The 144,179-nt window shown below is 42.9% G+C and overlaps 2 protein-coding genes and 1 long non-coding RNA gene across 5 annotated transcripts in view; all 3 read right to left on the bottom strand.

Moving 5' to 3' along the window:
- The window catches only part of KCNE1 (potassium voltage-gated channel subfamily E regulatory subunit 1), a 17,033-nt gene extending 10,401 nt beyond the window's left edge, over positions 1-6,632 (bottom strand). The window contains exon 1 of the mRNA XM_073328524.1: positions 6,610-6,632. The gene's annotated coding sequence lies outside the window, so the exon portion shown is untranslated. The remainder of the gene's footprint in view (positions 1-6,609) is intronic.
- Positions 6,633-47,075: 40,443 nt separating this feature from the next.
- Positions 47,076-129,533, bottom strand: RCAN1 (regulator of calcineurin 1). Of its 3 annotated transcripts, none has more exons than XM_073361425.1 (4): positions 129,034-129,533; positions 67,235-67,408; positions 52,539-52,698; positions 47,076-50,043 (listed from the first exon to the last, which is right to left on the bottom strand). In XM_073361425.1, exons 1-4 carry the CDS (start codon positions 129,262-129,264, stop codon positions 49,871-49,873), a joined length of 738 nt encoding a protein of 245 aa, XP_073217526.1. In that variant the 5' UTR covers positions 129,265-129,533; the 3' UTR covers positions 47,076-49,870. The 3 variants fall into 3 exon arrangements, with proteins under 3 accessions (XP_073217526.1, XP_073217534.1, XP_073217542.1); XM_073361433.1 differs by lacking the exon at positions 129,034-129,533 and adding an exon at positions 69,877-70,011; XM_073361441.1 differs by lacking the exon at positions 129,034-129,533 and adding an exon at positions 69,861-69,988.
- Positions 125,179-129,007, bottom strand: LOC140917914 (uncharacterized). Its single transcript, XR_012161038.1, has 2 exons — positions 128,234-129,007; positions 125,179-125,960 (listed from the first exon to the last, which is right to left on the bottom strand). It is a non-coding gene; the product is annotated as an uncharacterized lncRNA (long non-coding RNA).
- Positions 129,534-144,179: the final 14,646 nt, after the last annotated feature.

The raw sequence follows: 144,179 nt of genomic DNA, 5'->3' as shown, positions 1-144,179 counted from the left end.
GTGGGGGGGTACATCAACTCATATAGATCAGTGTTTCTCAACCTGAGTGTTGTGACCTCCAGGGGGTTGCGGGACAGGTTTTGTGCGGGGGTCGCAAGTACAGACCGGCATTACGGCATGGCAAGCAGAGCAATTGCCTGGGGCCCCGTGCCAATGGGGGCTCCAAGAAGCTAAGTTACATGCTTCAGCTCCAGGAGGCGGGGATCGGGCTTCCAACTCCTGAAAGGGGTACAGTAGTCTGGAAAGGTTGAGAACCACTGTATGCCAAAGGGAGAGTTGCAAGAAAAGAGATCAAAAGAGAATACAAAAGATTCAAGAACAAAGATGACAAGGATTAAAGAAGAGTGTACCCAGGCAGATAGTGACAGGAGAGAGCAAAGGGCCAGGCATTGTGCTAAGGCATGGCATGTGGGAGTTGAGATGGTGGGAGGCAGTCATCTGTCATAAGGTAGATGCCACCAGAAGAAAGGTTGGGAACCAATGCAGTGGAGTTACCCAGAAGTAGAACAGCTTGAATATCTGAGTGCAGTATAGGATTCTATTTATGTATCTTTCTTGTTGGATAAAATATTTGTGATACAAAGAGAAAAGAACGAAAACAGTTTGTGATCACTGTTTGCATCTCATGGCTAGAGATCTGTCTTCAGCTGCCTAAGCTGACTAGACCCATTCTTTAAAAATGACTAGTCAGTTCTGAGGTGTCAGTTGATGTGGAGGAACTCATTTTCCTAAGTGACGTATTGGAGACAGGACTCACAAACCACATGCCAATCTTTGGTGATAGAAAGATGCATTTTTCCGGTTAATCCACTTCATCCAGTTAAATCCTGTCACTTGTACTATCTGGCAGACTTTCTGGCCTTGGTTTTTATCAAGTGCCTGTCACTTTACTAGGTAAATGCCACACAACAATTAAAGACAGCACAAAGTATGCCCTAAATGTACTAAAAGGGCGCTAAAAGGAAGGTATTTCTCAGTATCTCTGTTGGAATCACTAAATCGTCAAGGCTTGTTTTTCTCATGCCCTCTCCAGTAGAAAGACCAATGTGTTCTGATATTTGCAATAATATTATTGAGATGAGTGAGACACCTTGAGCCTTGTCTACAGGTGGGCCCATGAGCACTACAACAGGGATGTGATTTCTAAAGCATGGTGCACATGAATTTGTCCGTGTAGACCCTGTTGGTGTGTATTAAACGTTCCCTAGTGCCGTTTAAAGAAAATGCTGTTTCAAACATGCTGAGTGGAGAGTTGGCTAAGCTAGCCAACAGGAAATACTGAAGAGAAGGACGAGGCATAAGCCTTTCAAAGAGAGATAGGGGCCTAAGTCTGAGCCGGAGGGAGGTAACTGTCTCCACTCAGGATTCACAGCTGTGAACCCTCTCCTGGAATTTTGCACCTAAGCCCTTTGTCGCTAAACTCTGAAGAGGAGGAGCCCTCCCCCCGCACCCCTTATAATCTTTAACTCAGTGGTTAAGGTACTCACCTAGGATGTGGGAGACCCTGGTTCAATTTCCTGCTCTGTCTGATGTGGGGAAAGGATTTGAACTTGGTTCTGAGGCCTGTGCCCTAGCTTATGTACTGTTCCGGGCTATGCCTCTCGCAGTCTCACCGACTGAAGTGGTTTCTCTGTGTATAAATAATTAAAAATTGTTGCAGCAGGGGTACTGTGCAGCAGCACCCGCACCTCCTCCTCCCCCTTTGTCCTTTGCGGGGTCTGATCTGATAGGGAGCTTCTGAGTGTGCCTACCAGACCAGGCTCCCCCAGGCGAGTTAGGCAGGGGAATGCCTAGTGTGAAGAATTCCATTGTGGTTCAGGCATCAGCTCGCTGCCTGGGCACCTAGGCTAAGGTGGCTGTGTACATACTCACTGGCAGGTTCTCAGGGGACTTTATCAGTGGAAATTTAAGCACCTAGGGACTTAAGGCACCTACAAGGTTAGGCAACAACTGAGTGGGAGGTTCTACATTTTGGATTTAGGCACCTGACCTGGCAGTTAGGCACTTAACTCCCTTTGTGGATCTAGCTCAAAATCTCTATACCCTACTGGGTCTGTAAACAAGCAGTGTTTTCATTTTCTTCAGTACACCCTGCAGTAGTGACATGCTGAGCAATGGGATCCAACAGGTCAGTCAGATGCTGCCTGTTTTAGGAGATTGGTCAGTAACATTGCACAAAAATCAAGGCTTTGCACCTCTTTCAAAATTGCTTGCTGGTTTCTTGCAAACAAGGTCAAACTGGCCCTCGCTGTCACCCTCCTACAAGCAGCACTGAGCTGGTGTATGGAATAACAACTTATTGTTTGGGGCATTTTCAGTGTTTATCAGAAAGGTTAGTGAAGGACTTGCTCCAGTGGCTTTTGTTAGCAATGAAATAATGAATCATGTAGTTCATGAGATTGCTATCTTTGGCATAACTCCCATGCATCATACTATATTAAACCATTATCATCACTATAAAATCCTAGGAAAATCAGCTGGAAGTGATACACCTCTTGCCTCTATTTATAATGCATATGTAATGCAGGGCCCAGTGGCCAAGAACCTGAGTTGTAGCCCAGGATTTCTCAGTTTGGCTCTGGAAGCCGGGGCGGGGTGGGGTGGGGGGGAGGGAAGGGGAAGAGGGTGAGACAAAAGTAGTTCTAAGGCACCTTTGTACTCCCTTGCTCCTGGACCGATCTCTACCAAGCTAGTCCCTCAGCTCACACTCAGAGAAAGTGGACTGCTTGATCCTGAACCTTCTTGTCTGGACACAGTCCAGATATACTTCTCTCCTTCTCAGTCCTGCATTCGTACATCAAGAGTACTTTTGTAAAGTGTGGTCAATTGCTGGTTCATATTAAATGCCAACCTCAGTGACCATAGCTTGAATCCCCCTCCTACTTGCCAAATTGACCTAGATTATCACCTTCTCCACAAATATAAATCCAGTAACTCCAACAGCTGTCAAATCCTACGATACCCCAAGCTATTAGATCTTACCGTGATCCCATGCCAGTGACAATCTACAAATCACTATTCCAATCTACCTGGGGCAGGCCTGGTAGATTGGTGGTCTCGGAGTGAATCCAAACACCAGACAGGTTGGAGGATACATGCAGGCATTCCCATCTTGGTGGTTTAATGAATTCTTAGAATTTAAAAGGATTACATTGCACACTAAGGAACATAGTGTAGTTCACACCAATGAAGGGCTTGTAATAACCACATCACTGGTGTGAATTAAATTTCTTAGGATGTGGGATTTGACCACTCACACACACTGCAACAGGCGCATTGGTATTTTGCTTGAGGCACTTGCACAAGAAAACTGAACTAAGTTATTTCATTCCCTTTTCATGTATTTAAAAGTAAAAGTAAATCATATGCAAAAACTTAGTGTTAATGAAACATTAATGCTAATAACTTAAACATATATCTCAAGCCATTTAAAAGCTAAGATCCCCACAGAAACATCAACTCAGTAACACCGAACATACACTCGTATCAGAGATGGGCCAGAACAAAAGTCCCAGGTAAGGATAGTGTTTGCACGAGGACACTCTCTCTCTCTCTCTCTCTCTAATGAATATGCATATCAAATCTGATCACACTGAAATTTAGAACAATTTGGATTAGAATTTTAATCCTCCCCCTACCACTAAATTTCACATTCCCAGTCTTTGATTCTCCCCGCTAGAGAGAGATCAAATATTGGTTTGGGCCCATCCCTATCTAGTCATTTGAATTGCTTGTTCCTTTCTCTTCTTCCCTTCAACCCTAACACTTATTGTAACACCTGTTTTACCAACATTGCCTCAAGCTTCTCTCCAACTTCATCCTGGCTCCTCTCCAATCTGGCTTCTGCCCATTTCACTCTGTTGAAACTGCTCTCACTAAGGTTTCCAACAACCTCTTCTTGGCAAAATCTCAGGGTCATAAGATTCAACTTCACTGCAAACATACAGAAGTGCCTGGTGATTCTGAGTGATCAGCCTATAGCAGTTTAAAGAGGCCTGATTTTTTGAAGGACCCTAACACCAGCCCTCTGAAAATCAAGATCCTTTAATTTGTCTCAAATTATAGAACCAAAAATAGAATCACTCAGAATCCTGAAAATAACTGCTGAGATATTAATACACTTATTGACCTGCCAATATTCCAACATTAATGTATGCTCATCAGATTCATAACAACAAGGACACCCATCAATCAAATTCCTTCCCCATAATCCTAGGTCCTTGAGCCACATCCTCCTCTACCACACTATGGGCAGGGGCAGGAAGGGAGGGGATGGGGACAGGGGGAGGCCAGGGGGGAGGGACAGCTTGCTTCACTACAGAAACAAGTTAACTATCACAGGCCAGATCCTCAGCTGGTGTAAATTGGTGTAACTATATTGAAAACCATGCTGATTTACACCAGCTGAGAATCTGCCTCAACCTTTGTAATGATTCACAGATTGAATCTCCATCTTAGAATGGACTGTTTAATTTAAAATGTGCTTAAACCTGAACAAATTGTACAATCTGTTTGTAGTAGCTTCCACTGTCCATTATGTGGGTTACTGTAATTCCCTCTCCCCTAGATAAGTGTGCGTTTTAGATGCCAATAGAGACATGCATGATAGAGCGTTCAATTTTTATGAAGAGCCAGATGTGTCATCCAAATCAGTGATCATTCATTTAATGATGGTACAGAGAGAATTTGGTTTAGAGGTGACTGATGTTACAGTTTATACTGCTGACAACTCATCCTTTAACTGGTGGGAAGACTGTGCTACTAACTAGAAATTAAAATTCATTCAGCAGATCTCTTGAAAGCAAACTCCAGTTATCGGGTATTGCAGAGCATGCGCTGGAGAACCCCGTACTGAACCTTTGAAATACAGTTTAAAGCAGTTCTACAATACGAGCTCTTTGGGGCCTGGGCTGTCTTTTTACTCTGCTTGTAGAGTGAAGGCCTGGAACCTGAGGATCCTTGATTCATTTCCTTCGGTGCTACTGAAAATCCAGTTAATAAAGGAATAAGAATAAATATAACTGAACTAAAAATCACACTGCGGTGGAACTCTGAGACCACCATAAAGTTCTCAGACACATTCCTACACAGGAGCTGAGTCTTTTTGCAGCAGTAGATTGCCTGATTCTGACCTCGGAATTCGTCTTTTTGCAACTGGGACAAGAGCATAGCAATCAAGTTGAATGGTCTTTGCTCCATTCTGAGTAGACAGGTGTCCATATCACAATAACTACTGTTGTGACTGGCAGCCACAACTGCAACTGGTCAGCTCAGCAGAGGTGAAAGGACTGAATGGGGCTAATTACTCGTACAAAATTAAAATTTTAAATGATGCTTTCCCCCCCCCTCAAAGGAGTACAGACTGGCTCCTTAAAGAGAGTCCTTTTTAAAACACAACACATACCAACACATGTAGAGGACGTTTGGTTAAATTGGTAATGGTAACAGAGCCAGTCCTGTCTCCTGACCAAGGTAAAATCCCGATAAAGCTGCTTGGATTTTTGCCTGAGGCAGCGTGCAGGAGGGAGTCCTCACCTCCAAGTATGCTGTTTTGGATGTAGAATTTCATCCTAGAGCAAATATTGTTTCTTCCCTCTCATCCCAGGAGGAACTCACTTTTCTCTGCAGCAGTGCCCCTGTCTCCTGGGAATGGGAGAATTCAAAGAGTAGACTAAGGAATTAGAGGACTATGGAAACAGACTAAGGACATACGTTTGTTACACTGCCTGAAGGGTGGGCGGTGAAACACTGTAGAATTTCACTTTCCAAAATTAGACCAATTTCTCTACTCGTCCCAAACTCCACTCAGTGCAAAAACGGAATGGGGAAGGCAAATGCAGTTTTATACCACCTCACCTCCCATATTCTAAGCCCAGACCTCAGCTTAAGTAATAGCAGCCTCAGTGCTGCTCCAGCGTATACTGCAAATGCCCCTAAAGGGACATTCCACTGCTAAATATAGCCCCCTTCTTCTCCTGACGCACCTCCAACACCTATGCTGGTGACCTTGGGAGCCTATAGGCCACTCCATGTCACTCAGGGTATTCCTCAGATGCCGATTCCCACAACTAGACAGGTGCTTTATGCCACTGAAGCTGCTTAAATTGTACGGAGTGGAATGTGAAACCTGTCCCATTCTGTTTTGGCATGACGGTGTTCATTTCCAATGAAACATGAATATATATTTGCTTATGTTAACAAATCTAATACACAGTAGAGTCCTCAAGGCAGAAATTTCTCAGTGCTGCAGGTCAGGGTGTCAGTACAATGGCATATAAGGTCAGGCCAGGCTGCACTGTGCTTTGCATTTGTTTGTTCAATCAACTCCTTGCCTTTCTGAGCATTAGAAAAACAAATTAAAAAATATCTAGGGAAAAAACGATTGCTTCTCAGATCACCTCACATACATTCTCATTGTTATTCTAAGGAGATGACCAGAGCTGTACTCTTAATAATACACCACAGAGATCCCATCCAACTTCCTACACTCACACAGAAGATGCCTCAAGCCTACAATTATCTCAGACCTTGTGCTAGCTGACACATAATGGCACATGCATCCAACCACCTCAACAACATTCATTCTGTTGAAATGTGCACAATACTCACATGTGTGTAGACTAATTTGTTCCCCCTTACACCTATCCAGAAGATTTTAGGTGTGTAATTCCTCCCAAGAAACCATTCAACACAATCTCCTTCTTGGTGGTCTTGAGGTTAGGTTCCAAACAGGGACTGAGAAGAAGCGGGTTTAGTTCTTAGCTCTTACACAGACTTCCTGAGTGATCTTATTCATGTCACTGAATCACTCTGCCTCAGTTCCCATCTGTAAAATGGAGATTACATTTCCACAGATCACAGAGGTTCTTGAAAGTTAAACACTTTCATATATATCAGTCGCTCAGGTACTACAGCAATGGGAGCCATATAAGAAACTAGACTGACAAATAGATTTTAACACAGCTCCTCCCCTACTAATACCGAAAAACAAAATAGTTTGCTCACACCTGTTACAATCTTAATATATTGAGAGTACAGCCACATTTTTCAGTTTGGTGCTTGAAGTAAGGTATCTAAATACCTACATAGATACTTTAACTTGTGATTTGAGTTTCAGAAGTGCTGATCTCCCACTTCAGGAGGCACTGTGGGTGCTCTTCAATTCTGAAACTTGGGCAACTTATTAAGGGTAACATTTTCAAAAGTGTTTATGTGGCTCAGGAGCTGAAGTAACATTGAAAGGCAATGGGACAAGCTTCTAAATCCCTCAGGCATCTGGAGGAAAAAAATTAAAAAGTGCTTAAGTAGAGATTTAAGTGCCTAACTTTGAAAACTTGCAGAAAAATATGTATAGGTATCTTAAATTCAGCATGGCTAAAACAATACCTCATATATTTACTTGGGAGGATTTAAAGTCACTCCCTGTGGATCTATCATAAACCAGCTGATCTTAAAAGACAAGACCTTTTAAATCAAAGTTGACACACTGACAGCTACTTTAGGTTTGTGGGGTAGAGCTCCATATTTTAAAACTGCGCTTCCAGTAACATTAGCTAACACAAATGGAAAAAACAGCTTTGCAAAAAACAAAAAATCTTGAGCTCATTATGGAAATATTTTTTAAAAAACCCTCAGTTCATTGATTTAAATAAAGTCAGTAAAGCCATCAGATGCAAGCTGCAAAACATAACAGATATAGAATTAGAGTATTTGGTCTATCGTCATACAACGTCTTGGCTCATTAAACCCCAGAGAAGTTATGATAGTGAAACAAAGACCTCGCCTTGGTTATATCTAACATCCCATTTGTAACTCAAGTATGCTACCCCAGAGTGGGAAGGGCAATGAACTCCAGTTTCCATAGTGAACAAGCGATGATCAGATATCACCCACTACACAACAGAAGGGCAAAAATAATTTATTACATTCATAATGGAATCAGCAGGTTCTCAATGTCACTGACTTGAGGAAATTAAATTGTTATTCTTCCAACCACACAGTTTCAGTACATTAATGCAAAAAATGGATCTCAGGTATTCCGAATAAAACCGTGGCAGAAAGTTCCCAAAACAGAAAGGCCATCAGGGAGGAAGCTGTGGTGTGTGGTCATAACCTCCCAGGGGGCAGGGCCATAAGAGATTGCATAGCTTGGAGAGTGGTGGTTCTGACTGGATAAGAAGTGTGGCCAGGGCAGGGGGATGAGGTGGCCTTAGTGAAATTCATTAGCCAGTTCAGCCCATTAATTCTGTAGGTGGAGTAAGCCCTGAAGAAACTGAAGAGAAATAAGGGCATGAACACAGAAGAAACATCCAAAACATTCTTGAATTTATCGCTATGATGTTAAAAAATGTATGCAATTATAACACTGGGAAAGGAAAGATGGGAACAGAATCAACGAGGCTTAGACACCCAAAGACTTCTTGGCATAGGAATTCTTTTTAGTGTTGATGATGGGCCCTATTCCATCAACTTCCATTGATTTTGATGGGAGCTGATGAGGCTCACCACCTGAGGAGATGCTCAGTGAATCATAGGAAAAGGCCCTATATTGTGGAAACTTGATAGTCTTAACAATAACTGGAAATACTTCTAAAGAGAGAAGTTAGGTGAGGTTTTATTGGACCAACTTCTCTTGGTGAGAGAGATAAGCTTTTGAGCTTACACAGAACTCTTCCCCAGGTCAGGAAAAAGGACTCAGTGTCACAGCTAAACACTTCTGGCATTCAACAACTAGGAGGCAGCTTCCACTAGTAAGAGTGTGCACAAAGATTTTTTGACTTGGAAAATGTCTCACCAAAAATTACTAACTCTGTTTGGGGGAGGGGTGGGGGAGAGGCGGTGGTGGTAGTGGTAGGGGAGGAATGTTGTGTGTTCTGTTCATACCATGCAAAATTGTGAAAGAGACATGAGGAAACTTGAATACAGTTGGAGAGGGATTCCCCTTTTCATAAAGCTGCTAAACACAGAGTCTCTGCATGATTTAACATATCTGATGTCGTGTATATTTAATTCAGCTTAGTGGCCACGTGCACCTTGAACACCAAGCTTCTGATGTACTTTCAAAGCTTTATATTTGTGACCTTTTATCTCTCTCCCCTTTTCGCAGGTTCCATTTCTCTTTTCTAATGGGAGCACTGCCAGACTCTCCTGAATGTTGGAATGCATGAAATGCAGATCCGAACGTTAGGTCTTGGGCCAATCACTTCTTCCGATAACATTTGCTATCCCCACCCCTTCTCCCACACTTCACGTAATGAGCAGCTGTGTGGTAAAAAATCCAGGTGACCAAAGTATTAGAAAAATGTTACTTCCGCAAAGTAAGTCCAATCAGAATAGATCTCACTGTATCCAGAAGTCTATAGCTGGGAAAAGGTGCCTACACCTGAAAATGTGTACAGATCAATATTTTTTCAATGAACCATGGAGATATCACCCTATAGGCGGGGAATTCAGAAACAATGACACTGCTGTATTATGACTAAGGTGTTGGAGCTTTATTTTGTCACGCAGCTAATGTCAATAGTGCCAAGATCCTGGTAGGTTTTAACTGCTCACCTTTGTCAATATGTGTTTGACTAAGAAAAATATCTAGCATGTTATTTTCTCTTTATTTCACTAATACTGGATTTTTTGCCTTAACAGTATTATTGAGAAAATTATTATAACGCTGATGGGCGAAACACTGTGGAAATCTTTGCACTTATATTTAATGCATTGCATTGTTTGTGACCTGTATTGTTGCTCAGTACATTCAAGTCTGCATGTAAATTGTGTTTTACTTGGCTCAGTGTCAGTAATATAATTGAAAATTGCCAAGTTAGAGACAGGGATGCAGTGAGACAAAAATACACTGATGGCCCTCCAGGAGAAAAATTCTTTGCCACATTTTTCAGTCCCTTCTAGAGGTGACTATTTATTTATGATCTGAAGAGCTTGTTGAATTATTCATTATGAATAATAACCTTAGCCCCTTTTTATGTAGCAAATGGTTTGTGAAGTGATCTTCATTTGTATTTATTATTCATAATTACCCACCAGATAGATTGAATGAACAATTGTCACCCAGTAGGTTTTGCAAAATGGTCACTTTGACTATTTGCCATTAACTATTCGTGCTGTGTGGCCAATTAAGTCACATACTATTCCCTCTGTTTCCTGACTGGATATAACTGAAACAGTTTAAATAGTACAATAATGAATAAATCACCTTCTATATACATTCATAATTACATCTGTGAAAACTGCTAAGATTTATGATTTTTTTCACAAATACTTGGCAGTTGTCTGACCACTCATAATAGCTAATAAAAGCTCTCAGATGATAGTGAGCCAAACAGTGCTTTCATTCACAATTTTTAAAATCATCCACCCAGTCCATAAAAGGAGCATTATGTGTGCATGTATCTCACAACGGACTTCATCTGTAGTGCTACATGTTGCTGTAAGAGGGCAGGACAAAGTCCTAAGGACATTATTCTGCCAAAAATATTCCTTGGGTAGTACAAATCTGAGCACGTAATTCAGAAGAAAGTAGCACATATATAACTTTTTATCTAGTCTGTGTCAAAGGTATTCAGTCACCAGGTTTTCTGTTTGTTTCTTTGCATCACAGAAATATATATATTCTAGTATCTATTGGGAAATCCACGAGCACAAAAAGGGACACTATCAGAGTGAAGGAGAAGGGTTCTGTCCAGTTGTGCAAAACTTTCCGCAACAAGTCAAATCAAAAGATGAAAGCTACCCTATACATGGCACTTTAACTTATGCAACTGGGAGGATGTGGTGCAGTAGGTAACCTGAGTTCTCATTGACCTTGACTGCATTATCACGGACGACTTTAGAAAGGATGTTCTGTTCTTTTTAAAAAAACAAAACAAAACAAAAAACTTTCCAATGAGGCACAAGTATGCTTTTCTTCAGCAGCAGCCATGCATACCTTCCTGTTTCAACTACTTTTCTCTTGAACAAACATTTAATGTGAATAGTCCCAGAAAATTACTGCCCTTCTGAAATGTCTGAGATTCTTTCTATTTCTTATTCACTGACCCAGAGCGGTGATACAGAGCGGGATTTCCCACTCTGCTTTGAGTTTTCTGATCCAACTTTGTACACCAGTAGCTTCTTATCTGAGGCGTTGGAATTGATGTTCCCTACTTTAGCATACTCCAGAGGCCCTGATGTCCCTTTACACCAATTTTACACCGGTCTAACCCCATTATCTTTAGTGGAGTTACCCCTGATTTACAATGCCGTAAGCAAGGAAAGACCTGGGTATAGGAGTGTTGCCTTGATGTGTGGCCAGACATTATACAGACATAGCACCAACAGCCGAAACTGAGGAGGCAGATGATACCAGAAGTAACAGCAGCAGAGATGCTAGATACATAAGCAGGAACAGACTGTCAAAGCAATTCGTCTAGTGTATTCTATAGGCTCAGTTCTTAGCTGGTATACTTTGGGATTCTTAGAGACACAGCGAACTTCATTGTGTGTGGACTGTCTTATTCTTTGAATCCAACGAAGATATTGCCACATATCAAAAGGGCAACACTAGTGAAAAACCATGCCTCAAGAGCTTGCAGTGGGTGTCCTTAGTCATCAAAATGATACAGGGCAATTCAGGAATAGCTCGCATTTTGCTCGAGTCCCAGGTAACTGAGTGGCTTGCAGTGCCTTTTCCCATGTATGGCTGGACAAGAGGTAGCGACCCTTCTTGCTGTGATCATCCATGTCTTTGTAACCTCTAGGACAATCTGCTGCAATGTGCTTTGCTGAGGTCTTCTCTTTAGGTCTACCCAGCAGCTTCAGCCAGTGAAGAGTGCAGTTGCTGGCTCATGCTGTGCTGAGCACACAACTCTGTGCTGACGCATTCACACTAGCTTTCTGTTTGCTTCTGGATACCATCTGAGGGGTTGGAGATAATCATTAAATCTTTGTTTGGGCTGGGATCAAGTGGCCTGACAGGGTGTCTCATGCTAGATCTGACCATGACAATTATTGTTGGGTGGGGGATGTTCTTGCCTGTACTTCCTGTGATTGAACATTCCACTGCTGCTACCAAACGCTCCCAGTGAAGGGTTAGTGCATTGGGAGCTCACTCCCCCTGGGGGTTTGCCAGAGCCATTTTTAGTGGACCTCAGGGCATTCTGTAAAGTGCATTTACTTGGTCTGGCTTTTGGTTACACTTTTCAATGACAGGTTTCAGAGTAGCAGCCGTGTTAGTCTGTATTCGCAAAAAGCTTATGCTCAAATAAATTGGTTAGTCTCTAAGGTGCCACAAGTCCTCCTTTTCTTTTCAATGAGTGTATGTAGTGGGTGCATCTTGATTCCTGACTCTTGGCTGCAGTAGTAATCCTCTGGCTAACCCCAATTGGATACCATTTGTGAAGTTGACTTTTACTTTAATGTTGGCTTTAGTAACAAGTTGCTATAATAATAGTGTGTGTGTGTTGGGTGGGTAGGTGGGGGGAATGAAATAAACAAAAATATCCATCACCCAATAAATAGTTAATAACAACTTCTCAATTAGGCACAAGTGAGTGATTTGTCCAGGATCAGAGAATGGATATAATGTTGATTCCCTGGGGCTGAATCATGAGATCATCCCAGGAACTACAACATCTAAAATCTGACATTTGGCATTCAACCCTACTTCCTCTTTCTCAATAGGCCCTCATTCAGTTCATGCAAATGGAGGAAGAAGTTTGTGCAATCTGTAAAACAGGACAAATTGAAATCTAAAAACAGGATGTTGTAAAATTCATGCACTGTTTGCTGCTAAATCTTTCTATGGGAAATCTCATTGATTTGCTATAGTTCTTCTGAATAGCATCATGAAAACCATTTATGACAGGGCTGATAGCTACTGTCTCCAGTGATGGTCTAAAGGGACCTGGTAGCCCAATAAGGCTGCTGCTGATTTAATCTTGATCACAGCAGGCAGGACATTGCACCTTCTCTAATTTTCTAAATCCCCTTTTTATGCCCAGCAGAGATCATGAATGGCCTGTTTATGGGATCTCCTGTACTGCAACTGCTCTTTGGAGAGATTTTTCTGTAAAGTGGAGAAATAATTGTTTGGGGCAATGCATTTTTTGGGGGGTGGGATGGGATGAGATGGGGGAGGACAAACACCTTCTCTTCCAGAAAATACAGCACAAGGTTTTATGACACTTCTCCAGGGGATCGGCACATGTATGAACCTCCATGGGGAAAGCTTTAGATTTCTTTGGTAAAGACAAGTATTCCCTTGTAAAAAGGCCCCAAACACTGTAGCACAGATTCTTCATTGCTCCATGTGGGCACCAGTATTTTTGAGATGTTTAGGGCTTTGCCTTCCCCTTGAGTAGGAGTCAGCCTAAGGATTGCTGTAATTTACACTCAAGCTGCAATGGCACCCTCTATGGGTCATCCCTCCGCTGAGAACATTACTCACACTGGTGTAATATGTGCCTGATCTTGCCATTCATTGCTGAGGTTAACAGAACTAGGATCCATGTGAACCAAATATTTCCCAGGTCAGGTTTCATTCATTTTGGTCCACCTTTCTGCCGCAGAACCAACGGAAATTTGTGTTTAATACTTCTTTGAGATGAAGTGCTTTGAGTGAGCTCATGTACTTGGCTCCTCTTTATCTGAGAATTAAATCTTGCTTTTGCAATTGTGAAAATCACACACGCTCCTGTGCTGCAGGCAGAGCAAGTTTTTGCCCAGGCAAACTCTTATCTTAGGACAAGTAATGGATACTCAACCCTTCCAGGCTGATTTTTAAAGAGACTTTTTGTTTGTCAGAAGGTGTTTAAGGCTCTCACCAAAGAGAAATATTTTAGTTACTATAAGTGTCCATCTTTGTTAACCCTGCAGCCAATCTACTGCAGGCTTGTCAGTTTTCATAAGATTTGCTCAGTGCTTGGGCGAGAGGCCCCATCTAAAATGGAGAAGCTCCAGGATCTAGTGTTGGTGAATCAGCAGCTGGCACTTCTCTCCAAATCAGAAAGAATATAATGCCTCAAGCAAGATGTTAAGGGGCTCTGTGCCACTGGGAGTGCCATTTACTGGAAGGGTCTGTGAAACCAAGCTCTTCCCATAGGTGGCCATTCGAGACGCCTGACACTTCTCGCATGAGTGCTAATCCCATGGCCAAATTTAAACAAGGGTAATTGCATTCTGCTTCTCTAAAATGCTTGCTGTAGTTTCACCAGAAATTATTCTTTGCTTCCACTACTAAACACTGTGGTGTAGTGTTTGTGAGGCAGAAAGGCTATAGGATACAAGTGGTAGGTAAGTGATCTCTCTCATGCACTGGACTGAAGTCTATAAAAACATTTTGTGCTTTGTCATGCTGAAAGGTGATACAGAATTTCTAAACCACTGTAATTACCATTTTGCTTGCTTTGGTGAGTAGAATGATCATAATAATCTTAAAGCTATAGAACTATCAAAGTGTGTATCTATCTATATATTAAAGATCAAAGCCAACTACAGAGAAGTGAAACTTGAAGGCTTAGAGATGGACAGGTCAGAAAAAAATTTAGACCATATACATTCCTTACATTTTTCAATTTAAATAAAAGATGGTTGTTGAAGTAATCTCATGTGCACTGCCTATCTCTGCATGACATGGTGGCCCAGGGCAAAAAGAGAAAAGAAACGGGGAAAAATCCTTAATTATACGAGTCTACATTGCCAGACTAGGCTGACTTGCAACTGCACTTGAGTAGTTTCCACATAGCCACCAAGGTCAAAGAGCATAACTCAGAGCTACAGGTTAACTCATTGGTAAAGAACATAAGAATGGCTGTACTGGGTCAGACCAATGATCCATCCAGCTCAGTATCCTGTCTTCCAACAGTGGCCGGTGTCAGATGCTTCAGAGAAAGCAAACAGAATGGGGCAATTTATCAATTGATCCATCCCGTCGTCCAATCCCAGCTTCTGGTAGTCAGAGGTTTAAGGACATCCAGAGTATGGAGTTGCATCCCTGGCCATCTTGGCTAATAGCCAATGCTGGACCTATCCTCCATAAACTTATTCTTTATTCATAAACTTATTATTTTTTTAACCCAGGTATACTTTTGGCCTTCACAACATCCACTAGCAATGAGTTCCACAGGTTTACTGCATTGTGTGAAGAAGTATTTCCTTATGTTTGTTTTAAACCTGGTGCCTATTAATTTCATTGGGTGACCCCTGGGCAAATAAATGATTATTTGTTTCTGTGGCAGTTCTGGGGAAAAAATGGTTTCACATCAAACTGAATTTGAAATTTTTCAGAGTTTTTGTTGATTTGCAAAAGTCTCTTTTGGGTCTGCTCCAGAGCAGGGATTTGAGCCTGGCTCTTCCACATCCCATGTGAGTGCCCTAATCTCCAGGCTAATGGATATAAAGGGGAGGAGGGCAGCAGCATCACCACCTTCACCATCTCTTCCTCCTCCTCTGACCATTTTGTGAATGGCAAAACAATGAATGTCATATCTGCAAACAGTTTCATGTCAGCCAAAACTGCATTTTTCATCCAATAAATGATTCAGCCAAACACCTTTTTTTACCCAGCTGTACTCACTAGTTCATGGGATGGGCAGCCATGCTGCAGCACGCTAGAGCACCCACTTCCTCCAGAAAGCAACTAAAGTAGATGAGACCATCTAAGCCTGGATACGCTCTCCTAGTTACTAGGTAAACAACACCTGTGACCTCACTCGTGCTCTCTGGGCACACTCCATCAAGGTCCAGACTCAAGCCATCTCCTGTCTCTTGGGATGGAATCATGAGATTTTCCAACTCTCAGATGGGCCCTAGGTTGCAGTCCCCTGTGATCAACCATGTTTGCCTCAGCAGGTCTGACGTAGGCATAGACCCTAAAGTTCTGTTCCCTCTGGGGCAAGGACTATGGGAACCATTGGCCAAGCATCTTCCTTCAAGCAAAATATTTAGAACAAAAGCATTTCAAAAAAATAGATCTTAAAATCACTTAAACGGACTGTATGCATGTTTACCTTTTCCCTAAGGTTTACTATACCCTGGACCTGAAAAGGTCCAATTCTTTTAGCCTCCTCCAGCTTGCTTGCTGAGACAGCTTCTGGCAAATGATCTCCCTACCTCCCCTCAGAAGGGCTTCTTAACTGTTCTGTGTTCTTTTTGTGTCCAGGCTCCCATTCTGCCAAAATAACTATGCCACTTCAGCCAGAAGCCTTGAAGTGCAAGTCCCCCCCTTCCCTTCCCTCCCAACAATGTGCTGGGATGTTCTTATTTACACACCATTGTGCTGCCTTCCTGCACAGTCCCGATGGAATTCAAACATGATAGGCAAATAATAAACATTCCCTGACTGCCCCAGTTTAAGTTAGATCCGTACAGTCATACAGGAAATTCTAATGCCCACTGCAGTAACACAGTAACTTTACCTCACTGGCCAGGCCTCTGATCATACTCGTACCATTCTGACATGTTATATATCAAGGCATATCAACTCCACATCTGTCACAAAGACTTCCATGCAAACATGTAGAAAAAACAGATTTTGTGGATCGCCACGTGCATTAGAGACCGACTTATGTTCAGACCCCTAGATAATAAGCCCCTCTGACTAATGCAGTGAAAGATATCACTGTGCAAAGCAGTGCATATGGTAAAATAGTTAGAAATGGCAAAAAGAGGTCAGCCAACAAGAGACTGGAAGCGCTTACAGAGAGAGACTTCCAAGTAAAGAGGGACAATGTGTGGGTGAGGCAGACAGACAGAGCGAGGTGTGAATGGGGGTGGACAGTAAGAAGAGGAACCATAACTGAGGAATGGCAAAGCAGTGCACAAGTGCAATGAAACCCAGCTGGCCAGAAGAGGCATGAGCAGGATTTGCAGGAAGGTAGGTCAGTGGGAACATCCCTGGTACACCAAAACCACAGCTAAACTGGTTGTTGCCCATTGGGTCTTTCTGAGGGACTCACGTGCATGGTGAAGCTGAAAAAGTTTAACTGTTTTATTAAAATTTATAATAAAAATAGGAGCAACTGGCATCACAGAGGAAACATTCACAAAATGAGTAGAGTCCTCCACTGAGACAGAGAAAACTCTAGTTATAATCAACAGCATAGATGGCAGAAAAAATTACAGAGACTCATCTGTGGCTCGCTCCACCTTTAAGGGCATACCCTACACAGGCATATGTAGCTTTTATAATCAGTAGGTCTTCTATGTATAACTTGTTAGGTCAGACAGCAGCCAGAACAATAGATCTTGTAAGAGGAATCTAGGGAGCTTGTGGCATATTTGGCAAGAACCTGTTAAAAGAACTTTTAAAACAAGCAGGTAAGATCTTACACTCCCCGAATGACCTACTGAAGAAAGATATAGCAGGGTTAATGAGGACAGAAACAAATGAGAGAGTAGTGAAAAACGGAATGGTACATACCTACGGTGCCACTTCTGAAGCTTGGAACAGGAGAGGTGGCACAGCTTAGAGGAATGACTATGGAACTGGGAATCAGGAAAGTAAATGAGGCAATCTTCTTCATGACATTGCCTCAAAGCTGACAGGACACAACAGTGTTTTCATTCCTGGTCACAGCCAGGGATTCTGGAAGGTTCCTCTACACTCCTACACAGCTCTTGAAATATAAAGCAAAAAGGTGTGGTCTGACCCAGAAAAAGTGAAGGTAAATTCAGGAACTCTCACCACCAAGCAATACCTCCAAGATGAAATGGATGCTAGGGATGATAGATTATTTCAAGTGATATTTGTCAGAACTACCTATTATTAGACAACTCCCCTATACTGGATCAAATAATTAAAAGAATTTAATTGAATTTAATTGAATTAAAATTCAAGATCAAATGGGGTCATTTCTAAATGGAAAATGGAAGCATTTTTTTACAGATAAATATTGCTATAAGAAGATGGTTGAGAAATAATAAATATTACTGAAGAGAATGACTGTTGGAAGTTTCGTCTTTCCTATATCATGGATGACTCTGGCCTACATGGAAACTGCTACTTCCAGAAAGTGAGATCAATAAGGATGTGGAGAAACTTATTCTGCATATAATTCAGTGAGAGAAGATGACCACTTTGAACAATGTTTATAAGACCCGTTTCAATCTATAATTTCTTTTAAACACAGGTTTATTTTAAATTAACTTGGTTTTGTTCACTTTATAGGCAGATGACTCTGGTGATGATTGGCGAGGTTAGATAATCAGCACCATCCCATACCCCTGGGAATACTTCTCTCTTCCTTCTCTGATTCTTTGGCAATTCATCTGTCTTCCCATCATGCCCCAACCCAACTTTGACCTCTATGAGACTCATTCAGTAAAGTCTTACTGTAAATACCATAGATGAGATTAGTCTATGGACTTGATTCTCCACTCCATAACGCCAGTATATACTCCAGTAAAGACAGTCTAGTTACACTGGTGGAATGGAATGGAGAGGCAGGCCATATTATGTGATGATGGATGAGTTTAAGAGCAAACAGGAAGAGGAAGGAAATCAGAGAAACACCAATTCTCAGGAGGAAAGGAGGGAGCAGTAAGTAGACTAGGTTAATCCTTAGCACCCAGACCCCATATCTGTGTGCAAAGCAATGAAACATTTTTTTAAAATGTTAAGAAACAAAAAAGACATTTGCCAACGTATTTTTTGTAACTATCTGTTGAAACTTGCCTTTAAAACAGCATGCCAGATGTCTTGCCTTTTCCCCACTAAATTCTGAGCAGAGTGATTTTCACATCACCACCCCTCCTCAATTGTCATCATTGTCTGGAAAGACAGTCTCCATAGACATATTTATTGATTATTACATTTTTAAATGTCTATGCTGTTGTTTTGGATAGAATTCTACTCTATTGCCCATAGGTCCAAGCATACATTAAGCAACATGAATAACATCTGTCATGTATCTGTTGTCTCGTCATCTCCTTAGGGGAAAAGGTGTGCACAGTAGAGTGTTGTTTTGGAATTTTTTTAATAAATGCACACACACACACAGCTGTGTGTTTATGTTAGAGAAGGATAAGGTCCCAGAATGCTACTTTTACTTAGAGTGAAAGGTAGTGACATTTGTGATGGTTTCCTTTAAGTATATGAAGACCACTTTCCTGCTACTCTTATTCACACAAGCATCCCTATTGAAGTCAATGGAACTACTTGTGTAAGTACTATGAACAATGGGTATGTGGGGCAAAATCAAGCCACAAAAGAGCTGGGGTGAAGTGCTGGGCATTGACTTCAGTGGTGCCAGGCTTTTATCCCTACAACTACCTGGTACCAGCATAGCATGATATCCACAAAACAAAATTCATGCCAAAGCTCACAGTTCAGCCTCCTTGTTTTTCAATGCATCCCATTCCTCTTCTGTCATCTGTGTGTGTTGTCTATTTAGATTGTAAGTTCCTCAGGGCAGGGACTTGTCTTACTTGTCTATAAAACCTCTCACACACTTTGGGCTTTGTATAAATAGAGGTATGTGAATAATTAATTGATTTATGGTACAATAAATCTTTAATACTTTTAATAAACAGGACACGGAATTTCTATGCTGCAGCTCTGCCTAATGACATTGTAAAATGTCCAGACATGCTGTGAGAAAGACTGTGGCAGATACTCTACCAGAAGTCCAATGGGATGTTTTACTGCCAACCATCTAGAGACAGAAGTCCAGGCCAATGTTGGTATTCTTGAAAGAGACAGACCAGCTCCCCTGCAAAGCTAGAACAAATATGAGCAGTATAAATGGCAAAGAAGAATGGGTAGCCCATAAGTAACATCCAAGTATAGCCCAAGAATTTTATGGCGGCTCACTGAACTAAATGGCGTGATAGTTTACAGTATGTGAATTGCCATCCTCAAAACCCACCTCTCAGCATATTGGCTTGGCACTGGTGCAGACATAAAAGAAGAGGAGGAAACCTATTAGGAATGCAGGTTCAGCAGAGGGTCTGAGAAAAAGGAACCATTCCTTTCAGCTCAGTTGCTGGAAGGCCCATGGCAGAGAAGTGCCATTACACACCTACAGAACCTCCTGATTATTTTCTGAGATTTATTGAAATACAATTACTGTGAACCATCAATGAGAAGGTAAAAGGCACCTGTGGTTATTCTATCATGCCTAAAGAAGCTATCGCTGGAGATGGTCAAAAATGGGAATGGCCATCCCAGGGGAAATTCCAATAATTCAAAATTTGCGTGTTAAATCAGGATGAAAAGTTGAAATAGCCAACATTTCTGTGAAATGGAAAGTTCTGAAAACTTTCACTTCAGAAAATGTCCAAATGTTTTGTTTCAATATTTTTGGTTAAAACAAAAATGCTCTGATGACTTTGAATCAAAATGTTTTTGGTCTTGAGTCAGTTCAACGGTAACTGGTGTCCTCCTCAGATCTGCTCTATTGTCTCTGGGTAGTTCTAGCCTGAGTGCCTCATGCCCCTGTTCTCTGTAAGCCAGACTCCCTGGCTGGATTTTCGCTTTGCGTGCGTGCACATACGCACACGCACACACAATTTCCTTTACCATAAGCAAATTCCCGTCTAAGCAAAATGTGAACCTAAGAACATTTAAGTCAAATTTGTGAATCCCCAGTCAAAATGGGCTTGAAATTAAGCAAAACAGATCTGTCCACCCCTAAATCAGACTATACACCCTCTTCTCTCTGTGCACTTGAATAAAAGGCTGTTGCTGAACCAGTTTAATATGTCCTGCCCCTCTACATTACAAAAATAAGGGTGGAGCATATTCTGTTTCCTAAATGGTGATTACAGCAGGTGGCTGGCAGTCACATCCTCTAGACCAGAGGTGGGCAAACTACGGCCTGCGGGACCGTCCTGCCCGGCCCCTGAGCTCCCAGCCTGGGAGACTAGCCCCTGGCCCCTCCCCCACAGCCATGCGGCTGCACGGGCAGCGCTCTGGCCTGCCGCTCCTGCCAGGCAGCGCGGCTTGCGCCCGCCCACCTCCCAGGCTTTCCAATAAGCCTGTCCCGTCGCTCTAAGTGGCATGATAAGGGGGCAGGAGATCCTGGGGGGCAGTCAGGGGACAGGGAGCGGTTGGATGGGATGGAGGTTCTGGCAGGGGGGACAGTCAGGGGACGGGGAACAGGGGGGTTGGATAGGCGTGGGAGTCTCAGGGGGCCTGTCAGGAGGCGGGGATGTGGATAGGGGTCGGGGCACTCAGGGGACAGGGAGTGGGGCGGGGGCTGGATAGGGGGTGGAGTCCTGGGTGGGCAGTTAGGGATGGGAGGTTCCAGGAGGGGGCGATCAGGGGACAAGTAGCAGTTGGGGTTGGATGGGTCGGAGCTTCTGAGGGGGACAGTCAGGGGCGGGAAGTGGGAGGGGGCAGGGGCCAGGCTGTTTGGGGAGGCACAGCCTTCCCTACCCGGCCCTTTATACCATTTCGTAACCCTGAGGTGGCCCTCAGGCCAGAAAGTTTGCCCACCTCTGCTCTAGACTCCAGCATTGACTTACTGTGTAACATTGGGCAAGTCATGGTTTTTGGCTTAGTTTCCCGCCCCTCACACACACACACCACCACCATCACCACCCTCATGTGCAAAATGGGGATAATAATACCTCAGTCTGAAAGGTGATAGGAAGCTTAAATTGTTGTGACTGAGATCGATGCATGAAAGGTGCTGTGACCAAACAGTTTGTAACTTGTTTCTTTTGGGTTTAGCATTTCCAGGTAGCACACACATATACTACGTTAATAAAAGTAACCATCCTCAGGGAATATTGCGCCTTTAAATGGAAGAGTTGAAATTAAAAATGATCATTTAAAGTTATAGATTTCCAGTGCAAGATATTTTATTCTGAAATGCACACACATACATTATAAGTAAAGTTGGTCAACATTTTTAAAATGAAAGATTTTCCTGGTGGAAAATGAGGTTTCATCAAAATCCAATTTTCTGCAGGCACAGATTTTGACAAAGAAAATTGATGGGAAAATATCAACACTGTCGAAACATTTCAGTTGTGTGTTTCATTTCAATTTCTGGAGCCAAAACATTTCAGTTTTCCAAACTTGGCTGGGATTTTAGGGACTTCCACCGCCCCCCCTCTCCCCCCTGGCTTCCTTTTTACCTTTTCTCTCTTTCTTCCACTGGAAAAAAGCAGGGGAAGTTTAAAAGAAAGGTGTGATGAAGTGGATTTTCTCCATATTTACATCACCACTTATATGTCCAATTAATTTGGCCATTGCATCTCTGGAAGGACACCATGAAACGATTATCATTCAGCACATAGATTCTATCTTATTCCAATACTCAGCTTCTAGCAATTTCCCTCAGGTATCTTTACAATCACACTCTATCGGTGTCTAGAATCTTCCGGTTACTGAATCCTACTGGCCCTCTCTATCTCAAACCTCCAGCTGTATACAAGTGAAGGTTGTTAGCTTTCTAGCTGGCTGTCCAAATAGCAGGTCCATCTTTATTATGCTAACTATACATATATACATTTATACATATGCTAACTACCAGGAAAGTTATTTAAAACTTGTATATTAGCTTTGAAACCATTTTCCATGAGCAGTGGCATTAGGATAGTGTGACATTCACAATGCACTGACTAACAGGGACTTACTAATTTTAAGCCTACTTTGTTTGTCCTGTACGAGGAAATGGAAAAAGTGAATTCCTGTGGTTCAGCTACTGAGCCAGATATATTACACATTATTCCTTTTGTTTGGAAAGTCCTCTTTCCAAACACTTTCCAATACCCAAACTGTATTAACGAAACACATTTACCATCCAAATAGTTTCCAGGAGATCAACAGGATCTTTCCCCTGGTATGCTGAATGGGTGAGTTTGAAAAAGCTCTAGTTGGTGTCCTCTTTTATTCTGAGTGCTTATTAAGAAATAACTAGTACTGGCACTGGGAAAGCCTCTAAAGGTTGGGAGTTTTAATTTGGTTCAAATGAGCATACAAGAGTTCAGGTACTCCTACACAATGGGTTATTTCAGATGAGCTACCCAAACCGCCAATCCTGCCACCTCTCCCTCCTCACACAGTCCCCTGACAGGCACCACAACCTTCATTCTTTCTCCAGTAGGCGGCTTGGTTCCATTGCATTTTCATGAGAGAATCTCAGCAGCCCGGAACTCCTTCCAGCATAGGAACGGGCAGCTCCACTGACTCCCAAATCCATTGATGTCGTCTTCAAGTCTTATCAGGCAGCCTAATATCCAATTCTAGAATAGCAGGAGCCAGTAACTTCTCTGTTGGGACCCATGGCTCTGGCTCTAACATTTAAAAGCATTCTGGATGTTCTGGCTCCGAGAGCACTGTATTAATCCCTAGTCTTGTACAATCCCTTCTTCCCCCCATTCCCACAAGAATAATTAATCCTGCGGTAATTAAGACAGTGTCTACACCACAAAGTGAATTTACATTTTAAAAAGCCGGAGCAGCAGGATCCAACAACAGACTTACTAGCTTACGCTGATTCAGATCCTCCAGTCATTCCCCAGAAGAGGGCAGTGGGATGAAGCAAAGGGAGGGACAAGAGATTGCCCATGAAGACACTTGAAGGGAGTATGGGCCTCAAAACCAAATGCTTATTGAGTTAAAAGTGTGTGTGTGTGTTGGTGGGTTTGGGGGGGAAATTAGCTAAATTTTTAGACACAATTTGAAATTACTCTTTTTGAAAAACTAACTTAATGTTTTCTGTTCTATGCTGTTGACAATATAGCAAGAAAAGCCCAACTGGCAGAATATCCACAGCTGCTTAACAGTGAGAGCTCCTGAAAGCTGAGGAAAATCACAGGAAGGGCCACGCAAAAAACCAAGTCTCAATATGTTTTGACCTGGAACTGAGGCTTGCTGGTGTGTTTTGTTTTTTTGTTAATAGTTCTTTGATGTCCTCATAGAGAGCTTGATCCAATGTATCCTGAAGTAAAAAGATACCAGCTCTGCAGACTGAAGTCCCCTATTTATCCACCTAGCTGGTGAAGTGTTAGCAGTGCAAGTTTTCCCATTGATCAGCTCCCATTGATTTTAGCGGTGAAGGCTCAGGGACATATTCCCTTAATCCCCCTCTTAAAGGCCCCAGAGAAGCTCATTTTATATTTCTAATTGAGGATTGCCTGGTACAGCTCCCAACAGTGACCATGAGTGTTACCCCTGGGTTGGCTGGAGGGATTGTTTGGGCCAATGTGAGGTGACCCACTCCTACCCATGGACTGAGCACGTAGCTCTTAAAACCCCAGCAAGCAAATGACCCTAAATTATTTTAGCGCTTTGGAAAATATGGTAACCCCTTGGTCTGAGTGGTTAGCCAATATTTGGTGCCTTGCCATGTTTCTGCTAGGAGGAGAAATTGTTGATAGGAGTCAGGGTTGTGTGTGTGTGTGCAATCCTGTTTATTTACAAAGAATGTACATCAAGTCCTGTCTCCCTAACCACATTAGAACAAACAATAGAAGATAGTTTCCTTACTCACAATTTCCAGGCCTGCCTATCCGGCCACTACTCTGCCCAAAAGAAACTCTCTCTTTCCTCCTGGGTCACACTTGCACTGAGTCTCTCACTGTCTGCTCACTTTATGATTCCTTTCACACACATTCAAACAGCTGTGACCAAAATCAACACCACAGCCCCTGTGTTTACAATCAGTCTCCAAGGAAACCTCTTGGGCCACATGGCTCAACTTCTATTCAGGCCTCGCCATGCTGGTCCGTGTCCTGGGCAGTGGCTTCTGGTATTTCAGCTATCACTAAACAAAAGGGAATTTAATTGCTGAAGGAAAGGTGGCTAGCATGCCCTTCAGCTTCAGCAAGGTCTGTGATTGCCCACAGATCAAAGACACAATTGCTGGAAGCCATCAATACCCTCCAGCTTAACAATATTTTTAAAAACCATTGACTCAATACGATCATTGAGCATTGTTGACTCAGTACTACCTCTCATCTTCCCTCTCTGTGACTCCTAGTAACTGTCTGAATTACAATGCCTCTACATGGGGATGGATACAGAGCGCACACACAATTTGCTATCTATCCATGAAGCACTGACAGCAGAATGCTTTTCATTTTGATGTAGGACTGTCCCAAAAGCACTCATTTTTAGAGATTACTTTTAGATGGAAAACCATTAACCAGCTGGTTTTACTTAACCCATGTCTGAAAGAAAAAGCAGGTTGGATGAAAACCAACATACGTGTAGGAGTAGTTAAATATAACGGACAGCATGAATAATGTATTTCAGCAATTTAGGGAACTCTATTCATGTAAAATGAGATGGCCTTTTGGCTCTCAAGATGTGATCTACTAAAACAAACAAAGATCTTGTCACTGGAGACAAGGAAGCTCACGATTGCTAAAGGAGCAGTAAACTTTGTTTCAATTCAGCAGTGAGTGACCAAAATTGATTGCCACCAGTGTCTGTTTGCTGTACTCTGTGAAACGAAATGAGTTTGAATTCTCAATCCACTTTTCAGTGGCTGGATGTCCTCATTGTAACTGACACCTTTAGCGGCAGCATCAACCAAAAAATCAAAGAATGGATGGATAGGGGAGATTGAACTACCTACTCACTGCTACTGGTCAGGGCTGAGTCAGGCAGGATGGGAAAGCTAGCTCACCCGAAGCCCATGCTGTAACTGCTTTGTGACTAAGCAGAGGAAAACACGACTACTGAGCTATCATATTTTATAGACACTAATAGTCGCATCATTTTGCAATTAACTGCTGACTATATAAATGACCAGCTGAAGTTCTATAGTTAAATCTTTTAAATAGAAAACTTGAACATTAGGATCACTATAATGGTTTATCACTCTGCTCTAGCAGATCTGGAAATGACCATAACTCTTCACCACCAAAATGGTTCTCGCTCGTCCTTCACAAGATGTAATAATGAGCTTGATGGCAAATACATTAAACATGTTGACAGCCATGACCCAGCCGCTGTGGATGGAAGAAAGTATTGAAAGTCAAAAATACAGCATGCTGTAAAAAGTTTTCCATATAAAGCAACAAAGTACATTTGTTCGCTGTAGTATCATACTAGTTTAATTTTAAAGGGACATTGCCAAGTCAAATTTGGCCCCAATTCTGGGCTGTGTGAAAACAAGGTCTTACAAAAGCTAAGAACAATACAAATGTTTCCAAGTGATTGTGCACATATACAGTCCACTTTAGATATGCATATGCCCAATGCACTTGTGTTGGAGACTTTTGCCAGCAGTACCACTAGGAGACACATGTGCCCCTGCTCCCCTTGTGCATTGAGCCAAAGTCAGAAAAAGGGCATGTCTGCTGTCTCCATCTCTGTTCCTTCTTGCCACCTGTGCAGTTATTGTCCCAACCAGCGGGAAAGGTCAGAGGGTCACGGAATGTATATGTGCACACCTCTCGAAGACCAGCAGTAACTGTGGATAAGTAATCGCTTTTCTCCTTCACTTGATTATGCACATATATGTTCCACTGCAGGTGACTCTGTGGCAATTCCCTTGCAGGTGGTGGGGGACTTCAGATTATCTGAACAGAGACTGCAATACTGAGTTGCCGAAGTTGGTATCGTCCCAAAAGACCTGAGAGAAGTCACAATGTCTGGAAAAGGTATATATAGACCACCATGTTGCTGCTTTGCTGATGTCTGTTATGGGAACCTTTCTCAAAAAGGCTGAGGAATTGGACTGAGCTGTTATTTTTGGTGGAGGAGAAACTTTGGCAAAATTGTAACAAAAAGTTTGATGCAGTCAGAAACCCTGTGTGAGATATGCTGAGCTGCCACTGGTTGGCCTTTGACTCTCTCGGCCTAGGCTACAAAGAGCCTGGGAGAGGCTCTGAATGATTTGGGGTGGTTAAGGGAGAATACCAATGCTCTGCAGACATCCAAGTGCTGGTGGAGCTGCCGGTGTCAGCGGACACGTCCTGAGAGAATGGAATTATGCTGTCAAAGCTTCTGATGATGCTGGTCACGCTGACTGATGCCAGCAGTGCCGAGCGCACCGAGGGCACCCATCGCACTGATAGTGCAGACCAGATTGATAGTGCTGACTGTACACCAGCAGTGCCAGGTGTGTTGATTGCCTGGAAGATGCTGGCAAAGCCAGTGGAGCTGGATGTACTGATGGTGTCCAAGAAGCTGGAATCTACAATACCAGAACCAGGTGTAGCGGGGGATTTGGTACAGTAAACAAATCAAACCTCTCCAAGATAGGAAAGCCTGCAGAGTTGAAGGCACCAAGACAGGTAGGTGCTTAAGTGACAGGGCCTGCTGCAGCAGCAACATGGACAGTGCCAAGACTGTCTGGACCAGCTGAAGTGATGGCAGCAGCCCTGGTATTGATGAAGGCACTAGACTCAATGGTCCTGGAGGAGCAGGAGTCAGCAGTGCTGCCTCAGACGGAGCCAATGAGTGCTTATGCGCGCCATGTTTTGAACCAGTTCTGGAGAACTTACTGGAGGGAAAACGTAGCTTTAGAGCATTTGTCAGCATGAGAACGCTCCGAGCACTTGGAAGAGGACAGGGGAAAGGACGAGGAATGAAGTTTGTCATCTGACTTGCGTTTAGAGACCCAAAGAGGTGGCGAGGCACTCCTCGTGGACTCAGCATCTGCTGATTCATAGTCTGAATATCTGAAGACTGGGGAGAGGCCGACATGGTGAACTCAACCAGCTTGTTCTCCTACAAGGTTCAGCAGCTGCACACGTGAGTCTCTGATCTCTTGGCTTGGTTTCTTCTCCATCTCCAGGTGGTGGGGCCACACAGGGCTGTCCCTCTTGTTCCTTCGGCTCTGGCACATAAAAGTCTACATATGCAACTGCATGTATAGGTACTGGTGAACAATGTAGAACTGTAGGGGAAGATTTTTCAAAGGCACATTGACAGGTGTCTAATTGCTATTGGTTTTAAATAGAGCCGGGCATATAAGTGCTTTTTGTGCCTTTGAAAATATCCCTCTTGATTCTTTCTTAATCCTAGAACAACAACAGAATAGCACTAGAATCAGCTCACCTCAATGACTCAAGAAAAAATAAATTTTTGCCTTTGAAAAAATATCACCATGTCAACGTTGCGAAATTTCACAAGCCGTGGGGAAAAAACAGATTTCCATGACTTTTACACACTTGTTCAAAGGCAAGTTTTTGCTTTTATTAAAAAAAAACCAGTTTTCTTCATGTCAATAAGTAAATAAACGTATTTAAAAATACATTAAGTTCAGTTGTTTAAAATTTTCACGTTGCATGGAAAACAACAACGTTAAATGACACCACAAAATGCCTTGAGAGCATCATAAAATCTTGGGCCCTGATTCTGTAAAGACCTGTGAAGGCCAAGACTATAGCAGGGTTCAAAATAGAAATAGATACATTCATGGAGGATAGGTCCATCAATGGCTATTAGCCAGGATGGGCAGGGTGGTGTCCCTAGCCTCTGTTTGCCAGAAGCTGGGAATGGGCGACATGGGATGGACCACTTGATGATTACCTGTTCTGTTCATCCCCTCTGAAGCACCTGGCATTGGCCACTGTCAGAAGACAGGATACTGGGCTAGATGGGCCTTTGGTCTGACCCAGTATGGCCATTCTTGTGTTCTTATGACTTATGCACATGCTTAACTTTGCACACACATCAACTTCAACAAGACTATTCATATTATGCAAGGTTAAGCATCTGTGTAAAATCTTTGCCAGCCTGGGGCCTTGATTTTTCCCTGGTGGTACAAATTGTTTTCCACTGATTCATTCTATTGCCAGCTTTCTCTCTCCTTCACACACCTTTGATTAGTATCAGCCTTGTGGGGCTTCTTTCTAAGCCATTGATGCCCTCTCACTCACCTTTTGTGTGTGTGTGTGTGTGTGTGTGTGCGTATGTGGGGGGGGTTCTTCAAGGTAAGTATTTCTGTTGATACTACAGCAAATTGTGTAAGGATCTACACCTCTTCCAATAGTAAACAACTGATCCAAATTGATAGACCTTGTGATGAAGAGAGGGATAGGCTAATAACATAAATCATTCTTTTAAAAAGTGTTTATTTGTCTTGCTGTGGTTTCTAAAAAAATAATAGTGGCGACTTGGAAATTTAGTTCTCAATTGCTCAGAGCCTAGGATGATTTTGGCTGATGAAAAGGCCTGTATCCCATCATCAAACACACAAACCCTACCATCTCTTTATGAACATGCTTTTTTAATGTTAAAGATAGTTTAGAGTGCTGTAAAGAATCCCACATTTCAAGGTTTTCTCTTTAAAGATGAAGTCAGGTACAGTAGAACCTCAGAGTGACAAACACCTCGGGAATGGAGGTTGTTCGTAACTCTGAAATGTTCATAACTCTGAACAAAACGTGATGGCTGTTTTTTCAAAAGTCTACCACTGAACATTGACTTAATACAGCTTTGAAACTCTACTATGCAGAAGAAAAATGCAGCTTTCCCATATTTTAGTAGTTTATGTTTAACAGGGTACTGTACTGTGTTTGCTTTTTGATTTCGTGTCTCTACTGCTGCCTGTGTACCGCCAGTTCCAAATGAGGGGTATGGTGGACTGGTTAGTTCATAACTCTGAGGTTCTGCTATAAGTAGGGTTGCCAAGCCTCCAGGATTGTCCTGGAGTCTCCAGGAATTAGAGATGAATCTTTAATTAAAGATTATGTCATGTGTGAAACCTCCAGGAATATATACAACCCACACTGGCAACCCTAACTGTAATACACATTAGTTTCAGAAATGAGAAGATTCACACATAACAGTAATGCCATTCCAGCCCTAACATTTCCATATGACTTAGTTTTTAGGGTTAAGGACTCGCTTCCTGACACAGTTTAAACACAAACAGATTTTAAAAGCGAAAAGTCTAAACGATAGTTTTTAAAAGGAGCTTTTTTATTATTTGTTGCATCCAACACAGGCCTTGTCATGGGAAATTCCAGGGTGCCCCAGAATCAAAACATGTAAGGCCAGTTTTCAATACCTGAAAAATTTTAGTCAGTAACTATGAAGGGTGGCTGTTAGTTATGAGAGTTTCATGTGTACCCTGCTAAGAGTGCTATTAAAAAACCTTGTGCTTCACCCACTTTGAGGAATACAAAATCCTGGATAGGTTTGTGGACCTCTCAACATGAGAAAGTGTTCTGTTTTCCAGCAGGGTGTTAATTTAGGTAAAAATCTAAGACCCAATGTTTGTGCTCTGAGGAGCCATCTGCTGTCAGATGTACAGCTTCCCAGATGCACAACTTGGGCATCTAATCAACTAATGAAGGAAATAAGCAGAATAGCTTGGATTTTAGTACACCTGCGAACTTGGACATCTACCAACTGAAAGTTGGCTGAAGCTGGAGTCGTTTAATTGCATTGCCAGAAGCCAGTCATTGCTCAGATCAGTCCACAGTAGACCTGCATTGGTGTCTAATACAGCCAAATTTGCAACAAGGTTATGGAGCTCCTGTAAAACATTCAACATGTTACTATCAGCGCTGGAGTCAGGTGAAGACGACTGAACAGCCTAATCCAAATCTGAAAATGGGGCTGTCCACAAAGGTACAGACTTGAGTCTATTTCTGTTATGGAATATATTTTAATAGGACCTCCCTTTGGAATTGTCTCCTCCTGAGAAAAATCATGATTCTCCATAGCACAATGGATGATAGCTCAGAAAATCCACAGGGGGTGGGAGAACACAGATAAGCAAAAAAAAATTTGGTCAGTGGTGTTTATGTGTACTTATATATGGGTGGGAACAGGGTGGCACATAAGCAGATCCCAAGCTTAGCTGTACTACAAATTCCTCAAAGACCTCCTGTTTGAAGACAGTTTCCAGAATCTGTTTCTGTTTGATTTTGAAGTTGGTACAGCCCATCTGGTGCAATATCATAAGACGTAGTCCAGGGAAATTGAGTTTGGAACAAAATACTTAGCATCTGCAGCTAGTAAGAGGCATGCAGATCAGTCAAGCTGCAGTGCAAGCAGCAGGAATCTGCCAATACTTTAAGATGTATTTCCAGGAATTCCAGGACCAGCCATACCGCCTTGCTGATCCTGCAATGTTAACTTGGGAAGTACTGCTTTTGGGGGGCCAGCACTGCCGTTCAGATTGGCCCTGGATAGCAAAATGATCACCCCAGCTCCAGTCATCCTAGCAAATGGATGATTTTTATGATGTTCACAGAAGTGAACCTTTGTGACTGAAGCGAGTCATACAGTAGTGCCCATGAGCTCCTTTCAGGTTTAGGGTTCATTGTGATAGGTACTGCGCAAACACGTACAAAGATAGGATCCCTGCCCCAAACAACTTACAATCTCAGGGCCCAAGTCAGGAACGCACTTGAGCACATCTTAAGACCATCCCCATTCAGGACAGCACTTAATACACACCTAAGTCCCTTTGATCTCAATGGGACATGAGCATTTAAATGTATACTTTCCTCAATAGGCCGTGAATCAGATTCTAAGAATTGTCCCAAAGTTTGAGAGAGTTTGGATCCTGAGTTCTTGATTGGGTTTATCTCTACTTAAAGGCTGATTTATTCATTTAGCCTTCCTCTTTGGTCTCTCCAGTGCAGTTTGCTCACATGGCTGGATCTGATCCCTAATTGCCTGTATTGTAGCTTAAGTTGCTTGAGGCTGAGACCTCAGTTTTGTAAAGCACATGTGCTGTGACAGGGTGATTGTATGTGAATAGCAAATAATAGCTTTTAACCTGAGTGAGTCTTCCCTCCCCCGTTCCCACAGATAGTCCACACATCCAGTGAGACTCATCAGATATCATCAGCACCTTTGAGAGTAACATAAGCAAAACAATGAGTGAGGCACACCTTGCTTCTGCGTTAGCATTCTCTGAGCTACAACCTGGGGCCACATGCTGACATGTGCAATGAAACCTCCAAAGGACTGGTGCAATCTGGCTGGAGCGCCGGGGTAAGTACAGTAGTACCTTGATGATGGTGTTTATCAGGAAATGCGGTCAAAGGGCAGCTGGATTATGAGGATGGAAGTGACTTAAGTTACTGAGCAGTTATCTTATATTGAATAAAAAGTTCAGTTATTACCATCCAGCACAACATACATGAACCATACTCCTGAAATTAGTCCTGCCCCCGCTCTGGGCTCCAGGCAGTGTTAAAGGAAGACAAGCTCTTTGCCAAACTCCTTTCCTACGTAATGCGATTTGGCTAAGGGATCAGTAGCATCATGCCCATATGGCCCTTTAAATCTGTTATGCACAAATTTAGACTGACTTAAAAATACTCTCCTTAATTAGCAACTGGACATGTAAGCCACTCTACTGTGAGCACTTATTATATATTACACCACAAGATTACAGGGCTAGGATTGGGAAGCTTTCTTACTGACCTACATACCGTAGCTATATTATAACAGCACTAGTCTATCATTAAGGCTGTGTCAAAGTTTCCATTGTACAAACCAGCCATAGAATCACAGATTTTTTTTTTTTTTTTTTGGAGTTAAAAGGGACCCATACTGCTCAAGTGTTAGGGTTTTGGTTTAGTTCAGCTAAGCCTCCAAAATGTGAATGCTTACCAGAAAGCTTAGCCAAATCTTCCTAGGAGCCCAAAACCATGTACAGTAATCCTCCATTCCTGCAAGCCCCCTCAAAGTGGGGCACAGCCTACAATAGCCTCAAACTTCCCCACCATCACTTTACCTTGAGCTGTCTTCTGAGAGTAGGGAAGCTTTAACCTATCCATAAGAAATGGTTACCTTTCTGTAACTGTTGTTCTTCAAGATGTTTTCCACATGTCCATTCCACTGTAGGTGAATGCACCCTAAGCACATGGTTATCAGAGATTTTTTCCCCCCTCAGTGGTACCTGTCAGGACAGCTTGAGCGCCCTCTGCTGCTTGCACACCACTATGTGCAGGTCTAATGGGTGGAGCCACCCCCCAAACTCCCCTCAGTTCCTTCGTACTGGATAGTCTCTGACAGAGAGAGGAAGGAGGGTGCGTCGAGGAATGGACATGTGCAACACTTCTCGAAGAACAACAGTTATGGAAAGATAGGTAAGTGTTTCTTCTACTTCCGATGATTGCACATGTCCATTCCACTGTTGGTGACACATAAGTAGATCAGTCAGGAGGTGGGCTCAGAATCTATTTGAACAGTGATTGTAGAACACCATGTCTGAATCTGGCATTGTTCTTGGCTTGATGGGCTAGAGAGTCATGAGAAACAAACGCGTGCACTGATGACCAAGCTGCCACTTAGCAAATGTCAAGAATAGGTACTTGTGCCAGGAAAGCAGCTGAGGCTGCGCAATCTCTAGTTGAATGGGCCAACACTCTAGCTGGAGGAGTTACATTAGTCAACCAGTAGCAAAAACAAATACAGGAAGAAGTCCGGGGGAGATTCTGAGAGGATACTGCATGGCCCTTCACTCTGTTGGCCACTGTGACAAACAGGTAAAAGGCTAAAGCTCTTCTAACTTCTTCTTCTCCACGAGTATGAGTCTGTGGAAGAAAAGTTGGAAGATGGTTTGCCTACTTAACATGAAATTTGGAGACTACTTTTGACAGGAACATATGGTGAAGGAGAAGGCAAACCTTGTCCTTACAGAAAACTGTTCAGGGAGGCTTTGATACCAGTGCTCTCAACTCACCCACTCTCCTTGCCAAGATAACTGCAATTAAAAACACCACTTTAATAGAAATGACAAGTTGTAAGTAGTTCAAAGGATGGCCCCATTAAATTTGCTAGTGCCAAGTTCAGAACCCACTGGGAAAGAGACTCTTGCATTTGTCCCTTCAGAAACCTGACAGCTATGGGGTGGGGAAAAGATCTACTATCCACTGACGGATGGAAAACTGAGATATCTGCCAAATGGACCTTGATAGCGCTAAATGCCTTGATGTGTTGGGTACAGACGGTGGATGGGAAACACACTTCCATTTAGGCAGATAAGTCCCTCTGGTGGAAGGTTTTCTGCTTTGAAAGGTACCCTCTGTATGTCTTTAGAAGAATCCCTTTCCAGTGGTTGTAACCATGAGCATCCATGTTGTCAAGTGGAAGGCTTGCAGGCTGGGATGAAGCAGGCACCTTGGCCCTGGGAAATCATTCCTGGATCAAACAGGAGAGACAGTGGAGGCCTGACTGACAAAATTAGGAGGATCCAGTACCAGGGTGGCAGAAGCCACACTGGTGCTATAAATACGATGCAAGTGTGGTCTTGCTTGGCCTTGGACAAGACTTTGGAAAGTAATGGAATTGGAGGCAAGGCATAGAGTAGAGAGCTCTTCTAGGGTGGCAGGAACTTTCTGTAGGTCCACTTGGGGAGACTCCCACAGCTGGAAAATGGTTCTGGCAATGTCCAGACATAGTGACCACTTGTATTGACCAGAGAAGGATCTGCTCATCTGATCTGCCCAAGTATTTCGCACCCCTAGAAGGTAAGCAGCTCTGAGATTAAATGAATTGGCTATGCAGAACTCCTCTCTGCCTATTTACACAAAACGTAGTTGTGCATTGTCTGCCAGCATCAGCAGATTCTCTCCCACAATATATGGCCGGAAGACTGAATGAGCTAGACTGACAGCTCACAATTCCCTGATGTTTATGAGAATCTTCAGATCTTGAGAAGACCACAGACCTTGAGTCTGCAAGGTCCCCATGTATTCCCACACAATCCAGGGATGACACATCTGTGATTAACGTGAACGTTAGTTGTGAGAGAATGAAGGGAATCCCTATACAAACTCTCAGAGGGTCTGTCTACCAGTCCAGAGAGGACAAAACTAATGTTAGTACATGAACTGTCCTATCCTGACAGATGAGGACTCCAGGTATACACTGACGCTAGCCATCCTTGAAGTTTTCTGAGGCATAGTCTGGTGTGTTGCACCACATGGGTATGTGCTGCCATGTGCCCCAGGACCTCCAGGGAGGCATAGGTGCCAAATCCCTAGCTTAGCAACCACCGGCAGCCTCAGTGCCTCTCATCTGCCGGTGGCCCCACCAATCAACTCCTCTCCCTTCCTCCCAGTGCCTCCCGCTCACTGCAATCAGCTGTTCCGTGGTGTGTAGGAGGCACTAGGAGGAGGAGGAGGAGCAGCAGCAGGCAGAACCGGGTGGGAAGAGGCAGGGCAGGGGTGGGAAGAGATGGGGCAAGGACTTGGGAGAAGGGGTTGGGTGGGGGCAGGACCTGGAGTGGAGCAGGGCATTGAGCACCCCTGGGGCCCGATGAAGCTGGCACCTGTGCCGAGAGGAGCTGCACCCTGCTCCACCTGTTCCCCCAAGACTCCCCCCCCCACCCTGCAGATAAAAGAAACGGACATTAGGCTTGTCAAATGGCACCCAGCCACACAAGCCAAACCCTGGCCTGTCCAGGTGAAAACTGGACTGGTGGCAACCCTAATGGAAGTACTGTGAATTGGTAATGAGTCCCCCTTTCCATGAACCTGAGAAACTTCAGTGATTGTGGTGGATCATCAAGTGAAAGTAAGCGTCTTTCAAATAAAGGGAAGCACATCAGCCCCCTTGTTCTTGGGAAGGAACAACAGAAACCAGTAGAACCCTGCCAAATTTTATTTCCTTCTGGTATTTGTTTAACTCTCTTGAATCTAAAATAGGCTTGAGACCACCTCTTGCTTTAGGCATGAGGAAGTAGTGGAAGTAAAACCCTCCCCCTGCGAAACAGAGGAACTTCCTCTATGGCCTCCACCTGAAGGACAGCCTGTTGGGGCGGGAAAGTGGGGATAGGAACAAACTGAGGGAGTATCCCACTTCTACAGTGCTTGAGATCCCACTGATCTGATGTGATGAGAGTCCAAGCACATAGGAAGTAGGATAGATGATTGGCAAACATTGGGGTAGGAACAGATGGTACCATGGGGGAGTGTCACCCACTGCTCCTACAGCCTGATCTGATGAGGAAGAGGATGGAACAGGATGCTGAATCAGAGCTCTAACTCACTCCTGTGATGGCAGAACTGCTAGAGTGGCTTCTGCTTGTTTGGTACTGGTCCAGTTCTGACTATCAGTGGATATTAGTTGTGGTGCTGATGCTCATGGTGAGATCTCAAGGAGACCAACTGAGGTGGGTGAGGGAATGCCCTGGTAGGAGGAAGGAAACCCTACAGGGTCCAAGAAGGCCATTGACGGTCTTGGAACCCATTCTTGTGTGGACCATTGGCCCTTAACAGGTGACCATTGCTGAGTCTGCTGTGAGTTCCATGGCCCACGAGAGGCTGATGGAGGATATATGTCCTATCTAGTTTGAGACACATATGACCCAGTCTCTGACACTGAGAAAAATGACGACTCCAACTGCTCTGATAACAGGGCAACAGACCCTGTCAGTACCACAGAAAGACAGCCAGAGTCCAGAGATGGTGGAACCAGCCAGACCATCAGCAGCTTCTCTCTCAACCATACCATCTTCTGAGGTAGGGAAAGTGTAGATGGCATCGGTACTGCATCCTCCAGAAGAACAGAAGTAGGAGCCTTAGGTATGAGTATTGGCTGGAAACCTTCCTGCACCGCAGGGGACATCAGTACCAAGAGGTTAAGTAGTTCCTTAGAGGCTGCAAATATCTCTGGAGTTGTTGGTACCAGTAGTCACTCATATTTTTGAGACTCTTCCACAGGCACTTCAGGTGCCGGCCTCGATGGACATGGCAGAGGTTTCTTCTTCTTAGACAACTCGATGAACTTGCTGAACAGGACACAGTCTTTTGAAGCCTTGTGCCACCTTTTTGGCACTGGTGACAGGGAACGTGCTGCCAACTCAGGCAGTGCACTCTGGACAGAAGCCATGGTACCTGGAGCCCGCTCCGAACGTGGCTGCCTCTATCAGAAGACATTTATGTCTGGCTGCTCTGTCCTTTTTGGAGTGGGGTTTAAACCCATTGCAAATGTGACACTTGTCACTTACACGGGATTTTCCCAAGAATTTCAAGCAGGTGTGCTGTGAGCTGCTTACCAGCATTGGTCTACTACATGACCAACAGGTCTTAAACCTTGGAGAGTGAGCTTCGGTACTGGTCCTAGTACCGAAATTCAAATTTGGTGAGAATAAGGACCTAATTTAAACTGAAATATATCGTTAACTGTCTATAGTATAACTAGCTAACTGACTACTAAATCTAAGAAAAACAGGTTCTTTACAAAGATATGAGGGAAGAACTTGCAGTAGTAAGACTGAAATCACTCCAACTGCAACTGGCATTGGTAGTAAGAAGGAATTGTTGGGGGAGGGGGGAGGAGGATCAGGGCTGGCTCCACATTTTATACGTAAACACAGAACCATGCGGCAGTAGAGAGCTCTCAAGCCACCCCGACAGGTACTACTGAAGGAAAGAAAAATCTCAAACAACTGTGGATTAGGTGCACACTCACCTACAGTGGAATGGGCACGTGCAATCACTCCAAGAACAACATAATTACCTTCTTCTGTGGCATACAGAGGGGCAAATCAACTGACTTGTTATATAGTAAATGTGTTGCACTTAAATATGCATTCCACCCTCCAGTTATGTCTTTGAGGTTCTGTCTTTGTTCAATTTGATTGGGTTTTTCGGATAGTTAATCACTGGAATATAGAATGTATCTGTATGGGTATATCAGTCTTAATTGCATATATTCCTTGTAACTAAACTAATTAGTACATTGGTGGCTCCTCTCCTCCATTCTACTCCTCAGTTCTCCAACTAGCTGCACTGCTGCAGGTTTGAAAGTCCTTGCTGTGGCCTGGATTTAGCCTGTACCCAGACCCTGTACCAACTTTGGTGCCTCTTGCTGGTTTCCTGCTGGGCTGGAATGATGGCTGCTATATACTCAACATCTCCCTCCACACTTCCCCACAGTCGCCTGTTTCCCATTTGTCACCTCAATTCCTTTGCCTCCCTCTTTCCCTTGTCTCTTATCACATTGTCTTTCTGCCACACCACACGCTCCTGGCATACTCTGCTCAGTCTGCCTACTGCTCCCCATGCTCCGCCTGCACCCTCTTCAAAAACTCAACATTGGTTTGAAGTATCAGAGGGGTAGCCGTGTTAGTCTGGATCTGTAAAAGCAGCAAAGAGTCCTGTGGAGCCTTATAGACGAACAGACGTCTTGGACCATAAGCTTTTGTGGGTGAATACCCACTTCATCGGATGCATGCATTCACCCACAAAAGCTTATGCTCCAATATGTCTGTTCGTCTATAAGGTGCCACAGGAAGGACTCTTTGCCAATATTGGTTTGGTAATATTTTGAGAAGTATTGTACACAGCGATGCAGCTCAGTTTGTATAAACTTGCCTGTGAAACTGAGTGGCTCAATAAATAAAGTGCCATGAATGGCAAAGGAAACAAGGTACGTTTCAAACAATTCTTCTTTCTGTAATGTATCTGAAAACAACATAACCGCTTGAGAACTGGATGTTAAAATAACCAGGGCAATCACCATGTTTCAAAACCAGCCACTTTATGCTGAATGGATAAAACAATTACAGGCAAGAGAGGCACCAGTTTTCCCACATCAAAATTTCTATTTACAAAAATAGTTTTTTCTCCCTAATCATTCTTCAGCACAAAATAGCTTACATTCTTTCAACTGGAATATTTTACATTGTAACATTTTTAAAATAGCGCTGACCTTCTCAATATCAAAATGACAAGGAATGCATTACAATTCCATTTTGCAACAAAACATTTTATTCCTTTTATATATGGTCTTGCCCTGAAACTATACATACAGTAGGTGCTAACTGACATGGGTTCTCAGTTTTTCTTTTGTTGCTTTTTTAAAGGTACTTGGCTGAAGAATATTTTCATAAAGCTTTTAGTTTAAAGGCAACCATTCACTGACTGTTCATTTCTGCAATATCAGTGATTAGGAACAACTTTTTCAAGTGCATCCTAGCATGACAAATAAATTACATGTAGGTAATGGAGAAGATCTAATACATTGAAGGATATGTAAATTCTTAGAGAACATAGATAGGCACACAAAGCCATTGTCCATAATGGACTTGTTATACACTATTTGTCTGCTAACTGCCCAATAATTCCAGATGCAATTTATTCATTTTGTTTTTCAGGAATATTATGACATCATAGCTCAGTATGGGCTCAATCCTATAAGGTATCGAACGCTCTGACCTGATACAGCTAAACACATTAATATTTCCCCACTGACTTCAAAGTTAAGCAAGTGCTTAAGTACTTTGCTGGTTCAGGCCAAAGTGCTCCGCACCTTCCGGGATCAAGCCCTACATAAGGATAAGATAGGTTTATTTATCAAATGTGCCTCTTAACAAATCGAGAATAAGTTCAGTCTCAGGGCTAGATTGCTCTCTTACTCATGCCGAGTAGTACTTTTCTCTGTGAATAGCCCCAATGGCGTCAATACCTTAAATAAAATAAATAAATTGCTTAAATACCCTCATTACAGGCCCAAGCCAGCACCCACTGAAAAACTTCCATTGACTTCAACGTCGGATACTGCTGCAAAATTCACAATGGTATCTAGACATTAAATGCTGCATTTTTTGAAGTTGCTTCCATTGTTCACTCCCGTTATGAAATCCTTTTGGCTGAACCAGGGCCTAACTTTTTAATATATTTACATTCCATACTGCTTCTAATCTTGCAACATTATTATTTAAAAGGGCATGAATATCAGACATTTCTAATACTCTAAAAAGTGTTCATGTAGGACAGGATTATATCTTAATTTGCAAAATATATATATGTATTTTTTCTCAGTTTTCTACACATTCGTTTACAAGTGAATTAACCATACTAAAAAAATCATTTTAGACAGCTGAAAGGTTTTAAAAAGCAGATTAAAAATCCAACATTCAGACTTCTGTTTTTGTAAACAGTTGTGATAATTCCAGAATTGGAATATCTAAACTATGATATTTTTGAACAAAAAGTCTATCGCATATAGATTTTCATGACTTTTGTATATATATGCACAATACAACTGGTCAGAGGCAACACAACTATTAGAAACCATACTGAAGTTCATGCTCAGGGCTAGATTGCTAATGTTACTGCACCACAAACAGCATGCTTGTTTTAAGTTTTTCTCTTCTAACATATAATTCCCCCTTTTTTATATGTAGCTTAGTTTTTGGGTTATATGTGCTCTGAAATAGCCCTCAAATCTGGGGTTTAGAATAACAGTAGTCTGAAAATTTGCAATACAAAGACTTTTTAAAAAGTAGAAGCATTAGTTACTACTGTATATCAGCTTATAATGCATGCAAGTCTTGGTATACCTTGCTTTTCACATGTACCATATAACCTTCATGTACTGCTTTTGTCACCCATTAACCCCCACAAGAACCACCTCACACTTGAATTTCACCCAAGTGTTGAGGACTTACACAAGATGTTCTGTCCTGCACCACTTAAGCGCCGTATGTTAGAGACTGCAGAAATAGCACAGTTGTGCAAAAACTCTAGTCTGTGAGTAGATGTAGCCAAGGGACTGTGCTGCAGCCCTGTGGCTTGTCCATAGATTGAAGTTGTGAATTCTGTTCCCTGACCTAACTCCCACTGAGTTTCCTGCACCCTGGTTCCACTTATGAGTGGAAGTCCTTACTTTAGGCCCTCATCCTGTTCAATGGGACTACTCAGGGGAGAATGGTTTCACATGTGAAGTCACAGAGTGCTTAAGTGCTCCCAGGGCTGGGGCCTAAGATGGCAATTGCAATTTGTACATTATAAGTTTAGAATTTATCATCACTAAAAAGGGAATATCATTACATGGTGTTAACTAAAAGCCCATTATACAGTTTATATTTTAATCAGCCATATTCAAAAGGAAGAGAGGCTCTGTGATGGCCACATCTCTCTTCTACAGCGGTCTTTCTATTGTGAGTTGAAAGGTGATCAGCAGCTTGCAGGTTTGGGCCTTTATTTTGGCTAAATGGTAAGCAGTTTGATATTGCTGGATACTTAGCTCCACCTACTGGGCACCTACATATACTATTACTTTATAACTATAGGCAGCGGGACTAAATTATTTTATTTATACTTGAGGCCTGATCCTGGAACTTTTCTACACAGGCAGATGTAGAGGTATGCTTAGAGCAACATGCAAAATCAGGGTGTACTTTTAAAACATTTTTGGCCCAAACAGCATGTTTTGGGACAGTTTTCATTGTAAATAAACTAGGAAAAAGCTAGAAAGCATTCAATAATAAAAGCCATTAGATTTTGTAGATCTTTAAAATGAAGCATGAAAAAGAAAATATTTTCAGTTTCTCTTTAGACTGCTTTGGGTTGGCAGCAGAATCATTTAAATTTTGCTTTCCAAAATGGGTTGGGAGCTTTTGTCTGACATATCAGATAGAGAGATTGACCTGCACAGCCAGTAAGAACTCTTTGTAAAACCTCTAGTTCCCACCCCCCCATATTATTTTGGCCCACATGAAACAGATTATTACAGTGATGGTTGGCTTGAAATCTATGTTCCAAGTTTGGATACCTCTAACTTTTCAAAGATTTTGACAGTTCAAAAATCTAACCTGATATGGATTAAAGTGAAAATCTGAAATAATTCTGTAAATTGCAGTTTATACACTACTGCACAAAACAGAGTATAAAAAGCCTAAGCTACACTTATTTTCATGGGAACAGTTTTTTTGTTTTTAAATCTTTTTCAATCAAAGAGCATGGATAAAAATACATCTAGAAATGGTCAGGTTGTCTATCAAGCTGGGTCCCTGTTTTTCATTAGATTTTCCAACACCAAATCTTACTTCAGTGAAAGTTCAAGGTTTCATTAGCTATTTTTGTGAATCCAGAGGTCACAACCACTAGAAAATACTGGAAAGGCAAGATCGCCAAAAATAGCTATTCTGATCAGTTTTCTGAATTAAAAATCAACAACATTAAGGAGATCTGAGAGTCTTGTGAGGAAAATTATTAAATGTAATAGATGGATAGTGAAAAGTATTAGGCAAAAATTAAAATCTATTTAAACTTCAGTCAGGCTTGAAAGATAAACCCAAGAGTTTTAAGAGAACTAGCAGAGGAAATCTTGGAACTTCTCAAAATAATCTTAAGAAAAATATCACTAGAGTCAGAAGAGGTGATTTGAGGATTGGACCCTCCCCCACCCCCCAAGCTTTAGTGATGGCCACTAAATGGCAACTATTTGCCCATCAAAACAAGGGCACAGAGTGAAGAGGTTCAAAAGCGCAGAGGACATAGCATACATAGAACTAAATGGAGGTTCCAGCACAGGTATATATACCTGAGTGCAATAGCTATATTTTCTACAGTCCATAAAAAAAAACATTACATTGAGTGACTCCAGATCAGGTACTCCTTGGGCTCTTCCTGAATTACTCCTAGAGTAGAGGTCCTTCCTTTGCAGCATTGTCAAGAGCTTGAACCAACCACAGAAAAAACTCCAGACACTTGGCTAATAGGGTGGAAGTTTGATTTCCATTGGTCAGAGAGAAGTGAACGAAGGCATCTCAGATACTGTGGTGAGATAGATCTATACCTAGACTAGAAAATGTTCCAGAATATATATTCATAAGTTCCACAATGTTTCAGTGAATCCCATTCACTGACTGCACCTTAAACTGAAGCTTGTCTGATGTGCTATGAAACAGAGCCCTGGAAATAATGAAGAATCTGAATAGAGATTTAATTACCAGTGGAGGGGTGCTGAATACCACAGCCAGGGTGCCTGGTCTAAAGCACAGCCAGGGTGCCTGGTCTAAAGCACAGCCAGGGTGCCTGGTCTAAAGCACAGCCAGGGTGCCTGGTCTAAAGCACTCCTATTTAGAGAGATTCCCTGCCTGCTGTGGTATTTCCAAGAACTCAGACTGAAAAAAGAAAAGGGAACAGAGGAGGGGGGCTACCAAGGAATTACAAATAAAACTAATGCCTGTGCTTTGGGCTTCCTGTACATTCATTTACCTTAAGAAAGGCTTTTCCTCGGACTGAAAGTTCAGCTTCCCGGCCTGTCGTCTCAAGGAAATGTCTTATTGTCAATATGGGAAGCAGGGATGACAGGGTGAATGTGTCCAGTGCTGTATCACAGGACCAAAAATAAATAAATAAAGATAGATCAGCAACTAGGAAGATGACCTGGTTTTCCCAAACTATTTAGCATCTTTGGGAGCTGTTGGGAGCCAGAAGGCCTAAAGAAGCGGGAGGGGAATGGAACAATGGGTGATAGCCGGGAAATGGAGAGCCCTGTCTCAGGAAGAAAGCCCATGGTACCTCACCCAATGACTGTAGACCAAGTGCTATGATAACTCTCAGCCCGCCCTCATGTGCTGAAGCAGCTTCTCTCTTCTTCCTAGTAGCAGGGATTCAATAAGAGGGAAGAGCTCAGGTTGCACAACTTAAGACACCTGCTGATCAACAGGTGAATGAGGCAAACATGAGAGGAAGCACTAGGATGCGTAAGATATTACGGGTTTACTCCCCAAGTGTTGACCTTTAAAGGCCCAACTGAGGAACTGCACATGGACTGGGATAAAATTGTAATGATGGCTTCTGCTGCAGCTATGTAGGTCTATACTGTGGCCCATATTAACCAACATACCTGCTGTCGCCAGCCCCTGCTTGCAGAGTGGTGAAGAGCAACTGCCCTGGTGGTAGAAAGGGTAAGTGAGCCCTGTCACCACGGGAAACATCCCAGCCATGCAGGTTGAACACAGCCTCTATTTCACAACCACCATGTTTTGAAAGCAGAACACCTACCTGTAAGTCTGAAATGGGCAAAGGTAGAAAATGAATTCGTCTGAGTGGGACAGACTCCTCCTGTGAAGGGCAGGATTGAAAGTGTTTGGTCTACCCAAGTTAAGATGAGAAGTTAGAGCAGCTCAGACTTAGGGAGACTTTGGCAGGAAATTTCTGCCAATGAACATAACATCTGTTCCAAGCAGAATATTCATGTGTATTATTACAGGGGGGAAAATTGGAAGAGATGTTTAAGACTATATAAAAAAGAGGTTTATTAGAAAGAGCATGTGAAAAATCTAGTGGCCTTAGTGACTGCTAATTTGTAAGGTACATATGTTGCCCCATTTCCATTGTATCTGAGCGCCTCATTTTTTCAGGTTTCAGAGTAACAGCCGTGTTAGTCTGTATCCGCAAAAAGAAAAGGAGGACTTGTGGCACCTTAGAGACTAACCAATTTATTTGAGCATAAGCTTTCGTGAGCTACAGCTCACTTCATCGGATGCATTCTTTCATGTATTATCCTCAAAATACCCCTATGGAGGCAAGGAACTACCACCAAGAGACTATGACTTGACCAAGATCATGCAAAAGTCTCTGGCAGAGTAGGAAATTGAACCCAGATATAAAGTCCAGTGCTAGTGCCCTTCCTCTGAAACATCCTTCCAACTAAAAAATAAAGATAAAGGGAAGGCTGGATGGAGCATGTTAAATTTGCAACAAGACATTCAGTATAGAACCACTGAATAAGTTTGATACCACTATATTAGCATGTGTCTGAAAATTAGCCGTTATAAAGAGTGCTCATTGACAGTTAAAGCTCCAGGCATGCGACCCATACCATTTAATACATTAATATATGATATAGGAAGGTGTATGATTATCAAGGTCTGAAGTTGTAGATTACTATCCCTTGAATTTTGGACAAACAAGAAGAGTGTGGATTGTGTTCAACAAGATCATGTTCATTCCTAAGAAGTGTAAAGTTACGCAGCTAGTGAGAAGAAAGGATCAAAAGGCTGTACATCTGGAAAAGTCACCCGTTTGACAGAAATCCAGAGGTGACAGGCGGCAAATGGACAAATCGTACATTGCTGTTGCAAAATGAAAAAAGAAGACAGCGGCATGTGTGTGTGTTTGCAGGGAGAACTTAGTGTAATACCAAAAGTAGTAATAGCCCTGTTGCAACCGGACGTGGTAGACTGCATGCAGAGGGTGCCACCATTTTGGGAGAAAAAGAAAATACAAGGAACAGCCAACTATATGGCAGAAAGACTGAAGGATAAAACATAAGGAACAAATTAGGGACCTATATTTTTATAGGTTAGAAAAGTAGACAGAAGGGCAAGTGACAAATATCTTCAAAGTAACCGGAAAAGTTAAAGAATATAATTATTCACGGGGTCAGAATTTGTTAGCACAAAAAAGCAATGGGATGAAGGACTGAAGAGTTTATAAATATATATAGATATAAAAAATGTCTACTGCTCCTCCATGCTATTCTGCCTATATACAAACTCAAAAGAGGAAGTGCTAGATCATCAAAATATGGTTTTGAAGCCATGGGATCGAGCTATCATATCTTTTGTGGGGGAAGAGAGGTGCTTCAGGCCTTAAAAAGTGACAAGGGGAGTGTCTCCTAAACTTCATGGAGCCTCGGTCTGCTGGAGCATCTCCAGAGAGCCGCAGGGAAAGCATTCTATGGAAAATAGCTGCTTCCTGGTCCCCCCACTACCAGCCAGTGGAGATAAGCATGGGGACATTAACAGCCGGGTAGTTAGACCAACAGAGGTGGTAGGACTCCATTATTTTAGATACTTAGATACCGATTAGAGGGGACAAGTAAATGATGTAGGCCCCAATGCTGTAGTCATTGTTCAAGCAAGAGGAGTTTTGTGAGTATAGAGATTGCAGGACTGGGTTTTTAAGTAAAACATCCCGCAAAATACAGGTGATTAGACTGGATGATGCGAAACATCCTTCTGGCTCCGCTACCCATTCGCATGATATACAACATTCTGTATTTTATTTTCAGTGTTAATATGGGTCAGTGACTCGCATTTTTACAAACAATTACATGAATTATACTAAATATAATTTATGTGATCATTTAAAAATGATTATCAACAATTTTGGAGCACTGGAGCTAATATAAGATTATAGTAAAAATGGGAAGATGAAACATAAGCCCAAAAACCGAATATTTAGATACTCAGTTCTGCATGAATAAAGTAGGATTCTACCTATTACTTTATTATTTTGATTATTTGGGGCTCCTAGGTGCAACTGGAATACAAACAAATTATAGGTAGAGAGCTTCAACTTTAACAGAACTTGTTTTGCTAAGACATTCCTTCTAGCACAATGCAGAATATAGTTTAACTATGCAGGCAAGTACAGTAGCTGGGATTTTTTAAAGGACATGAGAAATTCATTGGTAGTTAGGCACCTTACTTCTTCAGGCTTCTTTGACAATGCCAGCCTGAAGAATTAGAACCCAAAATAGTTAAGTAATTCTTGATGGCTAGAAATAATAGCCTGCTTAAAAATAATTTTTGCCCTATGCATTTTTGGACTTGTCTTGACTATGAGTAAGGGCCATATTCTGTTAACACTTATGGCACTGTACACAGCCCATCTGTACCAATTTCATAAGAATGAACACACATTGGTAACCATTCTTATATGCATGTGATTTCTTGAATGGCAGAATATCATTTTCATTTTTCTGGAGTTTCATGAGAGTGGGTGAGACTCTTATTAAAAAAAAAGTCAATAAGCAAAACAGAGTGGAACTAGCCAGACACAGCAACTTCCATGTATTTGTTTCTAAAAAGTGAACGAATTTAAGGAGGTGTGCTAGTTAAAGCACACTGGTCCAATTAATCCTGTAGTCTTAGTTGTACTGTCTTATCAAGAGCCAAATTATTCCCTCTGATGTGTAAGTGGCTTCCATTGAATTCAATTGGAGAATTGCTTGTCTGTATTAGAGGCAGAATGTTGCTACACACAATAAATGTAAATAATGCCAATTGTAAGATACTGATACATCACAGAGTTTCTATGCAGAAGGAAATGTAAAAGACTAACATTGACATCAAAAACTCCTTTCTCCACACTTATTTTAGAATAAAAGAATTCTTACCCTGGGTTAAGAGGTGGCCCTTTAATGTATTTTGCATGCCTGGTAATGTTTTGTAATGACTAGGCTTGCTGGCTACGTATATGAAACTACTGACACTATGAAAAATATTTTTAAAGAGATTAAACAATGTTGTAAAAGACTATCAAAGACTATCAAACTGGATTCTCCCACCCCCCCATAATTAATATTAAATTTGGTTGGCAAGGATGTGAGCCTACCAAGTAAGCGGGGACAAAGTCCTTATCCTAACATAAGTACATTTTTGGATGCTTGAAGTTTAAGCATTTTTACACCAAAATCTTTAACTATAGTTTCATGCATAAACAACACGACATTTATAAGTAGACAATCCAAATATTTTAATTTAAATATGTCCCATACTATACAATCTTATAAAATACCAGTTTGTCTTAACAGAACAGCTGTTATTTTCATACAGAAACAGAGTGATCCATACACCACATTGGTGCTAAGAGAACAGACATAGGCCAAGATACATAAACTGGGGGCGGACAGCAAGATGGGCAGTTACCGTCCAGTAATCCATGTTCACAAATACAGTTGAGAGTGGCAGAAACTGCAGCCAGCCCAAATCATTCATAGTTCTGAATCTGAATGACTACCTTCAACCTCCATTATGCAGAATGTCTTAATGTGTACCAACATTCCAAATCATGTCACTGTTTGTTTTACATTCTCTTTTCTATTGAAAATAATTGATGCATCTTGGCAGTCCCATAGAAGCAACAGTAACAGCACCCAGTGTTCAGGGTCTATGCTGGCAGCAGAAGAGGAGATGGAGGAGAATGCTACAGAAATTAGGCCAAAGGTTTTGTGCTGAATGAAGGGCAAATATAAAACATCTGCATCAAAATTTAGCAGCAGTATCTTTGGCTACATGGGAAGCCTTAGAAAGCTATACTAGAGACATTTGTGTGCTTCGATGTTTCTCTAAGTTTGGTCATTGTATCCTGCACTTAAAAATAAAAAGAACAAAGAATGTTATGCATTGCAGTCTGATGTTTACACTTCAGTAACAGAAAAGTAACTCATGTGCCCCTGAATTTATATACTGTATGAAATCAGCAGTAAAACACAGCCTGACCTAAAGCTATGCTGGGTGACATTCTACACCTGCAAACTTGGTATCAAACAACATAACATACACAGGGAGAGCATCTCTCTCTCTGTCACAGATAGGAACCAAAACTCAGCATCAGTCTGTGTGCATGCATGCTTACTGTAAATCTAATCCATCAGAATAGGGCCCTACAACTCCAGATGATTACTGAGGTTTAACAGGTTTCTGTTCTCTTTGGTCACAATAACATTGTGTGTCTTGGTCAGCACAATGGTACGCTTTTAGTGGTGTGGAGTCTATACTGTATTATCAGTTGGAATGATTGTACAAATTCATCGGTACATACAGTATTGTATTCTTTATAATATTTGTCTATTTCTACCCAAAAGTGTATTATGTTGGGCTTCCAAGTCAACATTAACTACAAATGGCACATCATAACGCATTTCATTTTAATGCAACAACAGCTACAATGCTGATCCCAAGCCTAGTCTTACTACTAATGAAGCTAATGGCAAAGTTCCCACTGACTTCAAAAAGAGGATCAGGGTCTTTATTTCTAAAAACATGTCTGAACCCCCAAAATACCTCTCCTTCTAAAAGAGAAACATGTCCTCCCCCAACAGTATATTTTTGTCAATATATTAGTATATTTTAAAAAAGTATTAAAATATTTCAAAGTCAGAATCTCCATTTTAAAAGCAGATTCTTGGAAACACTTGAACTGGTACAGCATGTGTTTGTTTGTTATGTAAACATGACAGAAAACTTGTACATCGTTCGTCACTGTCCTTAAAACAGTACTCAAACCAAACAGAATGAAAGCTTATCTGTTCCCACAGCAAGCCATCACCTGAACTGATAAAGCATGCATTATTACTTGGTACTAAGCATTTCTAAATACCAGCCTGTTTTGGAAACAAAGCCAAAAGAGAATACATATTGGACGGACATAGCCATTAGAAAAAATACAAGTGTTCAACTAGTATAACAATCCCATCACAAATTAATGGGGAAAAGGCACTCCATCCCACTTAAACATACCACACATCTGTCATCTATTTCACATCATGTGTGTTGAATCACTGTTAAAATGTGTAACTGCACCAGCTACAATGTACAAGTTAATGTAAAAAGTAATACAGCTCAGGTTTTCTTCCTTTGCCATACTTCCCACTGAAAACTGTACACTGCTGTGAATATACAGTACTAGCTTTATTTACATGTTTAAGAATTTTGTTTTTCAAAAGGAGAAAATCAAAATAATTGAACCAGCATTACTTAAAAACGTATAACTTAAAGTTTAAATAACTTAATACACTTACTTGAACAATTTTCCTATTGCACAGCTTTTTCCATAACTTTGCTAGACAAAATCCCACATAAGCATTTAATAACAGATTAAAATTTTAAAAGCACAAATTATATTGCACCAAAATAAGGTGCTACATAAATTGTATGTCCACTGGAAACTGGGTACCAATAAAACATACATACAGTAAGACACCCAGGATGCTGAGAGATAAGCATTGAAGACAACTTCCCAGATTTCAAAAAGCGTGAAGTGAGAAACTATATAGAAAATAATGCAAAGTTATTTTTGAACATCAGTAAACAACATGCACAAAACAACCTAAGAAAAATGTTTACAATTCCCATATCCTTAAACCATCTCAGTATCACATGTACTTCACATATGTCTAGCCTATGAATTAGAGGCGTATCATGTGAGATAGAACAAAGAAAGCTTTCCCCATCTGTTTTATAATGAAGCAGCCTAGGACTCCTTATCAAGGAAGGTTTCTCAAAATGCCTTTTTCTGATCACCTAACTCTGATCTGGAAGTTTATTTTCGGTTCCATACATATTAACCAATGTGCAGCATTAAAAACAATGAGGAAACTTCCAGTGTTTTTCTGAGTTAAATTACATTGGAATTTCTCCTACTATTGCTGCAGCCACTGCCACCAAACCTGTGACCTGACACTTCCATAGTAAGCATTTTTCTTGTATACGTCTACTTGAAACCCTTGAAAGTTAGAACCACTTCAACTTAAATGAGTAGGAGTATACTCCGGCCTTCTTGTCTGAATAATTTTTGGTTTGGGTTTCTTCATGCCTTCCTCTTCCTCCTCCACTTCATTTTCCTGGTCACTCTCACATACGTGGACAACAACACTGGGAGTAGTGTCAGTTGCAGCATGGAGTTCATACTTTTCTCCTGAAAGTTAGAACATTAGCAAAACTGATCAAAAAAGCTCCATTCTACACAGTAAGCACAGAACAAACAGTCTAAATTTAAAAACAACAACAACAACGAGTCCTTGTGGCATCTTAGAGACTAACAAATTTGTTTGGGCATAAGCTTTCATGGGCTAAAACCCACTTCATCAGATGCCTGGAGTGAAAAATACAGAAAGCAGTATAAATATTACAGCACATGAAAAGATAGGAGTTGCCTTACCAAGTGGGGGGATCAGTGCTAAAGAAGCTAAATCAATTAAGGTGGAAGTGGCCTATTTTCAACAGTTGACAAGAAGGGGTGAATATCAAAGGAGGAAAATTACTTTTGTAGTGCTAATGAGGCGAATGCAATCAAGGTAGACATTGCCCATTTCTAACAATTGACAAGAAGGTGTGAGTATCATTGTCCTACTGTTCTTACAGTGAGGAAGTATTTCCTGACATTTAATCAAATCTTCTATGCTGCAGTTTGAACCCCCTGCCCTCTGTGCAGGACTGGCTATAGGCAGAAGCAAAGCAAGCATGTGCTTGGGAAGGCAAAATTCCAGGGATGCTTGGGCAGTTGCACTCTCGGAGCTTGGGGAGGCAAATTTTTTGCTTGGGGTGGCAAAAAACCTAGAGAGGGCCCTGCCTCTGTGGCAAGAGAGACATCTTTTCTCCATCTTTTTTATGGCAGCCTTTCAAGTATTTGAACACTGCAGTCGTGTCCTTACTTCATCTATGCTGTTCCAAACTAAACATACCCAGTTCCTTCAGCCTTTGATCATATGGCTTGCATTCCATCCCTTTGATCATCTTTGTCGCTTACCTTCGGATCCTTTCCAGTTTCTCTACATCCTTTCTATACAGCAGTGACCAAAACTGGACACACAACTCCAGCTGAAGACTAACCAGCACCAAGTAGAGTGGTACTATCACCTCCTGTGACTTGCATGCTATACCTTGGTTATTGCAACCCAAAATTGCATTTGCTTTTTTTGCAACATCGCATTGACGACTCGTGTTACGGTTGTGATCCACCACAATTACCAGATGTTCTCAGCAGTGCTGCTGCCAAGCCAGTTATCCCCCATTCTGTATTTGTGCATATGTTTTTTCTTCCCGACGTATAGCACCTTACATTTACCTTTGTTGAATTTCATTTTGTTGTCCATAGCCCAGTTCTCCAATTTATCAAGATCCCTTTGAATTTTAGCTCTAGCCTCCAAAGTGTTTGCAACTCTACCAGGTTTGTCTCATCCGCAAAATTTGAACAGTATGATCAAATCTGATCATTCAGGAGAACTGTCCATCTCCATACCATGAAGATTTAAAACCACAGAAGCAGATTTCTTCCAAGGCTTCCACTGGCAGAAGTTAATGAAGTTAGATATAGTTTTGCTGACCAAAACCTAAAGGGCTGAATTCTGCCCTGGGATTCCTGTGTAACAACAGAATTCGCTAGAAGGGATTTTACACATCTACTTGGATAGCATTTAGATAGGCTGTGTTATAATTTTGTTATGTCCATTGATTAGTCATTAGTCAACCCTACAATTTATTATTTTCAAATACCTTTTCTGTAGGAGAAAGAAACCAGCACTCATATTTCTGTGTGTGTTCCTCTGGTCACTTTTTCTTCTGTTCCACTCAGTTTGGTATGTTTTATCCTCATGCTTTTAAGACCTCAGTATCTTAGCAGCTGCATCACCATACAAATTGTGGTGCTTGCGACATCAGATATTTTAGGGAACCAAAGAGCAAGCCAGGCTGGATAGTCTGTAAGGTGTCCCTTGCACAGTTTTTCCCAAATAGTTCTACAGAAAATTGATGAAAGCTCCCACAGAACAAACAAGGGATTCTGCCTCCAGCTCTGCAGATAAATGGGAGCCAGGCTCTTAGAGCTTCCTCTATTCCCCTCTGCCACTGACTTACAGTGTGATAAGTCACTTATCCTCTCTGATTTCAAAAAAACCTTTATCAAATGGATACAACACAACATCACAGTGGTGTGAGACTTAATATGTGCAACGTCTGCAAATCCTCTGATGAAAGTGGCTAGACCTATGTCAGTTATTAATTTACTGTCAGATGGTTGAACAACAGCAACCATGTTTAAGAAAAAGTAGTAGCTATATAGTTAAAATATAAATATTTTAGAAGTGCCATTTTATTTCTGGGGAAACTTATGTTAGAGTTACAATTTTATTTTAAATTTTATAATCTTATAATTCATGTTGTATGACTCAGCAAGAATGTTTTCTTCTGGCAAGGATATTCCTATGGAAATTTTTATCTTTTTGATACAAAAAGGTGATTTCGAAAACAATCCTTGACATAAAAAAAACTTCAGAGTGTTTTCTGTAGTTAGTAATTTAATTGATAATGAACAAATATCTTGGAGGAAAAATCTTTTTGAATTATTACTAGTATTCCAAGTCATTTTTTACTCAAACACAAGTATTAAAACTTTAAGCTTAGAATCCTTCTTACCTGGCCCTAGCTTGGAGATAGCATAGAGAAGGTCATAGTTAATGACTGGTGTAGCATCTTCTACTTGTTTCCAACCAACAGGAGGAGAGGCTGGAGGTGAAATCAAAAACTGTTTGTCTGGTTTTGGTGGAGCCAAATGCGAGCTTCCAATGTGCAAAGTCTGGGAGAATAAAACAAATGATTAAATATTTGATTAATGGAAAATTAAAAGTATCATTTGCATGGAATTTAAAGTTTGAACAGATATACTTCAACAAGCACTCAAGGTGGCAGTATGTAACTGTGTGATAACATATCAAACATACAAATTCAAAACCACCTTGCTGACAATGCTGTCAAAACACGCAGTGAAGTGTGCGCATCTGCTTTTTTTTTTTCATTTTTGTTTTAATATAGTTATTTCATCAGAGAAAAATCTGCTCCCAGAAGACCAAAATAGAGGGAAATTAAAAAGGGGCTGTAAGGTCTAATGATAAATGGTGTTGAAACTTATTATCACAAGTGGTGAAAATTCCAGAAGGTATATAAATAAACTGGCTCCTTCAGGATTGTCCCTGAGGACATTTGAAACAAACACAAAGGATACCAAGAAGAAAGGAACACTCAGATTGATCTTCCCATTAAAGTTAAAAAAAAGGAGTGCCTAATGACAGCAGCTGAAAGTGCACACATTTTCAGAGCTGAGGTACAGTTAGAGATCTCCTTGGTATTACTGATACTCAGGAATCCAGCATTCAGTAACCCACTGATGACTCATATAGATGCACTGGTGATGCTAGGCGCAGGCTCTGTGGTGGATTTGGCGGCCATGGCATCAGGTGGTGGACCACCTTCTGTAGGGTGCCCGCCCGGGAAGGCGGTTAGGGGGAGTGAGCATGGGGAAAGGGGGACTGGGGTGAGGTTGCCCAGATCGAGGCCAGCCGGCAGTAGATCATCCTCTCCCTGGGTGACCGGGGTCAAACCTAGGGCCTCAATCTCCTCATACACGGAGGAGAGGTTGTCTTCTGCTACTCCGGGGGCCTCTCCTCTGGGGCCCGCCTCGACGGTTGCTTTGGGGTTCGCGGGGGGTTCGGGTGGTATCCGGGTAGAAGGGGCTTCCTCAGGGGTCTCGGAGGGGAGGGTCTCCCGTGGAGGGGAGATTCTACCTTCCAATGCCATTCTGTCTTCCCCTCCCGACACCAGCGGATGGATCTCACTCGTGGTCATAGCGGAAGGCTCAGTATCAGTGCCTCCCTTCCTGGTCTTCCGGGGGGCCTCCGCATCGGATGGGTGCAGCGGAGCTTGAGCCTTCCGCTTGCCTCGCTTCCCCTGGAATAGGGTCCAGCCCTCCATAGCGTCGTCTGGGGGTTGGGTAGCAGGGGTCGTGTCGGGGGGCAGAGGTGATGGTTCGGGGGGGGTAACGGTGAGGCAGCATGAGGGGCGGGGGGTTCTCCTTGGGGCGGGCCCTCTCCTATACCCGGTAATATCTTTGCTGCACCCTCCTCCATAGGCTCTGCTGGATTGTTAATAGCAAGGGTGGGACTCCCTTGCTCGTCTGGGCGTTGTAGGGGAGGTGTCTCTTGGGCCCGGACGGGAACAGCGGTGGATCGAGCAGGAGGAGAGGTGGTTTCAGGTGCGGGCAGCCAGGGGCGTCGGCAACGACGGAGCCGACATCCTGCCGGGTCTCGGGGATCTCGGGTGCCCCTCCCCGCTGGGTCAAAGGGCAGTCTCTTCAGACATGCCCCGCTGAGCGGCAGAGGTAGCACCGGGCTTCTCCCGTGGAGTAAAAGACCCGATAGCGGGCTCCCTGGTAGGGGACTAGGAAGGACTAGTCGAAGGACCCCTCGAACGCCTCTCCGTCACGCGCCGGTGGCGGCGGTAGAAGCTGCACTTGCCGGCGGAACGAGAGGACGTGACGGAGGGTGGGGTCCTTGCAGCCCAATGGGAGAGGGCTGATGACAGAAACAAGTTTCCCCAGGGTGGAGAGAGCGGGTAACAGGGCGGCATTGGGTAGAAAGAGAGGGACGGAGGTGAGGACTAGGCGAACGCCCAGGTCCTCTAGCGGCTCCAGGTGGACAAACACCCCCCCCCACCGCCAGGCCCTTGTCCACCGCCTCCTGGGCGGCAGCCTCCAATGCTAAGAAAAAGAAGATCTTCCTGTACATTTTGGAGGCTGCCACAATAGCCATGGGTCCTACCACCCTCGCCAATGCCTGCACGTATGTCACCACGTGGGGCGAGGCGGGGACCAGGAGGCAACGGATGCCGTGCTTCCTGGTCATGGTGGGAAAGGGGCCCCGGCCGCTATTGATGGTAGCGGAGGCGGTGGTTGGGCAAGATGACGAGGCGGCAGGCGGGGGGGGGGGTGCCACCGCCCGGGCATACGTCCTGGGGGCCGGGGGAGGAACGCTCGCAGAGCTGGTGGAGGGAACAGCGGGGAGGGATGCCATGGTTGATGACGAGGCCACAGCGGTGGGGGCAGCCCCTGCCATGGAGGGCCTGGTGGTTTTAGCGGGGCCCTTTCCTTTCTTCACACCCTGGCCTTTCCGGCCAACGGGGGGGGGGGGGTGTCCTAGAATCGGGGGGGGGGCGGTGGATGTTGCAGCGGCAGTAATTGCCCGGGTGCCTCCTGCTGCCCCAGCGGGGGCGGTGGCAGATGTTTTGACAGCAGTGGGGGGGGGGAGGGCTGGGGGGTAGGTGGGGGAGAGGCAACTGAGGTTGTTAGAGGGGCCTCACCCCTCTCATTCCCCGCCATTGTGAGCAGGGAGAGACGGGGAGACACCAGAAGGAGGAGGGGGGAGGGGGAAGCAGATTAACCACTCCTCCCTGCTGGGCTGCAGGCGGGGGGGGCGGGGGTGCCAAATGGGTCGGACTGGATGGGGGAGGAAAACAGGAGTTGGGGTCCGGTAATAGGGGCAATCTGTGGGGTAAACAGTCCGGGGCAGGAGCGGGGGGGGACATGGACCCACGCACGTTTGTCCAAAGAGTCTCGTTTGGTCAGCTGTTGTGTTTGGTCTGAGCGGCAAAATTCAAAGCAAACAGCTGAATCCAAAGGCAGATGGCAAGTTGCCAGCAGGGACAGATGGCGGGGGGGCCGTGACGGTCGTAGTAGTGTTGGGGGGGGGAACCGATGGATCAGGGGGCAGCTCCGTGCCACACCCCCTGTGCCCCCACAAACGCAATTAAAACACAGTCAAACTCCCCCCACACGAGAGTACAATTCAAAAGTTACTCAGTCTTACGGCCCCCTCCATGATGGTTCGTAGCTTCCCTGGGTGATTTTTTCTGTCAGCTATCTTCTCTTCTGGTTTTGTGATGAGGCTTTCAGCAGGCCAAGAATGTTGCAGAGATAAGAAGAATCTTCCTAGCTCGGTACGGGTTTAGAAATAACAGCAAAACGGCTGAGTCTGGGGACTTCCACTCCCCTCCTCCGGGTAGCGGGTCGGCAGTCCTCCCCCCCTCCTCTGGGGATTTCAGCTGGGGCAAAAGCGGCGTCCGAGAGCAGGCGTGGGGGGGGGGGGGGGGGCTGGCAGCAAGCTGGCAACTGACCAGCACTCGAACGGCAGCAAAAAAAACAGCAAAAAAAAAAACAAAACGAAGAAAAAGCATCTGGCCCGGTCGGGGGGGAACTAAGGCAGGGTCAAAAAGTAAGAAAAATCCAGGCCAGAGGGCTTTAGGAGAGCATAGAAAGCAGACAGCTAAGCAGCAAGCGAAGGAGGTCCCTTTTCCCTGGGTAAGGGAACAGGGAAGGTTTTTTTTTTTGAAACAAAAAGAAAGTTTATTGGTAACGCTTACAGAATTACCAAAGGAAACAAAACAACTATGCAACAAAACAACGCAATCAGAAGGTATAACACAGCAGCTTTCAGGAGGGAGAAGTGTTCAGGCTAGCCTGGGCCCAGAGCGGGGGGGCTTCCTCGACACTCATGGTCTTCCACCCTCCTGAGTTACCTGGTGGCCTAGAGCGGGGGGGCTTCCTCGACACTCGTGGTCTTCCACCCCCTCGAGTTACCCAGTGCCGCGCCCAGTGTCACCGATCCTCCCTCTCCTGAGAGTGCCCGGTAAGATGGGCACGGCTGCGGGGTGGGCGGTTTAGGGAGGGGGGGGGGTAGACACCCATGTATTATAGGACCCCTCCTAGATGACAGGAATGATGGTATCCACAGCGGCAATGGCTGGGGCTGGCGTCTCTCGCTCTTCCCCTCAATCAAAGGGTCAGACGGAGGGAACCGGACGGGGTCACCGAGCAGAGAACCCCAGACAGCGCCCACCGCTCCTCGAAGGCTTCAAGGGAGTCGGTGGACGCCGCCCAGAGGAACTCCGCTCGGATACGTGAGTGTACTGAGGATCGGAAAACGGCCCCACAATCGCAGGACGTTTCATGGGCCAACCTCCTCTCTCTGGTTTTGTAAATGGCTGTTTTAGCCAAAGCTAGGAGGAGGTTGACCAGAAGATCCCGCAACTTTGTGGGGCCACGAATGGGAAGTGTATAAATAAAAAGGTGGGGGGAAAAATGAAGCCAGAAGCGTAATAAAATATTTGTGAGGAGCCGGAAAAGGGGTTGCAATCTGGCACACTCTAAATACACGTGCACCAGGGTTTCCCTCACATTACAAAAAGGACAAGTGTCCGGAATGGGGGTAAACCGTGTCAAAAACACGCCCGTGCTCACAGCTCCGTGAAGGAGCCGCCAACTGATGTCCCCGACGGGCCTTGGGACCAGGGTGGAATACAGGCTGGCCCACCGAGGTTGCTCACCCTCCAAAGGTGGCAGGAGATCCCACCACTTTGTATCGGGGCGGGACACCAGGGTGTGGGCGTGAAGGGTGTGAAGCGTAAGTGTATATAAATATTTCCGTGAAGCAATTTGAAAGCTAACCGGCTGCAGTTCGTGCAGCCGGCTTGCAGTGAAAGGGTGAGGGGTGTGTTGGGATCTATGGGGTGGGGGCCCGATGGAAAGGTCCGGCGGGCCTGGGGTAAGGGATGGGCGGGGTGTGCCCTCGCACAAGGCTCGGCTAACATAAGCCCGAGCAGCGGGGGTCAAGGCGGCCTTCACCTCCTGAAGTACGTGCCGGGGGGTACGGAGGCTGGAGAGCCCCATGCGCCGAGCGAGCATCAGGGGATCCAGCCAGTCTCTCCGGTCGTAGTCCAGGAGGTCTCCGACCCTCGTAACTTCCGCCAGGACCAACCTCTGGCGCACCGAGCGGGACTCCGCCACCTGCACACGGAGCTGGGGGTTGTGTAGCAGGGGCTCCGTGAGGAGATCTGCCCCCACGGTGGCCGCCACGGACCTGGTTGTTAGAAACAATTTCCAGGTCCGGAGGAGGTCCTGGTAGAAGACCGGCAGCCCGGAGAGGTCTCGCGGAAAACCCCTCGGAGAAAGATAAAAGAGCTGCCGGTCATATCGAAACCCTTGGAAACGGCGCAGGAAGGCGTGCGCCAGTATGCTCCACGCCGAACTACTTGCACTATAAAAGAGCCTCTGCAGGGCCTGGAGGCGGAAGACGCGGACCTGAGTGTACAGACACTTCAGGCCCTGCCCTCCTTCCTTCAGGGGTAGATGAAGAACTCCAACAGGGGCCCAGTGCATTCCTGACCAAAAAAACTCTAGAATCAATCTCCGGAGATGGGTCAGGAAACCCGGGGCCGGGGCCAGGGTGTTGAGCCGGTACCAGAGCGTGGACAGGACTAGTTGGTTAAGCACCAGTGCTCTCCCTCGGAGGGAGAGACATCGAAGAAGCCTCGTCCATCTCCGGATCCGCTCTATCACCCCGCCCTCTAAATTTTGCCAGTTCTCCGGCGGGGAAGGATGCGTGGCGGAAAGGTAAACGCCGAGATAGAGCAGTGGACCCGCACTCCACCGGATGGTCTGAAGTGCGGGTGGGAGGGAGCTCACCTGCCGCCAGTCCCCCACCGCCAAGCCAGAGCTCTTGACCCAGTTGACTCGGGCGGAGGAGGCTGCCGAATAGATGGCTTGGCATGCCTCCACTCGCGCCAAGTCGCCCGGGTCCTGGACCACGAGAAGTACGTCATCGGCGTACGCCGACAGGACCAGCCGCAGCTCCGGCTCCCGCAGCACCAACCCTGTCATCCTCCTGCGGAGGAGACAGAGGAAAGGCTCGATCGCCAGAGCATACAACTGGCCCGAGAGGGGGCACCCCTGCCGCACTCCTCGCCCGAAGCTGACCGGGTCAGTCAGGGTCCAGTTGAGCCTAACCAAACACTCCGCGGAGGCATACAGCACCCGGAGAAAACTCACAAACCGAGGTCCAAATCCAAACGCCTGCAGAGTGCTCAGGAGGTACCCATGGTCTACTCTATCAAACGCCTTCTCCTGATCAAGAGACAGGAGGGCGAACGATAGACCATCTCTCCGCCCGAGTTCCAAAAGGTCTCGGACGAGAAAGAGGTTGTCGAAAATGCTGCGACCCGGGACAGTATAGGTCTGGTCTGGGTGGACCACGTCCGCCATCACGGACCCCAGCCGCAGCGAGATTGCTTTCGCTACGATTTTGTAATCCGTGCTAAGGAGTGAGACGGGACGCCAGTTTCGTAGATCGCGGAGGTCCCCCTTCTTTGGCAGCAAAGCGAGCACCGCTCGCCTGCATGACAGAGGGAGGACCCCGCTCTGCAAGGACTCAGCCCAGACGGTGACTAGGTCTGGGCCGAGAATGTCCCAGAACGCGCGGTAAAACTCCACGGTCAGCCCGTCCATGCCCGGAGATTTATTGGTGGGCATGCGACGGAGGGCTTCCGAGAACTCGGCCAGGGTGAGAGGCAGCTCTAGTCGGTCTCGGTCGCCCACGCTGACCGTGGGGAGTTCCTCCCAGAGCACCTCGCAAGCGTCAGGATCGGTCGGGTCCGGGGAGAAAAGGCTTGTGTAGAAGTCACGGGCCCTCCCACACATCTCCTCCGGACCCGTGAGGGGGGTGCCGTCTTCCCCAAGAAGGCAGGTGACGTGTTTCTTGGCCCCCCTCGTTTTCTCCAGGGCATAGAAGAAGCGGGAGCCGCGGTCCATCTCCCGAAGGAGGCGGATGCGGGATCGAACGAAGGCACCTCGGGCCCGGTGGTCCTCAAGGGCCCGGAGCTCCTCCCGCTTCTCCCGGCACGCTCCGCAGAGGGACGGGTCCTCGGGATCGGCGGCCAGGCGCCTCTCCATCTCTAAGACCTCCCGTTCCAGCTGCTCTATCGCCGCATTTCGCCGTCGGCTGGTGCCCCGAGTGTAGTCACGGCAGAAGAGCTTGGCGCGCACCTTCCCGAGATCCCACCATCGCCGCACCGAGGGAAAGGCACGCCACTGCTCTCGCCAGGCCAACCAAAACTCCCGGAAGGACATCACAAAGCTCTCGTCCTCCAACAGGCTGTTATTAAAGTGCCAATAGGCCGGCCCCGGTCTCTCTGCACGGAGGGAAACCGTTACAGCGACTAAATGATGATCGGAGAATGGGGCCGGCCGAATGGCGGAGGAGTGGGCCTGTGAAAGATGGAAACGGGATAAATAAATACGGTCCAACCGAGAGTGGTGTGACCGATGGGCCTCCACCCGAACAAAGGTAAACGTGGAGGTGTCATCTAGGTGATGGTCACGCCAGACGTCCACTAGGGAATGATGGTCAACTATCCCTTGGAGAATATTCGCAGCGGCCGGACTCGGTTCGGCCCCTGAGCAGTCCCGTTCCTCGAGGGTGGTGTTAAAGTCCCCTCCCAGGACCAGGCACTCGTGCGAATCCAGGGTGCCGAGAAAGTCGGACACCTGCTGATAAAATTGTGGCCGCCTGGAGCTCATTTGCGGGGCATAGATGTTAACAAAATTAACCACGAGCCCCTCCATACGGACTCGAAGGTGCAGCACGTGGCCCGGCACGGCCTCATTGACCCCTAGCACCTCAGGCCGTAGGTTGGGGGAGAATAGGGTTGCCACTCCAGCCTGCCAGGTCGCAAAGTGGCTAAAGTATACCCCGTCCCCCCACTCCAGCCGCCACCTGTCCTCGGCGGCCGGGTCTGTATGGGTCTCCTGCAGGAAAACTGCAGAGTACCTCCCCTCCCGAAGGTAAGAGAGCACCTGGGACCTGCGGAGAGCCATCCTACAGCCCCTGGTATTCAGGGTCGCAATAATAAGAGGCATCATACGGAGGGCTGGGGGGGTGGGGGTCTTGTATTGGCGGGGAGGTTCAGGGCCCCCGGCGGGTTGCGCAGCAACCCATGACCCATCCCGTGGGTGAGTAGATCGCTTCGGAAGCTGCGGGCTCGCTCGTAGGCCGCAGCACCGCGCTTTCCTTGCCCCCTGCCCTCCTTCATAAGGGCCTTTGTGGCCTGGAGGAGTTGATCAAAGTCCCCCCATAGCCGAAGAGCCAGCTGTGCCCTATTGCGGGCGCCACGGGAGTGCTCTAGGAACTTCCGTAGCGCATGCCGCAGCTCATGGGGGGGTGGGGTTACAATCCCCGAGGTATTCCCTAATGGGCCTCTTAATACAGCCTCGTGGTCCGCTAAGGCAGGTAGACAGGGTGCGGACCACCGACGGGGCGTCTGACAGGCTGGGGTTATTAAATTCAATTCACGCCTTGGGGTGGAGGGGGATGGCAGGGGAAAAATTGCCACTCCTAACGGGTCGCGACTAGAAAGTGCAAAGACTGCTCCCTGGGGGGAGTCTGCAAAAGGCGGAAAGGAAATAACCCCAGGGGCGGCATTAACATTGCAGGAGGAGGGACCTTGGGCAGGGGCAGGGGTGGGGGCAGGGGCAGGGGTAAGGCTCTGGGGTGCAGGAGGCGAGCAGATAAAGGAAAGTGCCTCCTGAGCAGAATCAAGGGTTAAGGGGGAAGGGGAGGGGCTCCCAATAATGCTAGGTGCTGGCTCCATGGTGATTTTAGCGGTCACGGCAGCAGGTGGTGGGCCGCCTTCTGCAGGGTGCTCACCCGGGAAGGCAAAAAGGGGGAGGGAGCATGGGGAAAGGGAGGCTGGGGTAAGGCTGCCCAGCTCGAGGCCGGCCGGCAGCAAATCATCCCCTCCCTGGGTGACCGGGGTCAAATCTAGGGCCTCAATCTCCGCATACACGGAGGAGAGGCCAACTCCTGCCACCCCGGGGGCCTCTCCTCTAGGGCCAGCCTCAACGGCCGCCTCGGGGTCCGCGGGGGGTTCGGGTAGCATCCAGGCAGAAGGGGTGTCCTCAGGAGTCTCGGAGGGGAGGGTTTCCCGTGGAGGGGGGATTCTGCCCTCCAATGCCAGTCCGTCTTCCCCTTCCGACACCGGCGGATGGATCTCGCTCGCGGCCGTGGCGGGAGGCTCGATAGCAGTGCCTCCTTTCCTGGTCTTCCGGGGGGCTTCCGCGTCGGGTGGATGCAGCGGAGCTCGAGCCTTCCGCTTGCCTCGCTTCCCCTGGACTAGGGTCCATCCCTCCATAGCATCATCTGGGGGTTGGTTAGCAGGGGTCGTGTCAGGGGGCGGAGGCGATGGTTTAGGGGTTCGGGGAGGTAGCGGTGGGGCAATATGAGGGGCGGGGGCTTCTCCTTGGGGAGGGCCCTCTCTTATACCCGATAACATCCTTGCCACACCCTCCTCCATGGGCTCTATTGGGGTGGTACTAGCAAGGGTGGAAACCCCTTGCTCGCCCGGGCATTGTAGGGAAGGTATCTCTTGGGCCCGGACGGGAGCAGCGATGGGTCGAATAGGAGGAGGATTGGTTTCAGGTACTGGGCAGCCAGGGGCGTCGGCAGCGACGGGGCCGATGTCCTGCCGGGTCTCGGGGGTTTCGGGTGCCCCTCCCCCCCGAGCCAAAGGGCAGTCTCTGCGGACATGCCCCGCTGAGCGGCAGAGGTAGCACCGGGCCTCTCCGGTAGAATAAAAGACCCGATAGCGGGCTCCCTCGTAGGGGACTAGAAAGGACCCCTCAAGCGCCTCTCCGTCACGCGCCCCTGCCGGTGGTAGAAGCTGCACTTGCCGGCGGAACGAAAAAATGTGACGGAGGGTGGGGTCCTTGCAGCCCAACGGGAGAGGGCTGATGACAGAAACAAGTTTCCCCAGGGTGGAAAGAGCGGGTAACAGGGCAGCATTGGGTAAGAAGGGAGGAACGGAGGTAAGGACAAGGCGAACGCCCAGGTCTTCTAACGGTTCTAGGGGGACAAACACCCCCCCTACCGTCAGGCCCCTCTCCACCGCCTCCTGGGCGGCATCCTCCGAGGCTAAGAAGAAAACGACCTTCCCATACATCTTGGAGGCCGCCACAATAGCCGTGGGTCCTACCACCTTCGCCAACGCCTGCACGTATGTCTCCACGTGGGGCGAGGCGGGCACCAGGAGGCAACGGACGCCGTGCTTCCTGGTCAAGGCGGGGAAAGGGCCTCGGCCGCTGGTGATGGTGGCAGAGGCAGGGGGGCGGCGAGATGACGAGGCGGCAGGCAGCGGGGAGCCCGCTGCCGCCCGGGCATACGTCCTGGGGGCCGGGGGAGGGACAATCGCAGAGCTGGTGGAGGGAAACGCTGGGAGGGGCGCCACGGTTGATGACGAGGCCGCAGCGGTGGGGGCAGCTCCCGCCATGGAGGGCTCAGTGGTTTTAGCGGGGCCCTTTCCTTTCCACCCGCCCTGGCCCTTCTTGCGAACCGGGGGGGGTTTCCTAGAATCTGGGGGGGTGATGGGTGCAGCAGCAGCAGCAGCAATCACCCTGGTGCCTCCTGCTACCGGTGCCCCAGCAGGGGGGGTGGCAAGTACCTTAACAATAGTAGTAGGGGGGGGACCTTGGGGGTTGGGCTGGGGTGGTGGTGGGGAAGGGACAACTAATTTTATTGAAGCAGTCTCACCCCTCTCGTTCCCCGCCATTGTGAGCAGGGAGAGACAGGGAGACACCGGAAGGAGGGGGGGGGAGGCAGAATAGCCCCTCCCTCCGCTGGCTGCGGACGGGAAGGGAAAAAATGCCGAGGGAGGGGGTCTGGGAGGAGGGGGGGAACAAAATCGGGGTCCAGTAAAAGGGGCAAACTGTGGGATAAGCAATCCGGGGGGGGGGGTGCAGACCCACACACGTCTGTCCAAAGAGTCTCGGTTGGTCGGTTGTTAGGTCCGGTCCGGAAGGCAAAGTTCAAAGCAAACAGCTGGATCCGAAGGGAGATGGCAGATTGCCAGCAGGGACAGACTGCGGGGGGGCCGTGACAGTTGTAATAACGATGGGGGGGGTAGGGGCACCGATGGATCGGGGGTGGGGGTCTCCACGCCACACCCCCTGTGCCGCCACAAACGCAAGTAATCACAGTCAAACTCCCCCCCACGAGAGCATAATTCAAAAAGTTACTCAGTCTTACGGCCTCCGTCACGATGATTTATATTATTTCTTCTGTCCGAAGGAATCTCCGTCTCCGGCTGTGTTGGCTGTGTTCCAAGTCCTCCGGTATGTTAAGAATGCTATAAGGTCCGAGCTACTGGCGAAACGGCTGGGTCTGGGGGTTTCCACTCCCCTCTCTGGACAGCAAAATCGGCAATCTTCCCCCCCCTCCTCCGGGGGCTCAGCTGAGGCAAATAGCTGCGCCCGAAAGCAGGCGTGGGGGGGGATGGCCGGCGAAGGACGTAGATGGGAAAAAAAACACAAAAAATGAAAAAAAAAATAAAAAAAAAGCGTCTGGCCCGGTCGGGGGGGGACTAAGGCAGATGCAAAAAGTAAGAAAAATCCGGGCCAGGAGGCTTTAGGAAAGAATAGAAAGCAGATAGCTGAGGAGCAAGCAAAAGACGTTCCGTTTCCTAACAGGGAAGGTTCCAGAACAATCAGGAACCTTCTGGAGACAAGTAAGACAGGCTGATTAGAACACCTGCAGCCAATCAAGAAGTTGCTAGAATCAATTAAGGCAGGCTAATCAGGGCACCTGGGTTTTCAGAAAAGGAGCTCACTTCAGTTTGTGGTGTGCGTGCGAGGAGCTGGGAGCAAGAGGCACTAGGAGCTGAGAGTGAGAACGTGGACTGTTGGAGGACTGAGGTGTACAAGCATTATCAGACACCAGGAGGAAGGTCCTATGGTGGGGATAAAGAAGGTGTTGGGAGGAGGCCATGGGGAAGTAGCCCAGGGAGTTGTAGCTGTCGCACAGCTGTTCCAGGAGGCACTCTAGACAGCTGCATTCCACAGGGCCCTGGGCTGGAACCCGGAGTAGAGGGCGGGCGCGGGTTCCTCCCAAATCCTCCCAACTCCTGGTCAGACACAGGAGGAGTCAACCTGCACTGTGGGTTCAGAAAAACGGCCAAGCTGAGTGCCGCCGTGAAGTTCCAAGGCGAGCAAATCCGCCAATAAGCACAAGACCCACTAAGGTAGAGCAGGAACTTTGTCACAGAAAGTATTGACCAGAAATCAGTATAGTTCTATATACTGGTACAGACCCCTGCACACCCTTGTCTATATTTAGGAATCACTGCCAATGCAGCTCCACAGGCCAACCCTGTTTGCCGAATCAAGGGCTATTTTTGAGGCTGGAAAAGATCGAACTTCTAAGCCAGTGTTATTTGCATCTCTGTATAACAATTAGAGCAGTGTTTTCTTTGCGACTCCACAGGCATCAGGGTTGCTGAGAACCCACTTTATGCTATAAGAACTGTGCTCAAGAATGTAAGCTTTGATTGAAGAAAAATTACATTTCTAACTGTTACGATTGCAGAGAGCATCAAACATTAACCAAGTGTAAACTATGCGGGTAAGTAAGTGTAAGAGTTTGTGCATAGCCAAAATAATTGGTCATCTCAAAGGGGAGTTAACTGATCAAATGATTACCTTATCTAATATTACAAAATAATTCCCCAATATCATTTACTATTTAGTTACTTTATGTAGTGTAGTTGGGTCCCAGGATATTAAAGTTAAGGTGGGTGAGGTAATATCTTTTATGGACCAACTTATGTTGGTGAGAGAGACAAGCTTTCAAGCCATACAGAGCTCTTCTTCAGGTCTGGGAAAGGTACTCCAAGCACCACAGCTAAATGCAAGGTGGAACTGATTGTTTAGTATAGGTTGTTAGCACATATTCTATTCCAAGGGACCATTCAAGGTAGAGTGGCCCACTAACAGTCCTTTGCAGTCATAGGACGAAAAGAGGATTTAGTTGGTTACAGATCGTTGTAATAAGCCATGGCTCGAAAGTTTTGGGCCAGTAAAAGATATTACTTCATCCACCTTGTCTCTCTATTTAGTTGCTTATCATTTTGGCAGAAATCTCCAGCTAATGCATTTATCCAACATAATTCCCACACCTTTCCCCAGGTCCCAAAGCTATAACTGTCACTACTCAAGCTGCCAACTATGTTGTCAGTACAAATCCGTATAGCATCTTAAAAAATAAACGTATACATTAAACACCTCAAACTAAACTTAACTTATTACCACAAGGGACACAATACTAGTACAGTAAAAACTTTTTAAATCTGGCATGTTGGGGTAATAGGGGGTGCTGGCAAGTGAAAAATGCCAGTTAAGAAAGAGTTTGGGTGCGGGTTCCCATTGGTTCCCAGCCAATGGGAGCTGTTGAGTCAGTGGGCGGGGCAGAGGCAGCGCGAAGAGCCATCTGATGGGTCTCCACCTAGGAGTAGCCAGGACAAGTCACTGCTTGTGAGCAGCCTCCCAAGGTAAGCACCCCCCCGGATCCTGCACCCAAACTCCCTCCCAGAGCCCATGCCTGCACCCCCTCCTGTGCCCCATCCCCCACTCTCACACCCCCTCCTGTACTCCGAACCCCTTGTGGCCGTTCTCCGCCTAGGAGCAGCAGGGACATATTGCTGCTTCTGGGGAGCCACGCAGAGCCAGGTAAGGAGCCTGCTGGCCCCACACCAACCGGACTATAAACCAGACTTTATATCAAGATCAGAAAAGCCAGTTTATAGAGCTTTCCAGTTAGTACAGGGCCAGATAATACAGCTTTTACTGTACTAGTTATTGGGATTTAATTCAATAAAGCCTTCCATTCCAGTGAATAAATGTATCTGAAACTGCTGCAGAATCTTCTATAGTTGTACTGTAGAGATGCAGAATATCTAGGGAGTGTTGCTAACAATTTGGCAAAGAGCAGACATGCTTTCAGTCTCCCCCCTCCCCTCCACAAGTGAAATCTTACAGTTATTTTGTTTTTTAAAACCATCTTTGTTTTATGACCCTGGATATCTTTAAGTATCTCATTAGGAGTTCTGGGGTTACTAGATTTTCAATTAAAGCTGGCTGAAAATTGTCAAAATTTCTTCAACAGAAAAGGTATTTGCAATAAAATGGAAGTTTTTGCAACAATATTTCATTTTGATTGAAACTGATGAAAAATTTCAGAACATTATGAAAAAGAAGAAGCTAGGAAGAGAGGAACACTCCCCTCTATCAGTGGAAAAAAATTAAAGTAGTGAGAGAAGATGGTTTTTATATTCAATAAAATCAAGTGTTCTGAATATTCCCAAAAGTTGTTTGAAATTTTACAAAATATACTCCTCCCCCTGTTTACCCAACCAGCTCTTGGTATGACAGTGAGTACTAGATGTCTCCCCCTTATCCCAAGACGGGGCAAACAATACACAAGCAGCCAGAAACCCAACATATTCATTAGCCTCCAAACACTCCTAAGTTTGGAGGTACCTACCTGATGTTTTCTCCAATCAATTTGGTCACAAATGAATGCTACAAATTTTCACAGGTCTTTAAAAAAAAAAACTGTCAACTACAACAGCATAAGACTCAATGGCAAAATGATTACATTTATACAGAAATGCTTGGTAAAACATACCTGAGCAAAATACAGTTTTATTTCCTTTCCAAGAAATTCTGTCTTATGTAACTGGATTCTAGCATCTGCGGCTGATAAAGGGTTGCTGAAGTTTATTCGTACTCTTTTGAAGCTCTTAAAATACTGAAAGGTGATATCTTTGTCATATGTTCTAAAGAGAGATTCAAATTTGGCCTGTAAAAAAAAATATTATATATTTTTAAAAACAAAAGAAGCCATGTACATGCCACATCCCTTTTTTCTTGTAATTTATTCTCATTCCCTCAAGGACAACTGCTGATTATGATGGACTGCAGTTAACAGTGGCATGCTAAAATATTTTATTAGAGAATATGGTAAGCCATTCAAAATAAACCAATCATCATTTATTTACAACATAGCAGCTGCTTTTTTCTTGCTGAAATAATAATGCCTTCAAGGTAGAAGAAAAGATTACAAATAAGTAAAATATATTGCATGCCTACTGGCTTCTGTCTCAATCTTGTGGCATGCTAAAAAAAGTACTATTTACAAGTGATGAAGATCATGGAGTTTTAATTGCTTAGTTTAGTTTATATAGAAATATCTATAAAAAGCAGGCAAAGTAAATTGAGGGCCAAAAGTCCTTACTCAAGTAAACATGAAGGACATGAAAACGGTAGATATGAAAACTGAATAGTGTGCTGTACTAAAATGTGCTTGTTTTTAAGGTAACCAGACACCTCAGTAATGTTATGACATATGAAAACTATTTTTTGTAGTTATTTTTAATTTAGGGAAATGAAGTGTGCTTAAGGAAATTTCAGTTATAATGACACACAGTAATTCTATAACACCCTCCATCTATGGATCTCAAAGAACTTTACAAACGAAGACGCAATTCCCTTAGTAAAGAAAGTATTGTTCTAATTACACAGACATGGAAACAGAGGTGAGGGCCTTGCACAAGGTTAAAACAGTACATTTGTTGCAGAGTGGGAACAGAATTCAGCCCTTCTGACTCCAAAACCTTGTACTTTTATCGGTGTGGCCCAATGACTTAGCCATCCTATCTAGATGGCAGTATGAAACTAAGTCCATCAAAAGTTGGCAGTCTTCATTGATGATTTGAGTAACTAATGTTTGAGCTTTTAGAGCACATGAGGCAGCTATCCAAACCAAACTCAGCTATTTACACATTATTTATGAAGAATGTTTCCATTTTTACTTCAGGGTGCTGAGGGGAGGGGAAGGGAAAAATGAGTGTATGGCTGGCATACTTGCTGTTTCAGACTTATTTTAAGCACAATGACTCGCTATGTACAACCCTTAGTAGTAAGTTATGTTTTATGTATTGGCATTTTGTATGTTACTATTTCACAGAATCTTACTGATCAGAATGTTCTGACTTCATGTTCATCTTTCAACTGCATTCAGTTTAATCACTGATTTTTGGATAAGGCTACATAGAAGGGTATAACAAAATAGCGTAATATTTTTTTCTTGAACACTTAATTTCCTTATTCTCTTATATAAACCTTTGGTTATAGTTTTTATTTAAGCTAAGCGTGGTTCTAACTCACAACAACTTGCTACTGCTATCCCAAGACTCTAAGTAACAAATATATATTAGACAAAAGCCAAATATTTCATGTATGCATGTTAACTCAAAACTATCCTGTCTCTTAGTGTTCTAATAAAAGCTAGCTGTATGTAAACTCCAAGTAGTTTTAATACAATTCTCAAGAATAGAACCCTTAGCACAGGAATTTATTGTTAGCTTTTTACACGGGAAAGAAAGCTGCTTTGTATTTCTGAAATCTAAGCCTTTTTTTATCTTTTTTCTATATTACACTACTTGGTGCACCAATATCTCATTCATACCTATTCAGAAAAACAGATTGGTCTATAATTCAGAATTCATATTCACCACTAAACCTTTGGAGACCATCTAGATGATTAATGAAATGTATGGAATCTTCAATTTTATGTTAGCTAAAAAGAAAATTCTGTACTATTATAAAATACTCGCCTCATGGATCAAACTTCCAGATGAAATCAGATGTTAGCATCATAGTGTCTACTAATAAAATCCAATTGTTTTGTGCCTGACAGATGTCTTAGCACTGCTAATCAATAATTCACTACTGTAAGTCCAACATTTGTGTGTTTGTTACTCCTTCATTCTCATCAATTAGATAGCTGGAGTGATTATATTACGTAGCATTCCAACACTACAGAAGTGTCACCAGTTTTAACAATTACAGTGCTACACCAACAATGTAAATTTAAACATCTTCATATATTCTAATATAAACAAACCTATTAGCAACATTCTAAATCTGATCATTGAAAATGCCTTCAAATGAAGTTTTTTCAACTCATATTCACACTTACATGCATATATACACAGTATTTTTATGGACAGACAACAAGTATTTGAAAAAGCAGAAGATAAATATCTTAAAGTCCATATGATACATTAAGACTGAAACATAATACACAAAATACACATTTGCAGACTACAACCTGTTAACCTCTGAAATAGTTCTTCCCTACTTCTTAAGCATTATCTGTTTAATGTTTTAAACAGCACAGTATTTTTCAACTATTTTAGAACAGCACCTATCCTTCAGTATTTAAGAAATTCACAGATCTAAAACTCAACTTTAAAAAAGCCATACCCTCGTTTCAATTTGATTGAAGACATCGCTGTCTGCCACACAGGCAATTAGGGAACCAAAACTGTAGTTAAGGTTCCTAAAATGCATTTTGTGCCTCACTAAAGCAACGATAGCAGTTCAACACAAATCCAAGGCAATTACTTTTAAGGAAGCTGTTGGTTCTGTAGACTGTGTTTATAAAGGAAAAAGTCCAACCCCCTCAAAAAAGCATTCAGGTCATCCCGTAAGTGACAGCAAATTCCTGAACAAAGTCCTGCATGCTTTAAGGCAGTCAGGGACAAAATGTAAGCGACTACTGGAAAGAGGTGACATCAGCACATTAGTCAGCTTTCCTATGCTAATTAACTTTGCTTTGGAAGATGGAAAAAACAGCTGAGGTTTGCACAGCAGCTGCTTTATCAACTCCTCTTGCAGCATAGTTTCCATTGGTAGTAATTCCATTCAGCACTCAGACAACATGCTCTTCACTTGAATGGGCCAGCCCATCTTAAGATGGAAAATGTTACTGCTAACAGCTCAATGTCTACAGTAATAAGCAGTAATTAGCCAGCAGGGAAATTTCAAGACTTTGGAAACTAGAAAACAAATCCCTTAGTAAATTTACTCCTTGTACTTTCTGAAAATGTACAAGAAGTTTTAAATTGGGGATTAGAGGAAATCTACTTTGAAAAATATGTTTTTCAATGAAATACTTTATAGTGGAAATTCATTTTGAAATACCTTTTCCAATTAAACTTTATGGAGTAATTTCCTGCTTCCACTTTATTTGATTCTCTTATGGTCTCAAGGCCCTGTAATATGAAATCATACAAGAGCTCAATTAGTAGTTTACTACTAGGATTTTAATACAAACCCCTAATTCTCACTGGTGTAAAACTGTAAAGCCTACACTTATATCCCCTGTTCAATGAATTCAGAGTGTTGTTCGGAGAAAGTTTCCAGAAAATAAAGCAAGATGGCGAGATTTAAATCAAGGCTATTTAAGTCACTGATTTAAAATATTTATATCAGATCAGATGGGGCCTTTGTAAAGCTAATTTGAAAATCTGTGCTATTGCAACTATAAATTTTAATCTAACGAACAAAATTACAAATGCTTTTTTTAGTTAGTTTATTTTAGTATAAAATCTACTACAGTTAAGGTATCTTATTTGAATTTTACAAAGCAGCTACAGGCAAAAAACAAACAAACCACAGACGATTAAGGGTTTGTAGGACAAGGACTAAAACCAGCATGTAACTTTACTCAAATGAATAGTCCCTTTGACTTCAGTGGTACTACTCATCTGCTTAGTTAAGCATGTGCATAAGTATTTGCAGCACCAGAGGCTAAAAGTTTTTAATATTTGTGTACAAAATCTTTGCCACTTCAAAACAAAATTGCTTCACTGTTAAGAAGTTTATACTTTCAATACATTAAGTTACTGTAAACTATTTTGTACACAGGCCAAAAACTATCAAAACTATCAGCCTAAAATTAGTGTCTCAGGCCCATATTTAGGCACTTAAAGGTGGAATTTTCAAAAGCACAAGTTACACTGAGTTCATCAGAGAACAGCCTAGCACCATCCTCTTTGGAACCCCCTTTCAGGTAGTTGAAAGCTGCTATCAAATCCCCCCCTCACACTTCTCTTCTGGAGACTAAATAAGCCCAGTCCCCTCAGCCTCTCCTCATAAGACATGGGCCCCAGTCCCCTAATAGTTTTCGTTGCCCTCTGCTGGACTCGGTCCTATTTGTCCACATCCTTTCTATAGTGGGGGCCCAAAACTGGACACAATACTCCAGATGTGGCCTCACCAGTGCCGAATAGAGGGGAATAATCACTGCCCTCGATCTGCGGGCAATGCTCCTACTAATGCAGCCCAATATGCCATTAGCCTTCTTGGCAACAAGGGCACACTGTTGACTCATATCCAGCTTCTCATCCTCTGTAATCCCCACATCCTTTTCTTAAGAACCGCCAGCCTGCAGCAGTGCATGGGATTCTTCCGTCCTAAGTGCAGGACTCTGCACTTGTCCATATTGAACCTCAGATTTCTTTTAGCCCAATCCTCCAATTTCTCTAGGTCACTCCCACACCGCCTTCCAAACTCTGAACCCCTTGTGGCTGTTCCTCCACTTAGGAGCAGCGGGGACATGTCACAGCTTCCAGGGAGCCATGCGGAGCCAGGTAGGGAGCCTGCCACCAGCCGGACTATAAACAAGACTTTCAATGAAGATCAGAAATGCTGGTTTACAGAGCTTTCAGGTTGGTAAAATGCCAGATAACACAGCTTTTACTATAAAAACATTCTAAGACAGGAAAACATTAAATGCTCTGATTTGTTGCCTAATTGCAAGTTATACAAAAATATTAATGGCAGCATTTTCTTTGCCAGTAATACCTGCCATTTTCATCATATGGAGTGAACAGAAGTATTTTAAGAACTCTAAAAGCAAAAAATACCTCTTTGAATATACATATATATCCCAAACCCCACTTCAAAAATGGAAGACTAATTAAAAAAATTCTCTATACTGATACACCCAGAAATCCAGCTTTCAGCAATGAACTGAACAAGTCAACTTAAATCATAACGGTGATATCACAGCATTAACTGACCACATACTTAGTCAAGTTATTCTAGTTCTTGTTGCAGAGTTCTATATTCAGTTTATTTCTACTCAGAAGCCTTTTTTTCCTGAACATCACCTTCATGGTACAGTAAGTGTATTACTAGTCTGCCCAAAGCATGACGTTGTATTTGAATATGGGGGTTCAACTAAGAGACAAGACTTTTTGACCATGTAACAACCATTCTAGATACATAGTTTTAGGGCCTAATCCTGCTCTCACTGATGTCAATGGGTAGCATTCCTCTCGGGACTTTAATGGAAACAGGATTGGACCTTAATTTGCTATGGAAAACACACACTGCATTTACTCACAAAATTTCCATAAGAGGTAATGGAACTAAGGAGAACTTAGTTCTATGGGAAATGAGACATAACAAAACCTATCAGTCTTCCTGTGCTAATGCTCCTCTTCCTGTCACTGAGGCCCAAACAGGATGACTTCATGTTTCTTCCTGATGGCACAGTCACCCACATTCTGGAGACTACTTTTGTAGCTCAAAACCTGACTGAGGCTTCTGGGTTACTATAATACAAGTCAATAAAATCACCAAATATCACTCTGCCAAAAATAAATAAATAAATAATAAATAAAAATTGTCCTGCTCCAAAACTTCCCATATAATGTATCAAGCAGGGAACAAAATGTTTTGTCTTCAATCTGAAAAGTGAAGTTTGGAAAGAGATTAGTTTAAAACATAGTCTAACCCTTGGTACTGTATTTTCATTAAAAGAAACAGTCTACATGCTCGGAGATATTCTGTTAAAAATAAGACAGTGTGTATTAGTTTAACTATTTTTTGTTTATAAAGAACTTGCTGTGTCTTTATACAAGAAAATAAATGTATACTGTTAACTATTCTGTTTTATCTAATAAAGTGTTAGTAATTAAAGCAGTACTCTACCTTGAAGAGCTGAATATCTATTTTAGAAGCAATCAGAAGTTACAACAAAATAACTATTACAACTTCCTGATGTTGTGTGACAACTTGGTGGCAATGTTGTTTTATGGCATTTGATATCACCACACAAATGACACATCCTGAAAGAAACACCGAAAAAAAACACAGAATTTCACAGAATCTGTCTCTGGCTGCTCTAATACAATATCACCTTTCCTTCTTGCCAACTCTTGACTACTAGGGACATGCACAATTTGATGTTTTGCCTCCATGTTGGCCTGGTGCACCAGCAGGGGGAGAAGAAAGGGGAGGCAGAGAGGGACCCTGCCTGCCTAAATAGAGGTGCGTGCGGAGCCCCCGGCCCGCCCAGGGGCCGCAGGGACATGCTGGCTGCTTCCAGGAGCGGCATGAGGTAAGCACCACATGGCCAGAGCCTGCACCCCAACCCCGAGCCCCCTCCTGCACCCAAATTCCTTCCCAGACCTTACACCCCCTCCTGCACCTCAACCCTCTGCCCCAGCCCTGAGCCCCCTCCTGGAGCCCACACTCCACGCCCCCTCCTGCACCCTAAACCCCTCCCCCAGTCCTGAGTCCCCTCTAGCACCCAAACTCCCTCCCAGAGCTTGCACCCCCACCCCGTCCCAGGCACAGCCTGGAGCCCCCTCCCACACTCTGAACCCCTTGTCCCCAGCCCAGAGCAAGCACCCCCTCCCACACCCCAACTCCCTGCCCCAGCCAGATGAAAGTGGGTGAGAGAGAGCGAGCGATGGATGGAGAGGGTGGAGTGAGCAGGACAGGGCCTCGGAGAAGGGCGTGGCTGGGGCAGGGCCTCAGGGAAGGGGCATGGCAGGGGTGTCTGGGTTTGTGATTAGACAGTTGGCAACCTTACACTCTAGCTGGATGCAAGAGGAACCTGCTGAACACATGACAGGGCTATCAACATATAAGTAGCACACGAGATAAGAGAAACATGGCAGCTCTGCTTCCTTAATGTTTTCATTTCCAGCCAAAGCCTCAGGGATTGTGACTGATGAAGCCCAAGTTTCTAGAAGCTGATTTCTGCCACTAAGTTGCTGTGTGAGTAGAGAAGAGGGTGGCTGGAGACTACAGTCCCCTATTCTTGTACCCTCTAGCTACTCCTCCTCCAAGATGCTTAGTTGGTAGCAGTCTCAGGGCACAAAAGCAGACTTGAGTGGAAGCCCAAGCAGCAGGGTTTTTTTGGGAGGGTTGGGGGAAGAGAGATGATGGGTAACTGATAGGTGACAAGAGGATAGTGGAAATATGAATGGACAAGTGGTATAGTGGGAACATGAAGGGGAATAAGGAGACACTGAAAGCCACAGATGGTGTATAAAAGGATATCAGGAATTCCAGGGGACACATGCAAGACAAATACAAAGAAAGGGGCACAAAAAAGAGGAAAGCCACAAACATCGCCTTTTTTTAGTTGACACCTATGCTATCACTGACTGGGAGACCAAGGAGGAAAACCTATGTAATATTAGAAGTTACAGAATTGACAATGCTGTTAAAGAAATGTTTGTCCTACAAGCAACAAAACCAGAATTTCATAATCCAGCTGTGGCCTTCTTGCACTTGGTGAATGTTTACACCAAACCTCAAGGGTTGCACTTCATACCCCAAACACCCCCACCTTATTATACAGTTATTGATTTTCTGTGTCTATGTACTGTTTTCATTCCTGTTTTTATGTACTACATAAAGTTTAAGATAATAAAGGTTAAACACTATCCTGGAATGAACTTTCCTAATAGCATTGATAGGTTTTGATTTTCAAAGTCAGGGAAACAAGATTATCTATACATGTCTGGTATCAGGAAAGTATATTTTTTGCGCATGTGTGAAAATTAAAGTCAACCTCTTACCCAGATCCCAATAAAGGAACAGGAATGCATAAGTGTGTGAAAGGCATTCTAAAGAACAGGATGTGAAACACAGTCTGCATTCCTGTTTTGCACTCTGGATAAGAGGTTATTTTTAAGGCACACTCTGCAAAAAGAACTGAAGAAATTACTCAAGGGGAAAAAAAAAAAAAAAGAGGCAAACTCAAGTTAGACAAACATACAAGCAGTCATCCAAAACACTCTGTACCTGTGTAAATGGGTTTCCTGAATACTCGAACCAAATCATCAACATTTTAGTCATACAAGAAACCTCTTTGAGCATCTCTAATTTTGCAGTCAGTGGGAGCAAGAAACTTTCCTGTAAGGAGAGAAACTAATTTAACAAGAGGCTGCTGTCTTTACATCTTTGTCAGCTGGCTGATCCACAAAAGAGTAGTAAGGACAGGGAGCTAGAGAACTTTCTTACCTCCCATATAGTGAAAGAGTCTATGCTGGCAGTTATCAGTAAATGGGGCTTATAAAAGGTAATATGATAGAGAAACAGGAGAAATGCATATAAAGAGGGAGATTCTGCAATAATTTTAACAGTCAAATATTTTGGGGTTTTGTTTTTTTTAATTTTTTTTAATCTGGATGTTTTTGGTTTTTTAATGCCTCTTTTGGCAAGTCTAACAGGACTTCCCTGTTAAAAACAATTGGCAGATACATTCTGCTGGACATTAGACTGTCTGTGGGCACCTGACAGCCATGATCTTTCTCCTTCAGCAAGGAAAACAGTGCAAAGTGGATGCATGTTCTTCTGCAGCTATGCAAAAATACAACACTCTTGCAGCTACTTTAAGTAAAGCTGTAAGTCCCTGCAGTGGCATGCAAAACCATACATGAAAGAAGTTAGGCAGTGGTTTTGCAGTTGTTCTCAATCAACACCATAATAGAGGATAAAACAAAGTATATCCCAAATAAAAAATAATTAATAAGACAACCAAAAAACATCATCATGACTAAACAGCAGAGTAAAAGGTGGTTAGAGGCAAAAAGGCATCCTTTAAAAATTGGAAGTCAAATCCTAGTGAGAAAAATAGAAAGGAGCATAAACTCTGGCAAGTCACGTGTAAATATACAATTAGGCAGGCCAAAAAAGAATTTGAAGAGCAATTAGCTAAGGACAAAAACACTAACAGCATTTTTTTTTTTCAAGTGCATCAGAAGCAGGAAATCTGCCGAAGAGTCAGTGGGGTCACTGGGCGATCAAGGTGTTAAAGTAGCACTCAAGGAAGACAAGGCCACTGTGAAGAAGCTAAATTGATTATTTACATTGCACTGAAGAGGATATGAGGGAGATTTCCACACCTGAGTGACAGATCTGAGGAACAGTCCCATATTGAGGTGTCAATAGAGGAGGCTTTAGAGCAAGTCAATAAATTAAACCGTAATAAGTCACTAGGACCAGATGGTATTCACCCAAGAGTTCTGAAGAAATTCAAATATGAAATTGGTATGTAACCTATAGCTTAAATCAGCCTCTCTACCAGATGACTGGAGAATAACTAATATAGTGCCTATTTTTAAAAACGGCTCCAGCAACAGTTCTGGCAATTACAGGCTGGTAAGCCTAAATTCAGTACCACGCAAATTTGCTCAAACTATAGTAAACAAAATCATCAGAGATACATAGATAAACACGATATATTGTGGAAGAGTCAACACAGCTTTTGTAAAGGGAAATCATGCCTCACTGATTTACTAGAATTCTTTGTGTTGATAAAAATGTGGACAACAGTGATCCAGTTGATATAGAGTACTTAGACTTTCAGAAAGCTGTTGACAAGCAAATTATGCAGTCATGGATATGAGGGAAGGTCCTCTCATTGATCAGTAACTGGTTAAAAGACAGGAAACAAAGGGTAGGTCTAAATGATCAGTTTTGACGATGAAAAGAGGTAAATAGCAGGGTCCCCCAAGGATCTGTACTGGGACACATGTTGTACAACCTGTTCATAAATGATCTGGACAAGGGAGTGAACAGTAAAGTGACAAAATTTGCTGACAATATAAAATTACTCAAGATAGTTAAGTCCAAAGTTAAGTGAAGAGCTACAAAAGGTATCTCACACAACTAGGCAACAAAATGGCAGATGAAATTCAATGCTGATAAAGACAAACTAATGCACATTGGAAAGCATAATCCCAACTATACATACAATATGATGGGGTCTAAATTAGCTGTTATCCCTCAAGAAAGATCTTGGAGTCATCGTGAACAATCCTCTGAAAACATCCATTCAATGTGCAGAATCAGTCAAAAAAGCTAACAATGTTAGGAACCATTAGGAAAGGGATAGATAATAAAACAGAAAATATCATAATGCCACTATATAAACCCCATGTTATGCCCATACCTTGCATACTGCATGCAGTTCTGGTTGCCCCATCTCAGAAAAGATATATTAGTGGAGAATGTGCACAGAAGGGCAACAAAAACTATTAGGAATATAGAACAGCTTCCAGACAAGGAGATATTAGAGACTAGGACTGTTCAGCTTAGAAAAGAAACTACTAAGGGGGGTGAAATTATAGTGATCTATAAAATCATGAACGGTGTAGAGAAAATTAAAAGGAAGGGGTCATTTGCCCCTTAATATACCAAACACCAGGGGTCACCCAATGACATTAATAGGCAGAAGGTTTAAAAACAAACATAAGGAAGTACTTCTTCACACAATGCAGAGTCAACCTCAATGCCTGGGGATATTGTGAAGGCCAAAAGGATAACTAACTGGGTTAAAAAAAGAATTAGATAATTCATAGAGGAGTTAGGGATATACAGACTCTATTGTAACACAGGTGAGCCAATCAAACATGCTTTTTCCTTAGAGGATTTATTACATTTCCCATATTTTATACATTTATTTCAGCCTGGAAACTGACCTTTAAAAAGTATTTAAATATCAATTGATTACTATTTACCACAGTATTAATGATGGCAAAAGCAGCGTGTGTTTAAATGGAGGAAATTGTGAAACCACAAGTCCTTTGTAGTAAGTTATCCGCTGGGTTTTGTTCTTCTGGGGTCACAAGTGAGTCATAAGGGAATTATAGAAGCTTTGTCCCAGAGATACAACACCTTTTTAAATAAAGGAAACAGCCTACAGGAAAACATGTAGCCAGAACAAAATGGATAGAAATACTTGGAAAAGAAAATCCAGTGACACTAAAGGATGATTCTGTAGTTTTTTTCTTTAAAAAATGAGAGCGTAACACTTTTGTCTTGAAACAATGTGTGTCACCACGATGAGGAAATTTAAGAGGCTGGTAATGTGAAAAGTGATTTTTTTACATTATTTACTGGATTTGTAGGCCTCTTTAGAATCAGCTCTCCTCCTCTGCGGTAGAAGGAAAAATATCCCAAGAGGAGTTTAAAAAAAAAAAGGCAACAAACCCATCTATTTAGTAGCACATTTAAACAGTGTAAGAATTTTTAACATAAAATAGCAATAAGGAAATTCTTGTTAAATAAGAAATAAAGATCTGAAAAACAGTTTCACTGGAGATAAAAGTATCTGCAAGATACATATAGAAGAATAGAAATAAGTAATAAGTAATGTTTTTTTCCTAAAGATATACACCATACATAAAAATACATTTAAAACTTCAGGGGTGAATTTATTACTGTGCTGTGGAATACAGGAAGCATCAGATATTCTTCCCACTACTATACCTAGGAAAAAATGAAAGCCGCTTGAAAATAGAGTTTTAGAGAGTATTAGTTTGAACATCAGGTCTGGGGAAAAGTTAGACAAAATTATTAACAAATAATGGGTATTTAAGGCAAATTAACTATTAGAAAGAAAAAAGGGGCACATGGTATAAAACAGGAACTAAACCAAAAAGTGGCCCATCAGAAATTTGAGTGACGTTGTGCACATAGCATATGAAGAATACTTTATAGCTGTTTATCCCTTACAAAACAAAGTTATTTAGAAAGAGGTACAATCTGTATGGTTTAATTATTCTGTAGTGTATCACAGTATCACCTAGAGCCCTATTGTGCACAGTGCTGCATGAACTCAGAATGGAGCCATATTCCTTGCCCCAAGGGCTTACAATTCAAATTTGGACCAGATAGAACTGATTCTCCATCTTACCAGAGTTCTGTTTGGCTGAGGAATAGGGGTAGGTGGACAAGATGAAGGGGAGAAATGCAGGGAGGGGGAGGAAGGTGGCTTCATGCCACCTTTACACTTCTTCATATTTACTCTTCCCACAGCTGGAGTGCAGCCACACTCCAGCCCTTCCCCAGTATAACTCCTATGCCAGGGGCTGGTGAGAAGCGTAGGGTCACGTCTACAGCACCTGAGGAAATCCCTATGCTATTCCCTTGTATCCTGGCAAGGGAAACATGCGGTCATCAAGCTACTGGAGCAGCATAAAGGGGATATTATCACAAAGAACCGGCCCCCAGTAGTTCACTATTGGTGAAGTTAATGTTTAAATAAGTGGCGAGGTATCTAGGATCCATCTTAGACAGGTACAGATATGAGCCAGGATGGAGAGAAGAGGTAAGAAGTGGAAAGGCAGTTTTGAGAGTCCTGGCATAAAGATGCTAGAGCCACGTGAGCTGATGAAAACTCCCAAAGTAAGGGTGCAGAATGACAGAGGGAGGCAAAGCAGCTATGTGGAAACCCCAGGTGATGGAAGGGGAAGAGTATTGGCAGTGGATCCATACTGCCATGTATTTAATAGTCACCCCTAAGCCCCAACACCTAACCTGCCTTACTCATCAAAACCGTCTGATGCTATTACAGACTGAGCCCAAGTCGACTGATGCTCCACAGTGCACAGGAATATTCAAACTAGACCTTTCATTGTCTGGCATCCCTTGCATAGTAGGCCCAAAAGAGTTGTGCTGCGTTTTGAGTCCTATGTCTTCCATGGAAATTTGGGCTCAACGTTACTTAAAATGTAGTTTGGTCATTTATTCTGATGTGTATTTTTTTTAAATTACGCTTTTTAAAAATACTTCCCAGAAATCTGTTAAAGAAAACAGGAGGGATATATGAAATCTAGACTGAATGGGGGGGAGGGAGGGGATAGAGTAATAGCCCAGGCTCTCAAATTTTAACTCTACATGGATAGTGTTATGTAATTAAAAGATTTGAAAAGTGTACTATAGTAAATTGAATAAACTAAGTCTCAATGTCAACCTTGAGAGAACATTCTGTTCTATTAAATATTTGCTGAGAAATTAGGAAAATTGTTGGGGTTTGTGGATTTGTTAAGCATGTACCTACCTAGTCTTCATTATACTGGGACTTTAAAACATTAAAATGCTGATGTCTGTCAAATATTCCAATGTTGTATGCAGTGTTGTTGCAGTAGTGTCGGTCCCAGGATATTAGAGAGACTAAGTGGATGGCAATATCTTTTATTGGACAACTTCTGTTAGTGAGACAAGCTGTTGGGCTTATACAAAGACCTGAAGATAAGCTCTGTTTTACCTCACCCACCTTGTCTCCCAAATATTCCAACATCAGTTAATGCCTTCTGGAAAAATCATATGCGAAAAAGCCAAGAAATTTCTTATCTTAAAAATTATTTTTCATTCTAGAAGATAAAGGGAAGAGATAGCATGTAAGTTCAATATGAGGTAGAATGAATAGAAAGAATGAATCAGCAATGTCACTGTGTTTACCTAGACTTGCAACTCAAAATCTAATAGAGTTACCATAAAAGCACTGATTATATTGCAGACACTCTGATACACATTAACCAAAATAATGAATTTTTTCTCTATTAACACAGTTCGTATATATTTTGAATCTTGGGTTTGACTCAATATTGACAAGATGAATTGCCTTTTATGGTTTCCGTTCAGCGTTCACCTTTGCTTTCACTGGGTGAAGGACCTTTTTGGAGGTTCTTCAGTCTCCTTTGGAAGACCAAGCTGTTATCAGACTTGTATAAAGGAAGAATGCTCTGAAGCCATTGTTGGAGAAACCTTGTTCTAAATGCATGCCTCTCAAGGGCAGAGAAAAAAAGCAGAGAGTACTTGCACAGCTGAAGGAGAAAGGCAAGATGTTATTTATTTTTTAAACGTAAGGGCAAGGTGCTGACTTAACTCAAAACAGTACTCTTGAGGCCCTCACCCAAGACTCCATCTCTTGACAATGGCACTCTAAATGTTTCCCTTTGAGAAATCTTTGGTGTTGCCTGAAGTCCAACAACATTTTGCAAGTGTCATTGTCTGGATCTCCAAGTGATGGAATATGGTCAGGTGTCCATGATTCCTTAAGATTTGTTATCATTCTTTGTGGGTTGTGTTAAGGTGATCTCTGGCTGGTTTGGACAGGATTGCTTTGGAGGGGTTTTGGTTTTTTTTCCTCTGAAAGGATGTAGAGGGTGGTTTGGGGCAGTTGCTCATTATGCCCCAAATAATCTCTTTTGCAGGGGTATGCACTACTATTTCATTACCACTCCTTAATGCATGTGAGACCATGTAGATTGTGAAGCAGTTTTGTCTATGGTGTCATCAATAACTCCTGAAGTCCCATCTCTCTCTTTTCTCCCTTTACTGAAAGATTAAAGGATTCTATTAAAAGCACATGAACTGCAAAACCACTCAGCTCTAGTAAATGCTTAACCAATTGCTAAATGCTTTTTTTTTTAAACCCAGATTCAAAAGTTTGTCACAAGATTGACAAAAAAATTCCCATAAAATGCTGCCTACCTCTACTGCTAACATTTTAAAAAACATCAAGAACAATCCTCCAAAAGTACAGTTTTTAATAAATCACATTTACTTTATTAGTGTATTGGGGAGTGTATGATACAAGGAGTCCAAATTTTGACTGCAGATCAAAGTGTGCCTTAGCTATAGATATCAATGGGACTCATGTATCCAAGGGCAGAATTTGGTCCTTGTTCTGCACAGAACTACTGTATAACTATTTATCTTGTAGTCAATCCAGTGAGGGGTAAAAGAATCATAACAAGCGCTCTGACAATGCTTTAATTTCCTTTTTTGAATGTACTGAAATAAGTTCTTTCCTTCCTGGAAACAGTGCTGCAGGTTTTTTTTAAACTTGTTATACTGAATAGGTTCTCATTAAAGGAAACATTATTACAATAAAACATAACAATATATTTTTATACTTGATCATGTAGTTTTCATGTGTCCAAACAGAGTATAAAAAGCTGTGCTTTTTCATAGAAAGGCTATTTACAGATTGGCTGACCATTAGTTGGAAAACTGTAACACATTCAACTGACAGAAAATAATACCTACAGTGCTTAATTCCTTCCTTGGAAAAATCCATGACTTACTTATATTTCCAAGCATTAAACATTAAATTCCTGTTCACTGACTGGTAATATTAGAGTGGTAATTTGGAAATTCCACTGAAGAAAAATGTTTGCGTAACCAGCTAGACACATTTACTAAACTCTGTTTTTTTAATGTGGCATATACCTTTATAAATTAAAAAGTTTCTTCAATGATGTATTTCCCCTTTTATGGAAAGTATTTCCTTAAAATACACACATGGAGCTACATGGAGCAAATATTTTAATGTAGGTGTGTAACGGTATTTTAATAAATATTCTTCATATGCTATATTTACTGGAAAATCCATAATTACCTACATTTCCAAGCATTCAACATTACATTCCTGTTCATATTGTCAAATAGAACTGCATTTTCTAATGGAAAAGATATCCAGAACTTATGTATTAGCAGTGACTTCCTCAACAGACACACAACTTTTATATTTTTCTGTGCTGAAATGTAAGTGAGCATTAGAACAGAGAAACCACTGCAGTGGGGTATCAAAACTAATTAGATCCACTGTAGAATTAAGTGGTTTTTAAAAAGTCTATATTCCAAGTGAACAAGGTCAGTGTAACTACAGATCGTGTCTAAGTATCACTGTACATACATTAAAGCAAGATTATTCTGGGAACAGAAGCTATACAAATGCTTTGTACAACTCTACCAGCTCTAGTGACTAACTCCATATCTCCTAGTACGTGTATTTAGAAAACTACACATTGTGCCTTAGCAGATCTGTCCTTAGGAAGCCTTACTTCCCAGCTTAGGAAGTGGCAGTGCTTTCGGTAAAGTAGGTCTTGATCACCACTACATAAGGCTGATTCTAAACACTCAAGCATCACTGATCCACTCTGATATGTGAACAAACTCATCAGCACCAAAATTCCCTTCTATCTGTGTAAAAATTCCAAACTCTGATATCTGAGTTATGGAGGCACCAATTAATCTCAGGAGAGAACTATTAGAGGGAAGACAGATATTCTGGATCTGATGGAAATGTGGGGACTGAACAAACTAAAGAGTACCGATGACAACTTTGTTCTTCTGAGGAAGTATAGAAGAAAGTCTAAGCCAGGGCTGCTAAATCCTAGTCAAGGCAAGTCGAGACAATTGCCATTAGAAAAAAAAAAAAGGAGTTAAGGGTTAAGAACTTCAAAGGAATACCCTGCATAGGTTTGAAGGGAGAATTATTAAGAGCTTGTATACTAGATTCACCCTCCATTTGGGCTTAAACCTAAAAAGGACTATAAAAATGCTATGGAAAAAAAGATGATGTCTTCTAGTGTATTTTTGAATTGTACCCCCATGACCAAACACCTCCCCAAAAGCAAAGGCCGCTAAGGACCTGATTGCAACAGCTTTGTCAATTCCATTGGGATTTTTTTTTTTTAATACTACTGATACATTTTGTAGGCTAAAAAGTTTTTTAAAAAATTTAGTCAATGGCAGCTACTATAGGAAAAGAAAGCATAAAAATTTTGGATTTAAAGAGTGCAGTGATTGTCAGATTCTCTCCCCCAGCCACCCCACGTCAACTCCAAACAAAGGAGAAAGAGAAACAACTCTTACATGCCAGACTGTTAGGGTTAGGATCTTGACAGACAAATCAAGGACTAGTGCCAGAAAAATGCAAAACCAGATACAAAGAAGTCTTCTTTCTAGGGACAAATGGACTAGGTCCTTGACACAAGGCCTTGGCCAAGGAAGAGCCACAAAAGTGGTGCCAGCTTTGAGTCTTGCCACTCAGAAAAGAGGATTATAAAAACTATGCATAAAAGATCCTTGGAACCAAAGATTAAGAAGGCACCCAGTTGGCAGAGCAGAGGTTGCTTGTATGTGGAGGAATCCCAGGAAGTAGATCATTTACCAGAAACACACTAAAACGATGCTAATACAATAGTGAAGATTCAGGCACTTGATAATGGGAAGTTATTTGCTACAAGGTTGCTTGTTTTTGTGTCTTTTAGAAGGGGGGAGAATTGAGTTCTGCCACTAATATTCAACCATAGCAAAGGTTTGATCACTTGCTGGTCTAAAGCATAACAGTAGGATCTCTAAAAAGTGTTTTATGTGAGTGCAAAATGTCCAGCAGGATGGATGGGCAAAGATCTAAAAACAGTCAGGCCCCACTGTGCTAAGGGCTCTAAAAATAACCATATCCGTCAAAAGAAAAAAAAAAAAGAACAAAACCCCTCAGTTAGCCAATATCAAAAAAGCCATGATATGATCATGCCTACTCAAGCCAGTGCGTTGACATACTTCTCCTTTGTGAACACGATGCAAGCAATTGAAAAGAATAATATGGAACAATAATAATTGATCCACAGGGACATGGCATATGTTGCTGTTACAAGGATGCCAAAGGATTAAAAAAAAAAAAAAATTAGGTACAAATCCTTTCAAGGAACAGTAATATTTTCTTTTTCTTTCCAAGGTACATTTCTTGAAAAAATTCTTACCGATGGCAATTAGTTTAAATTGAAAAATGGAATCAGCAATTATGCTTTCCTAAGTCAGGGTCTGAATGAATCACTAAATTTCAAATCAGAGGCTTTGCTGTTTATCATCTTGAGGTAGACTATATCAGTCACATACCACAGAAACACTTTTTTTTTTTAAGTGAACTGGTGATCATGAAAAAAATTAGAATATATGCCCAGCAATTTGACCATATAGTCCATGAAGATGCATTTCCATTGGCTGAAATGTAATATGCAAATTAACTGAATAAGCAGCAACCATCCCTGTGATATGCATCTCACTATTTAAAATAAACAGCTGTTTCCCCAAGTATCAACCAGTAAGTTAACACTACTTGGTAAATATGAAAGTCACAGAATTAGTGAATTGCAACATTATTGCTTCTTTCTCCTCCTCCACTCCTCTTCCAATGGCGGGATCTTCACAAGTAACCACCATATTAAACAGCACACTGAGTGGAAACAGAGTACCAATGGGTGACTGTGGTTTGAATGGATGGGAGTTAAAGGGAACAGATATGAGAGATGATCAGGTTACTGTTTTTTTTCTCCTGTAATATTATATATCTTGCCAGCTGAAACTACGTTTCTCCTTTTCATTCAGGATGATCTGAAGACAGAGTCTGACATCAAATCATAAGATCTCCACAATTTTAACAAGAGAGACTAATGGGGCAGTTATAAAATTGATCATAACCCCATTCTTGAGAAATCTCCTTTATATTTATTATTTGCCAAAAAAAATGATATTTTTGGTAGATATTTAAATTAAAAAGCTTTTTTCCTGAATCACTCTCTCTCAGTAGTCAACTTTATTTCATACCCTCACATACCACATAACCTCACATAACACATACTCTCTTAAATTTCACAGAACGAATTCATTTTCATTTCAATAAACGTTTACCATTAAATCCAGATTTTACTTTCAAAAGCCTCTCTTTGGTAAATATTGGTTTAAACTAGGGTTGTTGATTAATCACAATTACTTCATGTTATTAACTCAAAAAAATTAAGCACGATTGAAAAAATTAATCATGATTAATCGCAGTTTTAATTGCATTGTTAAATGGAATACTGATTGAAATTTATTAAATATTTTGGTTGTTCTTCTACATTTTCAAATATATTGATATCAATTATAAACCAAAATACAAAGTGTACAGTGCTCGCTTTACATTATTTTTATTACAAATATTTGCACTGTAAAAATGATAAATAGTATTTTTCAATTCACCTCATACAAGTACCGTAGTGCAATCTCTATCAGGAAAGCACAACTTACAAATGGAGTTTTTGTTACATAACTGCACTCAAAAACAAGCCAATGTAAAACTTTAGAGCTTGCAAGTCCACTCAGTTTTACTTCTTGTTCAGCCAATCACTGAGAGAAACAAGTTTGTTTACCTTTACAGAAAATAATACTGCCCGCTTCTTATTTACGTCCCCTGAAAGTGAGAATAGATATTTGCATGGCACTTTTGTAGCTGGCATTGCAACGTATTTACGTGCCAGATAACCTGGGCATACGGATGCCCCTTCATGCTTTGTCCACTATTCCAGAGGACATGCTTCCATGCTGATTAGGCTCGTTAAAGATAATGCATTAATTAAATTTGTGAATGAACTCCTTGGGGAAGAACTGTATTTATCCTGCTCTGTGTTTTGTCTGTATTCTACCATATATTTCATGTTACAGCAGTCTCGGTTGATGACCTAGCATGTTGTTCATTTTAAGAACACTTACACTGCAGAGATGACAAAACGCAAATAAGGTACCAATGTGAGATTTCTAAAGATAGCTACAGCACTCAACCCAAGATTTAAGAATCTGAAGTGCCTTCCGAAATCTGATCGGGACGAGGTAGGGAGCATGCTTTCAGGAATCTTAAAAGAGCAACACTCCAATGTGGAAACTACAGAACCTGAACCACCAAAAAAGAAAAACAACCTTCTGCTGGTGGCATCTGACTCAGATGATGTAAAAAGGAACATGCGTCGGTCTGCTCTGGTTTAGATAGTTATCGAGCAGAACCCATCATCAGCATGGACGCATGTCCTCTGGAATGGTGGTTGAAGCATGAAGGGACATATGAATCTTTAGCACATCTGGCATGTAAATATCTTACAACACCGGCGAATACCTGTTCTCACTTTCAGGTGACATTGTAAACAAGAAGCAAGCAGCAGTATCTCCTGAAAATGTAAACAATCTTGTCCGTCTGAGCGATTGGCTGAACAAGAAATAGGACTGATTGCACTTGTAGGCTCTAAAGTTTACATTACAGTTTTACATGTGTTTTAGTTTTGAATACAGTTATTTTTGTACATAATTCTACATTTGTAAATTCAACTTTCATGATGAAACTGCTTTCCGAAACATGATAACTGCTTTCAACTACCTGAAAGGGGGTTCCAAAGAGGATGGCTCTAGACTGTTCTCAATGGTAGCAGATGACAGAACGAGGAGTAATGGTCTCAAGTTGCAGTGGGGGAAGTTTAGATTGGATATTAGGAAAAACTTTTTCACAAAGAGGGTGGTGAAACACTGGAATGCGTTACCTAGGGAGGTGGTAGAATCTCCTTCCTTAGAGGTTTTTAAGGTCAGGCTTGACAAAGCCCTGGCTGGGATGATTTAACTGGGAATTGGTCCTGCTTCAAGCAGGGGGTTGGACTAGATGACCTTCTGGGGTCCCTTCCAACCCTGATATTCTATGATTCTATGAAGAGATTGCACTACAGTACTTGTATTAAGTGAATTGAAAAACACTATTTTGTTTTTACAGTGCAAATATTGATATAAAAATAAAGTGAGCACTGTACACTTTGTATTCTGTGTTGTAATTGAAATCAATATATTTGAAAATGTGGAAAACATCAACAAATATTTGTATAAGTAGTATTCTATTAATGGAGATTAATATTTTTAATCCCTTGACAGCCCTAGTTTAAACTGAACACTCTAATCACAAAGATCCACATGATTTATAAAAATATAAAATCAGAAACAAAACACTTATGAACCAAGGATGAGGTGTGCTTAGAACTCAAAGGATGAAAGGTCAGTAAGAATGTATTCTAGCATTGCTATCAGGACTGAAACATAATTGTCCAAGTATCATATCATATAGCTGACATTTGAAACATACTTAAGTGTCTACAGTATTGGCCTGCGTACACAATTGATCAGCCAAATCCATCCTGATATGAATCAAGAAATTATCTTAGGGATGAGTTTGTCCTAATGTCTGTTTTTTTTAAAAAAAAAAACAAAGTAAAAGCCATATTTGGTTGATTTTTAAAGAACAGAGTAAAGGTATCTACCTCAATACCTTAAATACTTTTTTTCCAGTTATCTTGAGGTCAACTGGCATACTCTGTAAGAGCTGAGCTGTAAGCACTCAGCAAGTAAATAAATCTGTCCTCCTTGAATGGATCTTCTGAAGTCTGAAGGCAAAGTCTCTGGATGTAAAAATCTATGAAACCTGAACTGCAGAACACTCCAAAATAAGGATCATCATCAGATTGGTTTAATTGGTTATGAAAGCGTTCTACTATAAGAAGCTGGAAGATTTTTTCCTTTCATCGTATCATACATATGCATAATTAAGTGCAAAAAGATTAGCATGTTGTAGAGGGTAGCACAGTTAAAAGCAAAGATACGAAAAGCTAAGGCTGCCACAGCAACATTAAACATTGCACATGTAATGTTTTCTATTGCTATTCTTCTGTTAAATATGTAGATTAGAAGTGGTGCTAACCTGAAAAGTGAAATAAGAAGGTCATATTATTTGCTTAATCTGTTGCATGTGAAGATGCTATTTTTACAATTACTTCTCAAAACAAACTCCATTTCTACATATAACGTTAAATGTGTATCAAAATACACAGGTATGGAAAGTTGATACAGAAGCCTTAAAACTTTTGCAGTTTTGGTCATTTCAACTGTACAGCCTTAGGACTAAATTTTGGCCTGAAGGATGAAGTACAGATGTGGAAAAGAAAGAAAAGGCAGCTAAACCCATATATTTGAAGTTTACACCTCCGTAAAGGAATACATTCCGTATATTACTATTAGGCTAGAGACAGTTTTCTACAATTCTGTGTTAATATGGCAGCAGTGAATCCATTTATTTTGTGATATGTCTTGGTAAATGGAGTCAAGGTGGGTGAGGTAATATCTTTTATTGCAGCAATATCTGTTGAGGAAAGAGACAAGCTTTCAAAACTTTCACCTGAGGGAGAGGTCTGTGTAAGTTTGAAAGCTTGTCTCTTTCACCAACAGAAGTTGGTCCAATGAAAGATATTACCTCACCCACCCTCTCTGTCTAAAATCCTGGGACCGACACAGCTACACACCACCACAAACAACATTGGCAAATAGAGACATTTCTCTTTCTGAGAGTAATCTGAGAACGGAAGAACATACTGAACACTAGTGGAGACAACACAGTTCTCAGGATCCACAATATAAAATACATATCCATTACTGATCCTGATCTGGATTTCAAAGGAAGATTTGAGAAATGTGCTTGGTGGGTTTTCAATGAAACATGTACTATCTCCCACACAGACTGTCCTAGGAATAGCTAGAGAGCAACAGCCCGTTCAACTGGGAACACACACTACAATTTCATAAAAAGATGGAGGCATCATTACTAAGACTGCATGTCTGTCACAGATTCCTTGACTTTCTGTGACTCCTGCAGCATCCGGTGCTGGTTCAGGGGCTTCCAGAGCCAGGCAGCCCCTGGGCCAGCAGCAACAGTTTGGGTGTGTGGGAGGGTGCGGGGAGGCACTTACCTCGGGGGGGGAAGGGAGGTCCCTGGTTCCCACTGCAGCTCCTAGGCGGAGGGATCAGTGGGCTCCGCACGCTGCCTGCACCTGCAGGTGCTTCCCCCGCAACTCCCACTGGCTGTAGTTCCCGGCCAATGGGAGCTGTGGAGCTGGTGCTTGTGGTGGGAGAAACGCATGGAAACCTCCTGGTCACTCCTCCTCCAAAGAGCTGCAGAGACATGCCCATCAGAACCCGGAAGGGAGTCTGCCAGCCCCACCAACTCCCCCGAGCACCCACGGCCCAAGTTTTAGTTAGGGGTAAAACGTACAAGTCATGGACAGGTCACGTGCTGTGAATTTTTGTTTACTGCCCGTGACCTGTCAATTACTTTTACTAAAAATACCCATGACTAAAAGGTAGCCTTAATCATTACATTTTGCCAACAATCTTAGATACCCACTGAGCATGTTCTACTCCTGGGGGAATTCTGTGCCAAAAAAATGTGCACCAAAAAAAATTAAAATTCTGCAAAATTTCAACATTTTATTTGTCAAAATAACACAATATAATCACACTAGTTTCAATTATTTTTGTAATTTATTTCAAAATACTTGTCAGCAACTGTGCACAAAAAAGATTCAGAAAATGTTTTTTGACAAAGATTCCTTACTAGGCATTAATACAGACTTCTGAGTAATAATTCATTTAAACTACAATAAAGAAATGTATTTTACGCATACCTCAGAAGCAATGCAAAGGCTTGCAGGTGTCAGGGGTAATGGAGGAGCTGAGGGAGAGGGAAGTAATTGCTGGGAAGGAGCCGGGGTGTGAACTTGGAGGGTTGCTGGGTGTGGGTGGGAGAAGAATGGAACAGGTTTTTTGGGGGTGAGGAGGGGTTGCTAGGGAGCCTCCACCATGCAGACCAGGGCTGACTCCTAGCCTCCCTCATTGTCAGCCACATCTGCCCCTGTCCCCATGTTTCCCTACAACCCCCATCCCCATGTGTCCTTGCACCCAACTCAGCCACCCCTCCTCCCCCATCCCCATGATTCCCTGCATCCCCTCCCCGTGACCCTGCCCCATCACCTGTGTCCCTGCACCCTTTCCCCATGTGTCCTTGTACCCCCACTCAACCACCCATCCAGCCCCCCCACACTAGCCCTTCTGAACCCCAGTCTGTGATTCCCCTAGCAGCCCCATATGCCCCATGCTGTCTGTCACCCCCATATCCCATGCCTGCTGACCTGGACCCACAGCCAGGGTGCTGTAACGAAGGCAGCTTCTTTCTCTTCCCTATCCGCAGCTAGGGCTGCTCCCGCTTGGGAGCGGCTGCTTTCTGTTCTGGCGCCATAGCGGCCCATGGTGGGCGAAAGGAGTAACTATAGCACCTTTCCAGCAGAATGTACTTTTGGGGTAGGGGCAGAATTCTGCGTGGCACATGAATTGTGTGTGTGCAGTGGCACAAAATTCCCCCAGGAGCAATGTTCAGAAATTTTTTTTCACTCCTTCAGAGAGCAGCCATTAAATTTGGCCACTCGCATAACCCAAAAAGGCCCTTTTTTGTTCTTAAACAAAAAAACAAAAACAACCACCACAACAATAAAAAACAAAAACAAACAAAAAACCTCTCACATTTCAGCTGAGATTAAACATGGAAATTCATTCCAAATGAGTATTTTTGTAAAGTTAAGAGCGGTCTGATTGTAACTGCTTGCAACCTTACCAGCAAGCTTTTCTTATTATGCCATATGATTTTAATAAAACCATGGAAAGTCACAGTATTTCCTGATAGCAGAAGCTGGGGTGGGTCACTCAAATACCTCTTCTGACTAATTCATTCCATCGTGTTTTCCATAAATGATTCACAGTTGTATTCTACTTTCCGGACTACCTGGAAAACTTTTTCACAAAGTCTGTACATTATGTAAAGCAGAACACATTCTTTGTTTAAAGAAAAGGAGTACTTGTGGCACCTTAGAGACTAACAGATTTGTTTAGTTTCTGACTACAACTTCTGAAGACATTGTTTTCTTTCTAAAAGAAAAGAGAGAATTGTTTTTTAAACAATTTATTCTAGTAAATATTCTTACAGTTTCATGAAGTAAAGTACCTGCCTGGAATAAATTCTGCTATGGAAAACCAAACCAAACCATTTTTTGTAAATGAAAATTTCACTATGTTCTTGCAAAATTATAGTTACATTTCTCACACAGTTCTACTCAGTTATATATCTTATTTATGTCAAACCTTTTAAAATATTTATTCTACTCTTACATGTCATCTCCTGGTGTGAGGTCATTACTTTTTATTGATGGCCTAATCTTGCTCCTGTTTAAAATCAGCACAATAAATTTGCCACGTAAGTGGAAGCAAGCTCAAGCCCTTAATCATAAACTCCTCTGGACAAGGACCTGTCATTGTTTAGAAATCTGTAAAGCTATGCTGCCGTATAAACAGAAAAACTTGAAACTGATTATATTAACTTCTTGCAGATTTACAAGTTGTCTTCTTTTTAAAGACACTACCTAGATAAGCGCATGAAAGGTTGTGAAGTATGTAATACTTTAAGGATAAAATTATTCTTGAAACTCTAAACAATAATTCAGCTCAAAATATGGAGCTCAAACAGTGCAATTTAGATGTTTTGTAGCTTTCTCTCACCTAAATTAAGTTATAAAAGTGAATTTGGTTTTCCAGTATTTCATTATGATTTCCTCAGACAAAACTATGTTTCTCACAATTTTTTTCCAGTTAAATTTTCCATTACACTGCTGTTCAAAAACAAGCTGGGTGATTAGATCTGTGTCACAGTTTGAGGAGGTAGGGCGTCACACTGTGAACTCCATTTTTATTTTAGGAGTGCCACTTTTGATTGTAAACTTTATTGTGACCTTCATTATGTATTGTAACCATGTTGATTAAGACATCAAGTTTGTGCTAAAAAGTGCCTGGTCATGACAATGCCAGTCTATTCTAGACATGGTATTGCTCATTATGGGGGGGGGGGGGGGGACTCTTCAGAGAAGGCTAACAGAAACATCAATATTTAATGACTCTTCCCTACTGGAACAATGGATTTTCTATCCCAGGAAAACAGACTTTGAATAACTTCTAAGGGAGCTGGAAGGGAGCAGTGACAATGCTGGAGCTTGGTATTCCTCCATCTGAAGCACATGGTACACTTACACTGAAGCTGGAACAAAATCTTCCTACCTATATAGACAGACTCATTCTAGCAGGACTAACACTAGTGCACTAAAAATAACAGTGTGGACATCCCAACTCAGGATCTCAAACATACCTGATCCCCTTAGCTTCAAAGCCTGAGCTGGAACATCCAATTTGCTATTTTTAATATATTTGTTTGTGCCACACTAGTGCAAGTCTGCTACTCAGGCTGGGAGGCTCACTCCCAGCTGCAGCATAGACATACCCATAGGAAACAAGGACAGAATTTTAAAAGACGACTGCTTCTCTGGTCTTGGCACCAGTCCATCAACACACAGTGGAAGATCAGATTAAGGAGAGAGAAAGCAGGAGAGTCAGCCTAGCCTATGAATGCTGACCCAAACCTCAGTCTCATAGCAGGAATCCTTTCCTAAGCCCATCTGCCATGCTGTCGATGAAGCAATTAACAGAGAAATTCAAAGCACCTACAGCAAGGTGAAACTCTGAGGGAGCTTGTGTAAATTCAGAGGGGCTGAGACACCAGGCTGAAAAACTCCACATGCCCAGGAAGAGGTACAAACATGAGACCTGCACCTGGAATGTGCCTTAGAGACCCAACAGAAGGAACAGTGACCTTGATTCTGCCAAGACATAGTTGGTTTAGGAGCAGGTTGGGACAACTCAACAGACTGATGTCCACCCAGAGAGGGTTGTGACTCCCTGTTTCTGCTTACATCCAATATCACAGAGGTAGGGGGTTCTTATGGCTAAGGCAGGATTTTATCCATTGTTGTTTAGGACTATTACAACTTGACAGGTGGAAGAGCAGTTAAGGGCCTAAAAAAATGCTCAGAAACAAATTCTCATCACGACAAAAATTTTTTCAAAATATTTAATACACCTCCAAATTGGCATATAATTTGTCTAGACAAAGTGCTGCTTGGACACCAATCAGGGATTGACCAGGGAATTTCAAACAAGAAAATTCTAAGATTATACTGTGCATAGTTAAAAGCCACTTAAAAGCAGGATTCTCAATATGGACCTGATAATGTATATTAATAGCAAAAAAAATGCTTCTGACATGCTCTTTTTGACAGAGAATTGAACTGTTTCAGAAGTAAGTGTGGCTAAAAAGTAAGTATGATTTAATCACATTATTGCAAAAAATCTGAGATAATTCCAAAATAATAAACAAACGTTAAAAATGCAACATCAAGTGCAACATCAACATTTCAAACATCAAGTTAAAAAAGTGAGCATTATGAAAGTGGATAATGTCAACACCTATTTTTCAGGAGTACATCTGTACATAAGTTCCTAGTGCACATCTAAATTCATTCAGATACTCTATTAACAGTAACAGTTAGAGACACATTTAATTTTACTTGTTTACCTTGGACCAGGACATGAAATTCACTCACTTCAAATGTCTTTATTACTTACTTAGCTAAAAGACATGACATTCTTCAGTGTCCAAATAGGTATGGTAAAATTAGGTATTAAAAAAAGGGTTTCACATCAGAATTGACACATCTGAGTGTGTGTCTGAATTTCCTTGAATGCTTCTGACAGTGCAGATCCTTACACAGTCCTCAAAGGTAGATATCCACACAAGGACATAGAGGCACTAGGCTCCTGCAAGCTGCTCTCTGTTGGGGTACCCTTCGGTGGGAGTGGTCACTAGTGAGGTTTTGCCACATAAGAGGAAGCACTAATTCACGTCCACGGCATCCCTGACATACTTAAGATGCCCTTACTGGTGGAACTCTCAAGGGAGGGCAGCACTGGCAGTAGAAACAATACCTTCCTTCCTCTGGCACTGAATGTCCCTTTTCCCTCTAAGCAAAGCAGCCTTTGCTGGCATAGAAGGTGTACCAGTAGGGATCAATCTAGCCTATCTACTTAGACCCCAATCCTGCAAAGACTTGTGCATGTAAACCCACTGCACTCCCTGAAGGACCAAGTCTTAATTAGTTTGTTCTATGTGCTCTTTAATGGAGAGTTTCAGTTACAGGCCTTAATCACACATATAAAACTCTTAAAACTTCAAATACTTCTTTCAACATGAAATGTCATGTGTGGTCGCTTACAGTGGAGAATTTTTTTTTTGGAAAGTGATGGACAAGCAGGTTGTGGTTAGATGTTGTGCTGTGTGTGTGTGTGTGTGTGTTTCCTTTATGTGTTGCCCCAGCCCTGTGCAGACAGTTGGCACAGCAGACCTCGAGTGAACCGCCCAATGACCACAAGATTAGTTAAGGGACGAAGGCATCCAGTCAGGTTTATTGTTGACGAAGCATGGTACTAGTACCCCACAGACTTTACCGGACCACTAATTCATGTATGCCCATAACAATGGACCAGCTCAGTGAACAGCGGGATTTTCTGTTCCTCCCTAGGCCAAAGATACTCCCTTTGAGATACAACTTTATACCCCGCTATAAACAAGTTAGTACTGTCCCTCTGACATAGTTAGTTACTGCTCTCTGACATGGCTAGTTATTATCCATCACCTTATACATGTTGGTTCGATTAAAACATATTTATTACGTACTGTTATCCTGACCTTATCTTTTAGGAGGGGTCAGTGTGTTCCTGTTATCCTTGGGGAATGTTTTTGTACCATCCTTGATATTGGGATATTCTGGTACCACTTGATATCAGGATGGGTTTGCATGAGTACTTTGTGACTAGCACTTTTTAGGAACGTGTATTTTTGCAAGATCAGCTCTGTTCTTGCCCGATTTTGTGAGCCGGTTCGGCCGCATACCAGGTCTCTGATATAGGGGCTTATGTTTCAGGTTCTCTTCCTTCTACATTTCCCCGCTTTTTGTCTTTTTATGGGGAGGATGTTTACCCACTGTCCTGGAAAGGCATAATGCATAGACTGAAGATGGCACAGTGGGCTAAACACTGTTATGTGGCCATCTTGGGAGACAGAGGAAAGGAAAGGGAAGAGGAGGTTTTTCACATTTTAAAACACCTAATTTTTTTGAAGATGGGCCTCAGCTTGGTCTTTCAAAAAGGTGTGTATATGTTAATTTTATTTTTTTATATTTATTTACACACACACACACACACACACACACACACAGTGTGTTTTACAATATTTATTAAAATATTCCAACTTTATCTGTCCTGGTCAAATTTTGTTATCTAGGAATACTAATGAAAGGTCTACAGAAATTATTCAGTAAACTTTTTTTTATTCTATTATGTCTTTTGTTTATTCTTCTCTTGATACATGTTGCAACTCTGACCAGAGAGTGTGTCTACCCAATGAAAGAAGAACAAACTAATTACATGTATTTTGGCTATTCCCAAGAATAGTTTCCACACTATGTTGGAAAACCTTGCCTGACATAAGTCTTTAGAATAATTTGAAGTCAATTAAATGCTAAACAGTACATCACCTAACCCTATGTCTCTCAAATGACCACTTCCGCTGACTGTATTCAGACGAGCCAAGTTACACAAAGGTCCAGTTATCTCTCTACTTGCATACAGAAGTAATGAAAACAGAGAACTTGAGTTTGATTTTTAGTGATATATGAATACAAATGATGCTACAAAAGTAAGACTGGCTATTTTTGTCAATTCTGTAAAGTTGTCTAAATGTGCCTTAAAAACAAAAAGAAAATAGTGCAACTATGACAGATCAAACATACATTAACACTGATTTAATTTCCCAAGTTTCGGGATATTTCAGTTTCAACTTCTGATTGATATACAATTTTTTCGTCCATTTCATAGCCATAAAAATCCTTTTAATGGCAGCTATAATCATGAAACATTTTCTCAGGTTAAGAAGGAAAAATATGAAACTTCCTTCAGATTACTACTCAAAGTTATCTGTAGTTTGTCTACTATTAATGCCACTCTCTAGTGTATTTCTCGGAGGAGTTTTATTAAATTACTGCAATGAAAACATCTTGTTCAAAGGAAAGACTACCACTATATATACAGCATATGTACAGTGATTAAAATAACCAAAGAGTTGAATACAGAGGGCCTACTCCCCTCACCCATCTGGAGAGCAAATTTAACCGGAAAAAGTGACCAGCTTCTTGTGCATCTAGACATAAAATTAGATCAGAAAGGCAACAGTATAATAATCTGAATCAACATTAATACAGAAACATGTTAAAAGAATGATGAGTGTTAATGGAACATGTAGAAAGATAGGGAGGGGAGAAGAAAAAGAAAAGGAAGACCAATAGTAGTACTCCGCCCCCATCCCGTAACAGACAGTGATCTGGAGAACTCACAAGAAAAGCTTCTTAGACAGTTGGCTTTCTTAATAGTTAACTATTTTGCTACTCAGTAACTGATAATTATGCTAAAAATAAATCAACTTGGTTACAGTTATACAAGGGATACAGTTATGCCTGTATCAGGAAGCTGCAAAACTGGGCGTCTATTTTTGATTTTTGGGGGGGTGGGGCAGTAAAACACCTTTGACAGTTTCTCTTATCAGGTGTTAAGCTGCAACTGGTGCAGGATTGTGCTGGACATTAATTTGGCCAGATCCCACTCTCGCTTACATATCATTTTAATATACAATGAAGTCTAGCTTTTTTGGGATTACTTTTTTATTCCCTCACCCCAAGCCTATATGTGACCAGTTCATTGAGCTCTGTTTAGTTTGCTTTGTGCTATTTAAGGTAATTCATAGTGTTTTCTATAAATCCATCAACTATATTTCTTTTATACTAAAACTCTAATTCTTCATCGTCGCACACAGAAGGAAGGGTACATGTGAACGTGAGTGGGGAAAAAGTGTTTGATTTAGCACCTAAAATCCTCGCTGGTGGTTTTGTCTTTTGTTACTGAAGGTCACCAAAATCAGAATACACAGCCAATAGTGACTTGTTCAAGGTAACCTACCTCACCTACTTTGTCTTGCTCAAGGTAACAGTCAGCTGCAGGGATGTGAATAAAGCCTAATTCTTTGCACTATGTTGTGTCCACTAGACACCCTTCCCCCTTCAGCTTATTCTTGGTTTTCTGTGCTTTCATAATGGAAACCTAGAGTTGTAGTAAGACATTAAGCAATAGGTCTTATCAAGCTGAAATCTTTGCTTGTTCTGGTCTTTAAGTCTTCTCTACTAAGGAAAGCCTTCACAGAGTGTTAGTAGTCTCCATGAAATTTAAAGTTTTATCCAAGTCCTGTTTAGAACATACTACTCTCGGGGGAATTCTGTGCCACTCCATACCTCCCTGAACCTCATACCCTGCATCTGGAGCCCCCTGCACCCAGACCCCCTGTCTCCAGACAACCTCCCACTGAGCTCCCTGCACTCAAACCCTAACTCTGACAAGCCCCACTCCCCTGCACCACCCTGAGCCCCGACATCCAGACCCCCACACCACTGACCCCCACTTAGCTGCACCCAGACCCCCACCCAGCCCCACTCCCCCAGTACCCAGACCCCTCTGCTGAGCCCCAACCACCTTCACCTGGAAGCCCCTGCAGAGTCCCATTGCCCCTGCACCTGGAACCCCATCAACGAGCCTCTGTGCATCCAGCTCCCCCCACACCGAGCTGTCTGCACCCAGATTGTCCCACACAGAATCCTTTCACCCCACATCTGGATTCCCCCACACTTGGATCCTGCCTGGTTGAGCCTGCCTGCCCCACCCTTGGTGCTCCTGACACAGAGGAGCAGGGCCCCAGGGTGTTTCTGGGGCAGACCTTGTACTGTTGTCAAGGTCGGGTGCAACCTCACCACTGAGTTCGTGTCCCAGGAGTGGGGGCGGCAGGGTGATCTCCCACCTTCGTGCAGCCAGTGACCTATGCTCTCCACTGCCATGTGAAGCCTCTGCATTTATTGACAAATAAAACTTGCAGAATTTTAAAATATTGTGTACAGAATTTTTAAATTTTTGGAGCAGAATGTCCTCAGGAGTAACATACAGTTTTCAGAAGCTGGTCCTTTAAAAACAACCACAATGAAACAGTCTGTAGGACCTGAAACAGACTTTTCTGATATGCCGACAAACTAAGCATTTTTGGAACCAAACTGAACTTTTCAGATTTTTTGATTTGTTAACCAAAATGAAAAAAAAAACAATTTATGCAGCTCTAGTTATAAACTTGACGAGAATTAGATTTTACACTGTGTCCAAAGCACACATATGGATCACAAAATTGCAGATGTATGTAAGCCCTGAGGTAATATATCCACTCGATGAACAAAGGCATTTGAATATGAGAAGCCAGCATGACCAGCTTCTAATATTAGGGTCACGGGGGCTATAAGCGAGCCACAGCTATTGCGGTTGCTTCTTCCTGTCTGTCCTGCATACTAGTAGACTTGGAGGAAGTGCAGAGACATCTTTTGGAGGTTCTGTTGTTTCTTCTTTGAGCTTACTCCTTCAATTGCCTTCTCAAAAAGCTCCCAAAGAGCTTTGAGTTACTTCCAGGGACATTCTGTGCCAAAAATTAAAAATTCTGCACACAATATTTTAAAATTCTGCAAATTTGTCAAAGCAACACTACATAATCATGCCAGTTTCAATTTTAGAAATTTCAAAATATCCATCAGTAAGTACGTCTAACAATACAGACACACAAAAATTCCCCCAGGAGTAGAGAGTTAAAGAAACCCCTATGACAACCAAGTTCCTACTTCTCTGCCCCCTTCTTCCCCAGAGCCCAGCTGCATGCCCTCCCTCCCCAGCCCAGATACCCTTCCCCCGAGCCCAGCCGTGGGCCCCTTCCCAGCCCAGTCACCCAACCCCTTCCCCACAGAGCCCAGCTGCGGGCTTCCCCTGGCCCAGATACCCAACCCCCTTTCCCTGCCCCCAGAGCCCAGCCATGCTCCCTTCACTACTCAGAGCCCAGGGCTCCAGAGAGAGAGAGAGAGAGAGAGAGAGAGAGAAACAGCCTGATGCTGGATCTCGAGTCTGTTTGGAGTTTCCTGAGCACTGCCATCTCCTTCCCTCAGGGCGTGCAGGGAACTGCAGCTACCAGAAACCTTCCAGCTTCTTCCCCTTTCCCCAGTAGCGTCTTCTATGCGTGAGCTGGGCTGTGCTGAGTCTAGCAGCCAGCACTACTGCAACCCATTTCTGTGCGGGAAAGGGAATTCTGTGAACGTTAATTTCTGCAAAATTCTGCATTGCGCAGTGGCACAGAATTCCCCCATGAGTATTTAGTGTATCTGGAATCTTCCATAAACTATTAACCTGGATACCTGCTTTCCATTATTTTAGCTACAAATGTCATATGGCTACCATATGTATCTGAACCTTACTGGTGAACTTCAATGGGTTCTGTGAACTCCTAAAAGAAAGATTTTCTCATTAACAAATGCTGCACTAGGTCAAGTTTGGGATTTGGGACACCAAAGAATTTTCCATCCTGCAGACTTTGACACACGATTTGTCTTTTTTCTGTACAGAGATGAAGGGTGGCAGAAAGAAGGCACAGTTTCTATTATTTTCTTTCATTTGTTTGGCCATCAATCTGGGCGCCTCTATGAGAGACTACTGCTGTCTATATGGAAGGGAAACTCCTCCTTAAAGGCAAAAATCCCTTCTAGAATGCAAGCTTGGTTTCAACTTCAAAACAAAAAAACCCACAAGTAAAATATGCTGAAAATTGAGGGGGGAACTTCCTAATACACCTGTGCCAACACCGCACTTCCTCCTTGGTAGGAGTCTAAAGTAGGCGGAACTGAACTGAGCTGCCAGAGAGTGTAAACCCAAGTCCTATCCTGGCGACTGATTGAACATGGGACCAGACCAATCTTATTCACAGAGGGGAAAATGAGTTGTCAAAATAAGCCTAAATGTGAAGAACAGGAACTCACCTTTGCCATAAATAAAATCCTGTCATTATGAGATTTTCTAATGAAAGTTTACTAACCTGATTTCTTAATATCTGAAGAGGGAGGAGGAAACGGACAATGCCTGGTATACTGTATAATGTCATCTGTTATGAGGGGCTCCATTTCCATTATTTATACATATAGCACAATCATTAAGCGCTCAACGCAAGCAGTACCCAACTTCTTTAGAAGACCAGCTTCCACGCTAGGCTTGGTCTTCTCCTTTCCTGGAGTGGTAATTCTGAGGTTTCTTTATGACTCTGGATCACAGGTGACAGTGCAGAATGCTGCAAGCCTACAAACCATGTTGCTTACTTGCTTATATCAGCTTTTTTTCAGGGGGCAGAGAAAGGAAGAAAAAAGGAAAGATTACATTTGATTTTTTATATATAAAGCTAGCAAAAATATCTGTCAGCACAAAAAATAAAAATGTGCTTGTGGAATATTGGTTTGGAAGATTTTTTTTTTTTTAAAGTGAGAATGAGTTCAAATCTAAAACAACAACTAGCAATATCATTCTCCCATTTTCTGAAGCATGCTGAAAAGGGAAGTCTCTTGCAATATTTCCTGTTCTTAGGCTTCTTGGCACTTCAGCCATGTCACTGCAGTCTGATAGCAAACAGATCTGTCCTAATGGAAATAGTGATTGCTCCAGGGAGATACGTGAAACAGCTGCTGTTGCAAGCAATGGAAAGTATGAATAACTCCTGCCTGGGGTTGCATAACAAAGAATAATCAGATCAGAGTTTATGTTAAGTTATCATTACTCTTGACTATTAAACCCACTATTAGCCCATGTATTTTCATGTCTCAAAACAACATACAATGATTTAAAAGTGTCAAAAGACACTAAAAATAACTGGAGAAAGCCATCAGAGTTCAGGAATCAGACATTTTCCTCTTGAGAAGGGAGGAAAGAAAATTAAGTCTGCCGAGAGATTTGTATCCTTTTAAGCAGTTCTAAGGATGTTTCAGTTTTTTTCCTGTTTATGATCATACTCCAGGCAAAGACTAAATGCAGTATTAGAAACATAGCCCAACAAGAGAATGCAAATCTTCAGTGCAGCAATTCAATGCAGGGATTTTAGGACAGACTGTTCCCAATTGCTCCCACTCACAAAAGATGCAGCTATGTCTCTTCACTGACTTACCAAGAGAGTAAAAATAGAAACTACTGATCTTATCAATATGATAATGCAATAGTAAAGTTTTGAAGCTCCACTGTAAAAGATTGCCAAAAAAAAGACAAGATTAAAAAGCAGCAAAAAGGTGGAGAGAATGAAATGAATATTCATCTCTGGTCTTACGTAATATTGACTAAAGCTTACGTTTAAAATTGAAAACTGTTGCCCTGCCAGTTGAACAAGCTATGATAGCGGAGGCATTATTTCCTATTAGCGATCACTTTTTCAACTTAAAGACCACCACTTTTCCCTATAAAACTATTAAGTGATTTTTTAAAAACATGTCCTAAAACTTAAATGCATACTTATTTAAATGCTACACTGTCCCAAACAAAACCAAACAAACCTTTCCTGCTAGGACATAACACTGGAATTACTCTACACTGAGGCTTTTCTATTTAGATCATAGGGTCATATGACCCTGTCTCATTCTATTTTTAGATGCCCAAAAATGCCATCAGAAGTTAACCAAGTACCGTACTGTCAGATCATTGGTGAAACAGAAGGGTTAAGTAGTAATATTAGTGAGTTAGAGATACAATGTGTCACAAGATACAATGTGAACAAGAGCTGCTTGCAATTAGAATTACAAAAAATCAAGACCACAGAATCTTAGTGTCCATTAAGAAATTTACCTTTTTGGGCTTCTGCCATCATTTGTGTTAAAAAAAATTTCTCAATATACAATAATTGCACCTGGAAAAATACAATTACTTCTTGAAATTAATGTTTTGTCTGTTTTGCTAACTATCCAAAAATGTTCCACTTCAAAATATATGTTTAAACCAACTCATTGTTCTTCCTCAACTGACTTCAGTGGAAAATTTCATTTGATGGAGGCTACAGAAATATAATCCTGCCATTTTTAACACTATTGTGGTTTTCTGAAGATTACTAGAGCAGACAGTAATTTTTTCCTTGACTATCCTTAATTACAGAGGATGCAGAGGAAGACTGGTCAACAGAAGATAGATATAAAAAAGTTAGTAACTTGTATTTAGCTGTGATCCCATGTCTATCTTTAATCATCCAGTCATACAAGCCAAGACAGTACCTGCCTTTGTAACAAAAAATGAATCTGCAAGACATTTTAAATCAAACCTTAATCCAAGCAGTAGTTGGATTTAAAAACCAAAAGTCTTGTCTTTATGTAGTACAGAGAATCAGGCACCAATTATAGACTACTTTAGAATAAAATCAGTTAACTGCAGGAGTATGCTTTAGAAAGTTTGTTTAATCATACAGGTGACTTAGATAAGTCATACAGAAAACTAATTTCTTGGTGTGTTTTGGGGTGGTTATTGGATCTATGAAGATATGAGTTCCTGGCAGTAGATAACACCTACCACAGAATATGCTCCAAGGAGAAAGTCCAGGATATACACCTTAACACACTCAAAACCGCCTTCACCAAACAAAGACAATCCTCCAGAAAAGTTAAGTCGCATCATGGAATGGACCATCCAAATACCCCGAGAGAACCTGCTTCAATACAGAAAACGTCGTCTGACCACCCACCTGTACTTGTCACCTACCACCCCACACTGGAACCTATATGGGTATCAAACAACTACAATCCATACTGGATGGGGACCCCATCATGAAAGAAATCTTTCCTGAACCCCCTCTTTTGGCCTTCAAACCTATATGGGTGAAACCAACCAACCACTACACTTGAATGAACTCACAGGAAAACTATAAAAGACAAAAATCCCATATCACCTGTGAGTGAATACTTTTCACAAAGTGATTGCTCTATAATCTGACCTCTCAGACCTCATCCTCAAAAGGAAACCTGCATAACACTTTCAAAAGACAAACCTGGGAGCTTAAATTCATAAAAATCATGGAATGAAGAGAGACATTAGATATCGTAAAAGTTGTTTTATCCAGCACTTCTCCAACCGGAAAGTTCCGTAAACCAGCATTTCTGATCTTCATTGAAATTCCGGTTTATAGTCTGATTGGCACGGGGCTGGCAGGGGGTTGGAGCATGGGATCTGTGAGGGAGTTTGGGTGCGGGAGGGGGCTCGGGGCAGTGGGCTGGAGCCAGTGAACATTCACCTCTGGCATCTCCTCACAAGCGGTGACCTGTCCTGGCTGCTCCTAGGCAGAGGCGTGGCAGGTGACTCCGCTCACTGCCCCCGCCCCGAGTGCTAGCTCTGCAGCTCCCATTGCCTGGGAACTGTGACCAATGGGAGCTGTGAAGGCTGCACGCAGGACAGGTCGCCACTTGCGGGGGAGCTGCCCAAGGTGAGCATCCCCCAGATCCAGCACTCCCTCCCATGCCCCAACCTGCTGCCCTGAGACCCCTCCCGCACCCAAACTCCCTCCCTCCTGGTTAACTGGCATTTTTCATTTACCGGAACCCCTCATTCCCCGAACATGCCAGATAAAACAGCTTTTACTGTATATGGCTTATTAAAACAATCTATAACCCATTAGCAACCCCCTAGTTGCCTTCCCCCTCCTTCTTTCATGCCCCTCTCCCCCATGACTGGAGGGCTGTTAATGGGCCACTTCACCATGAATGGTCCCCTGAAATGAGCTAACTACCTATGCTAAACAATCTATTCTACCTTGTATTTAGCTGTGACACACTGAGTACATTTCCCAGACCTTAGGAAGAGCTTCGTATAAGCTCTAAAGTTTGACCATGTCTACACTACAGACCTTACAGAAGCACAGCTGTACCACTGCAGCTGCACCACTCTAAGGTCTCCTGTGTAGCCGCTCTATGCCGGCAGGAGAGAGCTCTCCCACTGGCATAATTAAACTATCTCCAATGAGTGGCGATAGCTATGTTGGCAGGAGTGCTATCTCCTGTCTCACTCCAGAGTTTTTTTGTTCTCAAAGCAACTAACATTTATAGACAATTACTACAAAAAAAAAAAAGTAGAGAAACAGTAATTTTGTTACAAGAGGAAATATGAGCTATTTTGCTTCCCATGCAGCAACGTCTTCCATCAATACATCTAATAATAAATAGCAATGCTACAGGCATTTAATATAATTATATAGCCATCTTCACAGGTGGGGAAAATATACTGATTGACGTCAGAAAAAGCTATAATGAGACCTTCAAGAGGTGGCCCAAAAGGAAACTGAAGTGATTTAGTTATGATTTGATATTCAACTTATATCTATTTAGCAAGAAGTATTTAAAATTGGTTTTCAAAATAGTTAAAAATACCTGTCATTATTTCACTAGTCCCATATCTGTGAACTATGCTCATCCCTTCCTTTCAATGGGAGCTACCACGATGCTAATATTGTGGTTTGGACTTTCTACTAAAAGTAGATTAAGACATAGGAAATCATCATTATAGGTGGAAAACCATAGAATCTTAGAAATGTAGGGCTGGGGACCAGAAGTCATCCAGTCCATCTGCCAGATGAAGCAGGATCAAGTATGCCTATGCCATCCCTGACAGGTATTTGTCTAATCAGTTTTAAAAAGCCTCCAAAGAGATATTCTACAACCTCATTAGGTAAACCTCCTCAAAGTTTTTCCTAATCTCTAACCTAAATCTCTCTTGCTGCAAACCAACCTAATTAATTATTGTCCTACGCCCAGTGGTCATGGAGAACAACTGATCACTGTCCTTGCATTCAAATCTATTTTAAGGCATGTTTGTTTGTTCTTTTTAAAACACACAATTTTATTTTATTATAAAGATATGCTTTCAAAGAGCTGCCACAAGCTAATCTTTAGTTAGCTTTTATCTATTGCAAGTTTTTTTTAATAGTGCAACGCTACTTGGAAAGATGCATACACCCAGTACTGTATTTCACAGCTCTTTTTAGGAGCATATGTAACAACGTATCAGTAATGCATTGTCACTTAGGAAAAGAATTGTTAATTTGAATATTAATATAATCAAGATTTATTTACTTTTTTAGAAAAAGGCATGTTTGATTTTGACTGATTTTCCACTTCAAACAGTAGTTTCTATGGTTGCAAAATTTCTGGATAAGATACATCTCATACAGAAAAGGGACATAACTTGCATACTATTACTATTAAATATAACTTTTTTCTCTAAAGTATAGAAAGTTCCGTTAAGTCAGCAATGGTCAACATAAGTAAACTGTTCTGTTTTCACATTCAGGTTAGTCTCCCCAAATTACCTACTTCAAAATTATTATTAATCCAATCAAAACACTAGAGTCTAGTCCAGTCTACTACTAATTGTGAATACTGAAAGACTAAATTAAAAGAAGAAAAAAAAACTCCTCCTAGGCATAAAGGGAAACAAAGCAAAACAAAAGCACAACATTCCTTCTTTGCGAATGGGGGGGGGGGGGGGTGTAAATCCCCCCCCCCCAAGATCTACCCAAGTCTTCATATATAAGGCCTTGTCTACACTACAGAGTTTTGTCAACAAAAAGGGAGCTTTTGTCAACAAAACAGTGAATACTGCAATGTGACTTTTGGCGGCAAAAATGCCGTTTTTGTGACAAAATAAAACCACTCTGACTAAAAACGTAAGGCTTTTTGCGCAAAGTTTTCTGTCGACAAAAGGCCAGTGTAGACAGCATGCTTGATTTGAATTGCTTTAATTAGCCTCCGGGAGGTGTCACACAATGCTCATCCTGACCGCTTTGGTCAGCACTTTGAACTCCACTGCCCTGCAGCCAGATAAACTAACATCCGCCCCTCCCACTTAGAAGCCCCGGGAATTTTTGAAATTCCATTTCCTGTTGGCTCAGCATGGAGAAGTCTCATTGCATCTTCCCAGGTGACCATGGTGGCTTATTGCAGCAAATGCTCTCCTACTTGGATCACTGTGGAGCTGCTCGATCTGCTCACTATGTGGGGAGAGGAGGCTGCGCAGTCCCGGCTGCACTTAAGCTGTAGGAATTTTGATACATGTGGGCAGATTTCTTGAGGCTTGTGCAAAAAGGGCTATGACCAGGACACGCTGCAGTGCAGAGCAAAAAAAAGGAGCTGAGGCAGGCGTACCATAAGGTGAGGGAGGCAAACGGTCGCTCCGGTGCTGCACCTAAGACCTGCCAGTTCTATAAGGAGCTGGACGCTATCCTTGGTGGCAACTCCACCTCCACCACCACCAAGAGCCCCATGGATACCTTGGCAGGCCTGAAGGCGGTGGAGAAAGGACCTAACCCAGAGGATGAAGTCGTTGATGAAGAGGAAGTTAGACAATGATGTGGAGCTCCCGGTGGGGCAGGCAGCCAGGAACTGTTCACTGCTCCAGAGGTGTCTAGCTAGTCTCAGCAGTTACTCTCCAGTGAGCAAGAAGCAGGAGGCCATGCACATCCGGCAGTATGTGTTCAGGTGCCCCTCCCCCTGCTGTTTTACAGCCACATTGCTCCTGCAGCTGCTCCCGGGACCCTCCTACTGGCTGTGCAGAGCAGGAGGGGAGGAGGGGGGGCTAATGTCAGGGTGTCTCCCACCCCTGTACCCCTTCTCCACAAAGCAGGGAGAGCTGCTGTGGTCTGAATCAGCCTTCCGGGTGAGTGAGTGCCATATATATCACACACACAGACTCTCCCTCCCCGCTGCCCATGTACCCCATCTCCACAGAGCAAGAGAGGGGAGACAGGGCTCAGAAGCAGGAGAGGTTTCAGTAAGTGCCTTAAAAAGTCAGTGCACAGCACCTCTCAGAAACTTCCCCAGGAGCCAGCACGTGCACATACAGTCTTTCACACTCACCTCCCAACACATACTTGTGTGGTGGTTGTTGTTACTTCTTGGTACTTCCTGCAATGGACATATATTCCCTGTAATTGTATTCTTTCAAAGAGTGTTATTTTAGTTTTTTGACTAGTCTATGCATTTCATAATTTTTATTTCTCTTACACTTACATTTAATCCTTTGAGTAGTGAGTTCTAAAATGCCTACATTGTCCTGGCTGGCGCTCCACCTACCCAGTCAACGCTCACCATGCTTTGGGCGTTCGCTGAGATGTGTGCTTGTCAAGGATAAGTGAGAAAGTGATTGTTACCTAACCAGAGGTGTAATTTTACTGAAAATGTTTAAATGCTGTTCATGAACTTATGCTTCTGTGCCTTGTTCCTTGTGCTTTGGCAGATGTGGCCTTGAGGAACACCCCACACACTCCGGCTGAGCATCTCTGCCAGATAAGAAAGTGCCTAAGACGGAGCAAAGACTACATGTTCCACGAGGTGCTGCATTTCTCCAAAGTAGAAAAAAGGGAGCGCAAGGAGAGGAGGGAAGCCAAAAGACAGGACAAAAGAAAAATCAGGAGTTTGTGAAGGATGCTACTGAGTGGATGATTAAAGTCATGGAGACGCAAACACAGATGCTGCAGACTGAACAGATGTATGCCCACCCTCCCCTGCAGCACATTCAGAACTCTTTTCTGCGTCCCTCCCAAACTCCATCCCCACAATCCTTTCCACTTGCCAGGACTGCTCGGTTTCCCCTTCACTTCACTCCCCCGGAGAACTTTCAAAAGGATAGCTGGACCGACACACGACTCTGAAAGTCTGCCCTTCCCTGGTACCTCCTTTCCCACCAAGCATCTTTGTATGGGTGTTTCTTGTGCAATAAAAGCAAAGTTTTTGAACAGTAACATCTTTATTTGTTTGCTACAAATTGAGGTAGCAGGCACTACCAATACACATACAGGCAGTTTAATCATTTGATTACTGGAATGTAAGGCTCCAAATTTTACCATTGCTTCCTAGGAAAAACTACATATAATGTAACAATGCAGCACCAATCACAGAGATATACATTACTGGTTCTCATTTTCAGAGTGTTGCCTCAAAGCCTCTCTGATTCAAATTGCCCCTGCTCTAGGCCCCTCTGATAGCCTGGTATCAGGCTGCTCAAAATAAGCAGCCAAGCAGTCTGGCTCAACACTCCACCCTTGAGCAAATCTTTCACCCTTGGCTTCACAGAGATTACGCAACGTACAACACATGGCTATGACCAATTAGCCTCACTGAGGTCTAACCTGCCATAAAGGCACTGCTAGTGCACTTTTAATCTGCCAAAGGCACATTCCATTGTCATCCGGCACCTACTCAGCCTGTTGAACCATTCCTCATGGCTGTCCAGGTTTCCTGTGTAAGGTTTCATGAGCCACAGCTGTAAGGGGTACACCGGGTCTCTCCCAGGATCACTATGGGCATTTCAACATCCCCCAATGTAATCTTCAGGTCTGGAAAGAAAGTAATCTTCAGGTCTGGAAAGAAAGTCCCCGCTTGTAGCTTTCTCTACAGGCCGGTGTTCCTGAAAACGTGTACGTCATGCACCTTCTCCGACCACCCTGCGTTGATATCAGTGAAACGCCCATGGTGAGCCACAAGTATCCTTTCAGCTTCCCTCCACTCCTTGCACTCCCTTTTCTCTGTATTGGAGAAGTGCAGTATCTCCAGGAGTACTCCTATTGATGTGCTGAACTTGTATTTGTCTGTCTGTTTGAAGGACAGTGGGCTGTGGCTGGCAGTTGGAAGCTGTGAGCTTCTAAACCAGGTTTGAAATCTAGAACCTTTGTTCATTGGCTGAGCCTTAGTCAGAGGGTGGGGCGATCAAGAAAGACAGAGCTTTATAAAGCAGTGAGCAAGCGACCAGGGAGCTTTGCGAACAGGGGCCGCTAACAAAGATTTTCAAGAGGGAGTTTGGAAGGGGAGTGGAAAGGGGGTGAGGGACACTTGTCAGTCTTTAAAACCTTTAAACTAAACTATAATCAAAACTTCTTGATTTAAACCAAAACCCTATCATTAACCTAGGTAGCTGTAGGAGAGAATGCAGGCAGAAGCCCAGCAGCAGAGTGGGGCTATCCTGTTTATTGCACTCAGTGTAGCATGTATGATTACCTGCCCTGTGGGCGGGTGGCGTATGTGTGCATTTGGTGCAAGGAGCTCCTGGTCCTCAGAGACCGCATATGGGCTTTGGAGGCCAGGGTGGCGGAACTGGAGGAGTAAGGGAGACAGAGAGGAATGTTGATGAGGCTTTCTGGGACACTGTAGATTTGTCCCATCTCTGGTCAGACAGCCCCTATGCTGTTAAGGAGGATGAAAGGCCCAGGGAAGGAGAGCAGTCAATGGGAGCAGAGGGAAACCTTCCCATAGTTGGGACCCTCCTTCCAGATGATGTTGGGGTATTCTCTCACACCGAGGTTACCTCTCCAGGGGAGGGAACTCCAGTCATTAGGAAAAGGCAGGTGTTAGTAATGGGAGATATGATCATTAGAAACATAGATACCTGGGTTTGTGATGACCAGGAGAACCGTATGGTGACTTGCCTGCCTGATGCAAAGGTTGCAGATCTCTCGAGGCATCTAGATTTATGTGTAGTGCTGGGGAAGAGCCGGTGGTCGTGGTACATGTAGGTACCAATGACATAGGGAAGGGTAGGAGTGATGTCCTGGAGGCCAAATTTAGGCTGCTAGGAAAGAGACTGAAATCCAGGACCTCTATGGTGGCATTCTCAGAAATGCTTCCAGTTCCACGCACAGGGCCAGGTAGGCAGGCAGAGCTTCAGAGTCTCAATGAGTGGATGAGACGATGGTGTAGAGAGGAGGGGTTTAGATTTATTAGGAACTGGGGAAACTTTTGGGATGGAGGAGCCTATACAGAAAGGATGGGTTCCACCTAAACCGAAGTGGATCCAGACTGCTAGCACTTAACATTAAAAAGGTTGCAGTTTTTAACCTAAGATGTTGGAAAGCCGATTGCTGCAGAGGCGCACGTGGATCGGACAGAGACTTCTCTTAGAGGAGAATCTATTGATAGAGATTCTCTAGGTTTTAGTCAGGAGGAGCGGATGGAAGAGGATAAAGTATGGGCCAGATCAGAAGAGAAACATTCACATAAAAAAGAATCTGACACATCAGAAAAGGGCAGACAAATAAACAGTGACAAGTTTTTTAAAGTGCTTGTACACAAATGCTAGAAGTCTAAATAATAAGACGGGTGAACTAAAGTGCCTTGTGTTAAAGGAGGATATTGATATAATAGGCATCACAGAAACCTGGTGGAGTGAGGACAATCAATGGGACACAATCATTCCGGGGTACAAAATATATCGGAAGGACAGAACAGATCGTGCGGGGGTGGGGAGGGGAAGTGGCACTACATGTGAAAGAAAATGTAGAATCAAATGAAATAAAAATCTTAAATGAATCCACACGTTCCACAGAATCTCTATGGATAGTAATTCCATGCTCTAATAAGAGCATAACAGTAGGGATCTATTATCGACCACCTGACCAGGACAGTAATAGTGACGATGAAATGCTAAGGGAGATTAGAGAGGCTATCAAAATAAAGAACTCAATAATAGTGGGGGATTTCAATTATCCCCATACTGACTGGGTACATGTCACCTCAGGACGAAATGTAGAGACAAAATTTCTTGATACTTTAAATGACTGCTTCTTGGAGCAGCTGGTACAGGAACCCACAAGGGGAGAGGCAACTCTCTATTTAGTCCTGAGTGGAGCGCAGGATCTGGTCCAAGAGGTAAGTATAACAGGACTGCTTGGAAATAGAGACCATAATATAATAACATTTAACATTCCTGTGGTGGGAACACAACCTCAACAGGCCAATATTGTGGCATTTAATTTCAGAAAGGGGAACTGTGCAAAAATGAGAAGGTTAGTTAAACAGAAATTAAAAAGGTACAATGACTAGAGTGAAATCCCTGCAAGCTACATGGACACTTTTCAAAGTCAACATAATAGAGGCTCAACTTAAATGTATACCCCAAATTGCCTACTAAACAACCAGTGGGGCCCCTGGGTGATCGAGATAGAAAAGGAACACCTAAAGACGATGAAATCATTGCAGAGAAACTAAATGAATTCTTTGCTTCAGTCTTCATGGCTGAGGATGTTAGGGAGATTCCCAAACCTGAGCAGTCTTTGGTAAGTGACAAATCTGAGGAATTGTCACAGATTGAAGGGTCACCAGAGGAGGTTTTGGAATTAATTGAGAAACTTAACAGTAACAAGTCACTGGGACTAGATGACATTCACCCAAGAGTTCTGAAAGACCTCAACTGTGAAATTGTGGAACTATTAACTATGGTTTGTAACCTGTCCTTTAAATCAGCTTCTGTACCCAATGACTGGAAGATAGCTAATGTAATGCCAATATTTAAAAAGGGCTTTAGAGGTGATCCTGGCAATTACAGACCAGTAAGTCTAACATCAGTACCGGGCAAATTAGTTGAAACAATAGTAAAGAATAAAATTGTCAGACACATAGAACATAAATTGTTGCGCAAAAGTCAACATGGTTTCTATAAAGGGAGATCATGTCTCACTAATCTATTAGAGTTCTTTGAAGGGGTCAAACAAACATGTGGACAAGGGGGATCCAGTGGACATAGTGTGCTTAGATTTTCAGAAAGCCTTTGACAAGGTCCCTCACCAAAGGCTCTTATGTAAATTAAGTTGTCATGGAATAAGAGGGAAGATCCTTTCATGGATTGAGAACTGGTTAAAAGACAGGGAACAAAGGTTAGAAATAAATGGTAAATTTTCAGAATGGAGAGGGGTAACTAGTGGTGTTCCCCAAGAGTCAGTCCTAGGACCAATCCTATTCAACTTATTCATGAACGATCTGGAGAAAGGGGTAAACAGTGAGGTGGCAAAGTTTGTAGACGATACTAAACTGCTCAAGATAGTTAAGACCAAAGCAGACTGTAAACAACTTCAAAAAGATCTCACAAAACTAAGTGATTGGTCAACAAAATGGCAATGAAATTTAATGTGGATAAATGTAAAGTGATGCTCATTGGAAAAAATAACCCCAACTATATATACACACACACAATATGATGGGGGCTAATTTAGCTACAACTAATCAGGAGAAAGATATTGGAGCCATCGTGGATAGTTCTCTGAAAACATCCACGCAGTGTGCAGCAGCAGTCAAAAAAGCAAATGGGATGTCAGGAATCATCAAAAGAAGGGATAGAGAATAAGATGAAGAATATCTTACTGCCCTTACATAAATCCATGGTATGCCCACATCTTGAATGCTGTGTACAGATGTGGTCCCCTGATCTCTAAAAAGGTATACTGGCATTAGAAAAGGTTAAGAAAAGGGCAACTAAAATGATTAGGGGTTTGGAACAGGTCCCATATGAGGAGAGATTAAAGAGGCTAGGACTTTTCAGCTTGGAAAAGAGGAGACTAAGGGGGGATATGCTAGAGGTATATAAAATCTTGAGTGGCGTGGAGAAAGTGAAAAAGGAAAAGTTATTTACTTGTTCCCATAATGTAAGAACAAGGGGCCACCAAATGAAATGAATGGGCAGCAGGTTTAAAACAAATAAAAGGAAGTTCTTCACACAGTGCGCGCACTGTAAACTGGTGGAACTCCTTGCCCGAGGAGGTTGTGAAGGCTAGGACTATAACAGGGTTTAAAAGAGAACTGGATAATTTCATGGAGGTTAAGTCCATTAATGGCTATTAGCCAGGATGGGTAAGGAATGGTGTTCCTAGCCTCTGTTTGTCAGAGGGTGGAGATGGATGGCAGGAGAGAGATCACTTGATCATTACCTGTTAGGTTCACTCCCTCTGGGGCACCTGGCATTGGCCACTGTCTGTAGACAGGATACTGGGCTGGATGGACCTTTGGTCTGACCCTGTATGGCTATTCTTATGTACTCCATCACAAGGTGGTCTGGTGCCAAAATTGGAATGTGGGCACCATCTATTGCCCCTCCACAGTTAGGAAAACCCATTTCTGCAAAGCCCCATCCGCTATTTCATGCACATTTCCCAGTCATGGTCCTTTGTAGCAGGACGCGATTAATTGCCCTGCACACTTGCATTAACACAGCCCCAACAGTCAACTTATCAACTCCAAATTGATTTGCGACTGACCAGTAGCAGTCTGGAGTTGCCAGCTTCCACTCAGCTATTGCCACACACTTCTCTACCGACAAGGCAGCTCTCATTCTGGTCTGGTGGCCTTGCGCCGCAGTACTGGGGCAAGCTCTGCACACAGTTCCAGGAAGGTGGCTTTCTGCATCCGAAACTTCTGCAGCCACTGATAGTCATCCCAGACCTGCATGACGATATGATCCCACCATTCAGTGCTTGTTTCCTAAGCCAAAAAGCGACAGTCCACCATCTGCAGCTGCTCCGTGAATGCCAAAAGCAATCTAAAGTTGCTCCTATCTATATCACACAGCATGTCAGGCAACTGGCAGTCTTCTTCAGTTCGGAACTTTGTGATTAACTGCACTGCAATCTGCGATGTCTTAATGACAGTTATCAGAGCACAGGAGAGCAGTGCAGGATCCATCCCTTCTCACAGAGATGCTGGGGTGCACCCCAAACAAGGGCCGTTGAAAAATGCCATGAAAGAAAGCTGGAAGCCCATGGCATGCTGGGACACAAAACAATGCATCATGGGACATTGAGCTCGGTCCCAAGATGTGAGAAGGCGGAGCGGATCACAGCGCAAGACCTAGCGGCGGCAGGTGTTGAGCTGGACTGTGGAATAGGTACCCACAGGGCATTGCTCATATTGTCAATGAGAGTACGCCAACTGTGGATGTGCTCTGACGACAGAGGGAGCGAGTGTGAACGTGCAATACTGATTTTTATTATAGCACTTCGAGTGTCAACAACTTTTGTCTACACTACAGAGTTTTGTTGACAAGACCTAAGGCTATCTCTACATTACCATTTGTGTCGGTACTACTGAGGTCACTCAGTGGTGTGAAAAAGCCACCTCCCTAAGCGACATAAGTTACACAGACCCAATCACTGGTGTGGACAGTGCTATATCGGTGGAAGAAGCTCTCCTGCCAACATAGCTACCGCAGCTCATGGGGGCTGGAGTAATTAAGCCGACAGGAGAGCTTTCTCCCATTGGCTTAAAGCAGCTACATTAGAGAGCTTACAGAGGCAGAGCTGAACCACTGTAAGCTCACTAGTGTAGCTATAGCCTAAAAGTCACTGTTTTGTCTTTTGAGAACTTCCCACATTCTAGTACACACATCACTTGTGCATCATTTCAGAAAAACAACAGATTCAGGTAACAAAACCATACAGACACCCTTTTCAATACTGTAGTTTCTAAAGGGAAAACTACAGAAATTGCAAAGCAGGATACAATACACAGCATAAAGGTCATTCAAAGGTGACAGCTGTATTAGCTTTTCTGTGTTCCTGCACAGCACAGCTAAAACCGAAACCTTCTAATGAAATCTAAATGTTAATTTAGCATACAGCATAGGATCTGGATCAGAAAGTAAATATTCCCATGTAGGATCAGAACCTCGCCCGGTGTAAGTCAGCACAACTCCTTTAACATCAGTGCTGTAATACTAGCTGATGATCTGGCCCTCCCGGGTGTGATCACATTTTTCCATAAATATTAACAGGGAAAATAGTATTGAGTTAACAGATTATATATAGCTACAAAATGTGATACTTGTGTAGATTCTTTCCCCCTTATTAGATGCATATATATGCATATTCTTCTAGAATTACCACATTATATGCAAGAAGAGGGACAGGATGCATGCAATGAAAGCAGCACACTTAAGTATTAATAAACTTAATAAACTAATTCACTGATCCCAGTCTATGGGCTGGACAGTGTGGGTGCATATGCATGTGTACATAGGTTATTTTTCAACATTTCTCATTCCACACACTTAGATTACAATTATTCCAATGCTGAATCTTTCAGATCATCATCCATTTGAACAAAATTATTGTTGAAAATTCTAAATATTCAAAAGCGAGGGGTACTAAAGACTCCTCTCTACTTCTTCCTCACAAGAGCCCAATTCCCTCTTCAGCATAACGTATTAACAAAATTATGCATTTTTTCCCTATGGCTATGAACTCCAAAAATGTTTTTCCATCCTTGATAGTTGCCTGCCCATTAAAATGCCAGTAGCTTTAATAAGTTTATGTATAACAGACTACTTTTATTAAAGTAATTCTTTTTCCCATTGCCCCTACTTTTAAGGCCCTTTTAGTAAATGCCTTTTAAAGAAATGTACCCTCTATTTATTTTATACAGTACATTATATTCACATATCAAAGCTATTTGGCCAAGACATTAAATAAAGGTATTTTCTGTTTATCTTTCTGGACTGTCTAGGTAAAGAGGATCATTTGAGCATTTCTGAAATGAGTAAGTAAGAGCCCTAGGATTTTGAACAGTGCTAGAAATCATTTGCCAGACATAGACTAAAAATGGAAGTGGAATCCTCTATCTATCATGAGACGTTCAAGGGCTTAGCTATAAAACTAACACGGATGCTGAAAAGCATGTCCTCTCAAAACAGATTCTTTCCAATCTTTAAAGCTCCAAGAGTAAGGTATTCATGATGCCCTGGTCAAACACTTTTAAGTTATACAATCTATTTAAACCCTTTTATTCCAGACTTCTTTTACTAGGAAGGTAAGCGATGTCCAGAAAAAAAAAAAAAGGCTATTAAGAGTAACTGGGAAGCCTCTCCTGAATTGGGGAGCCAGAAAAAGACACATGAACGAAAGCATTTAAAATGTGAATATTCCCATATTTTAGGGACACCAACCCCTGATAAACAGAGACCCCCATAATCTAACACAATAGTTAGGTATTGGGGGTCTCTCTATTTAAAAATTTAAATTAAGGGGTGAAATAGCATTTTTAAACACCTAATTCGATTTCCTGACTGAGATTGTCAGAGAAACTCCTTTGCACCCTATGAGGGAGAAACAGCAGAGCAGTGACCCCTGAACAAATTCTGTATACACACATATACATAGAATGAGGATCTTGTGTTCAAAATGCCTAAAAAACTAAGATTTTCAGTACTTCATCTCTTTCTTTTACTGCTTAAAATTTTCAGCAAGTATATATGCACAGTATAGAGGGGATTTATACTGCATTAGGCTCATAATTCACATGGTTCTGTATTATGAATTTTATTAGAATTATGAATTATAGAAAAACATTAAGGATAAAGTTTCCCAAAGCATGAATGACTTAAGAATTTAAGCCCCAATGACTTTCAATAAGACTTTGAAACCTGAGTGCCTAAGTAATTTTTGAAAATTTTACTCAAGGCCTCAGTCTTCCAATTAGATTAAACAGTGAGATTACTGCAAAAGTCTTTTAAATTATTACAAGAAAGGCAGTCGTGGACTTTTGGTTTATGAAAACTCCTACCATGATCTCAATTGCCAGAACTCAGTGTCAATTCATGAATGAGTAGCACAAGGAGAATTACGTGAATGGGTGTGGTAACAAAGTGTATATGGGAAACTTAAATATATTTTGAGATTTTTTTTTAGTATACCTGACAGTGAAATAAATGTATGTACACATGTATTCTATTGAATAAAACACTTGAATTTTTAAATTCAAATTGCAACAGAATCTTTCACTTAAAATTTTTTTTTAATTTGGCCAAAATACTAAAACAATGGTTTGTAATGCTTATAAAGTACACCTCTTTAAATACTTCTTTTTAAACACAAAGGGTTTAAATGTAATTCATGACATAACAGGATTATTGTACATGTGAGAGGGATTAATTGAACATGTGAGACACACAGGAAAACCCAAGTACAATTTTCTAAAGAAAGTTTTGTAAACACTTGAATAAAAAACTAAAATAAAAAAAAGATATCCTGTAAACGTAAGATTAGCTTTATGGAGAAATTCTGTGAATATTTAATGAAAGACAAAATAATGAAAGCTTCTGTTAAATAGCTCATATGATATTTAGAAGGCTGTAGATGACAAGAGTTTTAATAAGCTTGAATCACTTCAATAATGACTTAGCATTTAAAGATCAATTCATAAATGTCTTTTTCAACATTAAACTTTTACACTGCAGACAGTTTTAGAATTTTAACATTATATGACAGTCATTAACAATACACAGTATATTTGCCATTAAGAACCGTTGCCTATATTACTTCAAACTTGCAACAGGTCAGATCTAATTTCTGAACACATGGCTGCTACTCTGAAACCTAAACACAAATTGTGTTCCTTCATGGTTTTAGCAGGGACACTTTTTTTTTTTTAAATATACAAAGATAGTTCTGTCTGCAACTGCCATGGAAGGTCATTTGAAGGGATAGGCTTTGTGAGAGATTGTTTCCACTCTCCAACCCTTACCACTCCAGCAATTGGGGGAAGGGTTCTATGCACCTAACAACAGTTCTCTTTTCTTTTTCAAGATAATTTTGGTAAAAACTGGGTTATTCTCCAGAGTTTGTGGAGAAAATTGTCTTACCTTCAGCTAAAATCCCTTAACCAAGAGGGATAGCTCTGATTGTAATGGTAATTATTTTGATTATTTAAGACAGATCTAGCACTACATTCATTAATTTGTTTTAATATGCAACAAGATTTACAAGTCTACAGCAAACTTAAATCCTTTAAGCTAATTTACGGTACCTGTACTTAAATGACAGAAGCTAGCTGGATCATACAATCTTTCACTGTACCTGATCTGCTAGCTTCAGAACTACATTTACTGCTCTAACACAGAATTCCTTCCATCTGAGTGCACAACACATGTATTAGACCCATATTCATTTTAAAACCCAAACCATGATGAAAACATTTATAAGTGACAAACCTGTCCATAACTAACCTGAAACAGAAGCTTCACACTCAGAAATTCTTTGAGATCTTAAATATGAACAATGTAGCCTACTTTGCAGGAGCCTAATAAAGCATAAATGAAGTTACTTAGCCCCCTTGTGGCTTCACCCAGTATTATTTTTTAAAGTCATTAAAGTTTGTTGGTGCAATATTCTAGGATATATAAGGAGCATCAATCTACTGTACTTATGCGACAGTAAATTCTATAAAATCAAAGACCTCTCCTACATCAAAAATACCATTAAAAATGCCAAATGGACAACAAGTTGGGGAGGCAAGGAGATGGAGCCATTGTGCTACAGCAAAACATTTAATGTTTTTTGTTAATTGAGTCCTGCCACATATATTGCATTGGAACACAGAACTAATAGGATGACAACCTTATCATGAGTTGCGATGCTTTCCTAAGAAATTCTACTTCTCTATAAACACACCATTACTTGCCCATCTACATGGCTGACATTACAGCTGCTAGAAAAGTTACTTTAGAGAAGGCAATTTCAGAGGGTCAGAACAGAAAAGTGTTTCAAAGACTAAATCTTTGAAACCCAGGGAAATGGGCTTGGGAGGAAACCATGAACCTGAAATGCAGAAACAGAACCACTTTTTAGTAACCTGGAACTTAAGAAGAGAGGAAGCAGAATCTACAGTGATTTTTCTAATCAGGGCATCTGAAAACCCTTGGAGATGAACATTCAGGTTTTCTTAGGAAGATTAGCTGTAGACCATTCTAGAATCCAAGTTGAAGAAATTTTAATAAGTCAGGGATTGTTTTTGTTCCTTGATCAGCTATAATTACGCCTGGTAAGGAAAAAGCAACAGACTACTGAGGATACTTTTACTCAAATTGATAGTCCAGTCTTTTAAGAGCCTTATAATCACAAAACAGGCTAAGAGAATTACTACTCCTGGGTTGAAATACAGTATTGACCCCAGATGTAGCAGTTCTATAAGACAGAGAGAGGAGCATGTGCACCAGCTCCATGTCTCAGTGGGTTTCTAAATAATGTATTCATTATTCTAGTGCTATCAATATGAAAAGGATCTGATGTCTTGTTTATTTCAGCACTTTCCAGAAAGCTGATCAGTTTAGGCCAAATTCTTAGCCACTGTAAATCAGTGTAGTTCTACTGACTTCAGTTAAAGTATGCCATTTTACACTGGCTGAAAATCCAGCCCTTCACTTTCTAGACCCTACTTTCCTGGTTGGACTTCCTCATTGCTTAGCCTGCCTGTCAACCTGGATGTCCTGGAACATGAAGGAGTGGTGGACTGAAAGTAACTCTTGACTTAAAAAAAGAATTACTACTCTGAAAGGTTTTAATCTTGGACTGCTGACTGTGATATGATACTGGAGTTACATTATCCGTCCTGATTGGTATATGTTGCTGAGCACAGGATTTTTTCCATGAGGAGCAGTGATTGCTTCACTTCTGAAAGTTGCAGTATACTGGCATATAGTGACAGCTCCCTACAAGACCATTCTCCCTGTGCAGAAGCTTCAGTAGATTGGCTCCTTTTGGCTATCTGTGCTAATACAGTCTTGGTACATCTGAAAGCAGAGGCCTATTAAGGATGTTCCTATCCATCTACTAGAGCAAGGACAACATTAGTTTTGCTAAGACAGATGACCTGACATCTAGATTCCCTCCTGCAATTCTGAGGGTTGATCATAAAAGTCACTAGAATGCTGTATGAGTTTGGCATAACCTAAGACATTAAAACAGCATGGTCTCCATCAGACCATGGTCTCCATCAGATATATGCAGTTTGTGGCCATTACTTTTGTCAAGACTTGCATAGGGGTCAGTCTGATTACCTCTTCTAACAGGAAGAAAACTTCCTCTGGGAAAAGTATTTCCCCCTCGCCTTCCCCATGGGTTCATCAGTGACTTGGAAGAATTGTGTTCCTCACTCAGGACCCTATTCAAAGCCTAGTGATGTCATTCACGTTTTCCCACTCACTCCAGTGGCACACTGGAATTCACGTGGGGCCTAATCTAAAGGGACAGAATAAGATTAAGGCCATGAATAGCATTTGCCAAGTTGTCCTCTGTACGTAGGTGCTGACTTTTGGTTTTGCCAGAGGATGCCCCATCCTGGCTCCGCCCCCTCCCCCAAGGCCCCGGCCCCACTCCACCTCTTCCTGCCCCATCCCCCTAGACTTCCCCCACCTCCCGGAATGCCTCGTGCCTGCCAACCTCCCTCCCCTAAATATCTCCCACCTGCCGCTCACTCCTTTCTACCCCTCCTGCCTTAAGGACAAGGTGTGTGTGCTGGAGGGGTGCTCCGCCAGTTTTGAGGGGAGGCTATTTTCAGCATATTTACACACTTTCATTCTAGTTACTGAATGTATATCTATCATTGGTATCTCCCCTTCCTGATGTTTCCCACTTCTTGCTCTCCACCTGTGTCCGTTTTCCCCATCTCTCTCTGCTCCCCACCTCCTGGTGGTTCTGTCTCGCGCCCGCTCCCACCCATGAACTCAAAGCAGCTCTGTCTCCCCCCAACCCCAATGGCCAGCCCAGAAACTGCCCACCCTGACACAGAGAAATTGAATTCAACAGCCCGGCATAGAAATGCCCCATTCATTCATCCTGCTGTGTGGCTGCTGTGTCACTCCAGTTCCTCCCAGTCCCCAGGGTTGCAGCCCATCCCAGCTTTGAAGTTCACTCGCTGACTCCCTCACAACTCTGCAACTTTTATGGGAGGGGAGCCTCTGGTGGGACCATGGCCAAAGGCCGGGGGGGGGGGGGAACTTCCTCTTTTGGAGGAAAAGCCCCTCAGGCAGGCTTGATTGGGGGCATGGGGGGGAAAAAGAGAGAGAAGAGAACAGCTTTCAGCTGGGCAAGCATTACGTTGCCAAGCATGAGAGCCAGTCATGGAGAAGAACCCGCAGGGAGGGTGTTCCCCCTCCTGTCCCCCCATGCACGGGGGAAGGGATGCGGAGCCCTGGGACCTAAATCAGAACCGTAGGGGTTGGGAGCTCCCAGAGCCTGTGAGGGAGGGGTCCGGGTACAGGCAGGGTCCGGGCTGGAGGAGGCTGCTCATTTGCGACTGGGGCTGCAGTGAAGCCCCTCTCACCTTTGGCCGCGCGCACCCGACAGAGCATGGGGAGGGGATGAGCTGCTGGCCCCAGCCCAAGTTCACTCATCAGACACAAGGGTAAACTTTTCTTAAAGGAGCCATGTGCTTTGGTTTGTCCCCCTGCCCAGCACTAAGTGGGTCTGCAGCTGGTTTCTCCTGGCTAGAGCAGGGCACAGGTCCTGGGGGAGACACCAAAGGGGGCTGAGAATGGCTGTCTCGGTCCTCGAGAAATCCCCCCCCCCACCGGCCCCCAGCAGTCCCCTGTGGCCAGCCGAGAAGCTGCCTGCCTGTCTCCCCCAAAACCCCTGCCAAGAAGCTGCCCATGCTGTCTCCCCAACCCCTCCGCAGCTAGCACAGAAGCTGCTGTGTCCTGGCTGCTTGTCTCCCTAGCCCAGCTCCCTTTGCCCTGAAAATTAAAAGGACTCACACCTGCCTGCAGTGGGGTGGAAGCCTGCTGGGAGCTTCAGCAGCTGCAGGGGAAAGAGCTGATAGGTGAGGACTTCGCCGCTAAACAGCTGACTGGCCGCAGCCAGCCAAAGAGCTGATGAGGGCTGTTGCACATGCTAAATAGCTGATTGGCAGTTGCCAACAGCTGATCGCCCCCAGTGGGTGCTAAGCACCCACGGAGTCTATGCCTGTGCCTCTGTACATTTACTGGGATCACAGCAAGTTATTAGGGATAACAGGCAATGTACATCAACCTAATTAGGTCATTGTACATACTCCAGCCTTGCTCCCACCGATGTAAGTACCCTACTACACCAACATAACTCTACCTCCATGAGAGGCTTAGGGCTTATGTCAGTGTAGTTAGGGCAACACAGTGTCCATGCAGACACTCCATGCTGGAGCTGTGAAACTGACAAAAAAGCCAGGCAATCACCCCAGGATGGGCTGGGAGCAGGAGGAGGAGGAGCCAGGCTCCGTGGAGAACTATGCCAAGGTAAAAGCCCAGGCATAATTGCCCCACACTGCCCCAAAAATATTCCTGCTTCGGGCCTCCAGTGGGCTAGCACCAGCACTGATGGAGACTGGAAGTTCATTAAAGCCCTGTAAATTTTTTAAATTCCTTTTCCTGATTGCCTGGCTTAGTGAAGACACCTAGCACCGCTACATTGTTGAATGCAACTGCCCAGGTGACCATGCCAGTTATGCACTCCAGATGTGCGCCTGCTTAAAGTAGACAGGAGATATTGGATCTCATGGGCCCTGGGGAAGAGAGGCTGTGCAGGCACAGGTCCAAGCCACCCAAAGAAACGTCGACATGTACAAGAAGATTGCTCAGGTAATGCAGGAGAAGGGGTACAACATAGACTAGCTGCAGTGCCACATGAAAGCCAAGAAGCTGAGGCAGGAATGCCAGAAGGCCAACAATCGACCAGGTGCTAAAATGCAGATCTGTCGCTTTTACAAAGAGCTGCATGCCATATGTGGCGGAGACACCACATGCAGAGCACAGGGGAGTCACAGGCCCCTGCTCTCAACAGTGAGGAGGTAGTGGAGGATATGGGACAGGCGACTGGGCGGATCCAGCTACACAGTGAACCAGGACATGTTTTTGATTCCAATGAAGTCCAGCCAGTCTAGCATAGGTGAGCCCGATGCAGGGGAAGAAACCTCAGGTAAGTGTGCAGATAAACTTTCACTACAGGAATGGCATTCCCAAAGTCGCAAAACACATCTTTTGGCTTTTCCTTAATTTACCCACGCTACAAGAGCTAGTGGTATAACCAAGAAAGGTAGAGTTATCTGCTTTTCATTCTCCTCTAGAGTTAGGTGGCAGGAAGGGTGTGGAGAACAGCATGAGTAGTAGTTTATGCATACAGGAATGTCCGTTGAATCCTCCTGAGAGACCTTGATGAAACTTCCATGGAAGTACCCTGCAACCCTCTGCCAAAGACTTCTATGGAGGGCTGCCTTATTTCTTCCTCCAAGGTAGGACACTTTCCCACATCACTCAACAATAACTTCAACAATAACTTCAGTATTGCATGATTGCAATACACAGGCTGTGCACCACATGGAACCAGGTACCGTCAGGATATCAGCCGCAGCTGTGCTCTCTCTGCCATTGTTACCCTGAGGAATGAGATATCAGCTAAAATCACCACCGCCTGTGGAAAATAATGCCAGTATTCAGTGCCAGTGCCCTCTTCTACTAAAAATCAATTGCAACCAAGCAATTCCCTCCTCCTTTCCCCAAGCCACAGAGGGTCATATTCACCATGGCTGGTGCTGTGACTGGTGCGGTGCACAAGCAGAAGTGAGAAGAGTGAAAGGGTAGTGCTTAAAATTTTTGGGTAGCAAGGGGAGTGAGCTCAGCATCTTAAGTTATGCTTTCTGTAGAAATTATGCTGACAACGGTACCTCTATGTTTTATCTGGAGGTGCTGCCATTACAGCCTTCAAGGTCTTCATCTCCACACCCACAGAATGCCTGAGCCAGATAAGGAGGAGAAAGACGACTTAGGATGATCTGTTCAATGAGATCCTGCAAGCTAGTGCTGCATGGGACCATGAGCACAAGGCCTGGAGGATGGACATTGCGGACAGCCTGGAGAAGGAGAGAGTGAAGAATATAAAGGCCCAAGAGTCCCAGCAGTAAAAGGAGAGGCAAATGCACCAGGATATAATGGGGCTACTTGGGCAGCAAAACACACATGCTGCAGACTCTGGTAGACCTGCAGGTTCAACAATCCCATTTTTATTAGTTCAGAAGATATGCAGCTGAGTGCTCAGCAGTTCTGAGAGCAACCAATTACCTGTTACTGCACAGTGTCACACCCATAGGATCATTCACAAACAAAATGAATACATGCATTGAAAAGGTTATATTCCCCATATACAGTAATCACCACACAATTCCCACCAGGCCACAAAAGAGCAGGGCCAGGTAGAGCACTCTATTCAGGCTCAGAGTTAAAACAGTCTTTCAAAGCCTCCAAGCCATACAGTTCCACAATAAGCTCTTTTAATAGCCGTTGTATCTGACTACTCAAATTGAGCAGACAGCCGCTCCACCTCTGCCCTCTATCCCAGCAGAGACTTTTCCCCCTTTGCTTCACAGATATTATGCAGGACATATCAGGCAGCTGAGACCATTGAGGTATTTTTCTCACTGAGGTCCAATTTTGTGAGTAAACTATGCCAACATCCATTCAAATGACCAAAAGCACATTCAACAGTCATTCTGCACCTGCTGAGCCAATAGTTGATGTCATGGGCACACAGATTCAGTGCTCTAGAACAGCTTTGAATTAGTCTTAGGCAGGACCCTTGTCAGTGTGGCACTCCCTCAGGTCACACACTCACTAGGGAAAACCTCCTCAGACTGACCGCGGAGTTTTCAGCACCCCCATTCCACGCCATGAGCTCCCCACAGTAGGTTCGTCTGAACGGGACACCTGGGGAAGTCTTACGCCCTCAAAGGGTGCATGCACGTCCAACTTCTACAATCAGCAGACACTCTCAGACAGAACTGTAAAAGAGAGGGGTTTATTAGTTGTCTGGAACACAGGGTAAGAAAGTTCTTCATTAGCACAAAAAGCAGGGAGTCCCAGCGAAGTCCATCTTGGTTGGGCCCCGAGCTTGGGTTCCCTCTCGAAAACCCACAAGAAGGAGACTGTCCTGTTTCCAGCAGCCCACACTCAGTCATGCCCATTTGCCCCTCTGTCCTTTGTTGTGTTTCCCAGGAAAAATTGGTCACCTGGCCTCCACCTCTTTGTTCTTCAATTTGACGCAGCAGTCTGGCTTCTTGCAGAGGATGTGCCCCCCCCCCCGCCCCCGCCATCAGTTTCTAAGTTACAAAATGTCTAGCCATTGTCTGGGCCCAGGCAGCTAGACAATCACACCTGTTCCTCTAGGAGTCTCTGCAAAGATCAAACACCATTTCACCACATAGTTAATCATGCAACACATAGGGGAAACTGAGGCACGCAGTATTCGTTCAAAATCTTAAGAAAATGCCACACTTCGTCACAATTGAATCATTCCTTGGTGCTGTCCAGGTAGCTGGTGTACAGCTTCATGAGCAATGGGTAGGCTGGATTGCCCAAAATTACTATTAATCCACCAATTGAGAAAGAAAGTCCCTGGGTGCAGCTTTCTGAAGAGTTCTGTATTCTTAAAGATGTGAGCAATTCATTCCCCAAGAAACAGCCAAGTTCCCCACTCATTTGGTTCTTTTTGTAGCTCTCCAAATACTCCAGGATTATGCACTCTGTGTTTGTAACGCTCATAATAGTGCAGAGCTGTGCAGGCTCTATGATGTCAGACAGCGAGGAGGGTCACGCAGGTTTGTGGGATTTTGAAAAAAAAAAAAAGAGCATGAAAATTATGGGATACAGATAACACCATGGAATGGAGACAGTTGCAAAAAGGAAGTTGACCCCATGGTCCCAGACACCCCTGCCTGACTCATTCTGGGCCCCTCACACAGTGTCAGAACTTCTCAAAAGACAGTGTACTGGATGGTGGCAAGTTGCACAGTGGGATACCTACCTCTGGTGCATCACACAGTGCACTGATACAAGCTTTACTGCGAGTACACACACCGCTGCCACAAGGAGTCAAACGATCTCTTAGAGATAGTGGCTACATGCTGATGTAACTTGAGTCAACATAAGTTTGTAGTGTAGACATCGCCTAAAAGGGAGTGGAAGTTCTTCATTCCTTTCTTCAGGGGTATTGTGTAACATTCATACTATTTTATAAAGCATCATTTGGTTGACATGCTACATTAAAATTCCCCTCACTGTTCCTCAGACATTCTTGTTAACTCCTGGAAATGGCCCACCTTGATTATCACTTCAAAAGGTTTTCTCTCCCCCCACCCCACTCTTCTGCTGGTAATAGCTCATCTTAAGTGATCACTCTCCTTACAATGTGTATGATAAACACCCATTTTTTCATGGTCTGCGTGTATATAAATCTCCTCACTGTATCTTCCACTTTATCCATCCGATGAAGTGAGCTGTAGCTCACAAAAGCTCATGCTCAAATAAATTGGTTAGTCTCTAAGGTGCCCCGAGTACTCCTTTTCTTTTTGCGAATACAGACTAACACGGCTGCTACTCTGAAACCTACATTAAAATGTATTTCTTAAATTCAATGCTCCCTCACAATCTGACATTTTGCACTATAAAAACTGTACTTTTTCAATAGAAAAGAAGTTTTATTTTCCTTATCTCTATTACTACATTAACTAAGATTGAAAATTCCAGATGTTTTTAATGGCTATTGGTCCCAGTATTGGCAAAACTGAAACCTATTCTTCATTCTCATATTTAAATCTCATCTTCATCTACATAACACTTATAATACAGGGTGGCAACATGCCTACAGCACTTAGGAAAACTAAGTCTTGAAAATAGTATGTACACTAAGAAGTCTATTTTTCCTCTGACACATGCATAACTTATCAGTGGCACTGACACACTAACAGGATACTAGGCCTTAAGTGATAAATAAAGTTTTAACTTTTCATGTAACTACAGTGTCTTTTAAAGTGAATACAACCTTAAACGTAAACACTGAAATCAGCAGTTAATACTGTTGCCAGTTTTTAAAAATGTAAACTCTCATCTTTAATGAATTGTAATTATCTGGAAGCTCAGAGACTTATTACTGGTCTACTGCCATGACAACCAGTACCTGTACTTTAAAAAATAAAATAAAATAAAATAAAAAAGACACTTAAATTTGGCCCCTAAATCTGAATATTATAAAAACATGCTTTTGCAAAAGATAAAAAACCAGTACAAATATTTCCTCAAGTTTTTAATCCAGCAAAAACAGTTGATTTAAAAACTAAACAATCCCTTGCAGTGTTTGAAAAGCAGCCATTACAAGTAATAAGAGCATAAAAGCAATATGAAACAACCGATTTCCATCTTTTTCTACATTTTTAATAATCCAAGCATTACTAGTAACATAGCCAAAGATCTCTTTACAACAGAAGGCACTGATCCTGCAAACATGTACTCACTCACTTGCTTAAATTTACTTGTGTGAGTAGTACCATCAACTTCAAAGAGACTACTCAAACAAGCGAAGTAAAGCATGTAGGGCTCCGTCTATGCTAGGAATTTATGGTGGTATAACTGTGTCGCTCAGGGGGATGGAAAATCCACATCCCCAAGCAACAGAGTTACACCAACCTAACTCCCACTGTAGACAGTGCAATGTTGACCAGAGGGCTTCTCCCATGGACAAAGCGACCACTTCTTGGGGAGGTGGAGTACCCAGACCACCAGGAGAAGCCCTCCCATCTGCGCAAGTCCCGTCTTCACTGAAGCACTACAACAGCGCCGCTGCAGCATTTTAAGTGTAAACAAGCCCTGAGTATAGGCAGGTTCTGAGTTTAGTATATTAAGATGTCAAGGTCTGCTTGCAATCATTTCTTTAAAAACCGATTATTTCTTTAGAACTAAATCCTCAGGTTAGGGACCCTCGCCACAAACCTGAAGACACCTAACTAAGCACACGCTATCTTCACTCAGAGGAGCAGCTATCCAAAAAAATCAAAATCATTACCTGCATATATTTGTTTAAGTTCCAGAATTATTCCTCTTAAGGTCACGTAGGTTAAAATATAGCCTATCAGCGGGCACAGCCAACAGTGGCCGCTGGTTTAATGCAAGGGAGTTGCAACAGAAGGGCATGGGATCTCTGCAACAGGAAGTCTGTGGGACAGGGTCACCCCCCAGCAGGCGCCGCTGGAATGCGGGGGGTCACCGGCCTTTGCTCTCAAGCAGCGCTTGGCAGGGGACCGGGCGAGGGGAGGGCCAGGATCCAGGCAAGTGCTGCAAATGCTTCACCGACCGGCCTCCAAGGGCTCCCCACCTCCCAGCTGCCTGCGGACGTTACGTTCCACCCAGACGCCCGGCCCCCACCGCATGACCGGCTCCTCACCAACGGCCTTCCCAACGGCCGCCCAACCGCCCCACGCCCGCGCCGCGGCCCGCCAGCGACGCCCCACGAGAGCAGCCGGCTCAGGCAGCCCTCGGCTGTGCCGCAGCCCCCCCGCGCGGCCTCCCCGGCCAGCGGCCGAGCACGAGCGGGGCCGCCAGGCAGGGAGCGACGGGCACCCCCGGGGCACGGCCAGCTTCTGCTCCGGCTCTCCCTGCTCTGCCCGCGGCCGGGCGGCGAGCTCTCCTCCGGCAGCCCAGCGAGCCGGAGCGCGCCCTCCGCCCCCCCCGGTGCAGCGCCCGGCTCCGAGCCCCGGCAGCCGCCGCCGCCCGGACGGCAGGGAAGGGAGAGGCCACAAAGTGACCGAGCCGCCATGGCACCGGCGGGGCTCGCGGCAGCTCCCCGGGGCCCCAACCCGCGCTCACCCGGCACAGGGTGTCCTGGAAGAGGCGCGGGTCCAGGTTGCAGGCGATGGTGGCGGTGGGCAGGTCCCGCAGCGCCACCGCCTCCATCTCGCAGTCGATGAAGCTCCAGTCCGACTCGGCCTCCGGCGGCGCCTCCTCCCCGGGCTGCTGCGGCTCCCGCTCGCTGCCTGCCGGGCCCCTCCCACCCGCCGCGCCGGGCAAGCGGCTGCAGCCGGCGCCCTCGCTCTCCATGGGGCGGTTGCGGGGCCCCTGTCCCGGCCCAGCCGGGCGGCGCTGCGGGCTCCTCCTCGGTTGACGGCGCCGCCTCCGCCCCCGGCGTTAACCCTTTCCCCGCCGCGCAGGCACTGCGGCCCGGGGCAGCCGCAGCCAATGAGGCGCCGCGCTGCCTCTACCTCAACAGGTGACCGGCCCGCCCGCCTGAGCCCCGGCCGCCATCTTGGGTGAGGGCAGCGGCCCCACTTCTCCCACAGCCCAGCAGCGGGTAGCCGGCGCCTCCTGCTGCGCGGCGCGCGGACGCTCCCCAGGGCGTAGCGCCGCCAGCATGGGCCAGCAGCCCTCGGGGGGAGGATCGTGGCTGTCCCCGGCCAGGGAGAAGTAGAAAATATCACCCCCTGGACCGGTCCGCTAGCTGGGTGTCTTCCTGGAAAACGGCAAAGACATTGCCCCGCTTGTGGGGGGCATGCTCACCCCCAGCAGGTCACCCCTCCTGAGGCTTCACGGAGACAACGGCTGTGAAAGGGGCTGATGTGTAAAGGCCAGCACCCCAGCACGCTTTAGTTTTGTGGTGCGGTCACCGCCATACACAAGCCAGGGCTCCGCCCTGTAATTAATTAGGCAGCAGGTTTGGTATAAACGAGAGGACGTGCCCACTTTCCACCCACTGCACAAGGAACCTGTGGAACTCATTGCCATGCATGTGCTGGTTGATGGCCAAAAGTACGACCAGTTTAAAAGAACTGGATAAGTTCATGGAAAATAGGTCCAGCTACGGCTGTTAGCCAAGATTGCCCAAACATGGGCTGGACTACCTGAAACCTCTCCCTACAAGAAGCTGGGGATGGAAGACGGGTGGATCATGCCATAATGGCTCTTTTCTGTACACTCCCACGGGAGCTCTCCTGTGCACAACTGCTAAAGACAGCAGAATGGGTCAGCTAGACCATGGTCTGAAGCAGTATGGCAGCTCTTTTGTTTTTATGTGTATTGCAGCATATCAACCTTTTCTTGTCATTGAAGTACATTTATCCTACTTATAGATAGACGGGGGCAGGGAGGGGGGGAACAGATATTAGACACCAAATAAAGGACAAGTGTTCAGCAAAAACAAAGAAGCCAGGTGATTTATGATCAGCTACACAAGACTTCTTACCCACATTAAGTTTAGATCATTTTTTTGTTTGTTTTTTTTGTTCTGCAAGGCAGAACATTATGTAACAACATTATGTGGGCAGTTGCAACTTATTGTGCTGGAGGAATTGTGCAGCTAATCTTATTCATGAACTTATATGTGTGGTACCTTATTTCTAAGACAAACTGTCTTTGCTTGATATTTGCTTGATATTAATGATATTTCAGATTTAAATGGCTGTTGTAGGAGGGAGTGTAAATATGATTTAAAGTCAGCCTTATGTTCTTTACTTCTAACCTTAGCTGTACCAAGTGAAGCAATGTAATAGTTGAGGATCTGCATCAGTATCTTTGCATCTCCTTCACTTCTTTCCTTTCCCTTCCTTACAAAGTCCCAAGCATGTAAACATCGCTGTCCCTAAAATGGAGCCAAACTAGAGCACTATTTATGCTCTCTTCTCTCCCCCTCCTCATCTGGACTCTGCTTGGAATTCAAATCTTTTTATCAAAATAACTTTTAAAAAAATCTCAGCTATATGTTACATATTTCTCTCCAAATAAACACACTTTTCCGTGTGCACACATACAGCTGTGTTGAAGAGAAAAACAGTTCCTTATAGGTAAGGTCAGGCTTGACAAAGCCCTGGCTGGAATGATTTAGTCGGGGATCGGTCCTGCTTTGAGCAGGGGGTTGGACTAGATGACCTCCTGAGGTCCCTTCCAACCCTGATATTCTATGATTCTATGATTTCAGGTACTTTCAAGTCCATTCCTACAGGCCAGAGGAGCAGTAGTGATCAACATCTCCCATAGATTAGCTGGCTAGTTGAGAAATGTGTTTAACCTAAGTAAACAAATAGATTCTACAGATATTTAAGTAGGATCAATTTCCAGGGGAGCTGCCAAAGACAAGGAGTTTTAGAAGCACACCTCTTCACAAAATTTGCATGGGTGTCCAACTACGTAATCTGAGCAATTTATCCCAGAACAAGTTTAATACTGTGTACAAGACAGAAGAAGTATGTTAATAAATGCACCTTATTTTCTACACGTGCATATGACAGGTAAGAGGAGAGAAAGGTCTAAAAAAAGTGGAAGAACAGTTTAATAGTCCAAGGACATTAGACTGGTCTCTCACTTCAGGGAGCCCTCTAATACTGAATACCTGGCCATTAACTAACCTATCTACTTTCCTATAATGAATTTGATGAGAAAGGACTCTTTTTTTGACAAAATTCCTCAACTTCCTTCATAACTAGCTCCAGTAGGGAATAGTGAGTCTTTGTCGGCTTAAAAGTAGGTACTGAGTTTCCATTGTAAGTTTAAATGGCAAAAATTCCCAGGAGACAATTTGGTCCTTAGACAATGGCTCAAGGCACCAAAGTGCATCTGACATTCCATTGTGTAGAGGGTATTGATACATACACACACACACAAGTCAATACATCACCTGTTCCCAAACTACGTTCATATTTTATTTCAGTTCAGACATCTGGAGTTCAGTTCTGTGATCATTCGCCTTATGCCATGACTACAGAAACATACTTTTTTGTTAATGTACATTAAAGTCTTTAAGTACATATGTAAAAATATACTACCAGGTGTCATAACCAGGCTAAATTAATTTAGACTATTGTGGCGCAGTTCTTTAAAAAAAAATCCATTTCTTAATCATGGTATGGCAAACAGCGAAACCGTAGTTTAAAATATGTTGCTGCTATGGTAGGCAAATCTTGTCTTCCAAAATGCAGCATGGAGCAAATGTATATGCCAAAGTAATGAACTTCTGAAAAACTGCTATAGCATTCACATGCCACTAATGATCAGCATTGTGTAAGGTTTATGGCAAAGACAATAGCCCCACTATTTGACTTAGCTACTGCATCCTGAGGCAGTACTGTTGGTCTTTTTTCAAATTGATCTACATGTCAATAGACTTCACAGTGGAACATAGTACTGTGTTTGAAACTGATAAGTTACTGGTTTTAAATTAATTCCAACTTCATCCTATTGCAAGAAGGTGAAGAAGATTGTAGTGAAAACAGAGTAATTTCTTGCCATTTAAAAAGGTAAATCTATTCATACTCAGTCTTCTAGGCAGGAAAAAACCTCAGTTTTTATCATCTTCCTCTTGGAGATAACTCACATTCTAAATACATCATATTTTCACTAGTATCCACGTCGTCATGTTCTGTACTTTCATCCAGTCTGGACACATGTTTCCACCAGTATTCACAGACTCCAGCAAGCAGTATTTATTATCAGTATTTTTAAAAAGCCAACGTTGATATGATTTGCTTTCAAGTGCAAAATTGCTCCAATCTCTAGACAGCTAACTCCATTTTTTCTCTCTCACTTTTCCAGTAAGCCTGCATAGCTGCTCAACCAGTCAAGTCAGAGTTAGTTCTTGACACAAATTGTGAAATTCATCTCAGTGCAGACAACTTGTACCAAAAAAAAAAAAAAATCAATCTATGCACCACTTAGGTCCTAGAACTCTGCACGGGGCAATTTCACCTGCAAAGAACAATGGAATCTGATCTGAGATTTAGCAAGGCAAGCATATTTCTTAAATCTAAAAATGCCTCTTCTGTAATTATAATATCATAATTTAATTCAAATAATAATTTCCTTTTATACAAGTGAACAGGGCATTTTCTTCAATAAGAATGTTTATTCCTTTCACCAGTAAAGAGTGATTGAGCAGTTCAGCTTCAAAATACTTAGACTGAAATCATGTATTCTTAACATTTGTACATTTATCATGTAAAAATTGGAGCATGGATCCTGTCATCTTGCTTATTATGTATTATATTACAAGATACCTAGTGGGCACTCAGAACAATGAGGAGTGCAATAGAGAAGACTGTTTGGTAATCGTAACTAAAATTCCAGATTCCTACAAAATAGCCATATTATTTATTGTTTTTCTATTACAGTACTACCTACGTCTAGCTGAGATCAGGGCCTCCTGGTGCTAGGCACTGTACAAATACATGGTAAGAGAGAGGTCTGTGGGGCAGAAACTTACAGTCTAAATAAAAAAGACAAAAAGGAAGCATTATCCCTATTTTACAAATAGGGCACTGAGGCAGAGATTAAGTGACTTGCCCCTACATCATATTGAAAGTTTGCAGCAGAATTGAAAATTGAACCCAAATCACCTGAATCCCAGTTCCATGCTTTTAATCACAAGACCATTCTTCCTCTTTATTGTTAAATATGCAATGAACACCAACATATGAGTGGGCTGAGAGAATCTGATAAAACACAGAGGGGAAAATAGAGATAGACCCCTGAGCAACAAAGTTCAGATCTGGGGTTTTGTGCATCTCTAGAAGAAGATACGTCAAAGAGAAAATAAGATGATCAATGGTACAGGTTCCTTTAGGGCGAGAAGCAAACTTTCTATCATAAAATGATATACCATCACATTCAGTAACAAGTGACTTAAAATTTTTTTCTGTTTTAAGTACAGCATGAATAGCAAACACCACCACCTAGTGGCTGATGAAAAAAGCAATGGAAATCTTTTGTAAGATTTGGTTTTATTTAAAAAAAGACAAAACAAAAAGTTCTTGCCTCTCAAATGCAGACTGACAAGCTATGCCAACATGTGCAAAACAATCAAACCCAATATACCTATGCTTCTTACTTCTCATTAAGTGTATTCAGTGAATTTTTTGTGAAATCAGATCATGGGACCCAGTGAATGTACACAGGTACATGGTGCTGTATAACATGTTATCTATGTGCATTGAGTCTGTCATTATCCCTATTTTAATATCAAGATTTTAAACTTAGAGTAAACCAGCACACTACCCTCTTTCTGCAACTAATCAGTTCATTTACTTCAGGAATGGGATTCAAATGTCATCCAACCAAAACACCAAATTCATACCTCAGTCATCAGATTATTGTTCAGCTAAAGATATGCCACATGTGTAATACAGAAGAGTTGAGGGTTTGCATTTTTTTGTTATATCAAAAGATCTAATGCCAATTCCCATTTGTCTCCCTGGTGTCAGCTTTCTGTGACAGTGATTTAGCCCCCTATCTGACTTCTCATGGTTGATTCTGCCTCATTGGGGTTCAGAGCCAGATTAAAGCACAGGCAGCTCTAATGGAAGCCAGTAGTACCCCCACAGAAAAATAATTTTCTATATATGGGCCCAACTCTCTCCCCTCCTAGCAGTGCCTATATAAGTGCAGGTGCTTCAGTGATGTGAGCATTTCCAGGCTTTTGTGAGATCTCCGTGGCGTTGGAAGAGTTACCATTGGGTGGGCAAAGCATGGAAAAAGAGGGGTACCTTGTTTGAGGAAGTTAGGTAATGAGCAGGGCCCAGCACCTTCATAGCTGTGGACAGCAGTGACAATACAGCGCACAATCCATAATCAATAGACTTTCTTCCCTCTTACACCTAGCACTTACAAGGACCTATTCCTGCCCCCAAGTCAGGAACAACTCTAGATACTTGGTATGCTCCCAGCTCCACATGGAGTGGGTGGCTTTTCTTTTGGAAGGGACTGTGTCATCTGAGAGAAATATGGGAATTGCTGAAATATTTTTTCAAAGGGACTAGTAATATTAGGTATAGCGGAAGTCATCTGCATGGGGGACAAGGCAGAAATATACAAATTCAATGGAGTAATAGGTAGCAAGCCCAGAGTCCCTTTATCCCTTTATTTAGGAGGGCGGTGAAACACTGGAATGCGTTACCTAGGGAGGTGGTGGAATCTCCTTCCTGAGAAGTTTTTAAGGTCAGGCTTGACAAAGCCCTTGCTGGGATGATTTAGTTTGGAATTGGTCCTGCTTTGAGCAGGGGGTTGGACTAGATACCTCCTGAAGTCCCTTCCAACCCTGATATTCTATGATTCTTTCAAGGCTGGGAAGAAGGAGAACACATTAAGGGAGCACAAGTGGTTAAGGAGTCTTCAAAAAGAGAAATTAAAATACAAAGTTTAAGTAACTGATTCAGAACCATCAAGTTGTATTGCTAGCCAATGTAACTGATCGTATTACTGTTACCCTCATCCTGAATTCCCTCCTATTGTTTGTTATGCACACTTTTTGCAACTTGTCTTTAATTAGATTGGAAGCTGATCTGGGCATGGAATGTCTTCCAGTATTAGTCTGTATTGTGAACAGCACCATGAAACCACCAATGTCACTGGCAGCTTTGTATCCCATACCAGATTTAGTAGTGACATGTCAATATCTCTGCATTACACGAAGGTACCAGGTTAGCATGTACGCCTCCTGACTTTCAAAATATGCTACTGGCAAGTTAATTTCTAAATTAGGAAGAGAAAGGCAAAGTTGATGTGGAAGTAAACAAGCCACTGATTTCAGGAGCAATCAATCAGATGATCTCTGGTTGCTCTTTGACTTTATAGCACACCTTTACAACATGTTATTGAGCAAATAAATTGAATTGGTAAACGCCTTTGAAAAGGCATAATAAAATAAGACGATAATAGCAAAGATCAGGTTAAAAGCTGTTAAAAGAAAAGCTAAAGTTGGGTTCTCATCTGCCTGATCCTGTGGGGAAAAATAGACGGCATCATGCTACATAGTAACCTGCCACTGGTTTGGACATTAATGACAATTAGAGAATTGAATCCCAAACACAATGTCTATCTGGGAGTGTCATACCTGTCTCTGACAGACAACTAAAGGGTCTGCCTTTTTCTTACAGTTCAGCTTCATTTGTGTAACTTGTCATGCCAATAAAGTCCCACTGAATTGAACTGGAAAAAAAATGAAACCTAACAAGAGTCAGCTGTATGGATTTCATAGGAATTCTACATCAATGTCAGATGAGCAGAATCATGGAAGTTTTAAAATTAAGATTTTAAAAGTTATTTCTATGATTTTAGCAATAAGCGCATCAAATAGCATTCACCCAAGTAGAACTTTTGCTAACTTTCAACAACTTTAACACATTTATATTGAGAATTACAAGTAATCTGTTCAACTTTTTAATTTATTTTATGTATGATATTCAGTAATTCATTTCTTAGTTACCATATACTCATTATAAGACCAATATTTAATATACATCTCATTGTATGTGCACCTTATTTCTATTTAATCCATGTAATTCAAGTATTTAGAAACTTACTATCTCTCCAATCTGGTCATTTATTTTTTTTTTGTAATATTTTATACTTGATGTTATAGCACAACTTTAAATTAAAAAGCATGATTTTTTTTTACACTAATGGTGAGATTGAGGTGTGAGCATTCCATCAGAAGCCAAATTAAATTGAAAGGAACAGAGAGGAACCCAGTTCTGCAAGGGATAATCGCTTGTAAGAGCTAAGCTAAAATTTAGAACATAAATCTTAGCTTTGGAGGTAACCATAAACAAACAATGTATAAATGAACAGTGATGGGGATGCTGAGCAGTAGAAGTTTTAAGCAATTGTTGCAAGAAACTGAGGCAGCAGTAAGATGAGAAACAGGAACTAGAGTAAGCCAGAATTTTATTGATATAAGTCAATAGGACTAATGTGACAAGGGAGAGTCAGAAAAAGCACCAGCATTATTGGGTGGGAAAGTATCTTGTCTTTTTAAAAATCAAGCTCCAGTTGTTTCCAAGTTTAGTATTAGAGTATTAGAATAGTCTAATACATCTAGTTAGGGTGTTAGGGCAAACATGTATGGTTGTAAGTGCCAGCTAATATAAGGAGGGAAATATTTACATAGTTAAAAATAGGTACAAAATTCTACTGTACATTGATTAAATTTTTTGAGAATCCAGAAGTGTGCTAGACACTGCAAAACAAGTAATGGCATATTCCCTGCCCCAAATAGTTTACATTCTACAGATTGACTTCAAGTGGAGTTGTGATTGCTCAGTGCTTTTGAAAAAAAAAATCAAGCTCTAAATTTAACATGAGTGACACAAGAGGCAAGACTCAAACAGAAAAAGAGGACAGGAGGAGAGAGGAAAGAGAAAGGTGGCAATAGTAAGATCATACAGTTACTTAGTAAGGCCCTAATCCTGCAAAGATGTATAGAATCATAGAAATGTAGGGCTGGAAGGGACTTTGAGAGGTCATCTAGTTCAGCTGCTTGCACTAAGGTAGGACCAAGTAAACCTAGACTATCCCTGACAGGTGTTTGTCCAACATGTTCTTGAAAACCTACAGTGATAGGGATTCCACAGCCTCCCTTGGAAACCTATTCCAAAGTCTAACTGCCTTGTAGTTAGAAAAAAAATTCTTATATTTAACCTAAGATCTCCCTTGCTGCAGATCAGGGGTAGGCAACCTATGGCACGCGTGCCAAAGGCGGCACGTGACCTGATTTTCAGTGGCACGCACACTGCCCGGGTCCTGGCCACCGGCCCGGGGGGCTCTGCATTTTAATTTAGTTTTAAATGAAGTTTCTTAAACATTTTAAAAACCTTATTTACTTTACATACAACAATAGTTTAGTTATATATTATAGACTTATAGAAAGAGACCTTCTAAAAACGTTAAAATGTATTACTGGCCCGCAAAACCTTAAATTAGAGTGAATAAATGAAGACTCGGCACACCACTTCTGAAAGGTTGCCAACCCCTGCTGCAGATTGAACCCTTTACTTCTTGCCCTGCCCTCAATGGACATGGAGAACATACCATCCTTTTTATTTAGCCCTTAACATATTTGAAGTCTGTTATAAAAGATTCTGTCTCCCATCCCCAGTCTTCTTTTCTTAAAACCAAAATGTCCTTTAATAAAACCCCCAAAGATAGATTAGGTTTTCTAAACTTTATCGTTTTTGTTGCTCTCCTCTGGAGTCTCTCTAATTTTTCCACATCTTTCCTAAAGTGTGGCACCCAGACACAGCCCTCCAGCTGAGACCTCACCAGTCACGTTGCTAAATACAGTGGGCCAGTTACATCCCATGTCTTACATATGGCACTCCTGTTAATATACCCCAGAATTATATTAGTCTTTTTTGCAGCTGCATGACAATGTTGAGTCCCATTCAAATTGTAATCCACTACTACTCCCAGATTCTTTCTGTAATGTAATACTTTCATTTGCTTGCATTGATTTCAGACCAATTCTCTAATTTGTCATCATTTTGAATTCTAATTCTATACTCTAAAGTCAGGTTTCAGAGGAACAGCCGTGTTAGTCTGTATTCGCAAAAAGAAAAGGAGTACTTGTGGCACCTTAGAGACTAACCAATTTATTTGAGCATGAGCTTTCGTGAGCTACAGCTCACTTCATCAGATGTTTACCGTGGAAACTGCAGCAGACTTTATATACACACAGAAATCATGAAACAATACCTCCTCCCACCCCACTGTCCTGCTGGTAATAGCTTATCTAAAGTGATCAACAGGTGGGCCATTTCCAGCACAAATCCAGGTTTTCTCACCCTCCACCCCCCCACACAAATTCACTCTCCTGCTGGTGCTAGCCCATCCAAAGTGACAACTCTTTACATAATCAAGTCGGGCTATTTCCTGCATAGATCAAGGTTTTCTCACATCCCCCCCACCCCCATACACACACAAACTCACTCTCCTGCTGGTAATAGCTCATCTAAACTGACCATTCTCCAGGTTTAAATCCAAGTTAAACCAGAACATCTGGGGGGGGGGGTAGGAAAAAACAAGAGGAAACAGGCTACCTTGCATAATGACTTAGCCACTCCCAGTCTCTATTTAAGCCTAAATTAATAGTATCCAATTTGCAAATGAATTCCAATTCAGCAGTTTCTCGCTGGAGTCTGGATTTGAAGTTTTTTTGTTTTAAGATAGCGACCTTCATGTCTGTGATTGCGTGACCAGAGAGATTGAAGTGTTCTCCGGCTGGTTTATGAATGTTATAATTCTTGACATCTGATTTGTGTCCATTTATTCTTTTACGTAGAGACTGTCCAGTTTGACCAATGTACATGGCAGAGGGGCATTGCTGGCACATGATGGCATAGATCACATTGGTGGATGTGCAGGTGAACGAGCCTCTGATAGTGTGGCTGATGTTATTAGGCCCTGTGATGGTGTCCCCTGAATAGATATGTGGGCACAATTGGCAACGGGCTTTGTTGCAAGGATAAGTTCCTGGGTTAGTGGTTCTGTTGTGTGGTATGTGGTTGTTGGTGAGTATTTGCTTGAGTGAATTTGTGTGGGGGGGTGGAGGGTGAGAAAACCTGGATTTGTGCTGGAAATGGCCCACCTGTTGATCACTTTAGATAAGCTATTACCAGCAGGACAGTGGGGTGGGAGGAGGTATTGTTTCATGATTTCTGTGTGTATATAAAGTCTGCTGCAGTTTCCACGGTAAACATCTGATGAAGTGAGCTGTAGCTCACGAAAGCTCATGCTCAAATAAATTGGTTAGTCTCTAAGGTGCCACAAGTACTCCTTTTCTTTATACTCTAAAGTGTTTGCAATCCCTCCCAGCTTGGTGTCATGTGCAAATTTTATAAGCATACTCTCTATTCCATTATCCAAATCATTAATGAAAATATTGACTAGTAACAGACTCCTGTGGGATCCCACTAGATACAACCCTACAGTTTGACAAACTGTTGATAGCTACTCATTGAGTACAGCCTTTCAACCAGTTTTTCATGCACTTTATATTCATTTAATCTAGACTACAGTTCCTTAGTTTTCTTATGAGAAGCTCAGTGATAGTGTGTTAAAAGCCTTACTAAAAAAAAAAATAAAAAATCAAGTGATATATTTTTATCTACTGCTTCCCCCATCCACTAGACCAATAACCCTGTCAAAGAAGGAAATTAGGCTGTTTTGGCATGATTTGTTCTTGCCAGAGCCATGCTAGATATTCCTCATCACCCCCTTATTCTTTAGGTGCTTACAAATTTACCATTTAATAATTTGTTCTTTTTCCAGGTATCAAAAGAAGGTATATTGGTTTAGAGTTCCCTGGGATCTTTTTTTTAAAAAGACCTTTAAAATACAAGGTACTATGTTTGCCCTTCTCCAGTCCTCATGGACCTCACCTGTCCTCCATGAATTCTCAAAGATAATCATTAACAGTTCTGAGATTACATCATCTAATTCCTTATGTACCCTAACATGAATTTCATCAGGTCCCACTGACTTGCATACTTCTAACGTATCTAAATATTCATTAACCTTTTCTTTCCCTGTTTTGGGCTGTGTTCCTTCATCTTTGTTGTTAGCACAATCAAAGTATCTGATTGCAATTTACCTTTTTTGTGAAGACTAAAGCAAGCTTGGCATGAAACACCTCAGCCTTCTCGATGTTTTCTATTACTACCTCTCCTCCTTTGCCAAGTAGACGACCTGCAGTTTTATTCACCTTTCTCCTCTCCTAATGTATTTACAGAACCTCTTCTTATTGCTTTTTTATGCCTCTTGCTAGACAACTTATTTTGTGCCTTAGCCTTGCTGATTGTCCCCACATGCTTGTGCTATTCTTTTGTACTCACCTTTTGCAATTTGTCCCTGTTTCCATTTTTCATAGGATTCCTTTTTGATTTTCAGATCATTCAAGAGCTCCTAATGGAACCATATTGACCTCTTGCTATTTTTCCTCTCTTTCCTTTGCATTGGGATAGTTTGCTTTTGTACCTGTAACATTGCCTCCGAGAAACTGCCAGCTCTCCTGAACTCTTTTCCCTTAGACCTTGCCTAACAGTTCTCTGAGTTTGTTGAAGTTTGTTTTTTGAAGTCCATTGTCCTTATTCTACTGCTCCGACTCCTTTCTTCCATTAGAATCATAATGAACTCTAATCATTTCATGATCACTTTCACACAAATTGCTTTCAACCTTCAGATTCATAACCAATTCCTGTTAGTTAGAACAAAGTCTAAAATGACTATCCCCCTTCCTCTACCTTCTGAAACAAGAAGTTGTCCCCCCATACATTGCAAGAACTTAGTGGACATTGTGTTTTGCCATACTACTTTTCCAACAGACATCTGGATACGTAAGCTCCCCCATTACTACCATGTCTCGTGTGTTGAATATTTCTGTTATTTGTTCTAGAAATACCTCATCTACCTCCTCCTCCTCCTGACCTCGTGGGTCTTCTGTAGAGCCCTACCATAACATTATCTCTGTTTTCCCCCTTTTATCTTCATCTAAAAACTTCCCACTGGCCTGCTTCCCACCTCCTTCTGGACCTCAGAACAAGGTACTTGCTTAACCTTAAGCATGTGAATAGTCCTATTGAGCTCATGTACAAATCATGAGGCTTGTTTAAATAATGTTGCTATTATTTGTGGAGGATTTTTAATGCGAATTACTATCAATAGGAACAATACACTCTTCACTGAAAGGGATGAGCGGGGGCAAATTGTGAAGCCATGAACCTCCAGGGTCTACACAGCCAGGGAGGAGAAGGATTTGTTTGGTACCATCCTTCCCCTCATTTCTTGTGTGCAAGACAGGATAACTGAGTTTTCAGAAGGGATGTGGATGTGGTGGCAGAAGGGAATATTGAGGCTGGCATTATTTGCATAGTGGAGGAGGTGAGATGAGGCAGGAATGGCTATGACTACAGTACTCAGGCTTTGCATTACATTGGAATTCCTGCAGCACATTCAAAACCATTATTTTATTAAGTATGATGTGGGACAAGAGAAACAGTACAGTTCTAGTGGAGATTTTGTTAGTTTACTTTTACGTTAAACAGTAGAGGTTTTAGACTGTTTTTCAATGTATTCTATTTCCAATTTTTCAATGTGCTGCAGAATTTTGTATTGAAAACAAAACTCTGTTGTATATGTTTCGTTGGTGAGCAGGAGGTATCGAGAGCTTGTGAGAGGTAGGTGGGACTTCTGGCATCTAAAAAGGAAATGCATCTATTTCTTTCCACCTTGTCAGTTGAGATGGAGGGAACTTGAGATCTAGATTTCCATCCCATCCTTGACAACCACCAGCTTGTTAGAGGTCCCTTATACTATCTTTTGTTGAGGTTTGTCTATTTTAATTTTTTGAAGTAATGTGGAAAGAATTTCCATGTACAAGATCTATCTGCATGCACCTAGGACACTATACTGCTTTATTAAAGCTGTACCAATAAGCAAAGAAAATTAAAACCAAAGTAAAAATAAAGGATACAAAACCTGGTTGTCTCAAATAAATTACCCAACACTCTGCTTTTTCTTCCTGTTTGCATCAGGCTGCCTCCAACCTCTGTTTACACAAATGTTTCTTCTGTTATTGCACATAGCTAGCTCTTCCACAGCAGACTGCCTCTAAGCAGCTGTGAAGGGAACTGATTGCCCCTAATCAGCTTAATGCTGGAGAGCTGAGAACACTAAACACAGATGGCATCCTTTTTTCCTTGTTACCTCCTCTATGAAAAATGAGGTATCTGTTTTAATTTTGTTTGGCTGAACTGAGTACTATGAAATACAAGATGATAGAATACCACATTCAATTTTAGTCAAGTATTTAAAGAATCAACAAAAGAGTGGCAAATCTAAATTTACATACTCAGTGGTAAAGTAAAAGTTAGAGTCCTCTAAAGCTATTTAATGGGACTCTTTTCCCTACCAGCAACACCGTAACATGGATGGGAGAAGGGGAGACATAGATTAAATATATGTGTAATAATACTTTGTGTATATAGCACTTTTCATCCAAAAGGGTTAGATTGTGATATGCTTGTGGTGTAGAGCAGTGGCTCTCAACCTTTCCAGATTACTGTACCCCTTTCAGGAGTCTGATTTGTCTTGCATGCCCCCAAGTTTCACCTCACTTAAAAAACTATTTGCTTACAAAATCATATGTAAAAATTAGGACTGTCAACCAATTAAAAAAATTAATCACGATTAATCGCACTGTTAAACAATAATTGAATACCATGTATTTAAATATTTTTGGGATATGTTGTCTACATTTTCAAATATATTGATTTCAGTTACAACATAGAATACAAAGTGTACAATGCTCACTTTATATTTATTTTTGATTACAAGTGTTTGCACTGTAAAAAAATAATATTTTTCAATTCACTAATACAAGTACTGTAGTGCAATCTCTTTATCATGAATGTAGAATTATGTACAAAAAACTGCATTCAAAAATAAAACAATGTAAAATTTTGGAGCCTGAAAGTCCACTCAGTCCTATTCCTTGTTCAGCAAATCGCTCAAACAAGTTTGTTTACATTTGCAGGAGATAATGCTGCTCACTTCTGGTTTACAATGTCACCTGAAAGTGAGAACAGGCATTCTCATGGCACTGTTGTAGACAGCGTTGCAAGATATTTACATGCCAGATGTGCTAAAGATTCATATACCCCTTCATGCTTCAACCACCTGTCCAGGGGACATGCGTCCATGCTGATGACAGATTCTGATCCATAACAATCCAAAGCAGTGCGGACTGACATTTCATTTTCATTATCTGAGTCAGATGCCACCAGCAGAAGGTTGATTTTCTTTTTTGGTGGTTCAGGTTCTGTAGTTTCCACACTGGAGTGTTGCTTTTTTAAGACTTCTGAAAGCATGCCCCACACCTCGTCCCTCTCAGATTTTGGAAGGCACTTCAGACTCTTAAAACTTGGGTCAAGTGCTGTAGCTATCTTTAGAAATCTCACATTGGTACCTTGTGTTTTGTTGAATCTGCAGTGAAAGTGTTCTTAAAATGAACATGTGCTGGGTCATTGTCCGAGACAGCTATAACATGAAATATATGGCAAAATGCATGTAAAACAGAGCAGGAGACATACAATTCTCCCTAAAGGAGTTCTGTCACAAATTTAATTAATGCATTCTTTTTTTTAAAAAAAGTGTCAGCAGCATGGAAGCATGTCCTCTGGAATGGTGGCCGAAGCATGAAG

This window comes from Lepidochelys kempii, chromosome 1 (assembly GCF_965140265.1).
Source record: "Lepidochelys kempii isolate rLepKem1 chromosome 1, rLepKem1.hap2, whole genome shotgun sequence".
NCBI lineage: Eukaryota > Metazoa > Chordata > Testudines > Cheloniidae > Lepidochelys > Lepidochelys kempii.
Note: the sequence above shows the minus strand (reverse complement) of the source record. Positions and strands in the feature narration are given on the sequence as shown.

Excerpts from the sequence above, each read along its gene's own strand:
- RCAN1 (XM_073361425.1), bottom strand. The coding sequence starts at position 129,264 with ATGGAGAGCGAGGGCGCCGGCTGCAGCCGCTTGCCCGGCGCGGCGGGT. Across the intron at positions 52,699-67,234 it reads TAAAACTGTATTTTGCTCAG|ACTTTGCACATTGGAAGCTC; the intron begins GTATGTTTTACC and ends TTATTCTCCCAG. Across the intron at positions 50,044-52,538 it reads TATCTCCAAGCTAGGGCCAG|GAGAAAAGTATGAACTCCAT; the intron begins GTAAGAAGGATT and ends TCTAACTTTCAG.